We start from the raw sequence: 144,179 nt of genomic DNA, 5'->3' as shown, positions 1-144,179 counted from the left end.
TAATGTTTAATGACTTAAAAAATGTCTACATTGCCACTGTTGAAGTAAGATTCAACTACAGCTCTTGTCAATGTCTGAATGTGAACTGGGCGCATGTGCCGTTTTACCTTGCCCATCACTGGTGGAGAGGGAAATATGCAATTTGTTAAATCTGCTCCATCTATGTTTTGTGGATTGACACACCACCTTCGCTCATTAATGGAGTTCATTGTTTCATGGATGGAATTTTGTTCCACTGGCATATGGACACACGACTGCACATTAATGCAGATACAAATTAGTACATCCCACTAAAATAAAAAAACCAGTTCACAAGCCCATGGAATCCATCCAGCTTGGAAAAAGTTGGTCCACTGTGGAACCTACCAGCCAGATTCAAAGAAATCCAAATTCGTTTGAGTTTGCCGTGGTTTTTCCAGTAGCCCTACCATGTCATTTGGTTCTCTGAGCCATTGACTGCTTCAGTCTGAAGAGGTACAGCTACAAACAGATGAGAATGAAGCATTGCCTCATTAGCAATCCTGCAGCAAAGTTCATTATGGGTAGGAATGCAATAGGAAGCAATTGCTGAGAGATGGAGGAGAGTAAGCTGGTACAAAGCCGGAGGTATGGAGACAGAGCTTGTGTTCGATATAGGAGAGGGTAGTGAGACAATGGTTCCCACTTTATAGACAATGGTTCTCTCTTTGAAGGCACCTGCCAGGTCAAAGTCCACTTTAAGGGTGCAGAGCCATCAGAAGGGGAAGCAGGGAGAACTCTGGAGTTGCCCACCCATAGGCGGCATCTCAGTGCACAAGCCACCTGGCCACAGCCTTCACCGTTGTATTAAGGTGTGTTCCATTTCTATCTAAACTATAATGATTATTTTTAATTTTACACCCAGATTTATCAAATAGCATGTGCAAAGGTTATGCAAATCGTATTTTGCCCTTGTTTGGTACCCTTCCACATTTCCTCCCCCTCCCCCCCTTGGCCTACCTGTAAGTTGCCACTCTCCCCTGACATAGCATTGATTAAAGCAACATTGTCTCGATCAACCCTCCCCAACCAGATGCCCTTCTGTTGTGGAGAATAATTCCCAGGATTCCTGACCATCGACCATGGCAGGAGGGGCTGATAGGAAATTAAGTTCAAAACATGTGGCAGGCATCAGGCTGGGGAAGCCTTTGCTGAACTCCGTATTTAAAATAGAAGTGGAATTGGAAGGTGTTTTTAAGGGCACTGGGCCCAAGCCGCTGATTCGCTTCTACATGGGGTCACCCATCCAGCTGCAGACCCAGGCCTTTCCAGCTTAGCAAAGGTAGCTTGTCATGCTGCTCAGTATAAAGCTATGCATCCATAGGGAGTGGAATCCAGTCACTGTGTACAAAAAAGGCATGGGGGAAAGTATATGCATTTCAGATGATGCACATTTCAAGACTGATGGGGGGTACCATAAGGAGATAAGAAGGTACACAGGAGTTTAGGTACCCACCCCCCACTAGAGTTCAGCTGTTCTACTGTTAATGTACTGCAAGCCACGAAGCCATAAATCTGATGCCTTTTTATGCAGCTGTTTTAAATTGTTTCCAGTAATCTGTAACAGTGATCCATGGTCAAACATGACTGTGATGTGCTTTTGTGTAGTCAGTTGAAGCTCAACAATGTGGCGGCAATTGAATTCAGGTGCAAAGGTTTTCATCACGAGATATAACTGGAAATCTACCCCCCCCCCCCCGCGTGTATGTGCACACACACACACACTCCATAAAAATTATACACCAAAACAAAAAAGTAAGGGAAACATTCTGTTTTACAGCAACTTGGATTTTTTTTAAGTTTAAAAAATGTTTCTCCCTCAGCAGTTACTTTAAAACCACGCTTGGCAGTCCTGTAGCACTATAAATTATCCACTTATACAATGAAAAAATGCACCCAAGCAAGAAAGATCAATGAATGTTGTCAGTCATTAAGAAGGGGGAGGCTGAACATGAAACCTCTAAAAAAATGTTAGCACTGAATTTATCATTGTCATGTGTTTCTCTCCCTCCACCACTGTTATTATCAGAGTCTCAGAGGCTCTTTGGACAAATAGTTCATCACCTAGGAAAATTGTTTCTGGACAGTTCTGTTTTCAGAACTTGTATGACTGAATTCCTGCCTGAAAAAATATAGTATTTTGTTTTGTATGGAAAATTAGCATATAAGGTGGAGGATATGTCAGAAGCCTAGCTGATATCTAATCTTTGTTTTAAGGAGGGTTGGTTTACCAAAACACAGAAACAAATAAATAAAACTGTAAAGGAAGTATTCAGTTATAGAATCCTTTATTGCTGTGCTTGCTTTTTCCCAAGTGATGAGCTGTTTGTTGAGAGCAGGAATGGGCAGAAGATAGATTTGGATTTTCAGGCAGTTTTCACAGTAGGTTGACAAGGATTTCTGATTTCCAGTAGAACAGCAGTAGAAGCAAAATTGGCTTTCCCCACCCTGTCCCCAAATTATACTACCAGAAAGAAGAAAAATTGGGGCAACCAGGAGTTGATTGTTGAGTGGAAGGACTATGAGCTACTTTAGGTTCTGATATCTAAAAAAAGTTCCGGGGCTTTGCATTCTTTAAGTGTACACATTTTTCACTGGGTATCAGATGGTCAATTTCAGGGTTCTAGTAAAAAAAAAAAAAAAAAAAAGCAGGCCCCACAAAACTGAAATGTGGCTCTCCCTGGTTTAGTGAGCCCTTTAATCTGGCCAATCAGAAGCTGCCCCTCTGGACATAATGTCCAATTTGTAGAAAATAGACCAGAGAACCTCCCAAGGATGATGTTAATGGCTGGGCTGCAGCAGGGCTTTCCAGATTGTTCAGTAGACCAGGGACCGACTTTCACTGTGGCCAGAATATGCTTTCCCTGAACTGTGGTGCAGACTCTCTTTTATCCCAGCAGCCACGGTCCATTTTAGGAACAGGAGCCAGTGGTGGGTCTGAAGGAAAAGGGGTGAAGGCAAAAAGCCCCAAATACCAGCACATGTTCATTTCAAGCACTCATTGCCAGTCACTAAACCTTAAGAGGATTTGAACCTTGTAGAATGGGGGTGGGGGGCTCTCCCACGGGGAAACTCACTACATGATCCATGATCAGAAAAAGAGGTGGGCCCAGGGGAAGTCCGGCATGGCCATCTGCAGAAAAATGGAGGGGCAGTTTGGGTCCCAAGTAGACTAGATTCGGGGTCTAGGCCTGAGGCTCTGTATTCCTGCTTCTGCACCCTGATACAGGAAGCAGGAGTGCAAGAGATGAAACGGACCTTCCATGGAGATGCAGACTGGGCTGGCAGGAGATCGTAACCTCCTATATATGAACAGCGTGGATCCTTACCTAAGCAAAATATCACCACCTGTGCACAAGAAGGATGCATAGGGGTGCCCAGACTATGGAATCTGCCCCCCAGAGAGGTCCGCCTGGCACTGACATTATATTTCTTCCGGCGCCAGGCAAAGACCTTTTTATTCAATCATTATTTTAACAATTAATGCTTTTAGACATTTTAGGATTTCCCCCCCTCTTTCACAGTCGCATTTTCTATTTTTTCCTCCTTTTCTTGTGATGTGTTTTACATTGTTTTAATAATCAATGTTTTATAAGTTAGTTTTATATTTGTTCTATTTTTTATACTTCATAAGCTGTCCTGAGCACTTGAAGCAATAGGACGGGGTATAAATGTATGTAATTTAATTTAATAATTTAATTCAATGGTATCAGCAAGTTCAGAGAAGCCCCAGGATTTTCAGAAGGACCAGGCATCTATGGGACCCCATAGTGGGCGGTGGGGACCCCACAGAACTGAGGCCTGAGCATTCTCGGTCGCCATGGAATGCTGGCTGCATATTGCACAGGGGGAGCATGGGAGGCTGAAGGGGAGTGGGAATGCAATGGAGTGAAATGGGATCCCAGAGGAGGGGCATTTAGTGCCCCCCCCACACACACACACATACTGTAACATTTTACAAGCAAGGCTAGTAGCCACTGGTAATTCATCCCATTAAGCAAATTTAGGAAGGGTAGGCAACAAGTGATATATTTCCTTGCCTATAAGCAAGACCAGCTATGCCAAATATATTATGGGCAGATATTTATATAAGAGATTTATTTTCAAGACCGACTGCACCAGATTCCTGTGAAATGTTACACTGCCCAGCTGGCTAGGAGAATTTCCCTAATGTGTCCCTCCTGTGCAACCACAAGGCTACCACTTTTTAAAATGTGTTTTTAAAATGAAATGCAAAGCATTCTACTTCACACATCCACTTCAAAAACAGAACTAAGCAGAAGAACAAAAGAAAACAGGAATGATTTTAAAATGCAATTATTGACAGAAAGATATTATTAAATGCAGATGAAAGCCTGAGCAGAAGAAGAATCCATATAATAACTCTAGCTTGGTCTGTCTGTTCGTTTTTTTATACAATAGAAATATGTACCTTTTGTAGCTCACACAAGTCAGGGCCAGATTAACCCTGATGCTAAATACGTAGATTCGGCAAACATGCACGTCTCCCGTACGGTACTTTATGGGCCTCTGCCTCGTGTGAAGGTACCCTCTACAACTTGCTCATAGGAACTATGTTCATACAGGGCTTTCCTGTGTTCTTTCAGGCTTTTTCGCTGGCAAATGCATTCCAGTTTGCAACAAGACTGTGTGACTGATCGCTCCCTCCCCAAGAGGGGCTTACCAGAGCTACTCACCCAGACTTGAAGCCAGAATGCAGGTTTCCCAGATCCATGTTTTTTCCTGCTGCTGCTGTTGTAATTTCTATACTGCCCCAGTAGCTGAAGCTCTCTGGACAGTTTACAACAACATGAAAAATACAATATAAATACAGGCAACAATGAAAACATCATAAAAATTACCATACAATATTTTAAAGTCAAATTTAAACCCGATGTAAAAAAGTGACAGCAGCTTATACAAATTAAATCGTAAGACCTGCTTAAGTAGCTAACATAAGCCCCAATATAATAGTAAACTAATTGCATGCCCTCTGGTAGAGGACAGTCTAAACCTGGCACTGAAAATCGAGTGTCGCCTGCAGAGAACGGCTCTGCCATGAATTCTCCTGTGCTGCAAGGGGAGGACAGGGCTGCTCACAGTGGCTGAGGACCATCCTGCACTGGAAAAGGAGGCCATTCCCACAGATGTGCCAGCCGTTCCACTCACTAGACTATTACGGCAAAATGGCAACCCTGGGGTTGGGCTGGTGATGTGCTGGCAGCCAGCTGTTTCTCCCCCACTCCCTGAAGGAGGAATGCAGAACCTTAGGCTGAAGGACCAAATTTGCCCCTCCTGGGCCTCAGCCTAGCCCTCCTCACTTGTCAGGTGGCTGTACCTCCTTCCCTTGGATCTCCCCACTTTCCCCCAGACTACCAGACACACTTTCTAAAAGGTTGGAAGGCCTCTTCTAAGGCACAGCTACTGGCAGGACGGTCTGGTATTTGGGGCCCGGCCTCTTTTTTCCTGTCTGCCATGGGAATGTAGCACCCATGAGTGTCACCCAAAGGGAATTTAGCCATTAGAATGAGGTTCAGCCCACTTGGTTTAGGCAAGATCCATGTTGGCCCATACAGATTTCTAACCTTTCCTGCAGCAGTCAATGACTAGGTTCAGACAATGTGATAACCACTGAAGGGCTGTTGGTGAGCCCAGCTGTGCTAACAAGCTATGGCATGTTAACCATGAACAACTCATCAACAGAACCCACGGTTTGTTGTTGGGTTATGGACTGCGGGTTGTTCACTGAGGCATGCTGCCTCAGCTGGCTTCCCACATTTCGACATGAGAGCATGGTTCGGTGACAACCCACACTCAACACACACTCAGCCCTTGAGTGTCAGCAATCATGTGGTCTGAACCCAGTCAGTGATATGGAGTTAGGACACACTATCATGCTGTCACTCATGACACCAATCTGTGTTTATTGTTGCTTTATGGTAAATCCTGGTGAAGTGGAAGGAAAGATGTGGGCAACAGAGAGGTGTTGAGTGAGCTCTCCCGGAAGAGGGTTTAGCAGGTCTTAAATCCAGTAGTCTGAGCAACTATCAGACTTGGGGCTTTTCTTAGCTTTCTATCTTTCCCCTCTAGAAACCTGGTTAGGAGAAGGAATTGATGAATTGGTGTTCTGAAAATGTGCTCAGCCCATGATGTGTGATCACTAAAGGGAACCAGGTTCACCAGTCCTTTCCTATCAAGATGCCTGCAGGTTTTCCCCTAGGCATCCTTTTTCATCAATGCAGCTGAAGCTGAAGCTGAAGAAAGAAATTGCTGTTGGGATAGAAACCCTTCCCAATCTATTGCAAAGCATCCTGAGATCTGTCAGTAGATCCCAATCCACTTTCTGCCCTGAAAAGCGGCACTGTCACAGAGGTGTGATTAGATCAAAGGCTATTAACTCTTACATTTGCAGATGGGAATCGGCATTTTCCAGTAGGCATAAAAAGGTGAGTGTTTTGATGGGCAAAATAGAAGGAAGTAATCCTAGTTTCCTCTGTCTGTTCCAATGACTTGTTCATCTTGAACAGTTTCTCCCCATTGTGCATCCAGTAACAAAACTGAAGGCAATATCAAGACATTCTCTGCACCGTCTTACTTTTGACATCATCCCAAGCCCTTCTGCATTTTTCTCTTTCTCGTATTTCTTCATTTTCCTGAAAAATTCCTTTGGTTAATACCTTGCCTTGACATGCAGTTTGACCTAATTCTACCAAATGAAGCTGTGCAGTAGATTTTGCCAAATCTAAAGAACATTTTGTATTTTCCACCATATTTCTTTCTCTGCTTTGATTTTCTCATTATACCCTGATTTTAAAAAAAATAGGAAAAGAAAATGTGCTGTAATTACAGGTTCCTTGTGTAGAACAGAAGATTTCTTCTTCTGTTCCAAAATGAGACGTGTGCTGGAATGCGAAACTGAAAACAATGTGGTGATTAAAAAACAGAAGGAATGTGAGGCTTGATTCAACCCTGACGTCAACCTGCAGGACGGAAAGCATGGCTTCCCCCTAAGCCATAATCCTGCGCCCACTCCCTCCCCTGTACCGCCAAATGTGTTTTGAAGGTTTATGGAACCCTTTGGAGCAGGTTAGACCTGGAAGATGCACATGGGACTGTAAAGGGGGGGGGGGGGGCTCACAAACCATCTTGTCTTCATAATACCACAGCTTTCAGCTGAGGATCAATGCAACTTCACTTTGCTCACCACATGTGCGCCTCTCCAGCAAGGGAGCACCATGTGTCCAGCTGATGCAGCTGCAGATGGTGACCATCCATTGCACTCCAAGGATTCCGATCTAATGCAGGGGTGTTAGGTTGGCCATGTACAGAGTGCCCCCAGAGAGAAAATGCATCACACACAAAGAAGATGCAGGTTTACAGAAATGTTTCAAAGGCAACTTTATCCACTGAGACGGAAATGTAGAAATAATTACCATACTTTAGGCAGAAATACCATCCATCTTGTGAGGGGGGAAGACTGTGACCAGGTGCCCCCTCTACCTACTGCTCAGTTTGCTGCATGTCAACAGGCAGCTTCAAGGACATAGCCTCTTTTTCTGATTGTTCTGCATCTTTCAGCTGGACCTGGCATCGGCAGTGCTTCAAATAGAGCCAGTCTGTGGCAGTCCAGACTTTTTTCCTTTTTGCTGGTGGAGGTGCAGCTCACATGATCTTGCCACCATTATACTGGCCTGGACTGATGGAAGTTGTATTTTATTTATTTACTCCGCTTTCTTCCTGAAAAGGATCCAAGAAAGCTTACATAATCCTCCTCCTCCTCTCCATTTTATCCTCACAACAACCCTGTGAAGGTTGGTTGGCCTGAGACTCAGCACCTGGCCCAAAACTGCAAAGAAAACTTAATGGCCAAGCGGGAACCAGGACCCAGACCTCCTGAGTTCCAATCCCACACTCTGGCCACTATTGCAAGGGCACAAGCTGTCCAAATAGAAAATGCCTTCCTTCCTGTAGAAAAACATTCTCTGGTAGATTTTTCAATAAACGACTGTCTCCTCTGTAAAGTAGGCCAGAGGGCCACCCTGCGTTGCACACACCCATTCAGAGTCACTGGTCATACTAAGCAAGGAACACTAAACAAGATCTTCCAGGTCCCCAGCCCAACACGCTAACCACCACACCACACTGCCTCTCTAATTATTATCTATAATAATGCCTATGTATAGAGATAACATGGTCTTCGGATCAGTCGTTCTTGATGTGACATAAGCCTACCTAAGAAACACAGAAACGGAGTGAGTCAGAAGGGGTCTCCAGGGCCATCTAGTCTGACTGCTGGCTCCACTCATGACATGCCTATCATAAGAACATACAGCATTGCCTTTTGCTGCTTGCACAGGACAGGGGTGCCAAGTTACCTGTAGTGGAGGGCCAAATTGCTCCTTCCTGGACAATGTCAATGGATGCGGCCACTGACATCACCCCGCTTTGGTTTCCTCCATGCCTCTCTCAGGCCAGAGAAAGGGAGGGGCCAATGCTGGGAGGAGTTCCTTCTCTTTGAAAGGAATGGGCCAGGGTGAGAACGGCACTCGCCTTCCCCAGCAATGGCTCCACCTCCGGCTTTGTGGTAGGCTCACGATCCTCATGAAGGCAGCAGGTGCCAGGCAGAAGGACTGAACCAGCTCTGGGAAGAGGGTTCGCCTCTCCTTGTGTTGGCCTTTCTCTGCCCAGACCTCCACTGTTCTCTCCAGTCTGAGACTGGAGAGAACTGCAAGGGTCCCTCCCGAGGAGACTTCTCCAGCCGGTTGAATGTGAAAGCTCCTTCGCACAGATGCAAATAATCTATGGGCCAGTTTAGGTCTTTGGGCTAGAGATTCCACATCCCTGCTTAGGAATGCTGAACTAATGTGAGTGATGTGGGTTGGTGTACAGTGCAGTGAGTCATGGAAGAAATCAGTATACGTACATCAATTCGTGCACCTGATTCTACAGGGCCAACATGCCATGGTCTTTACCTACATTACAAACTTATTTGTTACTATTTAGCTAAAACAACTCTCTTTTAATGACTTGGAAAAATAGAGGGGAAAACAATGCACAACCCTAAAACAATGGGGGAAAAGTACTGTTAAAAACAGAAAAAGCAATAATGCTACACTAGCTAGATGGAAAACAGTGGGAACTTCAATATCAGCAGCCAGATAAACATTTGCATATATTTAAACAGTTTTTCATTTATTGGCAGAAGGAGAAGTAAGACTGCCAGACAGGTTCCCCCCCCCCCCGCCCCCATTGCTCTGTTGATGATTAATTGTTTTTATGATGGTGTTGTTTATATGCACCATTTAAATGTTATTGGTTTTATATTGGTTTTATTAATTTCTAGAATGTCAAGAGCTGCCCCGAGGCTTCCATGGTGCTATGCCAGGCAAGACAGACAGAGAGACAGAGTGAGCCAGATTGTTTTCTGGCTCTGAGGTCTCAAAAGGATGAGATGCCAATTTAGTGCCCCATCCCACAGAGTTCCAATTTTCCTGTCCCCCTATTTAACCTCATACAATCCATGATACTTAAGAGAAAGGAATTCCCAGTGTAGCTTGGCTAGCTTCATGGCTGAGCAAGAAGAGATCTCCCACTACATATGACAAATATCTTATACATGAGACATCCTATTGGCCTTGACTAATGTTAATATGGAAAGAGGTGGCAGGCATGGGCCTGACCCAGTTGCTCTCTGGTCCCACGCATCTGACCTGAGATGCACTTCTGGTGCACTTCAGATCTGGTCTTCTCTGTTAGGTGGGATGATATAAATTCAATAATACCTTTCCAACTCAAGATGTTTAATAATAGCACTGAAAAAACGACCCTGCACCTCACCCTAACATGTCCTGATGAAATGAAAACAGGTTCTTGGACTCAGAACTGTTTTTCATTATAAGTTTATGTCCTTTGCTACATGCTACAGTCCATGGATGCTAAAAAATAATGTAGGTCCCACAGACATGAAGTTTTCTCACTTTATTGGATCCTATCAAATGTTTTTCTGACTGAAGTTGCATTCACTCCAATTGGTTTAGTACAAGTAGATTGGACAGGATATTGCTCTCCTTGGAAGTCTGGAATGTGTTTTTAATATATATAATATTCCCCCAAGAATTCTTAAGAACAACACAAATGTGAGTTTGTATGTGGAGATTTTTGTGCTATGGGCAGTAAACATATCTTTGATGTATGGCAGCCCCATGAATGAGTGTCATCCAAAATTATCCACGACAGCTCCATTCAGCTCTTCCAGGCTCAAGGCTGTGACTTCCTTTACGGAGACAATCCGCCCCATATTTGCTCTTCCCCTTCTTTTTCTGCCCTTGGCTTCCCTAGCACTGCTGTCTTCTCCAGTGAGTCTTGCCTTCTCATGGTGTGCCATAAGTAAAACAGCCTCAATTTTGTCATCTTTGCTTCCAGGGCAAGTTCTGGCTTGATTGGATCTAGAACCCACTTGTTCATTTTTCTGTTGGATAAGTTTTGAAGCTGGATCTCTCTGTTCCCCAGCACGGTGAGAAATGCCTCTCCTATTGCATAACCTAATGAGACAAATCATTTTCTCAAAAGCTGCTGTGTCTGCAATGAAATTGTTCTCACCATCAATTATCCATGGAGAGACATCAGGCGTCTTCATTGTTACATAAAATGCAGGTCAATTGCTTGAAGAAGCAAATTTACAAGGTGTGGAACAGAGTGGCAGGTTGCTCTCCCCTGCCATCTCAAGTTATGCGCAGGTGAGGCAATGGCCAAGTTCAAACCCTCACCTGGGAAGAGAAGCCAGGGTGGCTTCCTTCCCCCTCCTGGTCCGATTTGCCTAATTGCCCCCACACTGTACAGGAAGGTGTACAGAGCAGGTGGCTTCCAAACCACCCCAGAATCCTTGGCTTGTGGTAGGGATCTGGAGTGGCTCGGAAGCAACCCACCATCATGCACCTCGCAGGGTTCAGATGGAACAGCACTAACAAGCAGACAAATTGCCTGGCATGTGCCTGGCACTGTGACTTCTTTCCCCCCATCACTGTGTGAACCCAGCGAGTTCCTTCTCCAAGATATATGAAGTGCCTGGTGTGTGAAGCCACTGAAGCAGCAGGATGGACCTGTCCCTAGTGCTCCACCAAAACAATTTACCATCAGGCAGGTATTGAAGGAATTATTTAGACCCTCCCCAAACATCTCACAAACTGCAATTGCAGAAAAAAACTTTCTCCAGTATTCTGTCTCCAGGTGTCATCCGCCAGATGCCTCCAGGAGCACAAAATATACCGTGCAGCAATGACCTGTTGATTGGGCCTTCAGAGATGGAGCCAACTGGTATTTCTAAAGAGAATCAATTCTCCAGCCCATGCTCCTGAAGTCAGTTTCCAGCTGGAAATCTACCTTCTTACATGACTCCACTCTTTCTCCCTTGCTGTCCTTATGCCTGGAGCAGAACTACTGTACCTCTCGAAATGCCTCTATGATACCTGCTCTTTTACTTCCTTCAAATCCATCCTCAAAAAATAACCTTTTCATGAAGTCTTTGGCACTGCCCCCTACAGCACAAGAAGAGCCCTGCTGGATTGGACCAAGGGGCTACCTACTCCAGGACCCACTTCACACACTGACCAACCAGCTGTCCATGGGGAACCTACAAACCAGAATGCAACCCTCCCACCCATCTTCTCCAGCATCTAATGCAAATAGGCATACTGCTTCTGGTAGTGCATGTACCACACTCTAGACTAATTGGTCCGGTCTCCTTTTAAAGACACCCAAATCAGTGGGCGTCACTTGTGGAAGTGAATTCCATCATTTAAATATATGCAGTCTGGGGTATTTCCAGGTGAAACTTGTATTACACCATTGCCTTGCTCCATTCATGGAATTTACTTTCCAGGATGAAAAGCCTCCCATGTTTTCCCACCACTTTTTCTTACTTTTCCCCCATGCCACACAAAATTCATCAAGGTGAAGGAAGGAAGGATGGACGGATGGGTGGGTGGACAGACAGACAGACAGACAGAGGCAGATTACTTATTGCTAGTTCTAAGAACTCTCTGTCTAGAAGCATGCTCAAAGGAGGAGGGGGAATCTGTTTGCATGAAGAAAGAAAAGAAATTTTATGTCGACTGTAAGAAGTGGCATTCCAGAACACAGAGAATAGAAATGAGAAGAAAAGGTGAAGAACTGACCTTGCTCACAGCTGTCAAGGATTGTAAGAAGGAACCAGGGATGAAATACAATCAGGTGGAAGAGCAGAAAGCTTTCAAAGCAACTTTCCCCAAAAGAACTCCACAGCAAATGGAACCCATTGCCTTGATGATGAATGGGCATTGGATTTCCATGGAAAATTCCAATGAGCAGTTGGAAGTCCAGATTTGCTTTGTGGCTAGTGATCCATTTCCACTTCTTGAGTGCAACATTATTCATGTCCTAGATATTTCCCACGTGCATACTTGATGCAATTTTAAGCACTGTGGGATTTGATCGCTACACTGAGTGCACTGCATGCTGGGTGATTGTGAACTGCTTAGAGAGACCAGAAGGACTGCTGAAGCTGCCAAGATCAATAAAGAAAACAAATACAGGGGGACCTTGGAGGTGTTCAAGACTGACTGGCCTATGAGGCACAGTGAGGCAGCTATCACAGGCAGCAGATCCAGTGGAGTAGCAACAAGACACAGCTGTGTGTACCGAAAGTTGTCCGCCCCAGTTATAAACGCTTCTGTTTGTATGGCATGCTTAGTGTCCATCGACCACAGTGCTCTGTACAATGCCAAAGGTGGCCATGGAGCCTATTCGCAGCATTATGCTGCCAGCCTCCGAGGCTGCAAAGATCTGGCAAGCACTGCGGTTCCATGGCCATGCAGGGAAAGGTGCACAACAGTTCTTATTCATGTAGCTCCACTAATTTTATATTAGCCTGTTTAAAGCAAATTCTAAGCCTTATGTGGTGAAGAAATGATTTGAAGGGTGTGAGCCATATCTGTGAATTCAGGCTCCAGGGAGGTGTCTGAGTAAGATTCCCAGGAAGATTGGTGTGTTTCAATGCCTCATCTACATTGTTGCTTATCATTGTGCAAATGCAACCTTTCATTCAACCTTTGCACTTGCATGCTTTCGAACTGCAAGGCTGACAGGAGCTGGGATGGAGCAATGGGAACTCACCCCGTGGTGCACATTTGAACCAGCAACCCTTCGATCAACCAGCCCAGCGGCACAGCATTTAAACCCCTGCACCACCTGCATCCCTAATAATTGTGCACAAAATAGTAAATATTTCAGAAAAAATGATACAAATAAGAGAGATTATATAATGCCCACGATGTATGTATGTAAGGTGAGTTTTTCTTAACCTAAGGTTAGGTTAAGTTTTTCTTAACCTAATTTTTTAATTACCTGGGTGCAGAATTCTAGTTATGTATTTGTTTTAGCACATCAGTGCAATGAAAAATGAAATGCCTGAAGGCTGCTGCTCTAACATAAGATGCAGTGCAGAATCCCAGTCAGACGGGCCCCGTGCTTGGAAAGAACTTGCTGGGTGCCTTTCGGTGGGGAAGAGACAAGCTCTGTGCATTACTGGGCTTTATTAGTGGATAAAAAATTGTATCCCATGCAAAAAGTTTGTCTGAAAATAAAAATCTCCAGTGAACACAAATGCTAAAAGTGGTCTCCCTGGCCAGTGGTCGGTACCTGTTAAACAGTGAGAAGAGTTGCTTTGAATGGCTCGGCAACTTTCCCAAATGAGGTTCTGCCAAAAGGGAATTTTCCAGCAGTTCCTACACAACTGCACAAGCTCTTCTCGGACTGGAGCCTTCACATCCGGAAGTTACTGAATCTCTGAAGTCACTTTTTAAAAAGAAGATCTACTGTAGCCAGTTAAAACCTGTACTCCTCAGAAGTGGAGCAGATGTCTTGATATACCAAATCCATTTTAACTAACTCATAGGACAATGTACATTTACTTGAATGGAAGCTGCACAAGCTGTATCTGTAGGACTGCATCTGAACAGCACAATCCTAGATATGTTTTCTGGGAAATTCCAGCGAGTTCAGCACTGTTTCCTTTGGGAAACATATGCTGAGGATTGCAGTCTTGTTCTCAATCCTAAACACTTTCTATTGCCTTGGGAGCCCCATGGGATCTACTTCTGACATGTATGCTTAGAATCGTGTTCGAGGCTGCACTCCCACTGGGGTCAAAAAGAGTGATTTCTGAGTAAGAATTGCTCAGATGAAGCGGTTAAACAGAAAATGCATACTCGGGTTTGTTTGTTTTTGGTTTTGGAGGAAATCTCATCAAATCCAGTAGCACCTTGCACCCACCTGATTGCCTTTTATTCATTTATATCCTGCTTTTTTTCCTTTCAAGGAACACAAGACAGCTTGCACAATGTTCTTCCTCCTCTCGGTCTTATCCTCACAACAAAAACCTGGTGAGGAGGGTTGGGCTGAGAGTCTGTGACTGGTGCAAAGTCACCCAGATCTAATCCCAGCCCTGTGCTCTTAACCCCTGCACCACACTGGCTTTCCTTGTAAGAATACATAGATTAAAGCTGATGGGAGGGGACACATGCTGAGGTCTTTTAATTAATTAATTAAAAATATTTGTATGCCACAGTACCTCTGGGCAGCTCACAAGACTTGTATTTATTATTTGGACCCTGGAATTGTCTACCATTTCCATGGATACCAGAGACGGGGAACCAACTTGGCCTTCTGGAATTTTCCAGCCAGCAATGGCTCCTTTTTCAGCTTTTGCATTCTAAAAGGTTGAAATGCCTTTCCTAAGGCTTAGTTAAGGACAGGAAGAGCTTTAAAATAGGCTGGTTACGTTTGCTGTGTTGGCCCCTCCCACTTATCTTTGGCTCCATCCACCATTGGAAAGAAAACCCCCAAGAGCTTCTCCAAAATGGTATTTGGCCTTTGGGCTGGAAGGGGTTCCTCTGATGCATATTATGATTTTAGTTTTGATATGCAGCCTCTACTAAAATTCCACCACCTTAAAGGTTATTTATCTGCTATTGCTTTTGGCTTGCATGTGTTTTTGGAGTTTACTACTCTGCATCAGGTCTAATTAATGTCATCTTAAATTAGTATAAATGAGTAGAATTCAGCTCTCTCCCAAGTTTTTATACTGCTTATATCTTTCTTCCTACTACTGAATTTGATGGCACATGTGGTCAATAAGAACTTGGCCCAGAATACATATAAACCTCATTTACACACAGTATTTACTGTGCTAATGTAACAGTTATGTCGCTCACAAATTAAAACGGGTGCAAAGCACGCTCTAATATAGGGACATGTATTGAGTCCCCCAGTCTCTGGGGAACTGCCTGGCTCCTTTTTCATTTTTTAATTCTGATGACAGTAAAGTTTAAAAAGAAGAAAAGGAAAAAGAAAAAAGAAGACTACAAATAAAAATTACAAAGAAACACCAAGGGTTCCTAAACAAATGTGGGAACTTGACTATCCATCCCCAAGAACCAGAAATGTGGCTCTTGACCACACATTCCAAAAATTATACTACCAAATACAATAGAGGAACTATAGTTTCATTTATCTGAAGGGAGAACAACTATGTCAGCTGCTATATATCACAGGAATTAAGAGTGTGACCAGCAAGTACATAGCGCCCAATTCAAATAAGATTTGAGTGTCATACTCACTGGCTGAGTTCACACATCAGAACAAGCAATGCGGTGTGGTTTCCCCAGTGTGCCCTTTATGCTTGGATGTGCCTACAGTCAACCAGGGTTTCTGCTGGCTAGCTTGGTTTCCACCCTCTTTTCTCAGTCCTCCTGATATTGGCATGGATCCATCAGCTGCTGCACCTGAAATTCAATCCCACGCTGGATGGAGAAGCTCCTGCAGCTGCCATTCTTTCCAGGGGACTCCGGGGGACTTTCCTCGTTGCGTGCCAGGACCATATTGCCATGATGCTGGGGTCAGATGATCAGAGAAACCACAGTGAAGCCTAGAAACCATAGAACAGATGTCTGTTTCTTATTGTGGTTTCTAGAAACCAAACATACCATGCTGAAATACCACAACAGTGTTCAGACAAGGTGACAGAACATCTTGTGCAAGAAACCACCATGGCTTGTCATGTCATGCAATCTTGCCCATCGTATCCTTTGGCAAGCCACCAATCTCTCAGTCTGCAATATGGAGATAGTACCCACCTATCTTGCAGAGGTGTTCTTAGGGGTTAATGAGATAATATCTGTTAACATTAATCTGTTAAGTATTTTGTACACTGCAAATGTGGTCTGTAGGCACCAAGGATCCTATATACTAATAGTAAATCACTCCTTTCAGGGAGATATAGCTGGGCAACTGGAAAGAGTTAACAGCTACAGTTTCTGATGTCCAAGTTCTGATGCAGAGAGTATAGGAAACAAACAGAATGACTCTCTCCATGCATCTGCTCCTCTGCTGGTTCCACACTCTGCCTGAGAATCTTCACTAGGTGACCTTCAAACTGCCAGGTCTTTTGCCCGCTCCAAAGAACCAGAAGAATCCATCTGGAGAGGCGGCCGTGGGCAAGAGCTGGGCCTCCTCCCTCCTCTAGGCTCCATGAATCAACCACTGGCATGTTGAGCCCCTTTCAGCTCCAGTACCAAATTTGGTTTCAGAGATGTAGTGAGAGCCAATCCCAGTCATGCGGGAGGCCAAAGAGAAAAGGGGCAGGGTGAAAGGTACAAGCTTTTATTTTTATTTTTATTTTATTTTTTGCTCTAAAGTGCTGGCTGCTAGTCCCTAAGCCTTTGGAGAGGCCTTCCAAACTTCCAGAATGGAGCAATGCACCAAAACCAGGAAACCACCGGATGCTTTGTTGTTGTGGGAAAGGTGGTGGGACCAAAGGGGGCATGGCCATCTGAGGAACCCCAGAGGACTGACCTAGATCTGGCCTATAGGCTTGTGATTTGACACCCCTGTTTTCGATACCATGGTGCCTTATTTCACTTTTACTAAATTCTTCGTGGGGTGCCATGAATCTGGAAATAAGATATGGGGAATTATTTGCCTTTCAGTTTCCACAAGCAGTTGAAGGTCCTTCTGTAAATGTAACACCTTTTAAGGTTTTGTTTTGTTGTTTTTTTTAACACACACACTACTTTCCACCCTGGAAACACTCTGCCCATTTTAACCAGTATCCCATAACTTCTTTGATACAACTTCACTACTTTCTTTCCCCTGTGGTGCATGGCATATTTTATGGATGGTCCCTTTCCCCAGGAATGCAGGGAATATTTCTGGATTTTAAAAGTCTGTGGAGATTGTGCAGCATGCTTTCTTGCAAAGCTATTTTACCACTGCCAGAAGACAACTGTGCAGAACAAACACACAAACACACACGCACAATAAAACTCGAATGTAACAAATCAGGGGGCTTACAATCCTTCCACTGCACAGTACAACAAACTATAATATTAATAGACATCCTTTGGATTTCAGGAAATACGACAGGATGGAGAATTTAGTCTGTTGACTTCTTTACTGCTGCTTCTATAAGCTTGCCGGAAAAGAAATTTTGTTTTCTGCCTTATGCAAAAGGTCTGATCTGTTCATTTATCAAAAACATCCAAACCTCTTCTGAGCAAAAGGACAGTTGATAATAACAATGAAGGCAACACCATCAGTAGTCCATGTTGCTTTACAGCAGGGGTAAGGAATGTGTGGCCCTCCAGAGGTTGGACTACAACTCCCATCATTCCTCTCCATTGCTTATGTTATCTGGGGCTGTCAGGAATCAGAATTTGACAACCTAGGGACAGCTACAGGCTTCCCACTCCTCTGACAGAGTGCTGGAAGCCAAAGAAAAACTAGTCCTTGCCTCCAGGAGCTTACAGTGGAAAATTAGAACAAGAGGGAGGAGTCGCTCTTGACTGCACATGAGCCAAGCGAAACGGGATTTCTGTGTTCTTCAGCTGCACTGTTGTTCCAGATGAGGACCAAGACCGCAGTCCCATGCACACTAACCATGAGTAAGTCTTATGAAGCTCTGTGGGACTTGATTCTGCTAGGGCAAGCCTAGCATCAGGCCCGCAGGGCGAAGCCCAAGGTGGCTTTCTGAGCTACATGGCTTTGGCAGCAGCTGCTGCAAAACTTGGGGGAAAGTTTGTTGAGCCAACATTGTGGGCTGTTATACTTCCTCTGGTATGTCATGGCAGGATTTTGTGGCCTTTGGGTTTGATTTACAGCTGTAGATTTATATGATTGATTGTTACAGCCTATGGCTAGGGCAATAAATGTCATATTATTGATACTAGATATAATACAGAGAGATCAATCAATTATCTATATTCGAGTTATTTTCTGACTAGCACTTGGTGCATTTCCTTTTAATGGAACTCAAGAGAAGATAATTTTGTAGATGTGGACAAAAGATCAAGGAGAAAGGGCTTGCCAATTACAAGCCCTTTTTTAAAAAAACAGAAATCATATAAATCATTTAAAAGGCTTTTTATTATTTACTTGGATTTCTCCCACCCACCCCATTCCTTGGACCTTAGAACACACACACACACACACACACACACACACACACCAGCTAAAAACCAACCACCTAAAAATATAACCATAAAATAAATTCTGTACACTAACAACATTAAAAGCCCAGATTAATTCCTCTCTCCTCACAAAACCAGCTTTCTCTGGAGAGTATCCAATAAGGTTGCCTATTGACAAGGAAAAAGAAATCAAGGCCTGCCTGTTCTTCCATCTTTAACAGTGAGCATGATGAACAGGAACAGTCCACTCCTGTTAATAGCTGTTGATCAAGCTGTTGCTAAAAACAGGAGCAGAATTGGATGGATGGATGGATGGATGGATGGATGGATGGTTCTGAACTGGCTGTTCAGATGGGAAGACTGCCAGGGTTCTTTTACACCGGTATGTATGTTGAGGGGGCACTTGCCATTTCAATGCTATACTTTATTGTATTGCTGCATATTTTTTTAATCTGATGAATCTATGAACTGTCTGAATAACGTTTTATTGTGCAGTGGACTGTAAATATTAAACATTAAGCAGGTGTTGGTGATACAAGCTCCCTTGTATGACCACTGAGGAGTGAACTGCTAGATGTGTGGACACAAGACTTTGAAGAACATGGATCTTAGGAAAATAGAAGGCTGCCTCATGCTGAATCAAACCATTGGACCATCTGGTTCAGTGATGCTAACTGGCAGCAATTCTTCCAGGTTTCATGCAGACGTTTTTCTAGCTCTGTGGAGATGCTGGGAATGGAAACTGAAGACTTTATGTGTGCAAAACATGTGTTTGGCCAAAAGCTATGGCTGGCAACCTGCCACATTGGCTTCCCCCCCTCCAAAAAAAAAAAAAAGATCTTCTAGAGAAAGATGGGAGTGTGGCGGAAGAGAGAAAAGGCAGTATAGGAGATATGAGGAGGGGGAGAAGGCAGAAAGAAAGGTTGGTGTGGTAAGGAATAGGAGTAAGCGTCCCCCTTGAAGTCTGTGGCCAAAGGGAAGAGTAAGGCTGCTCCTGACAGAAGCACTTCTGGGATCGCTCCCTGTGAGGAGATCTCTTTTGCATGCAGCCGTGGCTGAGGGGGAACATCCCCAGATCTGGCTGAAGCTCTGGGTGCACTTCTATAGTGAGTCAATTTTGTTGAAATGCACAGAGCATCCTTCAACCCAAACACATTGTCTTAATTTTCAGACACTAGATCAGTGGAAACAGCAAGTCAAAACAGTGAGGGGTATATGAATTTTATAGAAAGGGTGGGCTGGGGCCATTCAGTTCATGGCAATGCCAAATTACTACCATTTTAGGGTTAATTTGAGTGTACAGAAAGTCTCTCTCTCTCTGTATGTCTGTGTGTGCTTTAAAGGGGACAATTATAGACTGGCAGCCTCTCCCCCCAATAAATTATCATCAAAGGTTCTCCCACGTCAGTAGAGCACATGTACTTACAAGACTTGTGTGTGTTTGATGCTAATAAAACAAACTTGATTTAAATATAGGTTGGCCCTTCTTCATGCAACAAGCTTCTGGGCGCCACCAACTTTTGGGCATGCTGAAGTGGGAGGGGATGGGGGAGAACAAGGAAGGAGATGGTGGAACAACTAAATAAAGAAGCCCAGCCAAGTCCACATCAGGGGTCTTTTCAAGAAGAATATTCCCAGCCTATGTCTGTTTCAGAGCCAAGTTCACCACCCCATGTCAGTCCACTGGATTTCAGAAACACGAATCAACTCCTCTTTAGTCCAGCTACTGTACCTGCAGCTATTATCCAAGAGCTCTAATGACACCTTGGACTCAGGGTACCAATTAGGCATGTTTGGATAAGAACAGCCTTCAGCTGGTTTAGCCTGTACAGATGACTACATTAAAAAAAGAAAGAAAAGGAGAGGAGAGGAGAGGAAACATCCAAAAGAGACTGTCTCAATTTGGGAACCTCTTTGAACCACCTTGGCAGTTGCTGTTGTAATGAGGCTACCTTAATTGGTTGGACCTACTGCTCCCATGCGTATACCCCTCCATTGGCCATGTGGTCTGGGGTTGAAGGGAGTTGGAATCCAACAACACTGGGAGGTCTCCCACTCCTCTTGGAAAGCATTGCAAGCAAGGAGTGCTGGGAGAGAACCGCCAAAGTGAAAGTCTGGAGAAAGAGTTGGCCAGTAGCATGATGAGCCATTGTGGTGTAGTGGTTAGAGTACTGGACTGGGGAACCAAGGGATCCGATTCTAGTCCCCACTTGGCCATGGAGCTCACTTTGAAACAGTTCCAGACTCACAGCCTAACTATTGCAAAGGCTTAACAGTGTGAGGATAAAATGGAGAGGAGAACCTTGTAAGCCACCCTGGGTTCCTTGCAACAGGAAGAAAGTTGTGGAATGTATGTAATAATGATGATGATAGTACTACTACTACTACTAATGATATTTATTTATCTCATCTATCTATCTATCTATCTATCTATCTATCTATCTATCTATCGAACCTGCCCTGTGTTTTGGCATATAGTTTCCATCCACACTGGGCAGTTATTTTTAATAGGTGACTCACAAGAAGTATTGATGATTTTTCCTCCATCAGAATATATGGCTTTATGGAATAGCCTAAGCAGAAATTATAGGCCCCTGCCTCAAAGAGCTTACAATCAAAATACTGACAAGTTGGCAGAAAGCAAAGACAAGGGGAGGAAGAAACGAAGGTGACAGTAAGGGGAATAGGAAGGAAAAATCAAGGCTGAAGAATTCATCATTCCACATTCTAGAGATGTCTAGGACTATTTTTGGTCTAAACATGCACAGGATCAGGCCCTTAATTTGTAAAGCACTAAACAGTTTTCCTTTGACCTCACAGAAGCCTTGTAGAATAGGTCTGCATTATTCTCAGGTGACAGAAGGACAACTAGGGGCTGAGAGAACTTGCTTGCCCAAGGCTACACGGACTGACTATCTGTGGCAGAGGGGACTTCAATCCAAGCCCCCAGATACAAGTTGAAATAACCATTCCAGTAAGTAAAGAATGGTGGTGTAGGACACCCCACCTCCAACTCTCATCATGGAATATAGTTTTCCAGTGAAGCACATTGGAGGACACACAGAGTACAATCTTATACATAGCTACTCAGAGCAGAAGTAAATCTCATTGAGTTCAGTGCAATTTACTTCCAGGAACCAAATAGGATTTACTTCTGGGTAACTGTGGTGTGATGATCTACTGTACAAGCAGTAGGGCTACATAAGTATCAGATACACTGGCTGTGTTTATGAAGTTAATACTAGAAATGCTTAAAATCAGTAGCAATTGGTTCGTCTTCCAACCCCTACCCCCTTTACTATCAGTGGGTTACCAGAAGAAACACTCTGACCATGAGTTTATAGCTAAAAAATATTACAGTGGTCAGTCTTCAACAAAATTACAACAACTTGGCCAGGAGCAAATTATGGGTGCAAAAACAGCAGGGTTGTAACCTTTGTCCTATATAGAGTAGACCCACTGAAATGAATGGGGCAGACATTGGATACAAGCTGCAGTGTAAAGGGGTCATATAGAGACACATGTAACAACTCTATTGCACATGTATTTATGTCTTGTTCACTAACACATGTGATTCCAGAAGATTCTTCCAACATCACTGAAGAAAGATTTCAAAGACTGGACTGATAAGGCTAAGGATAAAACAGATTTTTCGAACCCACCCAAAGAACCTGGGCATTAATAAAACCTACGCTGAAATTGGGATGGCAGATAGGAGAGAAATGGGTATCTGAGTCAACTCAGAATGAAGTTTTGGAGCAGCTCCTGTGAAATTCTGGTTGAGGAAATTAAAAGGAAAGCCACTCAGCTTGGAAAATCCTTTAAATTGGCAAATAGTGGAAGTAAAAGGTTATTCTTCTAGTTATGGGGAACAAAACCTCTCTGAAAGGTGGAGTTTTTCCCATCTCTAGTTGCCAGGGTAGAAGGAGAAAGTAAGAGATTAAAATAAAAATCTAGAAGATCGCTGTGACTCCTAAAGGCTTTCATGCTCACGATTGGTAAAGTCTCTTAATTGGTAAAGTCTCGCCAACACCGATAGGGCTGGAGGGTCCACAGTCTTAGCAGAGTGGTGTGCTATTGGGTGGAGGAGCGGGCGGTGGCGGTGGGGAATGAATTGGCTGGCTGCTTCTGCGCACTTTTGGGGAAATTTGCTTTACGCAAAGGGGCAGGATGGAGACCCCGCCGGCTCCAGACATTCCCGTGTTGTTCTTTTAACTTGATCTTCCGGAAAAGAAAAAAAAAGTCTGTGGAAGAGAAAGGGTAGTGAGAAGTACGTTGCTTTTGCTGGCATCTCTCCCTGCCAGTACCCCTACAATTAGTCAAAACTTTAAAGCGGCAATGGAAAATTGTGCCGCTTCAGATGCAGCACTCCAACTCCCACTTTCCCCAGCCTTTGGCCATGCATCCCGGGGCTGCGGGTTGTGGCAGGCCAGCAAGGTTTGGAGGGCTACACACTGCCCACCACTGCTGTAAATTCTTGCAGCGCACGGTTGCATGGGAGTACAGGGATGCCCACCAAGGTCACCGGGGCATCTTTCTTGGCTGGGGGAGGGGGTGCTAAGGTGTGCAACACATCTGGAAGAAGCAGCACCCCCACTGTTCGCTAAGGATACGATCCATGGCCACTTGCCCCGGAACAAAATCCCAGTAGACTCACTAGGTCTTACTTCGGAATAGATATGCCCAGGGTTGCACTGCTGATGTCAACTAAACAAGAGAAAGGCGAGCAAACCAGAAATAAATGCATTTGCACCTTCGGTAGTAAAATTTGCACCTTCTGTAGAGTGGAAGTCTGATATAGTTCCCCTCCTACCGCATTGCTGTGAGCCGCCCCGAGGCTTTGTTGCGCTGGGGGCGGCATAGAAATGTTTTAAATAAATAAATAGTTCAGTAAATAAGAACAACAACGTACCACAATGCGAGCAAGTGAAGCAGCTTTAAGTCACACCTCTGTCTTGAGCAGAAAATCAAACATAGGATTTAGTTCTCCCTCGCTGAAACAAGCGGTGTACAAAAGTGAAATACCAAAAGAGTGACTGAATTGTGTCATAGGAATTTTAGCATGGTGCAAATACCATGTTAAAAAAGAAAAAAGAAAAGAAAAAAAGAAAAAAGGAACGGAAGCCAATTCTTAAGCCCTCGGTTACCATGCAGGATCTCTTTTTTCGAATTCAGACGTGTATTTTCCCACTGGAAACGCAGCTCGTTTCACCAAGAAATGTCTTGGCTACTTGTTTGGGTTTTTAGTGCCAAGAACAATGCTGATATTTTAAAATGCAGAAGGGTGCGATAGAACACAGAGACGATCTGAAAGATAAGGCAATGGTTCTCATGCTGTTCTGAGTACAGAAGCTTCTGAATAATTTTCTCTGCAATGCGATGCACCTCCACCTTCCAAAATAATATTTAAAATTGGGTTAAAAAAAAAACCTCTGTTCAGGATACAGAGCGGTATCCGATGTTAGTGCTACCTATTGCTGATCTAGTAAAATATATGGGACTTGTTAGTTATGATTTAGTTCAATGCATTAGTTTAGTTTAATGCTTTGCGAATATCCTGGTCCAACAGAAAGAGGAATAAGGGGGTCTTGGATCAGATCAAGCCAGAGCTTCCCTGGAAGCCAAAATGACAAAACTGACCCTGTTATCCTTTGGGCACATTGTGAGAAGGCAAGACTCGCTGGAGAAGACAGCAGTGCCTGGAAAAGTCGAAGGCAGAAGAAGGGGCGGAAGACCGAATAAGAGATGGACCGCGTCCGCAAAGCAAGCCACAGCCTCGAGTTCACTAAAGCTGCGCAGGGCTGCGAGGCCGGAACATTCTGGAGGGCATTTGTTCGTAAGTTCCCTAAGTCGGAGGTGACTTGATGTCATGGAACAACAACATTATGTAGGACTAACGTGTGATAACCTGAGCTTTAAATGCAGTGATGTCAGAGTAATGTGCCAACCTAAATATATTCACCTGGAAATGTTGTTCTTCCCATGATTCTCTACCTCACCGCCTCTTCTATTTTGGTGGAGGTGACTTTGAAAGTAATTGGTTACATGGCACCTCGCCTTCCTCCAAGGAGGTCAGACGAGGCACAGGTAACAGACACACTGTATCCTAACAACAACTCTGTGAGGTAGGTTACTCTTGAGAGAATGTGACTGGCTCAGGGTCACCCGGAGAGCTTTACGAAATTTGCAGACCCACTTTGCAGGATTTTCTCCACATTTTCTTCACCCGCTTTTGTTGTTGCGGCCACCGTCCCTCCTCCCACACCCATGACGACTTAGGCGGATGTTTCTGACGCTTCCTCTCAGGCAATATGGAGATATGGGCGGCTGCCAGTCCTACCTGCAATGTTAGTGTGGGTGCAAAAACACCTGGAAGGAAAGACGAAGGCTGGGGCTGGGGGCTGCATTACAGCCCAAGCCAACAGGGAGCCCTCACTGCGCGAAACTGCTGCGGAGGTTCCAGTCCCTTTGGAGAACTTCTGTGAAGTGTGTGTATGCCCCTCTCTCCTCCCCAAATCTCTACACACACAATTCTAAAAATAAGGCTGCAAGTTTACACCGTTATCTAGGAGTAGACACCACTGAACTCTATGGGACTCTGTATAGGCCTGCACTGTAAGCTGAGAAGTCCCATAGACTGCAGTGGGAAAACTGAGCATGTACTTAACCCACTGCTTCTTGAAATCCAGGGGCCGAGGGTGCACAGTTGTGGCGGAGCTGCGTTCATTGATATGAATGGACGTGTTTGATGTGTACACAGCCTTTCTGCCGTGAAAAACGGCACTAAGGGATCCATCTTGGGACTTCTTTCTAAATATGCACAGAATTGCCAGCACTCCCAGTGAGAATGGCTAGCTGGGACATGCTAGAAGCCGGAGAACTATTTCCTGTTTCAACGTCCACAGCATTGTGCCCTAGATTAAAAGCGCCCCAGCCAGGCTATTTCTACTCCACATTCCAGCCTTCTCCAACCTGGAGTGAGACACTTGGAGGGCACCTCCCGTATGGAGTTGCTCCCACATCCATGGTGTCTTGAAGCTGCCCTTGTTAAAGAGCTTCCTTAGGCATTAGGGTGGTATCCTAGCAAGAGCACTGGACTTGCAGGAAGAAGGCCTGGGTTCAGATCCCAGCCAGCAACCGCCCTGCAGTGTCTCTCCGTCATCAGGGCTCTGCAGAACTTCTGCATTCAAGGCAGCCTGCCACCATTTACCAGTCTGGGCTTGCGGCTGCTCTACCTGGTTCTTCCCAGCAGCATCCGGCGGGGCACGAATCAGCGACCTGCAGCTGGCCTGATCCAGCAGCAGTCATTTTAAGTTCTGAGAGTTAGGTTGTATTCTTATTTTTCCGGATATTTTAATGACAGCTTTAAGAATGCGGATGTATTTTTAATAGCTCTTTGCTCAAATCCCATTTTAAACAACTGTGTCTTTCGTTCATTATTTAAATTTTAAGTCTATGAGATGCATACATTCCAATGCGGAAGGGCTGCACACGGAAGGCAACTCACTAAAAGCCTCCCGTTCAGCTTTCTTTCGGCACATTACTGCTTTGTGCATCGGGTCCGCATTTGTGCACGGAGCGAACCGGCTGGTTCGCTTTCTCAGAGGCCTCTCCTCCCACCTCCAAATTAACTACCCCTGAACGTCTCCCCCCCCCCCCCAATCCACGTGGGCAAAATGGCAACGGGAGTAAATATCTTCAAAACTTGGGAGGAAGACAAAGGAGCGCCGTATGGACGCCCTCGCGAAGTTTGCGAAGATGCCCGCGCCCGTTTCCGCGGAAAGGAGGCCCGCCGGGCGACGGCTGTCCGGGGTCGTGGCTGCGCTGCTGGCCGGTGGGAGGTTCAGCCCTGAGATTTCCCTGCAGACCCGCCTGAAGCCCCCCCCCCCCACCACATCCACACCTACCCCGATCGGCGTCGAGGGGGGTCTGGTTCTGTGCAAAGCCCCGTCCTCTGCCCCCTTATCCCTGGGTGACTTTTTGTAAGCAAAAGAACACCTCCAGTAAAGCGCCAAACGGATTTCTTTTTTATTTTGGCCTCCGAGCTTCTCCACGTGTGACCCAGGCACGGACCCGAGCGGCAAAGGCTCGTTTTTATTCGAAAAATCACTACTCAAGGGTGGGAAGGGCTGCCTGGCGGGTGGATTCCGCGGAAGACGCGGGGGAGACACGGTTTTATTCTCTGCTTATAAAATACTGATATTGATTGGGGTGGGGGAAGGAAGCAAGTCTAAGGAACGATCCAGCCTAAGGTTTTTCTCCTGAACTTTAATGCATCACGGGGGTTAACTGCACAATCTTATACACTCCTACTCAGAAGTAATCTGCAGTAAATCCCACCCAAGCTTTACTTTACTTTACCCAAGCTTTACTTTACTTCAGCCTAATTCCCATAGAAATTAAAAGCTGCCCAACTCTGCCGGATCGGGACCTTGTAGCGCCTGTGTGAGTGGAGGGGCATTTCTATCTATTCCTCCTTCCTTACCTTTCTTTTCTTTTCCAGTGCCTTTTCTCTTACTTATCTGGGTGCCTTTTAAAGGAATGTTTAAAAAGGGGGTGCTCGGAAAACAGCGCGTTGTGCCAAGCAATGCCTCACTCTCGAGTCACCAGTGGGATTAAAAAAAATCCCTGTTCTTTTGCATCTTTAAGGCCATAAAGATCCTATAATTCATGTACTTTATTAAAGCCAGTGACGAAACTCCCCCTGAGTGGAATGGAGTAAGATTATCCCCAAAATTTATTCACCTTTTTTCAAATCAATTTTGATACTAACAGATACCTCTGTATTAATGGCATTTTCTTACTACTGTTTTTTAAATAGCCTATTTAAAACTTTTATTATAACTTAATCACACTCCATATGCCAGTCCTTTTGCGTCTAAAGTTTTTCATCCAATTCCTTATGCTTGCTTCTACCCTTCCAAACTTTTCTAAGTTCCTTGTGGTGGGAAATTATTGGGAATTTGGCTACTTCTAAGGAGGGCTTTTAATTCCTTTCCTGGAAATAATTTGGACAAACCAGCCCTCTTAAAAAGGAACTTTCCAAGTTATAAAAAGCTAATTTGATAGATTAAAAATCATTATCACACTTTCAGGAATTTAATACTTCATGTATTATTAAAGTGCGAGTAAGTCCTAGACACTGTACCTGTGCTTCTGAGCATAACTAAGTCTTTCGGAGGAAACATCAAAATCCCACTGAACTCAAGAGGGTAAGTGCTTAACTGTACCAATATTCTGTACTTATCCCCATATTCGTTAATGGCTCTGTTAACACATTAATTGGCTTTGAACTTTTTTCTCGAGTAAGTCAATGCTCTGAACATTGTTTGGTTTATTTTCTGTATAAATATACAGAAAATCCGTTGGGAAAGCTGTAACTATGTGCGCGCGTGCTTCAAAAGCGGGGAGACCAAGAGACCGAGCTTATCCCCGTGTTCTTGGACGTATGTCGCACTGGTTTCACTAGGACTTATGCAAGTGAGTGGGTCTAGGACTGAAGTCTTGCCTTATTTACTTATCTGTGCGCTGTCCGTGCTCCCCTCTCTTCCACAATAAGCAGCGCGGTGTTACTTCGAAATGCTGCAAAACTGCAAAAGCCCTACCTAACAGTGCAGTCCTCTACAGGTGTCTAAGGCCACTGAGTTCAGTGGGGTTGTCTCCCAGATACATATCGTGCTGTTAGGACTGCAGCCTCACAGCGCAATTGTGTGCACGGCTACGCAGAAGTCAGCTGCACGAACTCCGCTTCGACCTCCTGTTCTGGGTGCGTGTGCACAGGCTACCGTGTAAATGCATTAGGACAGGAAGGGCGTCTGTTTGCTCAGCGGGACTTGCTCTTTCTGAGTATTCACGGCTAGATTAGTCTCCGACTGATAACGTAGCCTGACTTCGCAGGTTCCGCTCTTAAAGGCAGCTTTTAAACGTAAATTGTATGGATTAAGAAGGAAAGAATAACTTTATTCAGAATGATAGCACAACAGAAAACGTTGCAGCGACGGTGCTTTGCTGTGTTAGTCCCGCTTAGCATAAACCCATTGCAATGAATGGGAAGAAAGTCGGACTCACAGTGGATACGACCCAAGGAGAACAAAGGCGACTGATTCGGATTTTGCCCTGGGTGCAGGGTAGGCTACCGAGACCAGGTTTTCTGCGCCCCACATTTTTAATTGCAAACGACACCCACCATCTTTACACCTAAAGTCCAGCGTGACATGAGCAAGCTTCCAACCCCCGCACTTCAATTTTTCCAAATTATTAGAAACAAACTTCAGCGGTGGTTGTGGATTGATTGGGCAACGCCACAATTCAAGTGCCGGTGTTGACGCTGGCCCAAAGTGAGCGTGAGTGAGTGTGGGGAAATAATTTACGGAAAACGTATCTTTTCCCGTTTCCTTCTAATTCAAGCAGACGTAAACTCACAACCATATTTTCGAAGTATTTTCGGGTGGTGGAACCGAAACAAAGACGGAGTGGCAGGGGGCGGGAGTGGAAAGGGCAGCTTTCGACAGATTTCCGGATAGCAAACTGTTATGTTACCTCTTCGCTCTTACACCTACAAGTGTGGAAGTAGTAAGTTCTACGGAAGTGCACGAATCCGCCTTCCAAGGAGCCCATGTAAAAGTGGCGTTGCCCCCTCTGTGTTTGACGCCACAATCCTGCACAACGTAGTTGGGAGGGAAGCTCACTGAACGCCGCGGGACTTACTTCTGAGTAGACCTGGGCAGCAGGGGTGCCAGCTAGCTGACTCTTTCCCCCTTTTTACGCACAAGCCGGTGGTTCACCAACCGGAGCTGCAAAAACATGCCTCGAGAAGGAAAGAATGCTGAGCCCAGGAGCGGAGCTCCGTCCGGGAAACGGCACGGAGCGGCTCGCCACCGTGGTTACGCGAGCTCCCTCTGTGCCATTTGCACGGGGGAGACATTTTCCTCTCGCCGTTGGTAAAGCTGGCAGTCCCAAATCCTACCCGATCTGGGGCAGATCACCTGGAAGTCTGTATGTAGATTCAAATCTACTTTCTTCTCGTCCGTCAAAGGTTCGTGTTCTAATGAATAAGCACAACAGCTGTGCTTTTATACTATTTAGCTAGTGCATTCGGAGTCTAAAGATGACTGAGATGAAGTATGTGCAGAAGTACGTCATGTATATTGTCCCAGTAATTACAAAGTACAACCCTTTGAAGCAGAACAGGACGCTCTGTTCAGGTGGTCAAAGGGCTGACGCTAAGGAAGATGGGCTTGCCAAAGATCCACAGGCTCGGGAGCAGTTTTCAGCCAGGTGCTTCCCAACTCACTTTGATGCTACGTGCTTTGTAAACCTTGCTTTCTTGAAGTAAACTCTGACAATCCCTGAGGAGGTAAGAGCAGAGCCTTGTTAGGGTAAAGGAAGTGGTCACAGCAAAATCCCAGCCGCCATTGGAACCAGGAAGTAAGCATGAGCATCCCCATTGAACCCAGTGCTCCTTACTTCTGAGTAAATGTGGGTAAGATTGGGCTGCAGATCTTGAGGATAAAGTTCCTGGCCAACTGGTGAGTTTAATTTTCTAGACTGCGACTTAGCAAGACGAATAATTGAGACAAGCTTCACCACGGATTAATTCCAGGCTTTATTTTGAGCCAAGACCTTTGAACATATGCAGAGTACCCCCCCCCACACACACACACATGCACACTCCTGGGAATTTAGAAAACCAAAACAAAGAAAGGGCATCTGAGCACGCTGTCCACTGGAAAAAGTCCTCTGTGCCCCATTTCAACCTCGAGCTAAGTTGGTTTTTAGAGAGTATGAAAAACAACCTTTTTAAAGGCTGGAGCAGAATGAACACGCACCAAGGGATGTTCTCTTAACATGTTGAAAAAGGAAACCACACTGGGGGAGCCCCTTTGCCACAGGTTTGCCCTACCTAATTGTGTATTGAGTAAAAGCTACCAAAGCAGGGCTCTATTATTTGCTGTAATAATGGAGTTGTAACAGTGCGATCCTGACTCAATGGGGAAGTCAGCCTCACTGAATTCAGTGGCACTCACTCCCAGGTAAATGGATGCAGGCCATTTTATCTCCTTCTAAACAGGACTACTTTCAGACTTTTTCCTGGTGAAAATGCAGAGTGAACTTAGCAGTGATAGTGGAACACCAGCTTTCTCCACCTGAGGTTTCCCAGGTGGTCACCCCCCTTCCCTTTCCCAGTTGGTGATGTCCCCACCTTTGTGCTAAAAGGCTGAAATGGATTTTTGAAGGCCTCATTACTGAGAGCAGGGGCTTTAAACTACAATATTTATATTCTCTGGTCTTCAGCTACACTGGAACTCATTCCTTCTTGGGAGCATCTCCAAAACTAAGTGCAGTCCTGAAAGAAGTTTCCCACTCCTGTTGCAGGAGGGCTGTTCTTCAGACTTCAACCATGATCAGCCCCAGCCTGTGGGATCAGAGGTGGAGGGACTTGGGAGTCCGACAGCACCAGAATGGCCACATGTTTCCCACCCCGGTGCTGAATGGAACAGGTGGAACTGGGCAAGATAGACCATCATGGTGGGCCATTGGAATGGCTCCCCCAACCCTTCCAGGTAACATCCTAAGTTTTACATGTTACTGCTGATCAATTATATTTCAGTTGCATAATATATGACATAATACAGATAATGGGTAGGGGAACCAGAGACAGGAAAATGTGCCATCTAGTTAAAGTGGTTCCAATCATTTTATTTTCCTTATATTTATTCTACCATATCTGCTCATGGAAGATTAACGAATTTCCAAATTTCAACATAAAAACAGATACCAAAATGGGGTAGATGTGTTCTTTGTTGGTCACATGTTGGTTCAGTCTGGCATGGGTTCAGATTAGAGTTGAGTTCAGTCTGGCGTGGGTTCAGACTAGAGTTGAGTTCAGTCTGGCGTGGGTTCAGACTAGAGTTGAGTTCAGTCTGGCATGGGTTCAGTCTGGCTTTTTAAAGGACAAAGCAAGCAAGGATGGAATCTCATGGGCACAGGTACTGGAGAGTAAGTAGCTGAATACTGGGAGCAAGCGGGTTACCTTTAAAAGTCAGACAGCACATTACCCGGTACTCCGACATATAAGGATAATCAGAGAAGCTTGCAGGCATCCCTAAAGATAGTCAAACATCCTCTTTGACAAGCTACTGGAGCAGGAGTATGCAAACAGGTGCCTACTATCCTTCTGAAGTACAACTCCCCTTAGGCCCAGCCAGCAGGGATTATGGAAGCTGTAGTCTGCAACATCCAGAGGACACTGGAATAACTACTGCCCTAGAGAAATGTGAAAAACAATATATGCACAGCATACACATAGGTAAAACCAGGATCAGGCCAACAGTGACCAACCAGATGCCTACAAGAACCTCCAAAGTCACCCAGGAGGGTAATAGAATCATGGAACAGTAGGGCCAGAAGGGGCTAAGAAGCCATTGGGTCCACCCCGCTGCTGGTGCAGGACTCCAGTTACACCACCCCATTCAGATGGCTGTCTGGCTTCTTCTTGAATGCCTCTGCCTCTCTTGGCAACTGGCTCCACTGTCCTATTGCTCGGACAGTTAGGAAGCTCTTCCTTGTATCTAGCTGCCACCTGGAGTACTGTAATTTAAGTTCATTGTTCTGTGTCCTGCACTCTGGGATGAGTGAAAAGAAGTCTTTTCCTTCTTTGAGGTATCTGTATAGTGATAGCATGTCACCTTGTAGTCTTCTTTTCCCGAGGCTGAGCAGGCCCAGTTCTTTCAGCCTCAGATCATAAGACCTAGTTTCCAGGTTGTGTATCATCTTTGTTGCACTCCTCTGAACCCTCCCCAGATTTTCAGCATCCTTTTTAAACCTGGGTGCCCAAACCTGAACACTATATTCTAGGTGAAGTCTGGGAATGAGTACTTCTCTTTTTCTTGAAGCGATGCCTCTGTTTATGCATCCCAAAACAAAGTTTGCCTTTTTTGTGGCTGCCTCACATTGCTGGCTTATATTTAGCTTGTCTATACCAACTCCAAGGTCTTTTTTCTTTTTCAGGACTGTTGAGCCAAATATTACCCTCCTTGTATTGATGCAGTTGATTTTTCTTTTTGACTAGGTGGATAACTTGACATTTGTCCTTGTTGAATGTCATGCTGTTGCTTTCCACCCAGTGTTCAAGCTTGTCTAAGTTGCCCTGGGACTTCTTTTTGTCTTCCAGGATGTTAGCTATTCCACCCAGTTTTGTATCATCCACACATTTAATTATCGTTTCCCGAACTTCCTCAGCAAGGTCATCACTGGTCCTAGAACTGAGCCCTGTGGCACCCCACTTGGTACCTCTTTCCAGCTTGAGGAGGCACTATTGATGCTCCCTTTCTGTGACCTATTTTGAAGCCAGTTGTGGATTCACCTAATAGTTGTGCTGTCAAGCCCATATTTTGCTAATTTAGTTATTAGGATGCCGTGAGGCACTTTGTCAAAGGCTTTGCTAAAGTTTAGATAAAATATGTTCACTGCATTTCCTCTGTCCATTTGGGTGGTAACCCAGTCCAATAAATAAATAAATTGAGATTAGTTTAGTTTGGCATGACTAATTGCCTTCTCCAGTGAGTCTTGCCTTCCCATGAAGTGTCCAAAGTATGAGAGGCAGCTGTCACCAGATCTTGTGGCAGCAAATTCCCAATTCCAATACTTCCCCTGGGAGTCAGCCCCATTGACCTCAATGAGGTGTACTTCTGGGTAGACACAAGATTTTATTGTTTATGCACTAGGTAAAGTGCTTGCTTTTGCCTGTTATCATTTCTTTTACCATTTAGCTTCATCAGAAGGCCAGGACATGGATTCTTCTGATATTATCAGAGAAGGAAAAGAAAAAAATCGATCTACTTTCTCCACATCATGCATAGTTTTATATGGCCCTATCATTTTCTCACTTACTTGCCTTTTGTCTAAACTGAAATACTCCAAATGTAACTTTTCCTTATAAGGGAGTTGCTGCAGGTCCCTAATCACTGTCTTTAAAATGATGGACTTTACTGTATTTGATTATATTTTCTTCTGTGCAATGGAGAAGCAAAAAGCAATGTGCTGAACAAAAGAATTTTTTTATTCTAGAAAGGTTAAGTGTTCCAACATGTTTTGGACCTCATATAGGCCCTTCTTCAAGGAAATCTACAGAACAAGGTATATATAATTTATGTAACGGGACTGAGACATGTCCACATATATTTAGGACATGCCTACATTGCTATGGATTTCCCTAAAGAGAGACCTCCATGAGATCCAAAACATGTTGGAACACTTAACCTTTTTGCAATAAAACTCTTCCAGCAGAATTCTATGGCCCCTGAGGGCCATAAGGTTTTTCAAAGTCCCAGGTCCAACACTGGAACTGGGACTTCACTCTCAGACTGCCCTCCCCTCCCTGCCTCCTGGCATGGAAAGAACCATACTGGCTACTTCTGTGAGGCGACTGTGGAGAAAGGGCTTAGTGGTGGAGGGAGACAAGGAGACTAGTGCACTCAAGATACAAGGTCATGCCTCTTTCCCCCTCTCTGAAGTGCCACCATTTGATAGCCAAAATCAGCGGACTATTTGCTTTGCGGGATGGCAGGAGCACAGAGGTGAACTTCCATAGTCCTCCAGCCCTGCATTGGATGCTCATAATCTCCCAAGTTCAGAGTGCCCTTAGGGTGCAATCCTTGGTAATATTTAGGGGGAAAAGCCCTACAACCACCTGGCAGGGGAATGGTGGAAGTTCTAGGCCTTTTTACTGTCTAAATATGTCTGTTTTGCTCCATTCTTTTTCCGCACAATACCTAGACAGGTACCATCTCTGAGGGGGTCAAATAACTTATTTTACTTGTCCATGAAGGTCTGTTGGATTTTATTCTTCTTTTTATTGAAAAGATTGATATTCCTCTTTGTGCAATTCAAGACAACTAAAAACAAGTTAAATGCATCAAAACAGATATCCAGGGAATCTTGTGATGACATTCCACAGTTTTTCAGCTCTTTGCTAGTGGTAGGCAAAGGGGAGGCGGGGAGGAAGGGTTCCCTGAGGGGACATTTCTGGATCAGCCCCCATTTGATGTGCGTCCAGCACAAGAGGCATCCTCAGACTTTATAAAAAGGTGGTGTTCTAGTAGGAAATATGGCAAAAGAGGTGATGATGGAACATTTTCCCATAGGGAAATCAGGAATACACATTAGTCAACAGCCTCAATGTGCATGAAAATCTGTTCTGTCCTTCAACAGAGTTACGATGCTTGCTTGGACAGATGTCAGCCCAAGTGGACTTGGGTTGCCTCTTCTCTGTTGCTTTCTCGGGATAAAAGCCTGAGTTTTCCTTAGACACCTCTCCTGACTTCCACATAAAAGTTGAGGGAGAATCCTGGTTGGTCCACCTTGAAGACCAGTGGTGCAGTCCTACACACATTAACCCAGAAGTAATTCCAGGACACACGCTCCTAGAAGATTGCAGATCAAGGTCCTCCAGTAAAGCGAGTATTGGTCCCTACAAAGATTACATTGGGATAGACATGCATGCAAGAACAGTCTTCCTTACCTGGGGCCCTGCAGCTGTGTTGGATTACAACTCCCATCATCACCACCAGGCCAACAGCTAAGCTGGCTTGGAATGATAGAAATTGTAGTCCAACTAATCTTGAGCATAGTCTGGCCACAAGGGCTCACTCGAACCCAAAGTAAGCAAGAGTGCAGTCCTGGACATGTCTACTCAGAAGTAAGCCCACTGAATTCAGTGCGGCTTACTTCCAAGCAGGTCTGTATAGAATTCTAGCCTACAGTCCCATTGTTTTTCAACAGTAGATGTACGATTTTGGAAGGGTAGGCACAACCCTTGGAGGCCATCTGTATGACTCACCAGGTGTGCCTTGCCTGCTTCCACCTCTCCATTCCTGATGCTGCTGCCGCCACCACAACCACACAGGGTGGGTGTGCAAGGAGAGTGACACTATTTGCTAGCAAAACAAGGCTCTCCATGCACTTGTGCTTGCCCAGGAGGACTGCTGCAGGTGTGGGAGAAAGCGGCTTTAATCTTCCTCACCGAAAGAAGGATCGGTTGCAACAAGGAGAGAGTGATCCCGGTCATTCAGCAGTGGTGGATGGGTTGCAAGCTCTCTCCTCCAACCCCAGCAATCCTGTGTGAGAGAGAATGTGGGCATGCATGTGTGATGTATGTATACCGACCCTGACGGTTCTGTAAGTAGGGGACAATGCAACCTCTGGCCCCAAAATGTTGCCCATCCTTGTCCTAGTAGGGCAAGTAGAAAGCAGTAGGGCATCAGAACCCATCCCACAGGTTTTGTTTTCTCTAAGCAAAGCATTGGAAGCTGCTTTGTGTAGAGTCAGACCATTGAGTTAGTCCATCTAGCCCAGCATGGTCAACACTGTACAGGTTTGCTCAATGTGGCTTGCTTATTTCACCTACAGTGAGCCATAGTATATGTGCAGTGACCTTTCAAATATGCAACCCCAAGCGAGGGTTGCTGTGTCATGTGAATCCAGCCACCGACGGTACTTTGAGGATGAAACAACCCTCATATCAACCTACGGCAAACCAGCCATGTGCAGTTGGGCAACGTTCTGTCAATGCACTTTCCCCCTTATATCTTAAAGGCTGTTTCCAGTGATCATCGTGATGAGAACTAGATCACAATGCTGGAAGCAGACGTGACAGGATCCTTTGGGAACAGATGATAACAACAACAATAGATTTGAAAACGGCAAGTCCAGTGAACTAGACCTGAAATATACAGGCTAGGCAGATGGGAGATTGGGATCTGCTAGGAAATCTCTGGCTGACTTGCAGCAGATCAGCAAGAATTCCTGATTCCCAGTTGTTAATAACAGTAGCAACCAAATCCATGCCTTGAACAGGGGTGTCAAACCTCTTTCGACCTCAGGGCCAAATCCATTGGTTCCCAGGGGATGCTTTTCAGGGGTGAGTGAGACTAATGGAAAAAGAGGCGAAGGCAAAACAAACAAACAAACAAAGAACCCTGCATATTTTAGTACAACACTCTTTCTACCAGTCCCTAAGCCTTTGGATGAGCATTTATTTAGCTACTTATTTATTTCTATACTGCCCAATAGCTGAAGCTCTCTGGATGGTTGTCAACAATTAATCAAGTACAAAAGATACAGACACCCTGTCCTAAGTCATACTACTAAAATTTAGGGTTGTTTGAGACCTGAGACAGAAGAGGAAATCCAGAGCTGTGTGTGGAAGGACCCTGAACCCTGTTCATTTCTTCAAAACAAATCCCTTAATTCTTTTCTACACCAGGTTCCAAAGGATGGATATCAGTGTGCTAGTAAGAACACAGAGCAGAGCCTGCAAGTCTGAAGTCTGCCCACCACTGCCTGTGTGAGCTTCGTCCTACGGTTTCATCCCTGTTTGAATTTGAGAATGGCCCTGTCTGAATATAGAGTGGTAAGGAGAAAAGACTCTGCTTTCCTTGCAAATCTTCGGAGCTTAACACCATTCCTCTGCTCCCTGAAGCTGGGAACACTCACATCAAACAAAGCAGTGTGTGTGTGTGTGGGGTCGGGGGGGGGGGGAGTTGTTTGTATGGGCAGAAATGAAAGTCTCATATTCATCTCTCTGCTCCAGCATCTTGGGGGGATTCACAGGCTTGTGGCTGGTTGCCATAGTCAAAAGGCGGGGAGGGAGGGGGAAAGGAACGCCATTGCCCTGAATCGGCCTTATTGTGGCCTGCGAGGCTTCGAGTTCCAACGGTGCTTGCAGCCTCCAGGAGCCCTCAGAACACCATGTTTCCTGTGGTGCAATATCTTTTGATCTACATAAGGAAAGGATCTGAGATGTACGAAATGCAAATATGGTCAAACACTGCTAGGCAGAGGCAGATTGCCTGTGCCTCACTGCAGTGACGAGCAGGCCCCTTTCCCTGTGCGCTGCGCCAAATAGCATTCTGATTTTTGTTGGTAGCGTTGTTTTTGGTGTGGGGGAGCAGTAACTCTTCCAGATCTGGCCCTAGCAGGACTGCGGTGTGTGTGTGTTCGGCGAGGATTGGGGGTGGGGGGAGCAGCAGCTGACAGCATTCCAGCAAGACTCCGAAGGGTAAAAACATGTGTCTTTACCACCCAAGGTCTTTCCTCTTGGGTTCAGCGCTGGCCATAAAGGAGCCATTGTGCGAGGAGCTGTGGGAGGTGGCATGTGGACAGAGCACATGTGTCTCCATTGTCTCGGGAGCATCCTTGCGCTCCTGCTGCCGCCATTCAGATCATAATGGACCTTTAACATGGGAGGAATGTCCATTCCATCTTCTCCCATTAATCTTGTCTTTCCGTTCAATCCAGTCCAGTCATGCCTTGTTATTTGCCTAACAAGTTGAACAAGCATTGACAGAGCATCTACTATGGCTTGCTTTACACATGCCTGGGCATACATGGATTTCTCATCCTGTGCCCATTCTCCTCTTGATGATTGTCAGCCACATTCATGAACAGCCTCAAAAATTATAAGGCATTCAGGGATTTGGCAGCACCGGTTTGCAACAGCATCTCTCTGGTCGTGACTGCAGGAGCTGCTCTGTTGTTGCTACAGGTCAGGTAAGGTCAGGTTGAGCCTCTTGGATCCTTGAAAGGGATAGTCAGGCAGGAGGACCTGGGCAAGCAGGGAGAGCAAGCACCGGGGAAGGTGAGCTGGGAGGACACAGTAGGCCAGAGGAAGAGGAGGAGGGCAGCAGGAGGAGTCTGAGAGGGGAAGATAAAACGGGGGGAGAAAATGGAGGGTGGAAAGATGCCCTGCACACTCGCTGCAAAAGAATTGCTCAGCTCATCGTCTCCAGTCTCTCTTTGAGAAGGTTGTGTTGGGATGGCTTTGAGCGACACATATTCATTTTATATCCCTCTATTCAGCCAAAAAATGAAGGACAAGGTGGCCAATGATAACATTCAGACTAAAAATGTCATCTTAATTAGACCATAATGTAACAACAAATGAAAAACACAACAGTGAGCAAACACAATATATTCATTCATGTATGCAGGCCATCAACGCAAATGCTGAATGTGTACTGGCCTGAAATCCGCTGATTATTTTTTTCCAGAATGTCTTGGGAATGTCCTCCCATTCTAGCTAAGTGCTGAAACAAATTTGCCCTGCAAATTCTCATCAAAAGTCCTTGGAAATGTAGACACCAAATGGTTGATTGGTGAATTCAAAGTCTAAGCTAAAATGTCTAATTGAAAAATATTTGTTTCAAATGTTGACCTTGACATTTCATAATCAGAATCACGACGGTGAAATGGGAAGATCTGAGAGATTTTGAATACTGGCAACCATTAGCCTCAGCTCTACTGCTTTGCACACCCATGGCTGTGCTGTGTTGTTTGTAAGGTTGTACAACTACTTTTATATCCAGTGACTATAAGTCAAACATGAGGAAGGAATAGAGAAGGAACTGTAGGCCAGTGACAGAGTGCATGCAAAAGGCTCTGGGTTCAATCCATGCCATCTCTAAGGAGAGATGGGAAAAATTCCACTTTTTATTTATTTACTGCTTTTGTATACTGCTCACAGCTAACAAAGCTCTCGGCAATGGTTTACATCAAAACTTGAGTGCTGAGAGAATGTTGCCTGTTTAGATCAGACACGGGGAACCTCTCTGCTCTAGTTCTAGTTCTCCATCTGGCAGCCAGTTTCTTCCCCAGGCCTCATCTTGAATGATTCAGTCCTGCATGCTTCTGAGGCTTGTCCTGCTTGCTTCTGAGTAGACATGCTGCTATGCTTACTACTGAGTAAACATGCAGAGGCTGGTATTTGGGATACTCTTTGGAAGCACTATTTAGTGATTCAGGCCTGCTTATTTCTCAGCAGAGAAGCAGAAACTTGTCCCACTTACTTGAGAGTAGGCTTACAATGGGTAATGATCACATTTTGCACCCACTGACTCTTCTTTTTGGTCTGCCCATAGATGGAAGGCAGCCCCCAAGACCTTTTCCAGATAGGAATTTGGCCCTAGGACTGAAAAAACTCCTCCACTCCTGATTTAGATTGCAATGGATTCCATGGCCTCATATCCCATTAGATTATCTATCCTTTCTGAAACTGCTGACGACCGGACCTCTCTCAGCTCCATGGTCACCACTTGATGGGGGATGCTGCACCATGGTCATCCTTCACACTACCCTCAGGATCTCCACGGTCTGGTTGGGTCAGCCATCGTGCATTCAGAAGAAACTATCTTCTTGGCTCTCTGTCCAGGTGAAGGCCATAGCCCAGTTCCAGAGCACATCCTTTGCATCCTGAAGCTTCAGTCCACAACACTTCCAGTTAAAGGATTTGAGAGCAGTTGATGGGCAACACTTCTACTTGAGATTCTGGACAGCTGCTATGAGCTAAATGTATGATGGACAGACACTTAGAGCTGTGTCAAGCAATTCCTGTATAGTTCCATCTGCTTGTTTTGTGTGGCTGCTGAAGAAGAGCCCATGCAAAAAATGACACCTCCAGCTGCTCTCACTTGGGATCCTCCTTACCTGGGAAGAGTGGTTGATGAGCATCTAGGATACTGAATGATTTATACTCATCCATGGTATCTCATAGGAACATCTCATTGTTGCTGGCAAGCAATGCACTGCCTGCAACCAAAGATCATCAAGTGGTCACACTTTTTACTGTCCTGGCCATCAGCAGGTTTCACAGTCTCGATCTGTACTCTCTTTGCATCCTCAAGTAGCACTGCACATGCACGGCGGGCATAACTGGGAATATTTTTTTTAAAAACTTTCTGCCACTGGGCAAAAGAAGTATCTGTTGGTGCTGTAAAGTCTACCTCAAAGCTTGTCTCTATGAATGAACAGCTTGATTGGGTTCACATGTCACCGTAAGCAACCCAGTGCTGTGTCCACACAGCATGGACTTTTTGCCTGAGCATTCTGGCCAGATGATCATGTGGTTACCCAGGCAGCATGGCTTCCACACCACCTGCTCCATTCTCCCAGCCTCGCCATGCATCCTGACAGCTGCTGCAAACACAATTGCTCTCCTTGCCTTATTTTTGCCTATGGACTGCAGAAACCTCCTCCTGACTGGTCCACTGCAACCTTGTGGTGGGATCCCACCTTCCCCTACTCAAGTGTACCTGGATGTCTGCAGTGCTTCCTGGCTATTCCAGCCCCCACAGAGATTTCTATTAAATGAAAATAAACAATTTCTCCATGATTTCCCCCTTCTCCCTCCATATATTTTCATGCTGTCAATCTGTTTCCGAAAGTAAACAGGGAAGTGGATCCATTGCGCAACCAATGGGAATAAAGCGAGCAATGACACATCTGTTGCTAGGGTGCTGAGGGCAGCAGAGCTCGAAGGCTGCAAATGGCCATTTTTGTGCCTCCTCTTGTCAGAGGATTCTATGGTGTTTCCATACCAACAATGGTAAAATGGCAATCCTATGGTCCAGGTGACCAGAGAAGTCATGATGAAGCATGGATACCTTAGAGCAGGCTGCTGATTCTCTCTGTGGTTTCAGAAACCTAATTCTACTATGCAGGGACTCCAGAACTGGTTATGGACAACACAGCATACCCACAATGGAAAGATTTCACCATGGCTTTTTATGTAGTAAAACCTGCCCCTTGAGTACACTGTGAGATCAGCCACTCTACAAATGGATGAAACATCAGTCATCACATGCTCATAGAAAAGCATCTCTTCACAGAGAACCCTTCCATTGGTGGTGGTTCCCCATCTTTCCTGCACTGTTTCCTACCAATCAGAAGAAGTCAAGCAGGCCAAGGCAGCATATCACACAAAGCAAGGAATTTTCCTTGTTATTCCAGACCTGAATGTTCTTAAAGAGCTGTCCAGCAGGATGGTGTGATGGCCTGGCCGATTGTAGTTCATGTGGCCACTGATGCATCACCAAGGGAAAGGAAAAAAGAGAGAAAATACATCACCAAACTGAAGACAAAATAGGACATATATTTGTATAAAGCTTTCCTAAGGTGATTTGTACAGATAAATATAAATTTGGAAATAATTACTATACTATAAATTTGCATCTAACGCTCACTGTAGTGAGAAGCAGTCTGTTGCAAGTAACCTGTGCAGTCTGTGGTCCAGGAGCTAAGTGTCCATGGGCAACTTCAGGGGTCTCCTTGCTTTTACTTCTTAGGGTTCTTTTTGCTTTACATTGGTCTTTGACTAAATAGCCATTTAAAACTTCAGACTGAGGACAGCTTTCTTTTATAGTAGGATACATGGCCACTTAGGTACTAGATTAAATCCTTGTAACCTTTCTCAGTCCCTTTAGATGTTCTGTGCATTCAGAACATGGTGCTTCAGGAAAGCTTTGCAAATACCCTGGACTGACAGAAAGACATGTGGGTCCTAGATCAAAGGACCCAGAGCCAGAGCTGCTCCTGGAAGCAGAAAAGGGGGAAACTGAAGTTGCTGTACCTTGAGCACATCATGAGAAGGTCAGACACCCTGGAGAAGACAATCGTGCCTTCTTCTCAAGGCAGAAGAAGAAGAGGAAGACCAACTATGAGACTGATCAATTCCAAAAAGGAAGGCCATGAAGATGGAAGTCTGGTTGGACTTCAATTCCCAGAAGCCCCTGCAAGCATAGCCAATGGTTAGGAATGCAATGAGTGGAAATCTGAAATATTTGGAGATCTACCTTCTTACCACCCCTGTATTAAGGCACGGATGACTGAAGCTATATAATCATCTTATTCTTTTCCTGTGAAGTGAGTGAAAACCTGACATTGACTAAAATGCACATTCAAATTTAAAAGCAGTCTCTTCTGCTTTCCACACCTCATTAACAACATCCATGTGATGGATTTCAAACCCACAGGGAAAAAGATTCTTCTAGAATCAGAAACAGAACATATTATCCTAGTGGAGCCCTCCCATAAACTTGCGATAGGACCATACCTATGCTTAGGAAATGGAGTGACAATCTGCTTCAGCACAAGTTGGGGAATGGGACAAAACACTTTCTGGATGGACAGATGTCCACAGAATTTACACTCAAGCAGAATTGGTAGTTAAATATTTTGCACCTGGTATTAGTCCTACTCAGAGCAGACTCTTTGAAAAGAGAGGGGCATAAGTTGGGCTGACAATGAATGCTAACATTGACTCATCTGCAGAGTCAGAAAATAACATTCACTCTACCTGAAGTTACACCATCCCTTCAAATGAAAAATTATTTGGAAATGGCTACCAAACACTAGCTGATATGAGTCAACTAGCTATTATGAGTTAGAGAAAATGTCATTGAACATGACTAAGTCTCACTGTTTTCATTGTTTCTACTCTAAGTAGGCTAAGGGGGCAAACCATTGCAGATAAACCCCCTACAACTCCCAGCATTCCCCAGCTAGCACGGCCGGCAGGGGAATACGGGGAGTCACAGAATGTTTTTGTGTCTACACATGCATAGGACTGTTTCCTAAATCTGGATCCAACCCTGGATTTGGGGCCAGTGTGCATATTTGTGCAAATATGCCATCCAATTAAAACAACCGTGGTTAATAAATTACTTGAGTTCTAATCAATTAATTGATCAAATGAACCTGAATACATTTGTAGAAAAAAACATTTCTGGGGCAAAAGAGCTCTCCTTTTGGTGGCGCCAGTTCACAAGAGGTGTTTTCTCCAACGCAAGAGAGAAAGGCAATTATTTCACATCTCATGGCACCGGCCATTTGCAGTTTAATAAAAGGGCTTATAATAAATATATTTAATGTTATTTTTAAACATTTATGTGGAGGGACACACTTTTAGTTGATCAGTAGGTGTTTAACTGATTAATCAAACTAATTAATCTAACCAATTAATCCACTCAATGATGCAGCCCTACTTGTGATTAATCCCCCTCTCACTTCCAGAAACTCAGCCTGGCTTTTAATTTCAATTTGTCTGGCTTTGCCTTCCAGCAGTTATTTCTTGTTGTCTTTTCCTCTGCTAGATTAAAGGTCTCTAAAGATAATTAATTACTTTAGCTGAACACCAGGGAAAATCTGTATCTTTATGGCAAATTACAAACTGATGTAAAGTTGCAAGGAATTGAAACCCAGCTAACTTAGCACAACCCAGGTTTAACCTGAACATGAATTCCAGAGGTGATTCCATCTCCTCTGAGATCTCCATTTAATCTAGGAAAGGATCTGTGCCACAAACCAGCACAGCACCAGTAGTGGTATCAATGCACTGCAGGACTTGGTGTTGACCCCACCTCAAATGATTCCTCATGGGGAAGGTTGAAGCTATACTTCAAACAACTTTTCCTCCTTTATATCTGCTGCAGTGAGTTGTGGCTCCAGCAGATGCTGCCATGGCCTAAGGAAGAGATGCAGGTGCAGGTGCCAAATCCAGCCCTGGGTAGGAGGGGGGATTCCCCAGTTTGCCACACCCCCTTCCCCTGACCCCTCCCCTTGCCCCTGATCACACCCTGCTGGTTTCCCAGCTTCTGCCCCCCTCCTCCCCAGCTTCCAAAAAGCTGAAATGCCTCTCCTAATACTTCGTATACCAACACTAAGAGCTTTAAACCTAAAATATGAGTGTTGAAAGGATTGGGGGATCCACTGCTTTTAGCTGTGCCCCCTTCCACTGGCATGTGACCCTCAGGCGCGTCTCTGAAACGCAGTTCAGCCCTGAGGCTGAAAGAGATTCAGCAGTTAGGGCTGAAGGCAAGCCGTCCTGGCCCGGCACCTGGGCAGCCAGGTAGCCAAGGACTGTGCCGCACCACGACTGTCACAATGGCCCTCTCATCAGTGCTGAGCTTGCTGGTGGGCAGGCGGTGCTCACCATGGGCATCAGCTCCTTTCGCACCCTTGCACAGGAAGTGCGCGGCTCCAGTTCAGGGGACTAATTATACCCCCAAATCACAAGGTTGAGCTAAGCCTTCACCAACTGGATGCCTTCCTAATATGTTAGGCTGCAGCTTCCCCAGTATCCCCAGCCAACATGGCCTCAAGTTTCTCATCCCAGTGTCCTCCAGATGTGGTGATGGGAACTGTAGGCCAACACCTCTAGAAGACACATGGCTGGGGAAATCTGAACTCCTGGATAAATCAGAACAACCAAGGATGCTCTACTGGCACAAGACAGGAGCTCTTGGACCCAATACTATTCTTCTTCTCAACTTCCACAATCACAGCCCATAGGGAAATTGATAAAACGGCACAATCCTATGGGTGTTTAGACAGAAAAAACAAGTCTTATAACTCCCAGGCTGATTTGGGAATGCGAGGAGCTGTAGGACTTCTTTGCATCTAAAGTTGCATAGGATTGTGCCTTCAGATTGTCACTTTTGTCACACGCAATTCTAGAGCCACCATCATATTGCTGCATACCTGACTGGAAAGTGCAGTGTGGGAGAGAAACTCCATCCAGACTTTCAGACTAGTCAGTCTTGCAGAAGAGAGAGCCATGGAAACAGACCTCTCTCCAGACTCAGCTGAGGATAATGTCAGTAAGAGTGGACTGACTCAGGAAGAAAGCGCTGCTTATGGAGGATGAAACTGGGAAGATGAAAGTTCTGTCTTTGTGATGTCACCTTGTGATGTCACACTGACACATGCAAATCACTCACTGATGCTCCCAGTCATTATGATGCACATATATGACTAGCCCATGGTGGCCCAACAGGTATTTTTCACCTCTTGGATCCCAGGTTTAATCCCCATCATCTTCAGTTAGGATGAAGACAGTCTGCATTCTGAAATCCTTGAGAGTCACTAGCAGTCATCGTGGAGAACACTGAACTAGATGGATCAGTGGTGTAACTCACTGGAGGTAGACTCCTGTGTTCTCACAGCCCATATAAACCATCACAGCCCAGTTATTAAGGATGCAGTCCTATGGGTTGTGGCCTCTGTGCTCATTAGCCTCAAAACTTGGAAGCTTACAAACATCCTATGCAGAGTACAAGAAGCACTGGAAGCAATCCCAGCCTCTTTGCTCCTTCAACCCTACATTTTGGCTAGAAGTTCTTTTTCAGTTGTGTAGCTTCCTCGGTGCTTCAGAGGAGGGACAGGGGGCATTCAGCAAATATGGTATAGTTCATCTCATGACCTTTGCAGTCTCCTCCCTTTCTGAACCACTGGAATGCTCCATTTACCACCTCTCCAAGGTTGAATTCTCAACCTCAAAGAGCCAGCTGGTTCTTTCCATGCTGCCTGCAACTGGGGTTGTGGGAGGAGGAGATTGGAGTGCAAATTCCCAGCTCTGAGGCTGCAGCTTTGTTTCTGACCATGGATCTGGGAATTCAAAGTATCCGATGGGCCTCAGACAATGTTTAGGGGCTCTCAGATTATTATTAATATTATCCTCTAACATTATTAAGTTGAAGACAAGTCAAATCAAGTCTTTTGACTATTCCTGGCAGCAGCTACAACAGAAACCAAGGATCTAATTTGCAAATTAATATTATACATTCTCTTTAATTGATGTCATAAAATGTAATTATTTTATGTTATAGAATTTTAAATAATATGCATTAGTAAACCTTTTATTAAGGAGTCATCAAGAGCAAAATAAAATATCATATCATTTTGAGCTGTGTTCAGTGGTATTTACTCCCATGTAAGTATGCATGGAATTGCAACATAAAGGTTGAGGGCACATGGCTGAGGAAACCTGAAAGGTTGAGGGAAAGAAAGCAGTTGTTGAACGCATCAGATTTCCAAATACTTAGAATTCAAAAAGAGTAATAATTTTCCACTTTTTAAAAAGTCTCCAACTGAAACCACTTCAAACTGGCCAAACTGTTTGTGAACATCACTGATAGTCTAGCTGTCACTAAACCTTGCTTTGGTGTGAATCATGAGTAGCAAAGAACACCTTTATCCCAAATGAATTTGTTATTTCTGCAGAAAGTAACACATTCATTTGCTCAGTCAAGAATTCTCCTTTCATTTGGAAACTTCTGTGCACGTCAGTTTTTTCTGCATGCACGATATCAAACTACATCTTGGGAGCTTTGCAATAGTTTTGAATCATGAAATGTTATATAGCCCTTCCTCGTTGGTTTCCATGCAGCCTTTCTACATAATGGTTATTTGATATCACCAATCCGTATATGGAGAAGAGTGAGATAGTCTGGCCTATAGAAGTGTATAGCACCTACGTGCCTGTTTTTTTTCCCCCCCAAACACAATTGGTTTGTGGAAAGAGATCAAATGCCAACCTTCCCAAAGGGTTCGAGTAACATCATCACATTTCTTCCAGAAATAAAGGGGTTAAGCCAGCTAGTGCGACACATGCACAGAAATGTTCCAGAGCTTGCCATCTATTCCAAAATGGATTGTGACTTCATACAACACTGACCCAAGCTGTGAGCTGACTAATTGCAAATTTTGGTAGCATCACTAGCCATGGGAGGTGCATGATGCAAAGTGCATGTGACGCTTGGCCAGGGGTTGACCACGCAGTCCATTGTCCCACTGTCTGCAGCATACCTGAAGTGAACTTGCTTTCTCCTAAAGGTCCTGTGAATATTGATGTTAAATATTTGCTGGTTATTATTTGATTATTCCCTCTTTTACAGCATCATTTCACATGGTGGACTTTTCACCCAGTGATATTCAATGTTTAATATTTGTAATAGTTGGTCACTGATGCATACAGTCATCATTTGACAGTCAGTGTGGGCAAGACCCTCTCTCTGCCTCAGTTGAAAAGGTGGGCTCCCCAGGAAAAGACCTTCTGAAGGAGGACTTTGGCAAGTGTGCTCTTGCAACTGCCAAATCAACAACATCAGCAAGTCTGAGGGCAGCAAGCGTCAGAATTACTTCAAACTGAGTTTTGCATTTCAGGGCATAGCATTCATTTCAGAACAGGGCTTTGGCATTCGAAACGGCACAAACTGAGATGCTCAGATGGTTACACTAATTAGCAGCAGGGCTGTCCAAGAAACCTGCAATGAATTTGAATATGGTCAGATTCCTGTGACTCTGAACCGTGGCTTCTGTCCTGCCTTGAGTTACAAGATGGTGTCAACGCACAGGCTGGTCCTTTACTTTTAGGAGAGATTTGGACTACTTGGTACTGCTGTTAATGCACATATGTACTAAGATGCCCTTTTACTAATGTGTGTTAGATCAAGTGCATATAGTATTTGTACAAATATGCATTGGCGCAAGCAGAACAAAATTCCTTAAAGAAATTGGAATTTTTTGTCAGCAAACAGACAATGGTATGGAAGATACCTGACAATCAGCAAAATGCAGAAGGAATGTATTTAGCAAAACCTGCAAATGACAGGGGGGTGGCCCTGCCCCTTCTCTTTTTCCTTGCTCTCCGTGCTGGGCAGTGTGGAGTTGGTTCCCAGCAAGTGACAGGGCTCGTGTTGGCAACTGCAGGAGCACTTGCTTGTGGTGCCACTAGCCTCATGCACCTCACTGGATGCTGTCTTTCTGCTGTTATTTATTTATTTACTTAAACTATTTTTCTCTCTCCTTAGCTAAAAAGAAAGAAAAGATCCCCGGAGCGGCTTACAATCCATCTGTGAAGCAGACAGCACTGGCTGAGGCTTACGCTCCAAACAGATGTGCTACGTACCAGCCTGTTCATTGTGGTCCTCATCTGAAGCCCTCCTCTGCGTTCCTCCCCCTGGCAAAGTGGGGGGGGGGCTGCAAGGAGGGGGGCCTTCTCCTGCGTGGCACCCCCACTTTGCAATTCAACCCCTCTCAAGGTCCAGTTGGCCCGACTCTTTTGGCCATTAGGTGTCAACTCAAGACTTACCTGTTATTTTGACAGGTGAATTTTTAGGTATTAACAACATTATTTTATGCTGCTGCCAATGGGACATGATTTTAAAGGAGGAATATTGATTTCTAACTTTAATGGTCTATGCTTTGTATTTTTATATATGTACATAATATTTAGTATTTATTCTATTTTTTCTAATTTGGTTTTAATTCTGTTAATTTATTTACTGATTTTATAGCTGATTTTACTGATTTTTGTAGTAAATATTATACCGTGCTTGCATTGTTTTATATCGTTGAATTTTAAAATGTTGCAAGCCACCCAGAGAGCCTATGGCTAGTGGGGAAAAGGATAAAATACATACATACATGCATACATACATAAATGTGAGGAAAAGCATACATGGAGGGAAGAGAAAGAAGTGAGTCCTGTCACAGCAAAGGGATGCCTCCTGAGGGGAATGCTCCAGGGAGCAGGGCTTGGCACCTAACTGGTGACCCTGAGGGAACCCCAAGAGATTCTGTGGAGAAGCTCAATGGTGCACACACAGGGTTAGGCCCATGAGCCAAAAGTTCTGCAGGCAGGCCTTAGAAGGTTCTGGAGAACGTCAGACAGCATTTCTATTCCAGAAAGATCAAGCAACGCCGAAAAAGGGTGATTTTAATGCGCAACGTTTGTGCTGCTTTATCAGTCATGCATCATTTTGAATGCGACTGTCTGGTTTTCTTTGCATTCTGTAATCCACCTTGGGGTCCCTCAGCCTGGAAAAGAGGCAGGATGGACTAAAATGTGAATCAACTGATTGATGTTGTGCCCCTCAAGAGGCAGGGAGAAAGCAAAGCTTAGAAATGGTTTGGAAGTTGGAAGCCACAGGGGTTTGTGGGGGGCAGCAAAAGGAAAAGGGGAAATGCGTCACAAAGAGCTCCCTCTTACTAAAATATAGAGATGGGACAGACTTAGGAAAAAGAAGAGTCATGGGTTTCACATATTTCTAGGCTGCCTTTCAGGGCAGGAGAACCACTCCGGGTTACAGTGAAATCTTCCAGGGTTGGAATACTCTTGAGCTCAGTTCAGGAGCCTGGAAGTCTGCAAGGAAGGCTGAAGGCTCATTTTGTTGTGTTTTCTTCCAAAATTGCTCCGAAAGAGAGAGTGCACCACTGCACAGCAATGAGTTTTGGTTTGGCGGGCCCACTCCCCATACACCCAAACTGCTGGCAAATGGCTTGAATGTTGATTGTTTCACTGCGGCCCTCCCTTGCTACAAGCAAGCTAGAGCAAGTATTTAAGCTGCTTCTGGGAGGAGGAGGAGGGTGGGGGCAGCCAGAACAACCCAACAGCAGATGCAGCCCAAGCCTTCTGCAGGAAGGTGTTCTTTTCCCCATTCCTATTGAGTCTGTTTGGCACATCTGGTTGCTGAGATGATACATCACACTGGCTCCAAAGCTATAATCAGACATTTCAAGGTGTGTGAGCTGGGCACCAACTATGTGTCAAGATAAGCTTCAACATTCTTCTCCTCTCCAGAAGGCAAAGAGGCCCCAAAACCCCTTAGCCCCGGTTTTGAAGATGCTGTAAGCACAGGTGAGGTGGCCGGAATGCGGAGTCGATTCCCTTCGCCATTCCAAGGGTATGTACCTTTTCCAGCTCTCCCAGCAAAATACTCTAGACAAAGGAGAAAGGCTATGCAAAGGTAATTCTTCTTCTCCACGCCCCCCCCCCGCCCACGCCACAAGAAAGAGAGCGAGAGTCACAGCGGCAATGTGTGTGTTAATGCCGTTGTCTTGAAAAGGTGATGCCTGTCAGAAATAAATCATCCCTTGCCTTTTAGCTGTGATGATAATTACATAGAGCTTTAACTATCTGCACAAACTGTCAAGGGAAATATATTGTGAGCAAAAAATAATAATAAAAAAGAAACCCCCCGAGCTGGCTAGCTGGGAGATGTTAAGGTGTCTCAGTGCAGTCAGGTACAAAAGAACTTTGTCTGGATTTATGTGAAGACAGGAACGATATGGGGTTAGGTGCATGTCCTTTCTTGTCCATCAGGAGATGCTTAATGCAGTTGTATAATCTAAATGGTTTTTCTTTTCTTTAATTCAAAGAAAAATTTGAAAAGCCTCAAGGTCTGTGAAATGCAGGGGTTGGTTAATTCCCCCCCCCCCAACACCACACATGCTCTCGATGACAGAGATAAATGGAACAAAATGCTTTAAAAATGGCAAACGTGAGTTGCACTATCAATATATCTTGGCCATTTAAAAGAAAGCACACCGCACTATTAATGCAGTGATTTACTTTGCACTTTAACTCTGAAAGTACTTTACAGTCTTTGTTGCATTTCCCTTCACAACAGCTGTGGAAAGTAGCTGACCGGTTCCCCCATCGCATGGAAGGGCTACTCTGGACATGATCCTGTGCTGTAGGACTTTTCCCATCTAAATATTCATAGGATTGCACCCTAAGTACTTGTGGCCTGGCTGTAGGTGCACAGTAGCCAAATGCACATTTGCATGTGATTGCATGTGGCTACATACTGTGGTGGAGGAGATATTTCAGTAGTCAGGAAGTCACGATAAAATGCTGCCCACATTTCAGCCACATTTTAACATCTGCCTATTCAATGACCAGACTAAGAGTCATTTCAGTGTTGCTGAAATGAGCTTAATGCAATTTTAAGGACCTATACAGGTAGCCCCTGGGTTACGAACGAGTTCCATTCCGGAGAAAATGGAAATTTGTTGTTAAATCAAATTTGTCTGTAAGTTGGATCATGTGTACATCTGCAGGGTTAGAGGCACAGGACCTCCTCCCGCAAAAAGTGGAAGAAGCACAAACATGTCTACCCCCCCCCCCTCAAATTCACCAGTGCCTTCTCTTTGCAGCAAAGAAATGCCAAAGAGATTTCCCTCTCCAGATGGCCAGGGCGGGAAGGCTTGCTTTGGAGGCCTCCCTCTCTCCTCTTCTGCATGCTTCCTCCTTCCCTCCCTCCCCCCTCCTCTCTCTGGTGAGGATGATTTTTCCGCAGTGATTTTTAAAAATTAATAGGCTTTACGGACATTTGTTGTAAGTACGGGCTATTCATGACTCAGATGTTTGTAACTCAGGGACCGCCGGTATATTTATTTGCTTTTTTTAAAAAAGTCATCTGTGAACTAGGAACTGATGAAAGCCAATAAAAACATAAAGCTTCTGCAGGTGGGCCCTGCAGCAAAATGTTGCAGTGCAGTGTGCTGCTGCCCACAATCCCAGCCACTCATTCCACCATCCCGCCAGAGCCCAGCTTTCTGACCTACCTTTAGCACAAGAGTGGGGCACCGCAGGTCCGGGGCCAGACTCGGTCCTCCTAGCTCCATCAGGCGGCCCAGCCCCCTTCCTCTGGCCCCGTGCCCTTTCCCCTGGCCACTCGTTATTGGGAGTTCCAGGTTTGAGTCCCCACTCAGCCATGAAGCTCGCTGGGTGACTTCAGGCTCACCACCCTCAGCCTACCCTACTTCCCAGGGTGCTTGTTGTGAGGATAAAATGGAGCTGCGCAAGGCACCTTGGGTTCCTTGCAGGGGGAAGGAAGGCAGGCGAGATATAAATGCACTGCAGTAATGATGATAGTAATGTAAAGTTTGCTAGGGTTGTTTTTATGTTTTATTTTCTTTTGGGTCCACCTATTGTGCTTCTGGCCCCATTCCTTTGCTTAAGCTTCATCCAGCCCTGGAATATGCCACCTTGTAGCAAAAGCTCCTCCAAAATTGAGAATTGCCTATAAATTGAAAAAAAAGGTTTCTCAAATAAACCAGCTTTCTTTGGGCATTGAGCGTGTTTATTCCTCACCAGGCGGTTTGAAGATGACGGTGCTTATTTTTATATTTTACCATGATATTCTGAAACAAGCAATACAAATATTCTTGTGTTAACCCAGATGTCCCCCTCAACACTAGATGGGAAGGGATGAAATCTGTGTGGCTGCCCCATGTGGTGAACCACGGAACTGCAGGTGGCAGCCCCCTCAGGAAAGAATCGGTTGGACTGGGGCTGGCAGCACCCATGTGGACAACTGGATCTCTGGAAGAAAGTATCAAGTGCCCCCTTCTCCAGCTGCATTGCCTCTTGGCAGTGTTTCAGCCTCCTTCCCTCCCTCTCGAAGGGCAACAATAAGCCTGGCTGGTTTGCGGAGCTGAAGGGCTGCCAAGGGGAGCTTCAGCTTCTTTTCCTGTTTTGCACAGGAAGCCTGTGAAGCTCCGTGATTAGAGGTCGTGGGCATCCCCACTGGATTGCGCTCCAGGAGGCAGCAGGGCTCACTCCCTTGTCAGACCAACAAAGCGTACGGCATGATGGCAGGACCTTAAGGCACTGCACTTTCCCACCCCCAGTAAAAACAGTCCTCAGACCTCCTGAAGTTGCCTATTCCTAGGCTATACATATGTATGTATAAATGGAGTCATAAATCATACAGGGGGAAGGGGCCTAGAAAGCCACTGGGTCCAACCTGCTGCTTAATGCAGGACTCAAGTCTCCCATCCACAGATCTTTTAGATAGGTAGCAACATGGATGTACCATGTGCTTGCATTAAAATGGCATTCTATGGATTACAGTGACCTGTAAGCTTTCATGTCTATTCCTGCCATTTGCTTTGCCACATTGCTTTGACAGAGCAATCTAGATTCTCACAGCATGTTTCTGGAATATCCCTTGTGTTAACACTCTGCCCCAGTGGGTAGAAAACATGGTTTGTGAATTCAGTTGATGGCAAAAAATATTACTGAGCACTTTCATAACTGGCAAGCAATGCATGCCTACAGGTTGGTTGAATAAACTATTCCTTGTTTTATTTTATTAGTCTTTTTAAAATTACATTTATATCCCACCCAATAGTTGAAGCCCACTGGGTGGCTGACAAAACCGATGATGATGATGTTCTTATTATTATTATTAATTTTCTATACCACCCCAGAGCCAAAGCTGTATGTATCATTGACATGAGTCTGAAAGAGAATGGGTTGGATCCAGGATCTGCCTTCTGCGAGTAGAAGGAACCTTCTGGAAAAGGAAGGGCTTTGCTTGCACAAGTTCCCTCCTCCCCACACCAGAGTCCTCTGATTCACTGAGTAGCACTTTCAAGGACGCTACAGCCTGCCATAGAAAGGAAGGGTCAGGAAGTCCACTTCCTCCAGCACCGTCGATGCGGTGTAAATCTGGATCCCACCCATGACTTGAACTCACGACAGACTTATAACAGAACGTTGAAGCACATCACAGTATTCAGTCATTTGCTCCTCGTTTCCATAATGAACAAAGAATAAAATAAAAGCTTAAAGTGGGCATATGCTTTTCACATTTGTTTCTCCATCGCTTTCCCCCATAAAATAGACCTTTAATATGTTCTCAAGGACATAGCAGTTGCATTGCTCAGTTTGTACAATGCCACTATACAGTAATGCCCAATTGCAAGATCATTATGGTATTGTATACAATATAATGAAAAATGGAAAAACACTGGTTTGCAACACTGCACTATATTATAGTGTATTTTATTTATATGCATGTGGGGCAGGGGGGATTTCAGGGTGAGATAAACTGACTTACTGTAGTACAATCTCAGCTACTAGGACTCACAGAGGAACAATCTTTGCTCTTGTAGAAAATATTGCTTTACTATTCAGGTTTTAGTTAACTGTGATTATAGTAAAATGTCCCACAGGACTTTGATTTTCTGTCAGCTAAGTAAAGAAAAGTTCCAACGGCTTCGGAAACTGGATAGCAAGTGTATTCTGATCAAATCCATTCAGAATCATTCTGTCTTAAAACACATGCGTTTATTTTAGGATAACAGAGCTCTCTTACTCCCCTGGCTATCCTAAAGAGCTAAAATTGCAAACAGTGCCTTCTGTGTGTTCCAGGCTTCTCCTTAATGACATCACAAAGGTTGTAGGAGTTCCAGCAGGCAAAGCAAATCCTGTTTTTCTGCCCAAACTCATAGGATAGAGTCTGGCTAGCCTTGCCAAAGTGTCTCTTTGGATTCATGCAGAGGACTGATAAGGGGTTGGGGAGAAATTCATTTTCTTTTCCTTTTAATGTGAACTCACCCGATTTAACACTTTGGAATGAATATGTGAACCCACATTCAATTATCCTCCAAAATTTGCCCTTCTCCAATTTTTGCAGTGGAGATATTAAATCCAAAAATGCATTCAACTGTGTATTATTATGGGGGAAAGTTCAAAATGCATAATATTATGAAAACTGCTTGCAATAAATGTGTATATGGGATAGAGTTGCATGCAAAAGCCTGTGTGTTAGGAGAAATGTGCATAAAAGCACATGTAAAGATCTATCTATCTATCTATGGCTCTCAGGGCAGTTAACAAATGTTTAAAACATAAAATACATACACAAATACACACAGCAATTGCAATTGAAACAGCATAGAGGTATAAACAGTGGTAAGAATAAAATGCAATATTTTTAAAAAGTTAAATAGTTAAACTGTTAAAATGCTGGAAGAATAACAAGGTTGTCACCTGGTGCCAGAAAGAATATATAGTAGATGCCAGGTACACTTCTTTGGGGAGCTCATTCCACAGCTGGGGTGCCACGACTGAAAAGGCGCTCCTCCTGGTAGCCACCTGTCTGGGTCTGGGTAGGTACATAGGGGAAGATTTTTCAGATGACCTGGCCCAAGCTGTTTAGGATTTTGAATGTTAATATTAGCCCTCTGAACTGGGTCCAGACTTCACACAGACGTCAATCCAGCTAGAAGAGGACTGGTGTAATTTATTATCATGATCCAGTTCTCATGCAAAAAGTTCATGCAAATATATATGTGTGCGCGTGTGTGTGTTCCAGACAAGCTGAATTCAAGCTTGAAAAATGAAAAACCAAAATGGAGAGTTTCATCCATCCCTAATACTGCCTCTGCTTCCCCTCTTCATACATTCCAAAATGCTGTCACCTTTGAAAATCCTGTTTCATCCCTGAGTTGCAAGGCTGCTACAAGCACAGAGACTTCCTAGGAATTAAGTGAAGACGGATTTTTTTTAAAAGCATCACAGAAAGCAGCCTGCACGCTTATACAACTGTTGGCCATGCCTTTACTTGCCACAGCAAACTCCTGGAAGAAAAGGGGACAGTTGGGCCTTCTGGTGATTGCCAGTGATGGGCAAAACAGCTCAGATTAGGGCTGGGGCAAAGAGCAAATCAAGCAACGTAGGTGTGGTAGGCATTAGCCCTACACACCCATTTTCCACCCTGAATTCCAGATCTCTGATCACAAGCTTCACAGCTTCTGCCGGCACACAGGCTGTTCCAAAAGTGTTTCCCTGTCCACCCAGCACATCATAACTTCACGGCGTGGGCTGGAGAGCCAGGCGTGTGTCCTCAGTGTGGACTTCTGCTGCAGGAGCACTGCATTTCCTCAGTGCAGCCACCGCAAGCTCATGCTGCAGCGTCCTCCCTCGTTCCTCCCGGCCAAAGCATCAGTGGCTCTGATGAATATTCTGTGGGATGCGGTTGCACGACTGTTGTGGGCACCCACTGGGCAGTTCCCACTTTAGCACCAGTGTGTTGGTGATGAACAATGTTGGACACACCAGGATTCCCTGAGTGACTGCAGGGACTTATCCACAATTGAATTTGTCTGAATGGGAGAGTATGGGAGATTTATGGGATGATTGCAGCATGTTTTCCATTTTACTGAGGCGCTGAATTTTGCCAGTGGTGTTTATTGTTTTTGGAGAAAGTTTCTAAGAATTTTCTTTTTTAGGCCTCTCTCCATCCTGGATAAGATGCTTGGGAAAGTCAAAAGCAGAAGAGGGGGGGACCAAATATTTATTTATTTAGAACTTGTTTAGACTGTCCCATATCGTGGTCTCAGGATGGTTTAACAATAAGACAAAATAGAATAAAACACAGCACCCTAGTCAAAATCTTAACAATAAAGCCTACATTAAAACAATCAGATCTTAAAACATTGGGAAAATAATACAGTTTTAGCCTGGTGCTAAAAATAATAAAGTGACGGCACCAGGCAAAGTTCTCTGGGGAGCGTTTTCCACAATCAGGGTGCCACCACAGAGAAGGCCTTCTCCGGGTAGTCACCCTCCTAATCTCCTTCAAGGAGGCCTCCCAGAGAAGGGCCTCTGCCCCAGATCTTAAGGGGCATGCAGGCATATACGGAAGGAGACGCTCCTTCGGGTAACCAGGCCGATATGAGATGGGTCATTTTCAGAAAGGAAACTACAGCCTTTAGTTTAGAACAGCTACAGTAAATGGGACAGTCTTGGACAGGACATTTTGGAGAGCTTCCATTCATGGGGCTGCCCCAAATCACAGTCAACTTGATGGCACATCACAACAACCTGAACAAGAGGGCCATTTTGGAGAATGTTCTGTCATCCCCCCTACCCCAACAAAATTTCACCTGGGGCAAGGTCGTGTGGGCAGAATGGACTAGGCAGAAGAACAAGCAAAAATACCCCACGGGCACAGGTCTGATGGCCTCCCGATGACCCAGCATCAGCTGGGGGCCCTCGCAATTATTTGGAGACATAGCTGCAGAGTGCTGGGACTCTTGGGGCCAAGCCCACCATGCTGCCCTCACAGCCAATGTGGAAAGAACCACCCTGGCCTCAGAGAGGAGGAAAAGGGACATGCTGCAGAGCTAGGAAGAAGGGGTGCCAGGGCTGATGGTTTATGCTGTATCCAGAGAGCCCCCCAGCCTCCTTCCATCCTCCTCTGGGAGGCTTTTTCTAGATGGCTGAAAAGGGTCATCTAGGGGAGATGCAGGGCATATGGGGGAGCAGAGATGAGGACAGCCACTGCTGTGCCACACTTGTGCGCTGGAAGCACGTGGGATTTTAAGGTTGGAGGTTTACATGCATCGAGGGTAGGAGCATTGCACTGAGCTGTCAAGAAGATAAGAGGCTGTGCTGCTGCTGTTTATGGAAACAGCCCCCCCCCCCCCCCAAGGCACTGCTGGATCTCTTCTCTTCCATCTAGACTATCTTCAGCAAAAAGGTATCTCCCAAATTTCACTAACTGAGAGGCAGTGAGGACTTTTAGGTAATTTTGGAAGAAGTTTTTCACTCTCCTTCATATACAAATGCACAACAATTTAAACAAACTGCGCAGACATTTCTAAAAGGCAGCAGATCCATTATACTATGTCAGATTATGGATGTATTTGGGCAGGTTCTTCCCAATTACACCTTCCAGATAGAACATAGGCTGGCTGCAAACTGTTGTCAAAATCCATCCTTTTCTGAGCCTGCAGTAAGATGCCTAGATATCTTGGTTGTTATGTGCCGATAAGTCATCTCTGACTTACGGTGACCCTACAGATGCAAGCCCTCCAAGGCATGCTGTCCATGGCAGCTCCATTCAGCCCTTCCAAGTTCAAGGCTGGGGCTTCCTTCATGGATTCCGTCCATCTCATATTTGGTCTTCCTTTTCACCTCCCGCCTTTGACTTTCCCTAACATGATGGTCTTCTCCAGTGAGTCTTACTTTCTCATGATGTGTCTGAAGTATGGATGTGTTAGTTTGGAAAAATACCCATGACAGTACACAATCCAGTATATACCAAAGCTCACAATCAGATATGCACCCCATTCAGGGTGGAATTCAGAAAACTCAGGGTGGAATTCAGAATACTTCAAGGTTTCTTCAAGAGCTCAATTTTTGCTGCTTTGAAAATCACTAGAGATGAATTGATGTGGTCAGATCTATTCCATCCATGCTCATGAACTGATCACTGATGGAATCAGATTTTTAGAGACAAATGAGAATTGTGTTCCAATTGCACTAATGCACATTAATGCCAATTTGCAGTTGAACTAATGTGCATGCCCATGAAAGTGCATTGACATTAATCACATTATTGCAAGTACAAATTTCTGCCACTCTCCCCCAATAAAGCAGTGGTCCGTGATTCTACAAAATCTGCATAGCCTAGAAAAAGCTGGCCCTCTATAGATTCTGCAGGTCAAATTCACAGAGATCCAAACTCATTTGAATCCATTGCAGGGTTCTTTAACATGCCCTCATTGGATCCTCAGAAATTACAAGACCCCGTGGTGCCTGTTTGTCTTCAGCTCTCACCAAATCACATCTCTCTTTCTGCCTCCATTTGTTCCAAATGGCAAAATTCCAGTTTTTCATATCCCCTTCCACAAATAGCTTCCCTTCCACTTAGCTGAGATGTGTGAATGTGTCACCAGTCCCAAGTTTGGATGGATGTTACTTTGATAACTGGAGAAGTTTCCAATGATTGCCTAATCCTGTTTCCCCCAATATGGTTCCCTTCAGATACTCTGCACAACATTTCCCATCAGCCTTCACAAGCATAGCCAATGGTCAGTCTACAATATCCAGCAGGTTGCGGAAGGTTGCCCTAAATATTAACTCCTACTAAGCAAACATCGAACAGCCATTCTGCAGAGAAACTTGTGAGGGTTTCCTTCCAGTGGAGCACGGGGCCAACTCAGAATGGGCAGGGCCAATGGCAAAGGGCTGGGACCAAAATACCAAAAGCGCCACCACAGCTTAGCTAAGAGTCCTGCCTGCCAGTAACTAAGCCTCAAGAGAAGCATTTCACCCTTTCAGAATGGGCAGAAATGGCACAAAAGCCAGCAGATTTCCTAAAAACGTGATGGCTGGGGAAAATGGGGCAGGCCCAAGAAAGGAGGCCATCTGGGCTACTCTGGAATTAGCCCCTGAGCCTGAGGTTCTGCATCATTGATCCATTATCTGCCCACATAAGGAGCAGCCAGATAGAAGGCTTTTTACAAAGTTGCAAAATGTAAGACATAAATCGGCTACAAAGACCCACAAAACCAGCTCCTTGTGTTAAAGTGGGATGGGAGCTGAGGTTGGTCATGAACTTCTTGAATCTCAGCACCCCACACTTTGCACAGCAAGCCCCTTTGGAAATCAGGTGTGTACCAAACCAGAATGTGACACAACTGGGAGCTCTGCTGTTCAGGTGTGTATGTGGGGGTGGATGGAAGGAGCTGATCATCTCAGTGGCTTTGTTGAAGCCCCTGGACATGCATTAGGCAACTGCACTTTGGACCCCAGCCAGATCAGCTGCTGAATTGGTCTGGGAAACTGTGTGTGTGGCACTCAGCTGAGCAAACTAATTGTCATCCACCTAAGGCTGCCCGTATGGCCAAAGCAGAGAGATTGTGGGTGTTGTAGCCCAACATGTCTGCAGGATGCCGGGTTGTCTATCTTCACGCTTGAGGTCGGCATGTAGAAGCATGCTGCTGCTTATCTGTGGGCACCTGGCTGGATTAGAGCACTCATCTCCTTAATTCCAGGATTAGGATGGTATTACATAATGAAAATGTATGTAAGAGAGATCCCAATCATAGGCAATTTCTATGTGGGTCACCTAATTACAGGCAGATTAAGATAAATTTGACCCGGAGATGGAGAAGAGTCATCCAATTTTAGCCTGACAAAATGAACAATATCTGCCTTGTGGTTTGCCACACTGTGAGAGAGGCTCGCCTGGCTAGGAATAGTGTGATCCCACTCTGCGGAAGGGAGAGATTAGGGTTAATTAGGAATTGGGAAACATCTGATGCTCCCTGCCACCGGGAAGCCATCCTCAGAGGGCGACCTCCCTCAGCAGGCAGCTAGTGGTCAGGCGGGAGAAGGAATGATTTCCAAGCTGGCCTGTGCAAGGAAGCATCCTCTTCTCCCCAGATCCCCATCACCACCACCGATACAGAATGAGGGGGAGCAGCTGAGACCCTGGAACGGAGCTTCAAACACAATATGCACTCAGCCAAGCAGGTGGAGTGACTGACTTCCATGCTTTCCCCCCTGCCAGTCATCGTAAAAAAGAACCCATACGCAGGCCTGCCAACTGGAAGGCTTCCACAAACAGGGCCGCCATTGCCTCGTTTCTTTTGAATCATATGCCTCTGGGCAACTTGCATTCCTTCTGGTCAGGTTCAGTTTCTGGCCTGACTTTTTCCATTCATAAGCAAGGGGAGACAGCACAGCCCTGAGCTGCGGGGTCCAAAACAAAGCTTCCTGCACAATCCTTTCCATAGCCATAGGCAGTGCCATCCTATGTGTATCCATTCAGAAATCAGCCTCTTTGTCTTCAATGGGACTTACTCCTAGGTAAGTGAAAAGAGAATTCAGGTCTCAGATGTGCACCAGAACCCTGAAGGCATGAAACATATGTAAGAGTGGACCCAGAGTAGACACTTAAGGGCCCCCACAAAACGAGGAAATGCGTCACCAAAACAAGATGACAAAAGAGAACACTGATTAGAATACATTTTGCATAAACTGGTCTATATATCCAGATGCCAATTTAGGATCATTAGAACCTAAATCAGGGGTCTCAAACTCACGGCCCGCGGGCCAATTGCTGGGACAGGGCACGGGGGAGGGGCCCTGCGGCCTTCAAAGCACTGGCAGCACCCAGGCCGGCCTCCGGATGAGCGGCCCACCACCCCCGCGGTGGTGGGATACTCGATGCGGCCCAGCCTCACCCAGACTCTACTTCCAGCCACCCCCAGGTCAGTTGAGTTTGAGACCCCTGGTCTGTAGAAATACTGTACATTACACCATAGTGTGGAAGACTGTGACCAGGTCACCCATATGGTAGTTGATGGGCAACTTCAAGGTCCAGCTCTTCCTTCTGATGGCTCTTTATCTTTAAACCAGACTTGAACTGGACAGCCCTTCAGATCAAGACACCACCAGCTTAGAAGACAGTCATCCAGTAGCACTTCAAACTGAGGGCTGTCCTCTGTAGAAGAGGCTACCTGGTCACCCAAATATCTATGGGAAGCCCACCAATGGGAGATGAGTGCAACAACACCTTTGCATTGATGTTTCCCAGCAACTGGTATTAAGAACTATGCAGCCTCCCACACGTACTTTGGGTAAGAACATAAGAAAAGCTATGTTGGATCAGATCCAGCAGATGGCGGGGTGGGTGCAAGGCCTCCTCCTGCCCAAGCTTCTCAGCAACTGTTGTGTGCAGGCAGGCCACCTCTGGTAAAGGAGGAAGCACAGAGCCAGCAAGACTAGTAGCCACTGAGAGTCTCCTCCCCCGTGAATCTGTCCAATCCTCTTTTAAGGCCAGACTGAGCCATCACCACTTTCCATGGCAGTGAATTCCTGATACAAGTACTTCCTTGTATCTGTCCAATCAGCTTCATGGGATGACCTGGGACTGAGTGTTATGGAAGTGGGAGAAAAATGTCTCCTTCTCCACTTTCTCCACACCAGGCATTCCCCATCTGGAAGTGTAGCCTTGGTGGCCTGCAACACTGACTCTCAGGGGACGTGATGAAGGATCATGGATTTCTCTGCTTGCTGTGGGAGTGAATATTTTCTTGCAATATCACAGAATCATAGAAGAGTAGAGTTGAAGGGGCCATGAAGGCCATCGAGTCCAACCCCCTGTTGGTGCAGGACACCAAGTTACACCATCCCAACAGATGGCTGTCCAGTCTCTTTCTGAATGTCTCTAGTGAGGGAGAGCCCACCAGCTCTCTAGGCAGCTGGTTCTACTGTTGTATTGCTCTGACAGTGAGGAAGCTTTTCCTGATATCTAGCCTGAATCTGGGTTGTCACAACTTGACCCAATTATTCCAATATGATCTACTTGTATATTTGCCAATAAGACCGATATTGCAAAGGCATCAGACGTCCCCAGTGCTTTCTCATCCAAAGGGAGCAAACCCTGAAATACTGACCCCAGATGCCACTGCTTGGGGCATTGTGGAGCATGTGCGTATCTCTCTGTCTGTTCATCCACCCACCTATCCCACTCCAGGTAGCTGGAGGAAGATCTCATAAAGGATGCTGGAAGCCCCATCCTCCATCCTGAGAATGGTCCTGGGATTTATTTTTGTCTTACAAGAGTTTGCCAGGTCCATGTCACTCACTTTTAAGCATAGCTCTAAAACAATGAGGGCTAGAAAATTGCTCCTTTGAAAGAGGGTGTGAGAAAGCTCAGCTGTGCAGATTTCCTGTGCTCACCCATCGTGACAGTGCATCAAAGCCCTGCCCAGCTCTTCCGTCACCAGGCTGCCTTGTACTGCTGCCGGGCTGTAGAAAGGGCACGCTGGGGAAAGTCACATAGACACTTGGCTAGATTATTAAACATTTTCATGCACCGATGCTGTCTCCAAGACGCACAAGGAACCTGCTGCAGGTGTGGATTAATGCATTCTGTTCTCTCTGTGCCTGGCATAACAGTCACTGGACATTCCCGCCCGCCTCCCTTGTGTGTCACATGCCAGCATTGAATCACGAGATGAAAGAGGAGAGCTCACCTCCACTCAGATCTGCACCACAGGGCGCAAGGCAAGATTTGGCCCATACTTTGGAAACTGCACAGAAATGCCTTTGCTTTAATTGCACCTCTAAGTCAACACAAACACAGCAAGCATCTGGTGTTCTAATTAATCCCCAGTCATTCACTTTAAATGTAATTAACTCAAGAGATGCTGGACGAAAGTGCACATGTACACATTCAGCCAAATATTCAGAAGTGATGAGAACAGGAAGATTTGTTTGTTTGTCTGACTGTCCGTCTGTCTGTCTGTTGCTTTTTTAAGGGTCAGCAGATGGAGCAGGATCAAGACTTTTCTCTTTGAAAGGTATTTCTACCTTGGTCTTTTTCATTAGCTACTGATTACTTTCCACGATGTGTGTGTGTGTTTTTATTGCTAGGGATATTTGCATGAAACCCATTTCCTGCTGTTCCCTCTTCCCACTCCAAGTCATAATCCACTGTTTGTGATATTATAGTTTCCATGGCAACCCCCTGAAAGCTACAGAGGCCTGTGAGGGGTGTAGGTAGGAGGTTGGATTGATGCAGCTGGTGAAAAAGGTGGAGGGGAGAAAAGAAATCCATAGTATGCCCCCCCCCCCCGCTGCCCCCTTAGCAAGGATCACTACCATTGTGGTAAAGCACTTAAAGGCTTTTTCAGGAAAATGGAGAAGGTGAGCAGGGACAGGGCTTTCTGTGTCGTATATTATACCCCAAAGCAGGAAGCGTTTGATGTATTTCACGTGGAATCACTAAAGATGCTCATTCAGCACGTTCAGCCTTGAGAAGACTGAGGTATCCCTCTAAAAGTACCTCAAAGGCTGTCACAGAGAGGAAGGTCAAGATCTCTTCTTGCTGATACCAGAGTGCAGGACATGGAATAATATGTCAAGCTGCGACAACTCAGATTCAGGCTAGAGATCAGGAAGAGCTTCCTCACTGTCAGAGCAATACGACAGTGGAACCAGCTACCCATAGAGGTGGTGGGCTCTCCCTCACTACAGACATTCAGAAAGAAACTGGACAGCCATCTGCGTGGGATGGTGTAATTTGGTGTCCTGCACCAGCAGGGGGTTGGACCTGATGGCCTTCAATGCCCCTTCCAAACCTACTATTCTATGATTCCAGAGGCCTGGGAAGAGAGATACACTCTGCACCAGGGGAATGAAGGAACAGGGCCAGTAGATCCAGCCTTCTCCTGGGCACATGGAGGTGTTTCCCACTGAAGTAAATAGCCAGGTATATGGCACCATGCAACATTTGGCATGACAGAAACTTGACTGAAGGCTAGAGAAGGAATGGGATGAAGAGGTCATTCCAATCTGATTCCACTTTGGAACAGAAACTGCTGCCTTAGTTGCCTAGCAGCTGTCTGCCACCAGGAGATGAACTGGAAGAATGCTATGTTCCTGGATCTCTCAACAGCTTTGCCTTTGGGCAATGTCCAGAATTTTAATTGGTCTAAATAACAGGGACTAGATATTTGTCTGGTATTTGCAGGCCAGTTCTATTGGCTTCCTCATTTGCTTCCAGACTCAGTTCAGAGTGCTTAGCTTTGCCTTTAAAGCAATATAAAGCTGAAGATAGTGAAGAAATCAAAGAAATGGAAATTGTGGAATATTTTGCATACTCTGGCTCAGTCATCAATTCAAATGGAGACTGCAGCCAAGAAATTAGAAGACTGAGGCTTGGAAGAGCAGCAAAGAAGGAACTAGAAAAGAGCATCAAGTGTGGGGATGTTCCACTGGAGACCAAGGCCAAAGTCATCCACTATATTGTATTCCTGATATTTTATTGTATGTATTGGCATGAAAATTGTACATTGAAGACAGCTGACAGGAAGAAAATGGATGTTTCCAAACATGGTGCTGGAGGAGAGCTTTGCAAATACCTTGGATCAAAATAAAGATGAACAAGTGGCTCCTGGATCAAATCAAGCCAGAACATTCCCTGGAAGAAAAAATGACAAAACTGAAACCGTTCTCCTTTGGGCACACCAAGAGAGGGAAGCACTCCCTGTAGAAGGCAATCATGCTAGGGAAAGTCTAAAGCAGAAGAAGGAAAGGAAGACCAAACAAGAGATGGATTGACTCCCTAGAGGAAGCCACAGCCTTGCATTTACATGTGCTAACAAGGGCAAGACATTTTTGGAGGGTCACCAGAGACAACATGACAGCACATAAGCACAACAATGGCAAGGCTGAAGTCCAGGTTATCTTAGTGACTGCTCCTCCCATGTAGTCCTGCCTGAGAAAGTTAATGCCGGGTCTTGCTCTTAGTCCACCCCAGGCAATCCAATAAGTGAGCAAAAGGACCAGACCCCTTCTCCAATGGTGGTGTCCCACCATGATTCCTGAAAGCCCATCCAATTTAAATTTGCCAGGCTCTCTCCCAGTCAACTTGTCGTCAAATGCTGGCTGCATTGTGTTCTTCGTTATTGCTTCTAGAAATGGATTGTTGTATTCCCACCTTTTATTGATTCTATTATGGTTTTATGATTATGCTATAGGCTTGTACAGAATAGCAGGATAATATTGGTGCTGTGCTGAACCCTACCCCCAATCTTTGGAAATGCTTTCTCTCCCCGTGAACAAGTCTTTTTTATATTTTATATTATTTTATTTGGATTGCTCTTTCACATGCAGGGGAGGATTTTGACTAATTTTCTCCTGCCGGAGGAGCACATGCTTTTTTTGAGTTTGGGAGGTGGCCGAAGAATCTTTTGCCTTGTCTTTTCTACTTTAAGAATGCCCCGTGCACTAGTAGCAGCATGAGATTTTTTGCAGAAAGGTTTCTTCAACCCAGCAGCACTTCTTGAACTCCCACGAGCCCTTCTCTTGCAGGCATGCAGTAAGAGCTTCCATTCTCCAGGATCCTCTCTGCAAAGGGTAGTGGGCTGCTGTAGCTAACACAAATGGGACTTCTAGACCTTTAGAAAAGCTCTGATTTTGCTGTGCACGTGATACAGAAATCCCCAGTGATGGCCCCCTTCTGGACAGAAGTTTTTAGACACATCCACTTTGTCCTAAATGCGTCATTCTTGTTTAAAGGTGCCAATGCATTGCTGAATTACATTCCCTGTAAGCCACCCTCTGGTCACCACAAGTGGACTATACAAGCCCTCATGGTGGATAAGAGACTCATAATATGGGGATGGAAAGTCAAATCATCTCCCTCTACCACACAATGGACCGAAGACCACACAACACTGGTATCCGATGGCAGAATATACCACCAATGACAATTTCATCTCAACACACATTCCAACATTTGGTCAACCTACCACAACCTGTATTAGTGATGTTGAACAGGAACTTCAAGGGTGTGTGCATGTGTGCGCACACCTTTTTACTAATACTTTCAAGATTACATTAATACATCTCTGAATGTTACAGTGTGGTTGTATGTTTTTTCCTCTCTTTTGTATGTGCGTGTGTGGTTTTGCTCCTGTTTTTGCATTCTTAGGGGTGTGTCACAGATGTTTGTTTTTGGAAACATTGTAACAATCAAATAAAACTGTATGATCTTGCTTGTGGTAGGACAGCACTCCTTATAGACAGGCTTGAAGCCCAGCAGGTGTTCCAGAACACCTCTCGGCAGAAAGTTCGGTCCTGCTGCAAGCAAGAGCAGAGTTTTTCTAAAACTCTAAATGCACCTTTTCTTCTTGCTGTTCAGAGATGCTTCTGCAGCTTTGGGGCCTTTGCAGAACACCATGAGAGAGAACCCGAGAAGCCCCAGGCAGTGGTGAGTACAAAGGGCGTTTCTAAAGATGATATACAATCAGCTGACATAGGAAAAACGTTCCTTCAGCCATCACCTACACTTGAAAGAGAAAGGGGAAATCCCATCCTGCCCTCCTTCTCAAGCTGCACACGATTTGTAATTTTTGCCTCCAGCCTCTTTCAACCCAGAAAGTGCTGAAACTGAAAGAGAAAATATTCAGCACAACACTAATTAATAATAAGATTGGATATGGCTATGGGATAGGAAAAAGTCAACAGAGAGTGTTACAAGAGAGGTGGTGGTTAAGCAAGGGGCAGCAGTCAGGGTGGGGGACCAGTGACTGAAGAGGAAAAAGATCCTATACAGGAATGTGCAAGAGGAATGTGCCACTTTAACTGCAGATGTTGCTCAGCATGGAGCATGTTGGTAGAAAAAGCAGCCTCTTCCAAAATTCTGTATTCCATGCAACTGTTATAAGCACAAGAACTCTTTAATTTTCTTTGCACAGGGACTGCAAAGAGAAAAAGAAGCTACGCGTGTGCGCACAGGCAAAACGAGAAGAGAAAAACAGGGGTTACAGGCTATATGGTAAAGAAGAGGATGGGAGCACGGGGGGGGGGGGCCTGGGAAGAGAATTATAAACGCTGAATTTTTCAGCAACTGGACGCACTTCTGAAGGCAACAAGCAGGGCAGGAATGCAAAAGCCCCCTGCTGCTGTTTGTCTTCTGACAACTGGTCCAGAGGTATGCCGTTTTTGAAAATGGAACATTATTTCAACAGGGAGAAAAATAAAGGGCAAAGGACAAAGCACGACTGACAGTTTGGCCCTGGAGCCACAAAAGGGAGAAAGGAGGTCTTTGCACAATGGGGAGTGAGCGGTCGCGGGAAAGCAGAGACACAGAGAGTGTGTGGGAGAGATGGCTGCTGTGGGAGATAAGGAAGCCCTTCTGCTCCCCTTAACCATCCCAATACTGTGCATTGCCCAGATGTGGCCTCAGTCATCCCCTTCTCCATAAGCAGCTGCTTGGCCCCATGCCATTGCTGTTTCCGGATGTCAGACCTTACTGGGCACCCTACTAGCCCCAGAGGTAGCACAGGTGCACGCAAGCCAGGAATGAATGGCATCGGCACAGGGCAAAATCTGCTGGAAAAGCACAGTATCTGCCTAGAAACTGCATCCGCACCTTGTAAGGATGGGATGAGACTGAAAGCATGGAATGGGGAGAGTGAGAGAGGAAGAGAACGGTGATGGATTGCATGAAATGCACCTTTGTTTGGTGGATCCTTTGCCATCTTCCTGCTGAATTCTTTGCTTGCTTCTCCCCGTCCTCCACAGATCCCCTTCAACACCTGCTGCAACTACTGGCCAAGGAGTCTTGACTGACTGTTAGCTGCTCCACTTGCTTCCCACTTGATCCTAGTCCTCTGGGGAGAAGGGAGCGCAGGAGAGAGGAAAAAGAACAATTATACTCCTGGAGGCTGCCTGTGATTCAGAGCGTCAGGGGACTCCCTTTCCCAGTCCAGATCCCTGAGTGCTTTTAGGAGATGCTAGTTTAAGTGAGGCCTCTACCACTGAGCTATAGCTCTTTCTCCATTATACTGAACTGCGTTGCAGTGTTCAGGAGCCAGACAAAGTATGGTTTGTCTGCCCACCTCAGTACTTGATGGAGGTGTTATTGATAGGTAGAGTCTCAGTCCGGGGAGAGCACATACACTCTCTCCCGGACAGGGTTGCATTCCCCCTAAAGGACAGAGTGAGGAGTTTGGGGGTACTCCTGGACCCAGAGTTGTCCCTGGAATACCAGCTGGTATCTGTGGCCAGGAGCACCTTTATCAACTGTGGGTGGTTCATCAGCTGCGTCTCCATCTGGATGGGCAGAGCCTAGCGGTGCTCATCCATGCTCTGGTACCCTCATGTCTGGACTACATGATTCTGGACCATTTTCAAAGGCAGCTTAGCCGTACGTGGAGCTGCCTTTGAAAATGGTCCAGAATCTTCAGTTGGTACAAAACAGGGCAGCCCATCTTCTGACAGGGACAGGCCAACAAGAACATATTAGCCTTGCCCTTCATCAACTGCAATGTTTACCAACTGAAGTCTGGGCCTGCTTTAAGGTGCTTACATTGATGCATGAAGCCATAAACAGCTTAGGGCCTGGATATCTCAAGGAATGCCATATATACCTATTTGGACCTTAAGATCATCTCTGGAAGTCCTTCTCCATGAGCCACCTTTAAAAGAAGTAAGGGAGATGGCCATGAGGGGAAGGGCCTTCTTGACTGTGGCACCCCAACTTTGGAACCAGCTTTCCAGGGAGGAGTGCTTGGTGTCAACCCTGTATACATTTTGGTGCCAGGTTAAAACATTATTTTCCCAGCATTTTAATTGCTGAATAGAAGATTCTAATTTTATACTGGTTTTTATTCATACAATGATTCTTGCTGTGGATCAGTTATTATATTGTGCATTATTATTACTTATTGTTTAATTGTTGTTCATTGTACTTGAATTTTTATGAGTATTGTGGATATGTTATGATCTTTTGTTTGATGTGGTTTTAAATAATTGTACACTGTTCTGAAAGTGTCTACTATAGAATAGCATATGAAAATGTTAAGTCAATCAATCAGTCAGTCAGTCAGAGTCTGTTTTCCCATCCAATGCATACTCCCTTCATAGCTCAATTAGAAAAACGAAAAAGATTGGCTGTTGGTTGGCTTTGATGTATCCCTATTTATACAGCTCCACGGCTAGTAAGATGAGGATGTAGCTCCTCCATGGCTGGTAAGATGCAGGATGTAGCCCCTCCGGGTCTTTTAACTGCCCTGCTGCAGGAACGAACAAGGAGATATAAATGTTCCCCAGGCTAAACCTCTTGGGAAATTGCTTTCTCAGAGACGAAAGGAATCTTGAACAGGTTGGGCAAAATATTTGCATGTGCAGAAGGTCCTGTAGACATGGGGGGATGAGGGGGGGGAAGCCTGTTATACATTCATGTTGCTGGGATGAGAGACCGGGGACCTCGGCTTGTCAGCCACTGAAGTACAGAGGAGAAGGCTTTGCAGCACATTCACTGCATTTTGAACTGGAAGGCCTCTCTCTTCATAAAAGCATGCCCAACATTCATTCATTCATTTCGCCTGCATCTATGTCCCAGTTTTCTAGTCTAATGCAGTCAAAGCTGCTTAAACCTAACAATACAATGGTTATTTTATTTATTTATTTATTTATTTATTTATTTAAAATGATTTTTAGGCCACCTTTACGGGTGGAACCCCATAGTCCATCAGCAAGCAATGCGATGATAACAAAACACAGTAACTAAAAGTAGGCAGCAAAAAGCCGCTGTTGCAGCAGTTAAATATGATTCAAAACTAGCACCTAACAAAGGCCCGGTTAAAAAGAGTGCTCTTAGCTACAGAGGCAGGCAGAGATGAGACAAGGAGCACTATTTCGAACGATGGGCACCACCTCCCCCAAGAGGCCCGTCTTTTAGGCACACTGGCCGGTGGCCGTACACCCAGGAAGCCTCAAAGGCAGATCACAGTACCTAGCAGGTCTGTACAGGATCAGTGCAGCAATGCTCAAAACAGCTTAACTGGCATTAGCTTAGAAGTTCACCAACCAGTTTTGTGGGTTCCCTGCCAGTGACAGTTCAGTTGAGGGACAGCTAGCTGTCCAGCCCTTCACAACTAGCTTGCCAGTGAGCATTCAACACACCAGGGCTCAGCTGCAGAATATTCAGCTGTGCTGCCCGAAGAGGAGAGAGGATCGTGCTTTTAATCCCCGAATGATACAGACAGGTAGAATGTTAAAGCATGTGGCACTGCCACTCCTCTTCACAGGCCTTGCCCTTCCTGTCTGCCAGGGCAGCTTGTGTTGGGGACCGTCACACGCATCCTGTGGGCTGCACGCCATCCCCACAGTCCTGCTCTGCAGCTCCCTCCATTCAAATGTTGGGGAGGAGCCAAAGAAAGTTAAGCAACTGCAAACAAAAGGGTATCTGTGTATCTGTAGCTGCGACAGGACCCCAAATTGTTTAAAATTGGTTTGTTACTGAACTAATTCAGGCTATTTTGGGACTCCGCAGCAGCTACAGGTGCCTTCTTTAAAATTCCCCCAGTGTTCTTAACACCCATGGAAGGCCCAGCCCATGTGGTGAGGAATTTGTGTGTAAAATAGCCCTAAAGCTCCCAGCTCTGTGTGCCCTAGGCTTGCACAGCTCCCATAACATTAGGATATGCCAAACCCACAGGCTGGCCATGGGTCACACTTTACAGGGAACAGTCCTCTATTTGATGGAGTCCTCTATCTGAAGGGCCTTTTCAAAGATAAAGAATTGTAAGAATGGGCACTTTGGAGCTGCCTACCCACCATTAGCACCTGGCTGGCAGACACACTTCACAGTCTTCTCCACAATGGTAAGATCCGCTGCACGTTGATTTCAATTATTTTTCAGCGTGCATCGATGCCTATACATTAGCACATGGGCAATTGATGCAAATTTCTCATCTTTCTTTTTTTTAATGAGGCATTGCTTTGGGGGTGGGGCAGCAGCGATCGGCGAATGGCCACCTTAAGCTGCACGTGCACCTGCTTGTACGCATGATTTAAGCTCAGAAAGGAAGCAGCTTTGGAGTTTGCTCCTGGCTCATGCGCCACCGGAAAGGAAAAGCTGCCAGGGAGTACTGATTAGCTGTGGGCGTCCTGAAGGGCTGCTGCTGACTGGCTCCAGTGGAACCAGTCGGCACCATATTTGGAAATCCAGCCAGTCTGTGGTCTCCTTACCAGAGGAATTCACTGGTGACTGAGTACGCCTTAGGCAGCTCCAGGCAGAAGGAAGGAAGGGCCAGGCAGACTGCCCACTCAGCAACGCTGGCTCGCTCAGCTCAGCTCAGCTCAGCCCTAACCCTGCAACAATGGAGGCCAGAAGCAGAGGATGACCCCCGCTGGGGAAACAGGAGCTAGCACTGGGCACCCAGCGCCTGTCCTTAAAGAGAAGCTGCCTCTGGTGTGGACGAGGGACCTGATGGAAAGAAACACGGATGCAGCAGGGCATCACGTCATCCTCCACTAGAACAGCAGACAGAAGCACTTGAGACTGCAAATCAGTGCAACACTCTCGAGGCAAATCGGGGAGGGCTTTTTAGCAGCCAGTGGTGATGCTCGTAATTGCTGACCAGGCTCTGAACTGAATCAAGGAGGACTCGCCCATCTCTAAATGCGAAACGTGATTTCATATTGCTTCCAGTCCGAAGCACCCAGATCATAACTAGGGAATTGCTAAATGGCCCTTGGAGAGTCGTTTAGATGGGGGGAAGCTCTCTTTTGCAAATGTTTCCAGAACACTGCTCGAGTTCTTAACTGGTATAGTCAGGTTATTGCAAAAGCAGGGCTTATGATGACTTGAATAAGAATGGAACTAGGAGAGCCAGCAGCTGCTGTTACAATGCAACTCTCCATAGGCCTAGACTTCTAACTTGGCTGTAGAAAAATTACTACTCTCACCCTGAGTAGGCTATTTTATTATGAAAACAATGATTGGGGCCCTATGTAAATAACTTGTGAGCCCTCTAGTGGCGTCTGATCTCCTCTGTCTTACAGTGGCAATTGTGGCTGACTTCAGGAAAAGCCCCCGGCCTTGCAAGCCCCCCTGCCTTCAGTTAATGAGATGCCTGGTCTTGTGCAGTGCAAGAACGTGGCTGGAGAATGTGTGGGAAGAGGGCTTTACGAATACCCTGGACCAACAGAGAGAGGAGCAAGCAAGTCTTAGATTAAGCCACGTCAGGGCTTTCCCTGGACCCAGAACTGACAAGACTGAAGCTGGGCACATCAGAGAAGGCCAAACTCACAGGGGAAGACCATCATGTCAGGGAAAGTCGAAGGCGGGAGGTGAAAAGGAAGACCAAATATGAGATGGACGGAATCCATGAAGGAAGCCCCAGCCTTGGACTTGGAAGGGCTGAATGGAGCTGCCATGGACAGCATGTCTTGGAGGGCTTGCATCCATAGTGTCGCCGTATGTCGGAGACAACTTGACAACACATAACAGCAACAAGAGTGAGGACTGCAAAGTCTCCGGCTCAGCTTCTCCCTAGCTGTGAACTGTTTAGGCAAGCCATGATTTCTCAGCTGCAACCCCTTCTCACCAATGTGCAATCAAGATATAATAATAGCCTACCTTACAGGGTTGTTGTAAGATTACTGGGATAATAACTATACAGGGTTGTAAGACGACTGGGATGGTGTCTATGAAGCATTGTGCTGTGTGCATGTCTCCATGATATATAAATAGCTATGCTAGATTTGCTTTCTCTCAAGTCACACACAGGGTGTGTGTGTGTGTGTGTGTGTTTCTGTGTGTGCATTGAAAGAGCCCAGGGAAGGGACATGTGCTGGAGCAATGACTTTGCAATGTCAGTGATAATGACCATTCAGCTATTCCTGTTTAGGTTGCAATCCTACACCTACTTACTGGGGGGGTGGGGGGTTTCAGTTGAACTCAGTCGGACTTTCTTCTAAGAGGACATGTCTGGGAGTGCATTCAAGATCACATGCTGCCCTGCCCTTGCCTTGCATCAGCAGGTGATCCAGTAGTCCTTCCTTGGAGTGGCTGGACAGCATCTCCGGATGGAATCTCTCCTCTTCATCCCATCTGTGTCAGGCCTTTCAGTCCCAAATCCCTTCCCCATCCTCTGGGCCACCATTTCCTAATATCCTGACCCTGCTACTTTCAGGCGTGCTCTGAATTTAATTCGACTTAAGACTGCTCAGATCCCCACAGCGTCAACCACCAAACCAAAACTGTGAAGTCTGCTGTCCTAAAATGGCACCCTGTTCTACATTCCACTGAAATCCCCCACACTCCTTCTACTCCTCAAATAAAATCAAGTGAACAGACCCCTTTAAAAAGGAGAGAGATTATTCTCTGTGCATTACTCCCTCTAACCCAAACATCTGAAACCCATCAAGAACAAATTTCAGATGAACTCTTGCTGGGAGCCAGCTCCCTATGACTTCTGTGGCTTTTACAAGCCAGACTGTTAACGGCTCCTATATTTGCAGCCAGCGATATGAGAATCACATCTTCTGTGGGCTAAACCTAGAAGCATTCAAATCTAGTTTTCCCATGCTTCCTCCAAACTCTTTTTCCACCTGAAGTTCGTGCATCACTAAAAGTGCAATCTTATGCAAGCTCAGGAAGAGAAAAGCCTTAAAGGTCTCAGCATACCTCAAGATTGGGCTCTAATTGGCTCAGATAAAGGGATGAACCAAATTGCCAGCTGCAGCTTTTATCTGTTTCTCATTTTCACAACTCTCAACTTTGGTACCCTACGTTGATTTTTTTAAAATCTTAAGTTCAGGTTGTCCTGAACTTAGATTTTTTAAAAGCTGGCATTAGACTTAATATGCAGAAGTTAAGTGCATTTTACATAACATGTCACTGTATCTGCAATTTTGCCTAATAACAATTCTTTCAACAAATTTTACTATGACCCTACATTTGTAATGTTCTTTTAATTAATACATACATTTTGTGTATACCTTCTGCTGAATCCTTGGATTTGTATATGACTTTTTGAATGAACAAATGCACTGCAACATTTGGAAATATGAATGTCCAACGGTAGCTGAATTTTGGTTCGTGCATCATGTCAATAATTTGAAGCTAGGTAAATTCACATGAAAGTACACACTGGGCAGATTTCTCCTCCATCCTTGTGCAGGTTCCAAACCTTCCAGACCTTTTCTAGTACCCAGTACTTGTGCACAAACCTAATCCTCTCTGCAGTTTGAAACCCACTTTTTCTGAGGTCCCCAAAATGTCTGCAGTCCCCCAGGCTGTCCCAGCAGACAAACACAAAATATACCTAAGAAATCCCGCCATCTCTGTTCCAGCCACCCCTTGTCCCAACTTTCCGTATGGATGCCACCACTCCCTTCTGCTTTGTGCAGCCCAAGAATGCATGCCCTGAAAGCGGCTGTTAATCTGATCATTACATACAACCCACAGTTTTGCACAGGATGTGGGATATGGTTCCCCTACAGGACAGGATCTCAGCAATGAAGTTTCAAGGAAAACTCTCCTAGCAGGAGTGGAAGTGGGATGCATTTATGTTCCACACCCCCTCTAGGTCACGAAGCATCCCTTGACCTGAGGATCGGAAATGGGGAAAAGTGCAAACTCTGAAGCATTGTAGGCGTCATGAAATATGACATCTCTGGGGAGCCCTACTCAGTGTTGTCAGCCTGTAAAATGGAATCTTACAAACAACTTTTCAGAGTCCTTCCAAGATGGGTTACTGTGCAGCACCATTCCTCCCAGTGTTGTAATTTAAGTGCTCCAAGGGGTCTGAATCCCTTGCTGGAATTGCCGGAGCTCTGCATGCTGCAAATAATATTCTGTTTTTTCCATCTGTGAGCAGATTTATGGCCCAGCGGCAGCCCCTCTCCAAGTCAGACCCATCTTCTAGAGTGGATGCTGGAATGCAGCTCATGTGATATTTTCCTAAACGTCCCTGTAGTGCCATGAAATCCAGTTATAAAGAAAACAAGGACATGTTTTAACAATAAAACCAATGTGCATGATCTAATTAAATGGCATAATAAAATTAGGAAATAAATGCACAAAGCATGAAAACCTGTTCCTTGAAAAGTGAATCAAATTGGCTCCTTTAAAAGAGAGAGAGAGAGAGAGAGAGAGAGAGAGAGAGAGAGAGAGAGAGAACGAGAACACGTAGCTTGCACGGTAAGCTACGAGATTTTCGTTCTCTCATCGGTGCAGCAGCATTTAGCCTTCCTCATATTTTGGTTCTGCCTCCCACTGGAGGAAAGTTAAAAAGCAACAGGCACAGAATGAACTTTCACGCTGGAAGAATTATTTGGCAAGGCAGGCTAAGAAATGGTTGCTAAGATAAAGCAAACAAGGAAGGAAGGAAGGAAGGAAGGAAGGAAGGAAGGAAGGAAGGAAGGAAGATGGACAGATGGACTAATGCTAGGAGGGCAGAGAAAACAAGCTAAAGGGTCCTTCCAGATGGAGGGCTCCTCACACCAACAAGCAGAAGCCACTGAGAACCAATTTCACCTTTCTCTTTTCCCTTAATGGATTTTGCATGGCAAGAAATAATATAGAAGAAGAGACAGGAAAAGACAGGAGTTCTGAGTTGAATACATCATCACCTGGACCCATTCTCAAATTCTGTGAATTAGGTCAGACAGATGCACAATAAAAAACCCATCCAAATGTGGCCAAAGTCACCTTTATCTGTCTGTGTAACATCTCTCCAGGAGAACATCCTCAAGCCACACATGTATCCTAAGACTGCCACGCTACCAGACGCAGGTCCTTGTTACTGGGTATAACTGAGGAATTCAATATTGGCAAATTTGGACACTAACCGACCTGATCCACACCTTCCCCATTGAATGAGCAGGACAGAATTTAGCTATACATGTGATTTCACGTTTCCTTATTTCATCAATGCAGAGGGGGGTTTCATGTCTTTAAAGGGCTTTGTCTCCTAAGGACATCCCTATTTGTCAAAAGGGGTGTATGGACATTGGGAATTTGATTTCAGAAGAAAACAAGGGAGGGACAGCAGGAGGGGAAGGCAAGCCAGTCCGGGAGGATCAGATGCAACATTGGGGCCTCTGTACCTCTACTTCCACATGTGCCCATGAACAGCAGAGCAGTGGGGCAGATGGCTTCCCAGGGATTTGATACTCCAACTGGAAGATTCAGGGCTCCTGCCTAATGAGCCGGCTGCTACAATCTGCCTGGGCAAGTTCCAACATGCAAGTCCCCACCTTCATTTGAGGGAAGGCTCTACCACTTGCTTCTTCTGCATGCAAAGACTGCTCCGCTTTCAGCAATTAGCTTTTGGAATTACCCCCAGAGCCTAAATGGAAATCGTTGTGCAGGAGTCCAAAAGTCAACTGAGGATGCTGTTGCATCACAAAATACGTATAGTGCCTTCTAAATATGAAGAATGAATGCCATTTTCTTCCCTCGAGATAGGGCTTGTCGTTTGAAAGCTTAGTTCTCTCCTGAACTGATGAATTGGCACAAAAATTAAAACATCAGCTAAAGTTGCTCCTCCCAGCATCACATTACGAGGAGGAGTGACGGGGTGTGTGCCCCACATCAGGCTCTAAACTGGACTGCAACAGCAGTCCAGCTCAACAGCCACGCCTGGCTCAGACATTAGCTCAGTTTATTCTGGGCCTGACTCTCACTTCTCAGCCCCATAAGGCTCCACTGCCCCTCGGAAGATGTCGCCAGGGAGCATAACAGTCTAAACCATGCTGGCTAGGAGTCTGGGGAGCTGCAGTCCAGCATGTCTGGAAGGCTGGTCTAACTTTTCCCTGGGAGAAGCACAGCCTTTCTTCTTGAGTATGCGCTTTGACTGCCAACGTAGCATATTTATTCGCCAAGAGGGCCAGTGGGTGACTTCAAATCCCGCATCAAAACCAGCTTGACACAGCAGCACAGACATCTATCAAAAAAACAAACAAACAAAATCCACTTCTCCCACGACACCATTAGCACAATCCCTCTTCCCAACTGCAGCTAAGGCTACATATGTGTGATGGCACATCACATCTCCCTTTGCTCCGACTTCCCTTCCCTTCATCTCTTGCCCCATCAGAAGCAAGGTTTAGATTGTAAGCTCTTCTGAAAGCAGACACCCACCCTCTCATATTCAGGGGTGGTCGGTGGCTCCAGTGCCAGCGGAGCTGAATTTTATCTGGACGTTGAAGGAGCTCCCCGTGCAGCTGAACAGGATCTCTCAAGCTGGCCTGGCAGTGTGATTAGCTCTTTAGAAGTCTGGAGTCGGATCGGGAGTGGACACACAGTCCCAATGACATCAGAGTCACCAGCCTTCACGCTTGCCTTTGTGAAAGACCATGGACCCTGGTGGCACCATCCCCCTTTCATCACAGAAGGAAGACCAACAGTTCCCCCTAGATGATTGAGAAGAAGCCACCAAGCTTTCCAGTATCTGACAGAAGGAGGTCTGGTGGCCACAAACATATGGCCAGAGAAGAAGACAGAAGTTGACAGATATTTGCATGGGATCTGCATATGATAATATAGGACAAGCTACACATTTAAAAATATTTGCTCTAATGAAAATAGACATCCAATGCATCCTATCATGGTGGGGGCAGCAGTGACCAGGTGATCCGTGTGCCTTGCTCAGCCTCACTGTTGAAGAGCAACCTCAAGGCTTCTCCCTGCTCTACCTTGATCATTCAACAGGACCTGGGTCTGGATAGCCTTTCAAATACAGGGGGATTTCAAATTAGGGATGGATGACTCTGTCAGCTTGACATCCTCTGGCAGTCAAATCGTTATAATCACAAGTTCTCTCTGTCCAGTGCTTGCTTTCCTCCTTTGTCAATTCCTTTAAAAAACAAGCTGAAAAAAATCCTTACCCATCCATCCCAGCCAGCTTCAACAGGATGGAGAAAACCAAATCTGCCAAATCCAGGCTCAAGTCCATTATCACCAAACGGCAGGGCAGGAACCACCAGAGCAATCTCATTCATTCCTTTGCAGTTAGGTAGGATTAATTGATCCCAGGAAAAACAAACAAACAAACAAACAACAAGTCTGGGGAGCAATTTCTCCATGATATGTATGTATACATATTTTAAAGTCTGCAATGATGGGGATTCCATGACTTCTTTAGGGAAAATGTTCTACTGCTTATAGCTACACAGCCATCTTTTTCCTTCAGCACTTGACCTGAATGCAGATGAAGAAGACAGCAGCTCCCTGCTTGTACGTAGAAACAGATTCAAGTATAAGTACATTTCTGTGGCACATTCCTGTTTTTTTGATGGCTATGGCTACGCAGGATCAATTTCAAGGTAAAAAGGTTGCAGAGCAAATTGCAACAGAGTGAAAGGTGTGAATGGACTGGCATGGGAATCCAAGAATGCTTTGAGATGTTTGAGATGGCCGATGTTTAACTTTCCTCCGTGCTTTGTCCCTTGGACGCTTGTAATAAAAAATGGAGCATCCAAACTCTCCCCCCTCCTTCTGCTGCTCCCCCCACATGCATACAATTTCTGCTGTTTATTTCTACCTGTCAGTCTGCCAATCAATCACTCTCACTCTGTCCCTCGGAAATATATGCAACTTGCATAACCCAGTGGTGTTAAATAATTAAGCTGTATCACATTGTAAAAAATAATAATAATAATAAAGTGCTGCATCTTACAGCTGGAGGATAAAATCATTTGGCAACATTGGCAAATCTCCATCTGGCAAGGCTGTGTGCTGGGGAGAGTCAGTCACAGGATGGATTGATGCCCATTGCGATTGCGAGCTCCTCTTCGGAATTGCCATTTCTCCATCTTTCTCCAGGTTCCTTCCCATAAAAGCATTATTTATTATATTTATTTATTTCATTTTAATGCCACCCAATAGCTGAAGCTCTCTCAGCATTGTTTTTTCTTGTGAAAGCACTTTGATGTTTTAATCTTTTTTTTTAAGGAGTACAGTAATGATAAGAGTTAAATTATATTAAACAGAAGATGACCATAACTGTTTATCTTCCTGATTGCACATTGCACTTTGATTTTCTGAAAGAAAAGCCACTGAAATTAAGGGCACAGTCCTGTGGTTGCCAGGCACTGTCTGGACAGCCATAGGAGGGTCAGAGTCCCAGCTCCAACCTCAGAAATATGCTCCAAGGTCCGAGCTGGGAACCTGACCTCAGAGCATCCTCCCTTGCAGCCCATGCAGCTCGCTCTTTCTTTTTTTAATATATTTTTTATTAACATTTTAAACTAACACTAAAGACATCAAAACATGGCAAACATTGGATTTACTGGGTCAACCTCCTACTACATATTTTTTAACATTCTAAAGTCACATTTCAAATCAATTTATAATAGTTTAAAAAACATCTCTAAATTTACGCCAGGTCCCGTTTCTCCAGCCAATCCCATGCAGCTCTTTCTGTGCTAGATGCAGCTCCGAGGTCAGAAGAGTTGGCATTGGGTGGGCATCCCAAGGGCAGGGAAGGGGGTAGTGAACCTCCACCAGGACGCAGTGCAGCATGAGAGCTCTTCAGCCTGTCCTTGTCAAAGAATTAGAAGATGGCTGGCTTTCTAAGTCTTTTGCAAGGTGGGAGAAGCATGGAGGCAACAATTCAGAAACTCCTGCCCTGTCTGGATGATTCTGGACACTGGTTCACCCTGTAACAGAGGCATAAAATAGAAGTGGATCAAGGCAAGCCCAAAGAAGAGGCTTCACAGGGGGGCTATGTTCCCATTTTTGTAATGCTCTGTCTTCTTCTTGAAGGTAATTCTTATTTGAAGGGCTCTCTGGACCTTAAAGTTGCTGATCAACAGTTAACACCCTGACCAGAGACTGAGGAGGACTCACAGTTGCCCTGTTGATTTACTTTCCCATTATACTACAATATACTGTACAATATAGCAGTAACGATCTTCAGATTTGCACCTATTCATATTAATCAGCATATTCTGACCCTTCTTTTGGCCTTCCTTAAGGACAAAGTGTTTCCTCTCTTTTGGCAATGTTCACATGGCCACCCTGCCCTCCCTGCTTTTCCCATGCTTCTGCTGCCCACAGGATCCATGGCCCAGTGGCCACTGGTCCAAGCAGACCGGTGGAGGACCAATAGGGGCATAATCCACAATGCTACTGTTTGTGTGCTGGCCTGATTCTGAACACTGACATGAATGGAGAGGACAATAAAGGGCACTGATGACCTGTCAGGGACCTGCTGCACAACTCCAAAGCAGTAAATCCTTGATGCCATGTTTATTTTGCTTTTCTGGGCGAATGGCGGGATCGCCCATAATCTGCCAGGTTAAAAGATGGCAAATCCTGCCCCGGTGCGCCCATATTGCAAGAATCTCTATGCACATTAAACCATCCTGGACAAACCAGTTGGGTTTGGTGAAGGTGTGCCTTGGTTTCCATCACCCTCCTAGATCTTCGCTTTAGCAAACTAAGAACTGTGCAGTTATATTTTTCCTGCTTTTTAGCTGCACATACACACACACACAAAGGTGTAAACAAAGGTCACAAGTATTTGAAACATCAGAAACAGCTTGTCTCAGATGGTACCAGTTGCATTTCAACCATGGCCGGCCAAGCTTCCTCTTGACACAAGCTAGCTAGTGCCGGCTAGCTAGATTTCTTGCTCATTCTCTAGTGTAGGGACGGGCAATTTGGACTCCTCCACCAGTCTGAGCTGTCAATTATGGTCATCCGTTCTGATTGGCTATGCTAGGTAGGGCTGATGGAAGCTGTACACCAAACCACTGGGAGGGCCGCAAGTTGCTAATTTTCAGGAGCAGTTTGACAGGAGAGACAAGGCAATTAAGTGGAGAGAGGCTGGCAAAATGTGTAATAGAATTGTGTTACATTGCTCATTTTATATGACTGATCATAGGAAGTGTCTGTCCATGTTAGTCTGTGCTAGTTCTGTCATGCTACTGCTCATCCTTGCCCAGTTAGGTTTTTGGCAGGCCTCAGAGGCATCCTCTGTTTTACCAAGAATTCCTACTGCCTCCTAGGAATCATATGAGCAGGAGAGGTCAGGGACTAAACCCCAGACCTTCTATATGGTGAACCACGGAGCTATCCTTAATGCTGGCCCAGAACAATTTTAGGCCTGAGGCCAAGGGAAAGAGGATGATTGTGCCTCCAGCCCCATCGGTGGCTTCCATTCACAAAAGCTGACCGCACTGGCTGTGGAATGCCAGTGCCACGCTGGCAGCAAGCAGCATCCTCCACTGCCCCGCGGAGCGTGCCTAGAACAGGCAGGGCAAAGCACAAGGCAGTCGTGTGACCCTGTGCATTCCGGGCCCCTCACAATCTGGTGCCCGAGGCAGCCTGCTCACTCTGCATTGTGGCAGGGCTGGACCTGATCCCGGGCATATGCAGATGGTTAAGCATCCCCCCTTTTAAAAACATAACCATTTGCCAGAACTCATGTTTCTTTTTCATAATCAGGGTGGAAAGGATTTGAGATGGAAAAGAAAACTGAATATGGAAGAAAACAAAAATGGCAGATTCATTCAGCCCTGGGTCTTAGTTATCTCTAACTTATCCAACTTATTTGATGGGTTTTATTTCTTTGTGTGCTTTTAACAAACAAAAGCACCTGGATATTCTGTGTCTTGCTATTTGCCTTTGTGATTGTTTCTTTTAAATCAAGCGATGCTGCGTCTCACATCATCCTCAGCAACTGTCAGCATTGAGGTCAATGACTGCTTAGATAGGTCTGCTGCCCATTTGGAGCTCAGCTGCCAATCCCCAAATAACATGCTGCATTCCCTAGTTTGGTTTATGATCCACAGTTGTCAAAAAGGGATGATGGACACAACCATCCATTTCCATTTATTAAGTTTCCAAACTAGAATTTACTCCGTCCTAACTTTGGAGAAATACCACCCTATTTTTTATGGTTTAGTTGAAAATGCATATGCATTTTTGTGCATATTTCTTCTAAAGCATGCATTTTGTATGCATAGTTGCCTAATATATACATTTTTGGCAAGCAATTTAATATGGTTAATACATTGAAGCTGATTCAAAACCACTTGTCATGCTAGAACTTCCAAGAGCTACACATATGATATAATATAAAAACCAGTATTGAATCAATAGAAAACAGTAAGTACTTTTAAGGCATAATAACAGAAGCAGCAACACAGAGCAGGGCTGAGTTTTGGTTTGTATTTTGTTTTGTTCAAAAGTGAAGAACAGAGAAATGAATTTCCACCCTATCCCTAGGTGTGAGGTACCCTTTCTACTTCACAGGCAATTCTAACTCATTCAGAACTTGGAATGTTTCATTACATCCTTCAAAATCAGTGAGTATCTAATGGATCATTTTGTCTGAAAAAGTAAGGGTACAAAACAAAACAAAAAAATAAAAAAGTCTCCATGTTGAGCAAGACCTTATTTGGATCAAGTTCCCATTTGATTAACAGTGTGGTTATTCTCAACTGCTGGGATACAGTGTTGGACCTGGGGGACCAGTTTTTCACATTGCTCCTCATGCAAGAAATCATTAGTTGACCTTGGACAAGACACTCCGTAAAAGCTTGTCCACATGAGCCAAAAGGGTTGTAGTTTTCCCATGCACAGTTATATAGGTGCTACTGGTTCCACTCTCTCCATCCACATCTGACCTGGAACTTGCCCAGAATGTCTAGTTTGGTAGTGTAGCACAATACTGAAAGGCAGAGGCAGCACTATTCAGCTGCACGGACCCGGCCAAGTTTTTCTTTGGGCTACAGATTCCTCCTGTATCAACATAAGCATAATTCAAGTTTATACTCTGGGGCCAGATATTGAAGAAGAAATCAAAAACTTTTACACTGGTGTCCAAGAGAAAATTGATAACACACCAAAACAAGGCAAGGTGATAATCCTAGGTGACTGGAACACAAAAGTAGTAAACAGAGCAGAGACAAATGCTGTGGGAGAGTTTACCCCGGGGGCCAGAATCAATGCTGAAGAATGACTCAGAATTCGGTGAAGCCAACCATCTGTTTATTGCAAACACATACTTCAGGCAAGCGATCAGATGACTGTACACATGGAAATCACCAGCTGGCCAGTGCAAAAATGAAATTGACCATATAAGCAGAAGTAGAAGATGGAGAAGCCATGTTCTCATTGCCAAAACAAGCCCAGGAGCAGACCGTGATAGTGACCGTGAACTATTAATATCAGACTCCCAAGTAAAGCTGCAAAGGATCACTAACAGAAAAATAGTGCCAAAATACAACTTAAATACCATTCCTGAGGATTTGAAGTCCATATAAAGAACAGAGTTGCATTACTGAACCAAATTGACCATGAACCAAAAGAACTGTTGACTGAAACCAGAGACATTATTAAGAAAAAAAGCAAAAAGACACTTCCCGTAGCAAAAAGAAAGAAAAAGCCTAGATGGATGACAGATGAAAGACACTGCTATGGACATGCAAGAAGCAAAAGTGAAAGGTGAGAGAAATAAGGTCAGAATCCTGAATGCAACTTTTCAGCAACTATTACATAGAGACGAAAAAAGCTAATACAATGCCCAGTGCAGAGAAATAGAAAGAACAATAAAAGAGAAGAAACAAGAGACCTCTTCCAGAAGAGCCAAGAAAGCAAAGGGAAATTCAAACCTAGATTAGGAATGCTAAAAGACCTAGTGGGGATATAGTAACTGACCAGGAGAAAATAGAGAGGAGGAGGAGGAAAGAATATACTAAGCAAAAGGAATACAGAATGACAGACACCTCCAAAGCAAAAACTTTTGAAAAAAGAGTCTGCAATGTTAGAAAGTGAAGCAAAAGCTGCTCTGAAAGTACTTGAAAAGCACCAAGAGTAGAAGGGAATTTTTCCAAACTACAGAGACTGAATCAGTCCAAATTCTAACAAGAATATGCAAACACATTTGGAAAATAAAACAATGGCCCATAGACTGGAAATGTTCAATATATATTTCAGTCCCCAAGAAAGGAGGTACAAAAAGATACGACGATTATAGGAACATTGCACTAATTCCCCATGCAAGTGAAGTGATGCTCAAGCAGTTGCAACAAAGAATTTTACCCTATCTGGAGTGAGAAATAGAAACATAGAAACAAAGAAACAGAATGAGTCAGAAGGGTCCTCCCGGGCCATCTAGTCTGACCACTGGGTCCAGCCAGCTCCACTCATGGCATGCCTATCATGTGCATGTCCAGCCTACCCTCACCGATGGGGCTTCACCATGTCCCGTGGAAGCCCATTCCAGACCCTCGGGGTCCTGACTGTCAGGAAGTGCTTCCTGGCATCCAAATTGAACCTTGGTTCCCTGAGCTTTGCTCCAATGGAACGTGTCCTGCCCTCCTCTGCAGGGGAGAACAGGTCTCTACCCACCTGTGTGAGGCACCCCTGAAAGTAAAAGAAGAAAATGCATAGCAGGGCTGCAGTGGAACATCAAGCAAACAAAAATCATAACTGCAGAAGAATGACACAACTTTGCTATCAACAACGAAGAAATTGAAATTGAGGAAGAAGACTGAGACTTGGCAGAGCAGCAGTCATGGAACTAGAAAAGATCATCAGGTGTAAGGACATTTCCCTGGAGACCAAGGTGAAGACCATGTACATTATTGTATTCCTAATCACAATTTGGTGGGGGGGGAGTGGGGGGGTGGAAGTTCAAGAAAGCAGGCATGAAAAAAGCATGCATTCAAAGCATGGTGCTGGAAGACAGCTTTTTGAATACCTGAACCAACAGAAAGATGACCAATGTTCTAAATCCAATCAAGCCAGGACATTGCTTGGAAGCAAAAGACAAGACTTAGGCTGTTGAGAAGGCAAGACTCACTGAAGAAGGCAATAATGCTAGGGAAAGGGAAAGGCAACAGAAGAGGAAAACAAACTATGAGATAGTGATGATGATTTATTACATTTCTATGGCTTGATCCCATAAAGGAAGCCACAGGCTTGAGTTTACAAGAGCTAAGCAGGGCTGTGGATGGCAGAACATCTTGGGGGCCATTCATTCATAAGACATTCATTCTTCCATGCAATCATGTTGATTTGAGGTGCACAGAGTGCCAGCAGATGGCTAGGAACAGGGGAGTAACTGAACCTCAGCAGCATGGAGGTTGTCCAGGTCCACCTCAAAGCTTGGTCTGCCTCATTCCCGTCCTGACTCCAAGATTCCCCACCCCCTGGGTTCAGTGGGAAAGCTACACAGTTGTGTACTTCACCCCATTGATTTCTGTCCCCTAAAGTGTATGTGCTTAAAGCACACACTTCTCGAGGAAGTACTCATTTTGCAACATGCATCACAGCCTTGTGGATGTGTGAACTTTGCCTGTAAGATGTGGGTATGTTCATGGAGCAGGGGAGGTGGGCAGGACAAGTCCTGGTCTTAAATGAATGGTAACAAAAGTCTCATAGATCTGTCCCCAAGCCAGTTCCACATGCAGCCTTTGGGGCTGAAGGTGTTGTGGACTCCTGACATAGCCAGCCATGCAAAAAATATTTAGGGTTAGTTGGACTGTCTATATGAAGCGCCAGCCTGCAACAGGTGGGACGTTAGTATTCCATTCTGTAAAATGGGAGCATTAAAGCCTTCATTCACTGGATCATTTTGAGAATGAGTGGGAGGCTGGTAAGGCTGCAAGCCTATACCCTGATTCCTGGGAGTCAATTGCACTGAAGGCACTCAGTTTTTGGAAAACATGTTTAAGATGTGATGTAAAGCACTGAAAATGGCAGATCAATATATAATTGATAGTGTTGTTCCACATATGGTATCTCAGTCCGTCTCTGACTACATTTTCAGGAGGACAAGGGTCAAAAAGAAGGGCTGCCACCTTCCTGTTCTGCCTGTTGGTGCCCCAAAAACATTTGGCTGACCACTGTTAGAAAAAGGCTACTGGGCTAGAGGGAACCCCTGGCATGAACCTGCAGAGGTCTTTTCATATTTTTATCCTTACAGAAGCCCTGCAAGGTTGGCTGGTATTATAAATCCCAGGGAATTGAGGCTTCAGGGAGCAGTGGCTTGTCCAAGGCCTTTCTACTCTAGTGAACTTTCCAGCTGTATTCTTCTCTGGTCTCCATCTTTTAAAACTTAAGGGCACAGCGTGCATTATCATTCACAGCCTTAGTTTACATGTAGCTAACATAGGTCAATTTATTTTGAAATCACTTTTTTATGGCTCTATTGAACTATTTGCCACATTATTTATACGCTAATGCGATAGATCCCTCTGGATATCCCACCATCTAATAAATAATGTGACAAATCATTAAGCAGGGTGATAAAATCAAGCCATTTAAAAATACATCAACCTGTGTTGCCTTCGTGTAAAATGAGCTCAAGGGGGCTATCACAAAGATGTACACATTCAGAACTTGGTAAAACTTAGATGATGAAGGAATTGGCGGTATTAGCTACAAAAAGGGATATTCAACAAACGCACGAGCTTAAGGAACCCATCCAGTGGCGCAGAAGTGCAGGCATCCATTGTGACATTCCTGGTAGCCCCAAAACTCCAAAAATGGCAGGGGGCATTGATGCAAATGAACAAACAGGCTCTAGCAGGTTTCATCTCCATCAGGAGCAGGTCTTTTATAGAGCACCTGGGCCTTAATTGGCCAGTGAAGACCAGGACACCCCAAAACACTTTGCATTGCAATAAGAAAAAATATGTCCTACATGGAACTGGGAGATGGACCCTATGGATTGATTGGTCCCTTCCAACTCCACTGTTCTATGATTCTTTATGGTTGCTGATAAAACCCATTTCCATTCAGCTCCTCTGAGGACTGTGACTAAACTCAAAGGAAACAGGGCAGCTGGAGGGAGGTGGGGATGGCAGGAGATGTCAATGCCTCTGCTCATCCGGAAGCAATGGCATGGCTTCCCTGGGAGTCCTGGGCTTGCTGATGCAATCCTACTGTGGGTTCTCAAAGAGCTGAAGTACAGCACCCAAGTTTCCCAGTGCTAGTAAGTTCCCATAACATATCACTGGGAACCAGTTCTAGACTAGATACTATTTCATCTCGATATTAGTGCTGTGCCAAACTCTGCCCCTGTTCTTGTGAAATTCATCCCTCCCTATGACGAAAGCACCATTTTTTCCACCTCTTTTGTGAGAATTTAATGGGGGGCAGCAGTTCCATTTCTATTTTCGAGATGAGGGGGCTTGTTGGCTTGGTTTATGCTCCATATCCCACATAGGTTGTCACAAGATTGTGAGGCTCTTAGTGGAGAGTTGCTCAGGTGGCATCATCTCCAGGAAGGACCAAGCAGTCCCCCAAGCATTGAGGAGTAGCTACCCAGCTCAGAGCCCCTGAGCCAAGAGCCCCATGCTGTGGGGGGTGGGAGGGGGCAAATAGGGCTTCTGAGCTTTTGTGGCTAGGAGAGAGTGCAGTGTCCTGAAGCTCTCAAACTCCCTTTCCTGTGACTTTTTTTTTTTGCAATATTAATTATTGGCAAAGGGGGGTTAAATTATGAAACACAAACACTAGCAATAATAATCATCAACAAAACAAGTGCAAAACCCCATGCAAGATGAACAGGAAGGCCACGTGTCTCAACAGATCCCCCTCCCCAGACGGAGGCATGTGGTGAAAGTCCAAATGCTCCCAGCGGCTCACGTAAGAAACCAGGCGCATCCGTATGGGGCAGGTAAATCAGCAGGCCCAGGCATGCAAAACAAAGGTCTCTTTCTGAGCAATGCATCCGTTGCTGCGTAATATGGGGTGCTAAGAATGAAACCTGGTCATCTCGAGACTCACCGCGACATTGCTAAGACACAATGGAATGGACACGTTTCTGGGTTGCTTTTTCTTGGTCTGACAACATACGGTACTGCCTTGCCCAACTCCCATCATCTGGGCACCATGGACTTTGGCTGGCTGGGGATAATGGCAGTGACTCATCGGGGGTGCCAGGGTAGGGAAGAGTGACCCACACCACCTGGATGTGATGTCACAGGGATGTGCGGCCCACAGACTCACCCCACTGGAAGCTCTGGTGAGCAAACTTCAGGCTCTTCAGATGTACCAGAGCAGTCACCCCTCAGGGGCTACCCAAAAGACATCATGAGAAGCCGGCGTGTCTGTGCTACCCAGGTGCTGAATTTTGCAGCTGATGAGGGACAAAGAGAAACTGCCCCAAAAATTTTGCAGAAAAGTGCGAGAATTTCAGATCAACATCTCAGTGCACTGAGCTTCAGTGCTTCCCTTACAGTAAGGAGGTGGCTGGCTCGTGTGTGTGTGTGTGTGTGTGTGTGCGCGCGCGCGCGCGCGCGCGCGCGCATGCACACACTTTATTTTACAATTTTATTGTTCTCTTCTGCCCTTGCAGCTTCTGCATTTGCTTGAGCTTCCTGGAAAGCCCCCTAGATGACTTAACCAGGGCTTCCTCCCTTGGGGCCTGCTGAGTGCCTGAAAGCTGAGCGGAGTGTTTTTGCTGTTGTTAAGGGTCCTTTTAACTACAAGAAGAAAACTCTTCACTCAACTTTCAGGGGGGTTGCACTGCAAATACCCTAAGGGATGAAGCCTTGGGTAAATCCTCTAGCTCTCTTTTCAGGCGGCATGAGAAGCGGGAGAGACTGTTAAGACAGAACTGGAAAAAATGGGTAATTTTTGCCATCTCTTTAAGGAAGGAAATGACCTCACTGTGCAAAACCTGGAGCAGACACGGGGCATGCATCACCTAAAGATTTACCAAGGGAACCTAATCTGCACTCTGCCCACTCTTCCTGCTAATGGCTCAAGCCAATTCTAGGAGGTATTGGAGGTATTTCCTTGCACACCTGGCCCATCCACCGAGGGGAGGCAATGCTTTTGGGAGGGGTTAGCTAACATATATTCTGGCATGTACTGAACATCCTCTAAAATGAATTATCTGTCCTAAAGGTCAAGATAGACCTTCAAAGGAGTTAGGGTTCCATAGGAAGAGGAACATATTCTGTAAGTTCTCCATCCTATTTATAAGGAGCTGAACTGGGGCAGCCAGGCATTTTACTGAACTCTTCCATCAGGGGAAATCTTCCACTGGTTTTTCAGATCAAGGGTTACTGTTAGGTAACTTCTTTTTCCCTGAACCTTTCGTATGTGTGCATGTGCACAGGTGTTGCCAACTATGCATTTTGCATCTTTGGCAATGCTCCAGACTTAGCGTCTGTGTTGTTGTGAATGGTGGAAAATAATGCATACTTCAAAAACAAGCATAGTACAGAATAATCAGGTGAAATTCTTTAATGCATGCTTCTATTTCTTGGGGGCTGCAGAAAAGAAACATCTCAGAGATCTCACCAGATTGGCTTTTGAGAAATTGCAGCTCAGCTCCAGTGAAACCCGAGGATGCTGTGAGAACGCGGAGATCAAAGAAAGAGCTGCTGCTTTTGAGATAGGAGAGGGGAGCCAAGGACTCCTTTTTTCCTGAGCTGGCCAGTTTCTCCAGAAAGTCTTTTTTTATTATTATTGTTTTAAAGCTGTTGCAGAAACTACTGCACAGATAGGAGTTTGTTTGTATTTCAGTAGGGTTAGGAGAGGATGGTGGAGAATCACTCCAGAAGAACGTTTGCTGTTCTTGAACTTTTCTACAGATTCCCAAGCTGACTGTTCACAAAGGTATTTGCATACATTGACTGAGTTAGCAGAGTTTGAACTCCATGCACTTTTCTGATATTAAAGCTCTATTTAGCTTAGACAGAGGAGAATGTTCTGCATAGTCAGGAATCAGGAGTGACCCCAGAGGCAGTGTTAGAAGTCGGCTTGTGATGGACAGAGCCGTGAATCTTTTGCTTGGGGCCCAGAATTCCCGGGAGGCCAGCTGCCCCAGCACCCTGCTGTCCAAGTGCCGCATTTGCTGAAAGAAAGGTCCAGGGGCCATCATGATCTCTGCTGCATCCGATCCCCCGGAATTAGCTAGCTTTTTGTTCACATATGCTTCTGCTCCTGCTGCCCCCCAAATCTCTTGCCTCCCTTTGCCTTTCCATATCTTTAAAGGCATACAGAGATCTTGAAGCACATTAAATTAGCATGGGCACATTTGTGCATTCATTTTTCTTTATGTCCTGTGATCTGGGCTCCACATCTTTTCAGGACTTAGCACCACCCCAGAGTGACTCCATCTGTATGCAAGGTAACTTGCAGCTCAGCCAGCATCTGAAAAGCTATTATTTCTCGGTGACCCTTGAAACATCAGTAATAGAAACCTGCAACTATATTACTATAAAGAACAGCCTTCCCCAGCCCAGTGCCTTTCTGATGTTTTGGTCATAGCCAGCATGGCCAATGGTCACATATAATGGTAGTTCTACTCCAAAGCATCTGGAGGCATCAAATAGGAAAGGTGGATATTCAGAACAGCAGGCTGGACCTAGGTATGTTCATTCTTAGGATGGTAGACTCACTGAAATCAGTAAGACAAATGAGGTTATGACTGGAGGGCCGTAGAGTCTCCATTCCTGGTCTAGGATGTTCAAAGAATCCAGGGGAATCCTTTGCTGGAACATTAGAAACCATTTCCACAAAATTCATCCCTTATTACATTTGCGACTGTCCTTCCTGCCCTACTTTTCTCCCCACAGTCTTGTTGCTGTCTCTCAAATTGGCGACACTGAGAATTCAAGTTCCTTGGACCAGGGAGCTTCCCTTTGCATTGGCGTTATCAGGTTGGATCCAGATGCTGACCTAACTGCATGACTGGGGAGGCCTTCCCAGGGCAGCCTCTCCAGCTGCCGGAAAAAGCCTCCCAGAATGGGGTGAGCTGACCCTGCTTTGGCATAGTGGGGAGAGACTGATCCCCAGTAATGGGCAAGGGGGGTTCTCCAAGCTGTGCACTTTCTCTTATAGCAGATCTTGGATCAGTAATAATTTCCCCGAACCATAATACATTAGAAAGTAACCCTATCATTGGGTTCACATGCCCACCAGGAAAAAGAAGCCAACGCCACGTTTTCTTTTCCCCATGCCTGCAAGTCATGCATCATACAATCTGTTGAATTATTCTTGTGGCAGTCAGACTATCTTGTCTTCCAAACCTGGCAAGGTCCATGGCAGGGGTTTGCTTCCAAGCCACCGCAGAAGCCCAAAACTAGCCAAGGCTTCTGGTGTGGTTTGGAAACTACCCCTGCTGCATACCTTGCCAGCTCTGGGTGACGTGACAACCTGGATGCTGCAGGGTAATTAGGCAAATTGCGTGGTGCTTGGTTGTCACAGGCAGGGTAAAGAAACCACTGTGGCTTCTTTTTCCCAGGGAGCATGAGAGCCCAGCCAAGCTCTTCTAGGCAAAGGGAATACATAGCCAGTGTTCAGAGATGCTTGCAGGAAAGAATGAAAGGAAACCACGGTGGCTGCTCCTGAGCGGTACCCTTTTACCCCCATTTAGCAGTGTGGAGGGGCATAAAATGGATATGACTATAATTTGTGAAGCTTCACACTGAAGGTGTATTTAGCTCCCACCCTGCTCCCACCATGTAAAAGCTGGCTATGCCAACCATGCTGATTCTCTGAGCAAAAACCTGCTCACTTCCATTACATTTACGAGGCCATAGGGAAAGCCCTGTCAATGCACACATTATATTTCATTATGCAAATATAAAAATCTTCTGGGTTTGCTGCCCGTGAATGTTGGCAGGCCTGAAAGGGACTGAGTCAGATGGAGTTCTCGCTGGAGTAGATTCCAGATTTCTTCTCCTTTGCACTAGTCTGCACTACTAATCCCACTCAGGGTTTCAACAGAGCTGCAATCATTTGTGAGAGTCAAACCTGCGACGTATCACCCTTGAAGGGGCAGGAGTAACCTGCTCCCTGTGATCTAGTGTCTGGAGCTTTGGTTCTGCTCTTATCATTTCTCAGCTGGAAGATTACACAACTGCATGGCTTCAGTGCAGTTTTCCCATCCAGCCCTTTTGGGGCAATACCCTGAACCCGCTTTTCCAGCTTCTGACCTCTGTTAGGTGAACTGACCACAGCTTAATTAGAAAATGAAGTAATAGCTGAAAGAAAATACCTGATCCTAGATTACCAGGGTCCTTGTTCAGTGCTTCATAGTCAATACGGGTGCATGCCATATAAACTGAATAAATAAATGCCTGGATAGTCTACTATATGTATAGAAAATCCCTTTGCTGGAACTAGCCAAATGCCAGGGAAACTCAACTGCATGATATTTTCATCCTGATGTTTTTCCCTATGTATACAGAGAGGATGTGTATATAGCCAGGAATGCTGGGGACCTGGTGTGTGTCTTTGGCTGGATTCACATAAGACAAATCAGAGTGCACTGAGTGTGTGCTGTCATCAAATCATGGGTTGCTGTGTTGTGTGGCTCCAATCATGCTAACCATGGTTTGTTAACCACAAGCAACCCATGAAGAGAACTCCTGTTTTATTGTTGGGTTGTGAACTGCGGGTTAGTAGCACAGCTAGGGTCACACTGAGCAATAACTGATAGTTTAACCATCACCCGCAATTCAGCAGCAACCCACTCACAGCCCAAACCGTGGCCTGTGGAACTGAGTGATTGTCATCCCTGTACGCTTTGACCACAGACACGTAATGCACTCCCCTTCCACCCAAGGGCTGGGCCCTTATGGAGGAGTGGTGGAAGCCAACTTTTCTCCCCTGCAGCAGGGTGCAAGAGTGCACCGTTGCTGTGCTCCCATAGTGGCAAACAGCCTCCGTTCACAAAGGGGCATCACGGGGGTGGGGTTCAGCCAGGCCCCTGTTAGCCAAAGCCGTCGAAAATCCTAGCTGCATAGCCCCATCTTGTGTTCTCTTTCTTACCGCCTGATCTTATGCATCCCCATTCAGCAATGGGTCCCCCTGAGTTGAGTCAGGCTGAATTCTAGAGGCATGGGATGGCCACCTTGGGAGCACTGGAGTGGCCATGGGCCCTCTTGCAGCCCGAGGGCCAAATTCCACTTTGGAGGCCTTCTCGGGGACTGTATTCTGTCTTCCGGGGGTGACTCGAACAAAAGCAAAAGGGCTGGAGCCAGAAAGAAAAAACCCGTCTTGGACCTCTTGCTGCCAGCAAATACGCCTTAGGAAAAGCTTTTCAACCTGCCAGCACTGGGGGAAACGATACAAATGCTCAGTGCAAAACTACCCAGCCATTTGGCCACCAATCCTGTGGTTCTGCATCCCTGCACTGGAGTATGAAAGGATGTTGGAAAATGTGTTGCGGTGGTTTGATTTAATACCTGGTAAGAAGCACGCTGGGATGGTCTCCTTAAATCTCAACCCCTGAACTTTTCCTTGGGTTCTGGCACAGCAGCCATTTTCCACATCATCCTATCCAGTGTCGGTTCTCTCACTTGCCGCCGGCACTTGCAAATGATGTAATGCCCTTGCCTTGTATGACAACAAGACGGCTGTTATACTAATAATTATAATTAATGGCAGCCAATTATCTTAATAATAGATTTCCTTGCACAAAAGGGACTTTCAAAATAGGCTTATTTCATTATGCTGCTATGAAAACAGAAAAAAGGGGGAAACACCTCAGCAAAGTAAGGCAGGGTAGACACGGCAGGGAACACCTGTGTTCTTCCTGAGCCTTGATGATTTTGACAGTCCAAAACAGCAGGGACAGATCTGGTGAAGGGCTCACCTTTCGAGAGCTTTATTATATCATGGATGGCCAACCTCTGCATAGTCAGGGGTTCTTCCATTCCAGAAGCAAACCTTTCCTAATCTGGTGACCTCCAATGCAGTCAAATTACACTTCCTATCATCCCTAGTAGCTGGGGATAATGGAGAGTTTGGCCTAATAGCTTTGGAAGGCACCAAGCTGGGGACGGCAACTCTAGCCAGTGGCCAGGAACCAAGAAATGCTTTTTGATGCCCAGACTAAACAGGGAGTTAGCTTGTTTGCACTTGTTCACCAACTTCTTCACATTTTCCACATGCTCTGCTATTGAGCTGAAGCCCAAACCCGCTTATTTTCAGCAGTGTTGCATTTTAGTATAATTGTGCTACCCTTCCACTAAGGAGTGCGGCAGAGCGTACGTGAATCAATCCTCCTTGCACTGCATCTTTGCAGCAGTTCCAGTCTAAATCATCCGACGGCCATGCTGGCTGGTGATGACGCGTGTGTGGGCCACCCATCTGGAGGGCACTATGTTGGAGGAGACTGGTATAAATAATAGCGAATGATGCCAGAAAACTTCAACGCCCTTTTCTGAAACTGAAGCCCTGAAATGCTGGCTATGAACTTGGCACTGCTAGCAAAAGAAGTCAGCAAGTTAGCCTTGTCGGTTGTTCCAAAAAGACTCAAGCACTAAAGTCACAAGCATGTTGGACAGAGTCTGCTCTGCTCTGCTCTGCTGACTATTTCATGATGACTGAGAAATGTTTGTATAGATGGCTTCCACCAAGCCCTAAACCAGAAGCCACATTCTAAAAGAAGAGAACCACCCCAAAATGTAATTTTGGAAAACCTCAACATATTTTTGGAGGCAAGCTTGGCTGGCGGTTTTGGAACATTCGAGAATAACGTTGCTACAGAGGAGACTTATTTTCATTTGGCATTTCCCAGCAAAGCAAAGCATTGCCTTCAGTTCCACACTTGGTTCTAAAGCATGTGAAATGTAAGACCCTCTAGGGGTTCCCCCAGCAACCCACAAAACTTTCCCCACATTTCTCACAAATCCTTGAACCATCTTCTGGTTAGGACTCTGATACCCATTGAATCAGCCTACCAGCACCATCCCATTCTACAGCCCCAGCACTAAATGGGAGACCAGGTATCATGGGGAGGGTAGTGCAGTTCAGCAATGCAAGTGACTCTTCCAAATCTGCATTTCTCTGAACCGTGCAATGGAGCCCACCAGTTGAAAACAAATATCAGTGGGTCTCCTTGGTCCACATCAGTGGGACCATGTATCCATTCTGAATTTTACGCCAAACTTTTAAGGCGTTATCCATGGAAGTAATGGCTCAACACCATGGTTCAGCTCTCCCTTGAATATCAGGCTTAAATCTGGCATGGATACACAGCCCTGCTGCCCTTGGTGCCCCCAGTCTCCACCAACAAAAATGTGCCTCTGAAGAAATGTGTGTCTTTGTGGAGACAGTGTTAAAATGCATCATCTAAGGAAATGCGTTGCAAAAAATGAGCATGCGAGGCAAGCTGAATTACAAAACTGCAGGCATTCAGAGAAGTATGCACAAACCTGCATAGGGATCTTCATGCAAACTTTTTTGGGGGAAAAACAAAGTTCAGGATGAGCTAAATTTAAAGCTGGGCAAATTCTCAACATTTGGAATGAAACAAATCCAAGGTTGGAAAAATGAGACACCAGTTGACAGATTCATCCATCCCAGCTATTCAGCATAGGAATGTTTTGGGGAAGAAATGACGGGAATGATCCCTAGGTGTCTGCTAGGTGGGGAATTTAACTTTGTTCCCCCCACCCGTTTCCTTCTTCACCCACCCTCATTTCATCTCCTTTCATTTCTGTGCTGTCCAAAAGCCAAAGCTGTCTGAGCATTTTTTGCAAACCCCTAAAATGCGTAAGATAAAACCAACCAACATACAACCATTTAAAAACCATCCATGGCATGGAATAATCAACTTTGTCAAGTGGTGTTAAAACCTTTGCACCCACTGCAGTGTTGTTCTGCACACACAAACTGTGCAGGGTCCGAGTGCGTTGGGTGTTCTCGAGCTGGGCGGGGCCCTCCTGCTGATTCACTTCTTGTGTATGCGTGTAAGCCTTTGTGCAGGTAGGATACCTGCAGATCTAACTGCCTACACAGTGCAGATGAACGCAGGCATGGATTCATTTATCATTAGATCACACATTAATATCCCTGCGAGAAATACAGTTGTGTGTCCCCCCTCCCTTTTATCCTCACAACAACCCTGTGAGGTGGGTCAGGCTGGGACATAGTGACTGGAGCAAAGTCACACAGTGAGTTTCATGGCTGAGCAGGGATTTGGATCACCGTCAGGCTTGCACTGCCTTCTTGCCACTGCCCTTTCTCCCCCTCCTCCCCAGCTGTGTCGCTGCTTCCACTGCATCCCCCCGCTGGCCTTGCCACCCAACCCATCTTCCCCCTCTCAGCCGCATCGAGGGAGGCTCTTCCCAGCCATGTGTCTGCTGAAGCAAACTCTTGCGGAACCCAGAGGTGGGGCCAGAGCAGGGAGGAGGTGGTGGAGGAAGCAGAGGTAGAGGTGGCAGGCATTGCAGCTGAGGCTGGAAAGCAACCTCAGAAACATTCCATTCAGCACCCCTCCCTGAATCCCCGAAGTGCTAATGGCAGGGGTGCAGCAGAGCGTGCTTTTGCAGAGATGCAGCAGGGCACTCTTTTAACGGCAGGGTTGCTGATGCCATCTGCCACTCCACCCATCAGACTTCCTCCAAGCTGAGCTGCAGTCCTCACCACAGCTGGTGGAGGGAGAGCATGCATTTTCCCAACACATTTGTGATGCAAGGTATTTCAGGGTGGCTTGGTCTTCGGGGGCAATTAAAACCAAGGACAAGACAAGACAAAACCCCATTGCCCGTGGTGAGGAGAATTGCCAGAACTGGTGCATTGATATGCCTCCTCTCCTCTCCTCTCCTCTCCTCTCCTCAGGAGTGTGGCTACAGGGGCTGAGCATGTCGTGATCAGCATTTTCCCTTCAACATTCCCCACAAAACCCACTGGCCAGTCACTTGACTTGAGCAGAGCCTGTACCAGAGCCAGGGCTCTTGGGTGCTGCAGGGACAGGCTCGCCCCCGTTCCTGCGCAATCCGAGCCAATCCCCGTGATGTAGATGCTTCTCTGACTTTCTTGTTCCGGAATGCTGGATTATCTGTGAATGTTGCACTTTCAAAAATTGTGCCCTGCACTTGCACTCAACACCAGAGAAGGGCCTCTTTGACTGCACACCACCAGTTTGTGAGCAGGAAGAACTTGAGGGTCTCTTAATTCTTGCTCAGCAAGGGTTTTTTTCCTCTGAGCATAATGGGTATTTTTAATCAATATTTGGGTACTGATCGCCTGCTTGGCAGGATGAGTTGGAAAACCCTGAGGGTCAATTAGGGGTTGCTATTGTTTCTTTTGTAGGTATGTTTTGAGCCATGGTTTTCAATTGATTGGATTTAACTAAGATGTTGCTTTTAAATTGGATTTTAATCCTAACCACCTTAAGCACACTGTTGGGGTGGGATGGTAAGATATTACATGAATGAAAATACCCTGGAGCAAGATTTGTGTAAAGAACTTTCATGCTTCCAGGATTTAGCAGAAGTCTGGTCCTAGGTTTATTTCAAGCATAGACAGAGCAGTGCTCGGCACCCGTGAAAACTCAACAATGTTTGCAAATTTAGCAAATGGCAGGCTCAGTGAAGAAACATTGCCTCTCCCAAGCCCTGTGCAGTGCTGCCCTGCACCAGGCCAACACTGTCTTACAGAGAGAGAGAGAGATTCTGTCTGAACCACCTAATAAAATGTTGCCTCCAGTTCACTATTCACAGGTGGTATGAATCCCCAACTGCAAGTCAGAAGGAAATGTTGAACAAAGCACAGATACAAACTAAGATAGCTGTTTCTTACAACGTGATTGATTGATTGATGTTTGGTTTATGAGCTCAACTATTAAATCTTTGCTTCCTTTCGCAAAGGATAATTAAATGCTCTCCTGTGTGGGGCAAGAGTTTCCTTCCTTCCTTCCTTCCTTCCTTCCTTCCTTCCTTCCTTCCTTCTGCTTCCATTTGTGTGTATGTGTGTTCATGGGGGCAACATTTGGGGCAAGGAACAGCTGGATGGGATTTTTGAATATGCCTGCCCATTCATGATGGCTCCAATCAGGACTGAGAGATCAGGTGCTTATGCTAAAATAAAATAAAAACAGTTAGTGCCAGCTATTGTTTACCACAGAGTGCCGTTGGTTGCTCAGGCTTGTCTGCCCGTTTGAGCAGCAAAAGCATTCTATTACAGGGAGTCATAGGCTTGGAAGGGGCGCCAGAGATCGCCCCGTCCACAGGTGGGCAGCACATGCAGTCCTTGGGCCCCGCCTCACGCAGCCCTCTGCCTAATTGCCACACTTCCCACGTGACCGGCTCGGGCATCTGGCAAGAATGAACGCTCCCTTCCTGGACAGCCCAAGAAAAGCACAAAGGAAAGGTAGTGGCAGAAAGAGAAATGCGGTGACACACCTAATACTGACTCCAACCCTGCCCACTGGCAGGCCTCACCCCCAGCAGCACGTGGATCCTGGGGCAGGGGTGGAGGGAAGGCTCACAACCTGTGGTGGATCTGAGCCAGGAGCAAGCCTGACAGATTCACCCGTCACTGCTGTTAGGAAAGTTCTCCTAATGTCTAACCACAGTCTGTTTGCCCACCATTTGCAACCTATCCATTGTAGTCCTGTCCTGAGACAGGACGATTACCAAGGGCTTGGCTGTTGCAGAGAGACATTACTCACTTTTGCCTCCAATTTGCATCCCACCCCAAACTTGACATGAACTGAGTTTGACACTTAGCCAAAAAAGAGAACCCAATACATTGATTTCCAGAATATAGATCTTCCTGCGGAGGTCCTGATTCCTTTGTTTGCTCATTTGAGCTACTATTGTCATGCGTGTGACATGAACTCAGCCTGGAGGAGCAGAAAAATATTTTGCCTCGTATTTAGAATAATAATAAAAAAAATTGACAGATCACTTTATCATCTCCATGTTTCCAGACTATTTCCTCCCTTCCCTATGCAACGTACAGGGAGAGGTTTGGCAGAGGACAGCCAGAGTTAACACAACACAACTGCAAGAAGGATACGCCTGCCATCAATTGCCTCCATGCATGAGAAAACAAGAATCTGCTCTCTTGACACCAGACCTGTAGGGGAATCACAAAAATACACACCGTCAAGAGCTTTCTTTTCTCAAGACCCATCTGGCCACACATTTATGAGCAGAAAGGGACTACTTAAAATAACACCAAGTAGCATTATAAACATGCAAACTCATAATAAACAACGAGGTGCAATTTTAACCAGCATGCAGAAGTACCAATATTATTTTCCTTCAAGACACAGAGAGCCAGGATACACAAATAATCCGCCTTTTAAAAAAAAGTTCATATGGCCTCTTTCGGGGCGAGGCTCTGCACTATAAATGCAGAGCTACTCTCAGAGATCACCAGGGTGGGAAAAAAAGAAGACAGCCAAACTTCTCACCAAGATACATGCTGGAGGGAGAAAATATCCCAGTCTTCTTTTAATAATGTAGTGAGATGACAGCTATTAGGAGCCTGTGCAGTTCTGACATCTGCTGGAGAGAATCAGCTGCGCAGCTGCGTGTCATAAACCCAAGACCTCTGACAAAGAATGGAGATTCTGCTTTTGTTCAAGGTGTTTCTTTTTTCCCTGTCGAGCAGAAATGCTGCCCTTCTACAATTTTGCATGTAAAAAAAGGAAGATTTGCCATTGGAGCAAAAACATACATGTGCACACAGGCAAATCTGGAGAAGTACATTTGTTTCTCATGCTGCTCACAATTTGGAATGCCTCCACCTCCACCATTCCTTGACTGACAGTGGATCAAAACAGGGTTACTGGGTCGAATATTCCCCAAAGTCTAGATAAGGAAAGTAGAGTTTCTGTAGTGAGTATAGCACTGGACATGGACTGGGGAGACCATTTAACTGGGAACCTTGGGCCAATCTAATCTACATTGCCAGGTTGTTGCAAGGATAAGATTATATGCACAGCATCCTGAGGCTATCAGAGGAAGAGCAGGAGGTCAGGGAGGTCAACGATGATTGGTCTGCATTTGTGAGCTGGCACAATACAGTGATTATATGGCTATGAACTGGAAATACCCTAATTCCAACTCATTTCAGCCCCTGGAGGTTTTCAGCAAGCCACTGAGCTCTTAGGACCTCCATATGGGAAGATTAATGGCAGCCCTGCCTTGAGAGCTGCTGCAGAGATCACAGAGGTAATGGCTGCATTCAAATAATATGACCAGCCATGGTGGGGTTTTTAACTATTGTTGGTCTGAACCCAGTCATGGTATTTCAATGGTCACCTTGGCCTTTAGAAACCATAATAAGAAACAATAGTGTATTTTATGGTTTTTCTGTGCCATGATGGGTTGCTGTGACATCTGAACCCAGGATCATGGTTTTCAGGGTGCTGGTATACAACAGCCACAGGGTCCTCTGGAAAGAGTGATAACCACATCAGCTGCTCTGGCCACCCTGCCTCTTTGTGTAGACCAATGAGGGTGAAACAAGCAACATAGTCAGGGAGCAATGTATTTTGGGATTGAATTTCAGGTACAGTGGCTGATGGACTACGTGCCAATAGTGGGAGGACTGACTGGGGAGGATGGAAGCCAGGATAAAGTAGAAACCACCTGATCATCTGTCAGGCAGATCATGGTAAGAATCCCGCAAACTATGGTAACCACATAGGGTTGCTTTTCGTGTTAGATGAGCACAGCTAATGTCGGTAAATCACTGAAATGGCCTATCTAGATGTTAAGCATGATTAAATATTGAAGAACTAGTGTAAAGCTGGTGCTATTATAGCACAACTGGAAGCCCTGGAGGCTGATCTAAATCTCTAGTCAAGTCCTGCAGGGATCTCCAGAAGGCAGCACCCCTTTCCCCGACCCCATCCTCTTTCCCCAGCCCCCACTCATTTGCTGGTTTCTGGATTTCCATTCTAAGGGGTTGAAATGCCTCTCCTAGCACTCAGTTACTGGCAGAAAGAGCTTTAAGCTACAATATAGTCATATTTTTGGTGTGCCTCCTTTCCTTTGCCCCCACCTAGCACTAGAATGTGGCCCCCAAGAGTGTTTCCAGAATTAATTTTGTCTGGAAAAGGTTCTTCACCTCTGTATTACAGGATGCTGATACTTAGATGTATTGAGGAAACCTGCAACAGCTTCAGTTGAGTTTAAATTTCTGTGAATCTGACCTGAGGTTTCCACTGCAGTCTGGCATTTTCCAAGGCCTGTGCATGTAAAAACTATTTATTTTAACTTTCAGGAGAATTGCACGAGTATGCTTCAGTGCGAATGTGCGTTTGCACAGGTCGGTACTGACAAACAGGAACAACTTTCTTGTACCTCCCTTTAAAAATAAAATCCAATTCTGTCAATGAGCTGATGATGGAATTAAGAGTACCTGGTGATCCATGAATGGGACAGAATTAACAAAATCCATGCACCCCCTTCTTCTTCCCTGTTGTAAGTTACAGTGCTTTGAAAATCACATTAAGCCTTTCAACTACAATATATGCAGTAATATTTAACATGACATTTGGGGCCCCACATCTATGTGGCCTGATCTTTGATCTGACCTCTCCACTTTGCTGCTAGCCAGCAAACCTGGCTTCTAATTTTCAGTCCTTAAGCAGGTCAATGGCTTGCCCTCCTAGGCCTAGGAGCACATAGAGCTCTTCCGATTTAATGTGGTTCTGCAGTAAACCCGTGAAGGGAAGGTCACGATATATACCACATTTGTTTTTACCCCATTTCAGTTCACCTTGCATCTCCCAGAACTGAAGAAAAAATGAACCAGAACCAAATGCAAGCTACAACAAAAGCCTGCACTTTTCTGAGTGTGTGATGCAATTCTCCAAACAAAGAAGTATTTGAAAAATGCCTACTTTTGTAAAATGTTCACAAATGTATTTTAATGAGAGTAAAATGTGCTGTTCTTTTAAAAATGCAGAACTGAACTGTACAGGTGAGCAAAAGTGCATGTAGTACAGCACATTTTTGTGCAAAACAACTCTCACATTCATGGATAAGAGTCAGAACAGATGTTGAGGTGGAGTTTGGAGGATCTTCACAAGTTCAACTATGAGTGATTCACATGTCTAGAGAGAGGCTGGGCCATACATTAATCAGTGAATATGTCCCAGTAATTAGCATGCAGAAAGGCCTATGGATGCACACATGGCTGGGAACGACAATGGGTCACCTGGAGTGGCCCTTTGCTGTGCTTAGCGGTACAGAGGCATGCAAGGCAGTCCTTGAGAAAGGGTTTCCTCTGCCATCAAAAGGTACCTGGGTTGTACCATTTGAATGCTTGCCTGTTGTACATGCACATGGAAAGCGGCTTTGTCAGGGTGACAGCTGGGCAATAACCCCGTTCGCTAAAATCTAGTTCTCCGTGAATACTTGAGGGGAGAGCAGTGGGGATATCTAGTCATCACTCCTTTTTACCGTCTTCATGGGGAGAACACCCTTGCTAATGCAGGCAGAACGGTGCCCCCCTCACAAGCAGGAGCACCAGCTCACCTGGGGGAACCCCAAGGCTGTTTTAAAAGGGGGAAAGAACGAAAGGGTGGATCCCAAGGCAATCCAATGAGGATGATGGGTAGCCAGTGCCCACAAAATGCTGACTGACTATAGAGGGAAGAGAAAACCAAGGAGAGGGAATGGAATGAAGTGGCTGGAATCCAGAAAAGAAAGCATTTCACACTGCAACATTTTGTTACAGGTCTCACATATGAAATCCCTAATCTGCATTCTGAAATGGTACAGTCCAGGAGCTGTTTTTGCCTGGACGGTCCAGTAGACAACATTATCTTTCCCACACATCCAAAAGAAGCCATTTTCAATGTTTTTTTTAATTTTCTAACAAAATATGTCACTCAGGGTGGCTTACACAAACAATAGATTAAAACAATATCATTATACATTAAAAACAAACACACTGCAACCATTACAGAAAACAACATTATTAAAAACAGTACCCAACCCACTTAACTAAACTGATCAGTGGATTCCACTTCCTCCCAAGGAATTACGAAGTAATCACTTTTGCATCTCCCAGGAATAAGGCCAACCTGATCCTTAAACACTTTGCACTAACAAAAGAGAACGGAGCACATGATGCTGCATTGCACTAGAATTGCATTTCTGATTCCTGTGTGCACCTTTAACTTTCATGGTGTTTCTTTGTATTAACAGGCTTTTCATTTTTGTAGTAGTAATAATAATAGTAATACATTCAGCTGTGATTTCTCCCCTACTCTGCTTTTTGGGAGAGGGGGAGTAGTCAGACAAACACATGATAGCTGGCATCGCACATCCTCTCATCTCCTGACAGCTTCAGTTACACCATCAACTTGAGAACAGACTCATTTCTCATAGAGATGAATTGCCAGCCCCCCCGTCTAAATCAAGCCGTGTTAAGTAAGGTGAATTCCCATCCCAACCATTTCAACCGCTACTTCTAATGACTGTTGCTTTTAATAGATCTGAGCTGTCACCTGCGCTGGGCAGGATGAGGGAGCATTTGCGAGCTCTGGGAAGGGGAGAATTTATCGGCCTTCAGAAGTGAGCAAGGGATCCACATGTCTGTAATACAATGCAGATGTTTCACAGCAGTTCTTCCACTGCTGCCTTTTTTCCTTCCATAGCCCATTTTTATTTCATTTTTTCCCTCCCTCCCTCCCTCGAAACGATTTTTCAACTGCGACAAAATCTTTCAAGGTTTTACACCAGAGCAATATCTAGCTTTTTATAGTTCACGTTTCATCCAGCGTCCAAGTCTGCACAGTTTTCAAGAGGATGCAATCTCTGTGCATCGCTAGCTGAAGCGATGGTAACCTGTGCAGCCAAGGTTGCCAGAGACAGATCATCTGAGGGGAAGATGCGGCGCATCAGTCAGATGCGCTGGACACGTGCAGCCTCCCACCTTGCTGCTTCTTCGTTCTCTCAGGCTCTCTCTCCCACACCTGAGCAACCGGGTGAGCAATTAGTTGCATGCCACAGAAAGCTTTCCCAACCGGGGTCCCAGGGGGGTAGAGAAACCTGCAGAGGACTCGAATGAGCTCAGATTTCCATGGCTCTGACCCCTGGCTCTGTAGCAGACTGGCTTCCTCCGAGTCATGTGGAATTTGCAGACTTGCAGAACTCTTTTTTTAATGGGGTAGGATTTTTGCACTGGCACAAACAGGAACAAAACCCATGTACATTCCTAAAAAAATAGTCTGATTCCATAATGAGTGAATGGCAGAATGAAAGCTGCCTGGCAATCCGCAAAACACAGATGGAACGGGTTTAGCAAACTGGTGGTCTCCAGATGTTTGGACTACAACTCCCCAAATTCCTAGCCATTGGCCATGTTAGCTGGGGCAGATGGGAGTCAAAGTACAGAACATTGGGACGGTGCCTTTCTGGGAAAGGCTGAGCTACGGAGTGGGCCTCCAGCTAAAATGCAGAAATAGTTCCTTCCTTGGAGATGTCCAGTGCAGCCCCAGAGCCGGTGTTTTTCTCTCTGGCACTTTTGAGATTCCTGGGATCCCCCGAAGAGTGCTGCATTCCTCAGACGAGCATGGTTTCCGCCCATACTGCCACATTCAAGGGCGTGTGCCTCCCGCAGCCTCACGGGGCTTTCGCTTTGTCAGAGCGAAGAGCATGTTTCCCCTTTAAATCTCCTGGTGCGCCAAAGCCACTGCATTTTCTCCTGCAGGACGCCTCCTTATGGCTTACTCAGGGCCCTCATCTGCTGCTGCAGGTAGAGCAAGGCAGGTGGGCAACAAGGCTGGGGATGGAACAGAGGCTGTGGCTGCCCTGTCTCATGCCACCTCGGAAGGAGTAGAACAGCTTTTCCCAACCCAGCTCCCTCCTGAAGATTTGGACTACAGCTCCCGTGGATTATGCTGGTTGGGGGTGATGGGTGATATAATATGAAACTTTGGGAAGAGATAGCTGATTTCAAAGGGCATATGAATATTCTCTGGCTTATGACTTTTGCCACAATGGCATGCTCCAAATGGGCATGATTGTGTACAGAATCCCATGTCTTGAGTACTTCCACTTCTGTTTAAGAAGCATGGTTCTAGTCCCTAAGATTATCCCAGAAGGACTGCAAATGTCTGCACAGCACTGAAGGAAATGTCAGAAAGAAGAGGAGAGTCTCTCAGCTTTTCTAGTGGCCTTGTGCATCCCATAGTTCTTGGTCTCTCAGCATGACTATCAAAAACTAACAAAACTATACGAATTAAACAAATGGATGCAACTTTCCACAAAGCAAGGGATCACATGCAGATTTTCTTGGCAAACTGGTTTTTATGCGAAGGCTCCGCCCTGAAACCTGTGGGCATGCCTCTGTGCCATTTTACTGCAGAAAAGGAGCCATCTCTGTCGAAAACAAGCGAAAACAAACGGCACTGGGTGGAAGAAGAGATTGGGGGTGTCCCCACCTTGCCTGGGCTCCCCGATGCAGAAGCAGAATCTTCAGTGTGGGGAGGAGGAAAGGAGGAAAGGGGAGGACTGGGCAGTCGGAGGAGCGGCAAGGGAAGCAGCAGCCCCATCGTGGAGGGATGGCCATTTGCGTATCACCCAGAAAGAAAGCAAAGGGGGACGCAGCAGATGCTCTTGCTGTGGTTTAACACACTTCGGCACCCCCTGGTGGCGAAGTCCATGACCAGGTGCACCGGCCTGCTCAGCCTGCTGTCCAAGGGCTAAGTGCCAAGGTGTGGCGGGTCTTCAAAGTCCCTCCTTCCTCTCCCTTTATCTTTTAGCCAGACCTGGACTGGACAGTCCTTCCAGTAAAGGGCCATCTTCTGTAAAGTAGGGCGTGGAGCCCCCCCCTGCCCCCCCCCCCCAGCAAGCAGAGGGCCCACGCCTCTTGGCAGGCAGCTGCTTCCATGCTGAGAGGGCCTGCAGGTGAGTAAAGAAGAGTAGGGAGAAAGGAGATGCTGCGGCCACGGAGCAGCATGCAAAAAGTGCTGCCGAGGAGGGACACAGAAGTGGAGGGAGTTTTCTTGTTCCCCTTGTGGACGGGGATGCAGGGGTGTTAATGCATTTGTGCCCTCCAGTTGTTCTGCACTACAACTCACATCTACCCGTCCACGGGGTATGCTTGCGGTGGTGGCAGTGGTAGTTCAATGCGCCTTGAGGGTGCTGCGTTGGGTCCGACCTGGCTGGACCTGGTGTGTCACCAGGAGGTGGGTCGTGGCGCAGGCCTGGCTCTGCCAGCCACAGTGGCTTTCTTCCGGGCTGGCCCAGGGAGTCCTCCAGGGAGGTGTATGTGGCTGCAAGGCCAGCCCTTTGGAAGGCAGGCTGAGGCAGGCTATGCTGCATGGCATTCTCCGGGGTGCAAGGCATGGGCAGTACATGGTTAGTGGCCTGGTTTTCTGCCAAGACGGGTGCCATTTGGATGTTGGAGGGGTTGCTTCAGATGTGAAAGAAGGAGGAAGGGAGGAAATTGAGAGAGAGAGAGAGAGAGAGAGAGAGAGATTGAGAGAGAGAGTCCTTTTAAAATCTTGGACCACCCCAGGTTGTGCATTCAGAGTTACATGAAGATGAGACCTATTCTGGTGAGGATTCATTGTAACTGATTCCTACAAACTGTGTCAGGATACACTGCTAAGAACTTGCATCTCATTCTCCTGTTCTATGGCTTGAGAGGGAAAAAATATCTAACAGGTAACTGTCTTTGGATATTCCCCCATACATCCTTTTCTTTTACTGAGCTATGCCAAATAGAAATTCAACAGGTGCAGCTTTCATCAGCATGGAGGGTACAGCACTGAGCAAAGCTTTAATTCTTTAATAGCTTCCTGGACTCATTAGTTCTTTAACAAGTCCAGCCAGAAAAGAAACTGGTGGCCATGGTGGCCTCTTAGGTATGTGCAGGGTCCCCGTCTTTCACTCCTGACAGTCCCTCCCCAGTTGGGCTGAGCTTCAGTACCAGGCACAGGGCTCTGGAACTGGCCCATGCACAAAGAGTGCCCACTTTCTCAAGTGGCCACGGAGTGTGTGATGGGCATGAAAGGCAAAGTGGTGCCACTGCAGCACAAGGGATTCCTCCGAAGGTGGGGCGGTGAGTTGAGCAAAGATGACGGAACCACCAAGTGACCTTTCGTCAGTGGAAGGGCTGGCCCTGGTGGAGCAAGGCAGGCCGAGAGCGATCCTGGCTTCCTGAACAGCCTTCTGCATCATTCCTCCAAGCCTTTCTTCCAGCTCTGCTTGTTCTGAGGTGTCTGGCTCACTAATTACGTGGGTCATATGAAGTGCTGAAGGCGGAGTGTGCTGCAGGGACCTCTCCCGGGGGAGTTTCCGTCTTGACACCAGCAGACTGAGTGGCTACTGAGGGAGGGTGTGGAGCAAGCTGAGGACTGGGACCAGCAGCACATACAGGGTGGGAGAAGCCATGAGGGGCGTCAGGTTTAATTTCCTGCTAGCTTGAAGCGGAGCACAAGTTGATCTGACTTCTTCAGGAAAACCTCCGAGGAGCATGGGCCACAAGCAAGGAGACATCAAGATGACCTTGTAATATTTAGCCCCACCCTGCACCGCAGACGCCTACCCCATGCCGCTTCTTGCTGGGACCAAAGGAAAGTTCATCTTTCATCTTGTCATCTCCTTCTCCTTTTCATCATTGGAGTCTTTGAAAACATTTATTATTATCTTCTTTCCAATCTACTTCTAAATTCATCAGCACCTCTGAGTGTTTCCTAAGGCTGCACTGCAGTTTCTTATATTTGCATTTCTCAGTTCTGAAAATGGTGCTTGTTTGGGTGATGCAATGGGATGGGAGAAACACGCTTTGTGAAAATATGGAATACGCTTTGTTAAAATCTTCACCCCTTCCCTTCTCTTCCTATTCCTGTTTACCCCTTCAACAGATATGTCAACATTTCCCCCCCTTCTACTTACTCCTTCTTTCATCTTTGATGAATCGGGATCATCCATGTAACGAATCAGAGATTGTGTAGCCAATATGATGAAGTCATGAGCCTACTGAGCCAATCAGATCTGACTAAAGGATTAAGTCAGTGAGAACAATGAACATCAGCTAGGAGTGAGGTTAGTATGTACTCAGACAGTCACAATGGCCCCAGCCAACGAGTGACCACACAGTGAGTGGGATGATGTCACAATACCGCGCAATCAGATCTGGCTATGTCATATCACTTATAACAAAGGAAGTCACTGAGAACGGAAGGGATAGGGCAATATAAACATAAGGCAAGTATTTTTATTTTTATTTGATGAGCATATAGGCAAGTTCTTCATCTATTTCAGTAGGAGTGTAGACTAAAGTTGCAAAGTTTATGTTACATTCTTGTGTAAGCCTTTTAAAGCAACATAGTTACCCCCAACTTATAATGGTGCCGCCTAATCTGATTGCTTTCCCTACATTCCCAGTAAAACAAGGCATGCAGTTGAATGGGTCTATTTTCCCTCAAAGCCCCTTTAAATGCAAAGGGACTCACAAATGTGTGCATGTGTACAGCTGTATATGGCAGTATTTTGCCCAAACTAGGAGATTGTACACTGAGAGAGAGAATGAGAGAGAGGGGTGGGGGAGAGGCGTGCACATGGAGTAATCATATTCCTCATGAACACACCATCAGTTCAACGCTTGAACAAAAAGAGAAATCACACGTATGGCCTTTGTGTGTGTGTGTGTGTGTGCGCGTGCATAGTACAAATCAGTCAAATGGGTGGCCGTGTTTTGCTCCATTTTTGTGCTGCTTCTAGAGATGGGGTGAAGGGGTTTCACAGGACACTGAAGTCTGACAGCTGCAAGTAGTTAACACGTGCATACATTTTCAAGCCAAATCTTACTTGGAAAGACTGGAAGCTTCCCTGCCGTGGAGTGCAGGTCCTGGGGAAACTGGGGAAAGCATGCAAATGGGAGGCAGAAGCTTTGCCTCTCAGAATATGGTTTTGCACAGGTCCTTTTGCAAGCGAGAACATAAGGAGATCTCTGGTGGACCAGAGCAAAGGCCTATATCTGGTCTAATGCCTTGTTTCCAGCAGGGACCTGTCAGATGCCCCCAGGAGGCCCATAAGCAGGGGCTCTGAGAGCAAGAGCTCCCTCCCACTGGGGTACCTAGCAGCTAGTATCACAGGTATGTTGCTTCTTGTCCAGGAGGTAGCATGTGGCCATCATGCCTACTAGACATTGGCCGCCTCCTCTACGAAGCTTGTAGTTCCCTTTTAAAGATTGTGCCCTTCGTCACATATTCTGGCAGAAGATGCCATTGTTTGACTGTGCATTGTGCTATGCAAGAACTACCTCCCTCTGTTGATGCTGACAAAAGCCTGTAATTTTGCTATTCAGCCTCAGCACACGGCCTTGCATTCTAGTAGACCAAGGGAGGGAGAAAGGCCCTGTGGACCACCAGGTGTTTTGGCCTGTAACTCTCATTGGCCAGCATTGCCAATGGTGAAACGTTATGGGAGTTGTAGGTAAAAACATCTGGAGGGCCACAAGTTGCTCTGTACACCTTCTGCATCCCATGCATCATGGTATACCTCTCTGTCACATGCCTGCTTACTTCCCTTTCTTTTTCTAAGTGGCCCCCAAAGGTAAATTTTCCTTACACTGGAGTCCACTGAGCCTCCTGATCCTTTTGTCGCCACCTGGACTGCTGCCACCTCACTCACTCATTCCATTCATTACATCCCTATATAATAAACAAGTGAACGCCATACTCTCATGACTGTATTACAAAGGTTACAAAATACATTTAAGACATACAGATACAAACATATAAGCATACCACACAAAGATACTCCAGAACACCCAAACTGATGTTGAACAACACACGCACAAAATTCAAGACCTGATTAAAAACTTCTTCGTAGGCTGCCAAATGTCCAAGACACCTCAGTGACACTTAAGGTTTTGTTGCTGTTCAGGAAGGCTTTCCATGGCAATGAAGCTGCTACTTGTTTTATTGAACTCCACCGCAGTTGCCCAGATATTTTTGATTCATGACTTTGCTGGACCTGATGGGTGTTTATTTTATGATTCCTTCCTGTTTAATGGATAATGTGCTGATTGTTTTGTATTGTTGTTATTACACTTTTTATAGAATTTTATGGCTTTTATTATTTGTTCATTTTTGATGCTTTATTTTTATTTTGGCCAGAGAATCTGACGTGGAAGTTTTAATGAATGAAATATGTTCAGGGCGCTGCATTTTTCATCCAGTGCTAAATTTTGCCTTCTGCATGACACAGTCATGGAACAAGAAAGCAACAGCAAAAGTGTCTTATTGTGCTCAGGTTCTGCTTCCCAGAGGCATAGAAACATAGACACATAGACACATAGTGAATCAGAAGGGTCTCCTGGGCCATCTAGTCTGACCCCAAGTTTCAGCTGGCTCCACTCATGTAATACCCAACATGTGTTTGTCCAATCTTTCCTTGAATGCCCTCACTGATGGCCCACCCACCACTTCCCATGGAAGCCCATTCCATATCCTAGAGGTCCTAACCGTCAAGAAGTACTTCCCAACATCCAACCTGAAACCCAGTTCCTTGAGCTTTGCCCCATTGGACTGCATCCTTTCCTCCACTGCAGGGGCAAACAGGTCATGACCCTCTACCATGTGACACCCGTTCACATACCTGTATGTCACTTCCTGTATGAGTCTCCTGCAGGCTGAAAAGACCCAGCTCCCTCTCTCATATATCATCCCCCACCCCGTCTCAATGGTAGTCTCAATCCAGCTACCATCCTTGTGACCCTGCACTGAAATGATTCAAACCTTGTCATGTCCCTCTTATAACATGGGGCCCAAAAATGGACAAAGTACTCCAGTAGAGGGTGCACCAGGGTCTTCTCGAGCAGTACCAGCACTGTTCTTGATCTGGAAGCCACGCCTCTGGCTATGCAACCCAAGGGTGGCATTCGCCCTTTCAACTGACGCGTCACACTGCTGACTCATGTTTAGCCTGCAGTCAACCAGCACCCCAAGGTCCCTTCTACAAACACTGTTCTCCAGCCACTTGTCCCCCATCCTGAACCTATGGCACCTATTCCTGCATCCCAAGTGCAAGACCTTGCAATTATCTACATTGAACACCATCCTATTGTCTCCTGCCCATTTCCAGTCTGTCCAGATCCTTTTGGATCTGGAGTACCGGCTCCCCAGTTGTGGCCGCCACACTCATTTTGGTATCATCTGCAATTTGGTCAGCAGACTGGTTACTCCCTCCTCCGGGTCATTGATCAAGAGGTTAAACAGAATCAGTCCCAGGACAGAGCCCTGGGGAACTCTGCCATCCTGAAGATTCCCTGCTGATAGACACTTTCTGCTTTTGGTCCATCAGCCACGCCCTAATCCATTGGACAGTGCATTGATCTGTCCCAAAGCTCATCAATTTTTCAACCAGGATATCATGCAGCACTTTGTCAAAGGCCCTGCTGAAATCCAGCTAAACCACACCCACCATGTCCCCTCCATCTAGCCACCTCGCAACCTTATCATGGAATTCCACAGGGTTCGTCTGGCAGGACCGATATTCACAGAAGCCGTGCTGCATGGCAGCCAACTCCCTATCTAAGGTCTCTAGAGCTTTCGTTATTGTGAGGTTTTTCATCATCTTGTTGGTTTCTGTAGGAAGCAGGATGCAAGTCTTAAAAGGACCTTCTGGTCTGATCCAGCAGGGCTCTTTCTGCTTCTGTAACTGTGGAAGATGCTCAATCTTTTTGGATTTCTGTGCAGTCTTTCTTGGAGGACCACCAAGGGAGCAAGTTGCCTGAACTTTGGGGTGTTGCACGTGTGGAAAGAGACTTCGCTGTGTGTGTTCCCAGCTGGATAGGAAATGGCAACTAAATGTCACTTCTCAATCTCTGATTTAACTGCAAGAGCAGTATGCAGAGTGCTTTGTAAGAGCTGTCAGCTGTGCAGGAAGAGTGGATTCCAAAACTGTGCATGGGATCACATGGATTCATTCATCACCAAACAGCCATTTTGCAAGATTTTAACTACTTATTAAGGACTCCATACATGGTTCCTCAGTTGCTTTGCACACCCTCTTTGGAACATAGTGAAGGACATATTAATTTATGGTCTAGTTTCCCATAAGTGGGGGAACTAGTGCTATCTGGACGATGGTTAGGCTCAAACCAAAGCAAAATGTATTGATTTCAGGGGTCAGAAATGCACCAAATGTACACCTGATGCCATTGATATCTTCATGGCAGCTTGTTCCAAAGAAAGCCACAGCAAGTTGACAAGACAGACTTGGATGACACGGAGCAATGCATTGCACAGGGCAAGTAAGCAGTGACTTGGAACCAGTTCGTGAGTTACTTTTCCCTGTTGTCTGATGCTTCAAGCTACTTCATGAGCAGAAGAAAAGCCTCTTCTGTTGATTCTGCAACAGACTTCCCAGGCCAGGGCCCATCAAGATATTACTGTTGGACTACATCCTACATTATCCCTGACCATTGGCCACACTCACTCTGGATGTTGGGGGTTGTAATCCAACACCATTTAGAGGATACCCCTTGGAGAATTCTGAATGTGAAGCACACCCTCTTCCTGAATGGCTCTGGAATTAGGATGGTCATGTGTCCTCTTCTATAGAGGAAGGTCCTCTGCCAGAAGATTATCCTTTATTTGAAGGCAGCCTCTTTTTGAAGAGTTCTCACAGCCAATTCCAGTTTAAAGCTAAAAACCTTCAGCATGGTTGCTCATCAACACCAGTTAGTACCTGGAGAACAGGCTGAACAAGTGGGTACATAGACACACACCAGACCACAGCTCTGCACATTATGGTGAGATGCACTGTAGTGCGATTTGATATGCATCTACAACTATCCAGTATCACATGCAAATTGTATGCATATCTGTGCCCTCTTTTGATGATGCACGCCCTCCTTTTGGGTAGATCCCTGAGCAGCCAAGCTGCTGATGCCACACTGTCTCAAAGACCTGGGAAGCAGCTCTCCATGAAGATGCTGTCATTGCATTTGTACCAGCAACCTCTCCCACAGCTGATATTCTGTGGGTCAGTTCCATTTGCAATATATACAGTGCATAGTGCAGTCTTAACCAAGGCCACAGTCAAAGTAGCTCTGTATTTCCACACGTGGTCAGAAAGCAGCACCACATAGGTCTTATCACTGTGCAAATCTGCCCCTTTTGGAATCTTGCAACTTCACCCAAAGTCATAGAAGGAAAATTCTGTTACTATGCTGACTGCACTCCCTATTCTGAAAAAAAATAATAATAATGGAATTTAGCAGCTCCAGATGTAGTGGAAGAAAACTCTCTTCAGCTCTGGAATGTTCAGTGTTCACCCAACTGATCTAGACCTTCGACTTCTGGGGATCTCAGGAAAACTCTCAATGGCAGGATTCCATCCTTATCAGGAAAAACTAAGGTGCATCCCGATATCATTGGGCAAGAAAGCTTTCCAAAAATACTAATTTCACAAGAAGTTATGTGCTTTGGCCTGCTGTCTTGGCAGCAGTGCCCTCCCTGTTCTTCTGCACCCTTTTGACATGTCTTCCAAAGAGTATCAAATGAAAAACAAAATATTTCATTTCAGATCTTCCAGTTTGCAGCCAAGAGAGACAAAACTGCCTTCCATTCTCCTAGGCCAAGAGAATAGAACATTATAAAATCCTTTCAAACTTTTGAAAAGTTTGTTTTTACAAGTCACTATGGGTTCTCCCATCCCAGTTCTCTACCCCCCCCCTTTTTTTTAAATAACCACAGAAAGAAACTTGCACGCTCAAAGAGACAAGGGTAGCCATTATTTTGTCTTCCTTCCAATTTCCTTTTGTGTGATTTGGACTTAAGAAAGTCTTTATCCTTCCAATCCCTTTGGACTGCTCCCAAGTTGCTACGTACAGAGCATGTCAAGGTACTGTCCCAGGCCTCTAGAATTACACCGCAACAATAAGGAATCATGTGTTTGCAATTAACCACTCTACTATCTGAGCCATGCTTGCAAAACTAAGGCTGCAGTCCTGTCCACACCGACTTGGGAATAAAACTCAGTGGAACTCAGTGGAACTTCCTGCAGTAGCCAGTGTGGCATGGCGCTTGGAGTGTTGGACTGGGAACAGGGGAGATCCCAGTTCTAGTTCCCTCTCAGTCATGAAGTTCAGTAGGTGATGTCAGGCCAGTCACCGGCTCTCTGCCTAACCTGCCTCATAGGGTTGTTGTGGGGATGATAACACAGAGCTGTCTTGGGTCCCTCACAAGGAGAATATAAATTCAGTGTAATAATGATACAGGCCTTTGTGGCAGATCTGTTTTAGCAGTGCCATCTGCTCCCAGCTGCTGCCATTGAGCATAAAACAAACAGAGACAACTGACCAAGGATCCCAGTGGCCGGCTTGCTCTTCGTTGTCCTCCCTGGCCCAAGGATGGGCTCCCCAGGCTCTCCCACTGATTGGGCCCTGCCTGGGCAATGAGCAAGGCACCGTGCTTGAGAGCTCTTTCACTGAGTGCACAGAGTGGAGATGCTGGACTGTCCAGTGACCTGGGCCAAGGCGTTTGCATCTCAACAGCAGCGTCCAAGTGATGTTGCCGTTAGTACAGAAATGCAACGAGGTTTCCTCCCTGTAGAGCTGGCTGACCGGCCCTAACACCATTTCTGCTTATTTCCACTTGCTATTGGAAGGAACAGCTTTTCACTGCATGAGCCTGGGGTGGTGCTGGGAAGACCCCAAGGCTGGAGCCGAAATCTTTCATTTGGAGCTCTGAATTCTGGCAGATACCGCTGTCCATGGGCATCTGCTGGAAGAAAAGCCTTGGTCATCCTTGCTGCATCTGTTCCCCCATGTGAGCTGGCTTTTTGCTCACACGTGCTTCCACTCCTGCCATCCCCTTACCTTGAACCGTTTTGCCTGAAGTGTTATTTCTGAAATCAAATATCCTCTTCTTCCTGTCATAGCATCCACTTTTACAAATAGTGGTACACTGAAGACATAAGACACACAGCCAGAGACATTTTAAATAATATGCAACTTTACGTATTCCTTTTGGACACTGCAAGGGGGCCTGAGCCTTGGAACTTTTCAGTCTCTAGCACCCTACCCTGGTACCCATAGCAGGACATATTGGATACTGCTACATCCCACATTTGCCCCCCCCCCCCGCCCTTTTCAGAGCTTTGCTTTCTTTTGGTTTTAAAGACCAGGACATCTTGGGCTACCAGTTAACAGTTCTGTCTTGCTTGTGAGACACTGAAGAGAGCGAGTGGGTGAGACTAAGCATCCAGAAATATATCTCGGCAGGCATAGACTAATTAGCCAGATGGGTAGAAGAAGTGTGAAAATAGCTGCTTTAACTACACCCTAATATCCCAGAAGACAAACTATTTGTTTTCACATTTTATTCCCTTTCATTTGCACACCAAACCGAGGCCCACTGTGTATGTTATTACGCATATGATCGACAGAGTTACGGCCAGCACTGTAAAAAAAGTAATTACAAATTATGAAGAACGAATATGGTTGTTACAACATTTGAATGAGCTGCCCCAGCTATGTGTCTTGCAAAGATTTAAAGCCTTGTTCTTTATTTTCTCTATCTATCCATCCATCCATCCCTATTAATATGTACATAAAAGGTAAAGGGCTAGCATATGCTATTAAAATGGCCCTTGGAAATAAGACCTGCCAAAGGGACACCATGGCACAGGAAATACTAGTGCACGTTAACAAAATACTGTTTGGGGTGCCGGAGAGAGGAACAAGCCACTGTGAATATAAATAGATTCTCCTGTGTGCACAGTCTTCAAATCAAGGTGAGAGATCAGTCTTCTAAATGTAGCACGTTGGCGAACTATTTAGTGACCATCATCTACTCACCCAATTCACTGTCCAGTGCCAGATGGATTTCATTCTCCCCATGGCCTCTTCTGAAGGTTAAACAGTGGGCACGCTGAGGCTGAATATAGCTTTGTCCCCTTGATTTCCTATAGAACCAACGTAACCAATGACCAACGACCAATGTAAATGAACCAATGACCAACGTAAATGGAACCTCGATCTTGGGAGGGATTATCTGAAAATATTATCTTTAGAGCTGTCAAAATACTTGGTGGGGAAGGAGGAAGCAAGTTGTTGACATAAGTCAAAAGGTTTTGGTGGAGATTCTGAAAGCACGCTTCCTAGGTTCATCTCCAAAGGACTGTGGGAATGCCGAGTCAAATTGGCAGAACGTTTTTTCCTTCTTCTGAGGAGAAACAAGTTTCCTCCGGAGCAGGGGTCAGCAATTTGTGTCTTTCCAGATGTTTTGGCCCAGAGTTCCCATTAACTTTAGCCAACATATCCAGTGGGGAGAGATTACGGAAACTGTAGGCCAAAACGTCCAGAGGGCCACATGTTCTTGCCCTGACTTAGCCGTCCTGCAAAAGCTGTGCCTGCAGCCACTCTTGATGAGTGAGTGAAGAAATTAATGGTCCTTGCTGGGTGGGGTGGGGGTTGTTGCATCCAGCATTGGAGGAGGTCAGTGAGAGGGTGAGAGCTAAGAACATCCTCTTGCATTCAGCCAAGTGGCTGCGTGTGCTGGACTGCCATCGGCCCGTGCTGGCACTTCCCCTGCTGACAAGCAGTTGTCTCGCTTCATCTCCTGGTGGCAGGCCGTTGGAGAGGACCTCATCTTATCCTTGCCCATAAAGGAGGGACCATGTCCATGCTTTGATGCGGCTGTCGCTGGCAGTACAACAACAACTGTTCACCAAAGCTTTGAGATGTGACTCCAACCATTCTTCTGAGAACAGGACTGAGGTCCAACTAGAGCTGTGCACAAGCAGCTTTGTAAAATTGGGAAAACAATTTCCCTAAATTTTGCCAAGGGGTGGAGAAATTCTCGAACAGTTTCTTGCAAGCAGGGGCCACCCATGGCAGGAGTTTCAGTGCAGCCTCCTGGGCTCTTAACCACTACACCACACTGAGGGAAGCAATGTTGAATCCATTTCCAGGGCAGAGGTACAGCTCAAGCTCAGGCCCAGATCTCCTCCCCCAATTTCCTGAATATTTTCTTCCCTCCTTTCTTCTTCCTTTCTGGAGTAGGATTCTTCCTTAGAGCTTGTTTGGGATCTATTTCAGTGACATTTTTCAGCTTGATTATTGTGAGGTGTCTGAGGGTGCTGTGTGAGTCTCCCCCTTCTTTCTGTTGCAAGCAGCCTCCCAGGTAAGAAGCCCAATGGCAGGAATAGCCCCATGGCGTCTCTCCTTGGCTTGTACCGAAGTGCAGGAGGTCAAGATGCTCAGGTCACTGGAAAGATGGCGGCACAATGAAAGGCAGGTCTTGCTTTTCAGCCATTTGTTAAGGAAGGTCAACACAAGAAACCCAAACTGAACCTACACGCATTTCTCTGAAATGTTCTTCCCTTTCGAATTTCTTTTCAAAACCATTTCTTTTCTGTCACACTGAATGAGAATGGTTAGAAAAAATGGGAAGGGTGTTTTGGAATAGTACTAGTAATTAGGATATGGCCCTCTGGGCCGAACAAGTTCCCTGCTCCAGTATAGTAAAGTGCCTTTAACCACTTCAGTTTAAAGGAGGCTCTCTGTCCCTGGTGTATTTTATGTCCATGAGCCAAGCGATTAGAAATTTATTATCATTCCTTCCCTTGTTGTGTATGCAAAGATTATATGATCATCTACTCAGTGATTCAGGTTAAGTGAAGATGCCTAGTTTGTCATCCTCTTCCTCTTCTTCTTTTCTTTTCTTTTTTGGAGAAAAGGTAGCTTTTTCTACTATGCTCACATTTTTAAATGTTGTGAAAAGCAATCTGCACTTTAGCCAGCACTGGTTTATGCAGACAGATGTCTCTTGTGACTGCAGCATCAAATCATGACCTACATGTGTAAACAGCCACCCTTCAAACCACACCGGTATTATGCTTTGAAGGAAGTCAGTTTAGATGCTGAGATGCAAGTTGTCAAATGTTCATAATCACATGACTTTAAAAATCAGAATGATGTACACAAATTTGTGAGCAGGCTTGTGCCGGACAATATACATGTGTCAGGTTTACACTGTGGGCAAGATGACTACACTACAACATTCAGATACTGTTTTCTAAGATTCAGCATTCAGATGTCAACATGCCATCCATTTCTCTCTCTCTCTCTCTCTCTCTCTCTCTCTCTCTCTCTCTCTCTCTCTGTGTGTGTGTGTGCGCGCGCGTGCGTGCATGCGTGCGTGCACGCGCTTGTGTGTAAAAGTTCATATTTGTGATGACAAGAGTTTCTGCAAAACTTGTCAAATACCATGGGGGACAGTTCGGAAGCAGAATCAAAAGAACGCCAGTTGACTTGATGCCACAAATACATGGCCACACATAGTTATGTTCCATCTTAGAATATCAGTACTTCGGAGCCTTTGATTTCTAACACTGGAGAGATTTTTTATAAACTTCTGTATTATGCAAAATGCTCCTCTGATGTTGAGTCAACATATGGTCATTTCACAATACTTTGCTTTTGATTTAGACTCTGTCCCACATTTTGGGAGCCATTATGACTGCCTGTATGATCCTGGGGAACAAGCATTGCCCAAGAGATCCATTCTGAGCGATTCTTCCTAGCTGGAAACACAGGAGCGGTAAATCATTTTTAAAGTGATTTCAAAATCACATCAATGCAAACTAGAAACAAAGCCATGTATGTGTGTATATTGAGGTGAAGGAATTCTTATATGTTGAATTTGCCTGTAGAAATCCACATTCAGTATTTGGAAAGTTACAGAATACAGACTACTCCAAAACTGCCAATTCAACATTCCTCAATTTGGTAGCCCCACATATGTCTGACTACAACTCCCACTGTCCCTGGCCTTCCAGGAGTGATAGGGGTTGTAGTTAACATATCTCAAGGGCCCCAGGCTGGGGAAGGCTGCTCTTTTGTAATGTCCATTGGGACCCAAGAAGGTTATATTTGTTTCCCTGGCCAATATCCCGGCACTGGCAGACAGCAGCGCCTCAACTCTGGAAGCAACAGGCCTCCTTCCGTCTTTATGTCTGGCCAATCTACAGTAATCCTATTCATTGTATGTGTTTTATAGCACTATAAAAAGGTGGAGACCTTTCTAGTTCTGCTTGTCAAGGAGTGGTGGGGGCTGGAGAATCCTATTGAGATAAATGGATAGAGCAGAAAATAAAAGCTAGGAAAGCTTCCGTGTGGAAGGTATGAGTTTAGGTAAAGGGTTGTGTGCCCTTTGGAACCAGAGGAGACGTTACTATTGGACAGCACTCTCTTTTCAGCATTGGAAAGAACCACCAAGAGGCTGGTTCTCTGTGCGTGGGAGCAGAATCCAGACCCCAGTTCACACATGCCTCCAGTCCTCTTCTGTGGTCCCAGGCCAAGCAGTGCCCCAGGGTTCCTCTCCTTCCTGTTCAGCTACGTCCACTTTTTCTTGCTCTTAGACGCACCCCCTTATAGCAGCGATCCTTACAAGATTTTCCAGCAGAAATAACCAGCAGGTTCCAAGAAAGCAAAGATGCAAAAAAGAGGGAGGGAGGGAATAGGGCAGAATCATGCATGCCAACAAGGAGATCAGGGTGGCGTGCCCAATTCCCATGTTTGCCTCATGAAGATCTAATGGAACAGGTTTGTTTGAGAGTTGTGGACTGAGCAAAGTTCACTGAGGCAGGATTGGAACCCAGGTCTCTGTTGCTCCAGCCTTAGGTGCAAAACTCTAACCACTAGACTACAGTGGATCTGACTGTTTAGATCAGGGGTTTCAAACTCGTGGCCCGCGGGCCCATTGCCGGGCCGGGCGGGGCACGGGGGAGGGGCCCTGCGGCCTTCAAAATGCCGGCGGCGCCCGGGCCGGCCTCCGGATGAGCGGCCCACCAGCCCCGCGGTGGTGGGATACTCGATGCGGCCCAGCCTCACCCAGACTCTACTTCCAGCCGCCCCCAGGTCAGTTGCGTTTGAGACCCCTGGTATAGATGGTATTTGCCTCTGTCTCTTCTGAGACTGTAATTGAATGGGGGGGAGAGGAGATCTGTGGCAAATGCACCCCCAGAACCAAAGTTCTGCCATGTTGCACCGGCAGGGTCAAGAGGGAGTGGTATTTCTTTTTTTCTTCCCATTTTGCCATTTTTGTTTTTCAATCCCTCCTTCCCCCATACAGTTGATCCCAGTGGCAGAAGAAGAATCGGCTAGGGGAATAGGCAGGCCTCCCCAGTCTTCACCAAACACGCACCCTTACTGCTGCTGGAGAAACAATGGCCAGGGAACCATTAGCAGAAGATCCTTCTGCTTCTGCTATGTGGAAACTTCTGAGGGTGAACCAGAGCAAAAGTATTCTTGTGGCTACAGGGAAATCCCACTGAAGATCATGGCTTGGTCTCAAGAATCTATGAAAAGTTCACAAGATGGTGGTGGTGATGGTGTTACACAGTTTAATGCTTCAACGTGCTTTCTGTGGCTTGCAGACATTGCATAAAAATATCCATTTGTATGTTTATTAACATTGTCTTTTAGCTCTTAACCTTTTCATCCCCTTTTAGGATGTGTTGTATTTTCTCAGTCATTTCTTAATATATTGTGAAGCCACGTGTGGGTTTGGCTAGGGAGTATGTACATGTAGGGACTTGTACATCATTGCTTTCTATCGGATTTCCTCCCCAAATGGTTCTATTTATTGGTGTCTGATAGCTGGTAAATTATATTTACTGCAGATAATTTGTTATATTGTGATCCACTTTAGCCAAAATGTTGTGGGAAAGCAGCATACAAATAAATAGGTGACGGTGATGACATTGCATCTATATCCCACCTTTCTTCCTCTTACAAGTATCTGAGGGAGGCTGACATGATTCCCCTCCCCTCCATTTTAGTCTTACAACAGCCCTGCGAGGTAGCTCAGGTTGAGAGTCAGTGACTGCCCAAAGCCACCCAATCAGCTTCATAGTGAGTGAAGACTAGAACTCGAACCAAGTCCTGCTCCAGCACTCTCATCACTTGCGCACAAGAGCTTTTGCCACCTCAATGGTGACCTTACCGTTGCGTATCACCTACGCAGGGCTTTTCCCAGCACTTTCTGTGTAGGAAAGCCCATAAAGTGTGAGGCCACCTTAACTGCAAAAGTGACCCATGAGGGCTGACATTTCAGACACATTTTACTTTACCCATTTGATCTCTCTCTCTCTCACACACACACACACACGCACACACACAATACCAGAAGGAGTGGGGGAACATTTTAGAGCATCCAATAAGGTCCATCTTCTCATTGATCTAGGGAGAGGACCAGGGCACTCTGGCCAGCTTTGCTGATCTAACCACTAGACTACACTTTTACGCATTGTAGATTTACTTCTCCTGGGCAGCTGCCTATGCTTTGAGGTCAGTCTGAATGGGAACAGAGAACACTGCTCTCCCCAGCCATTAATAGTCAGGGTTTTTGTATTCGTCAGGTTGACTGGCATTGATAACTCTGCTGTGTACCAATTTCTCTCTTTTCCCCCCTTTTATTGCTCATTGTAACTCATGCCAGAAGAAAAGAGACAGAGAGTAACATATCAATAATGTACAGAGATAGGGCTTGAGCCAACTGTTCTGCACTTTTCAGAGAGGGCCATCATTTTCCAGCCCTACCGGCTGCTGGCTTCCACCCAGGCACCTGTGATTTGGATATCGTTATCTTAATATGCATAACTACAGGTACTATGATTGGCCATAAAAATCCCCAGCCCTTTCTTAAACAAGGGAGGGAAGGAGCGAGGGGTGGGGGGGGGGGGGGAGAGAGAGAGAGAGAATACATAAGAGCCTTGAATTCCAATGAGTGACTCAGTGCTCCCTTTTAGCCAATTTGCTATGTTTACTGCTCAGTTTTGGCTTTGCTATGTGCCTCCCCCGCCTCCCCCCGCCGCTTTTGTATCATACAAGAGAGCATAAACCTATCCAGAGCTGATACACTCTGCAAAAGGTTGTTATTTTCTCTTTAATGTCAGGCAAGAGACGTTTCTTCTCCAGGCACCATTAGGGTCGCAATGTTTTTGTTTGGCGAAAGCAGAGGCGTCTCAGATGCAGTGTCCTTGACCGTGTGCGCAGATTCCCATGTGTGCATGTGAGTGTGTTCATGCGTGTGTGTGGGAGGGTGAGAAAGCAAAGGACCTAAGCTCAAGGCATCTCCGAGCCCGGCTGCTTCCTCGCTTATGCAAAGGGCTCTGCACGCTCTTCTGGGGTGAGGCGTTCTGGGGGCTGTGGTACGCTAGCATAGCATTAGCCCCACCAGCAGGGGCTTCTGTGCTGCCTGCAAGGTGGCCTGGGATGAGGCAGCAAGCAGAGGCAGGATGGAGAGGAGAGACCAAATTCTCCACTGGACTGACCTAGCTGCTGGCAGGCCGGCCCGGCTGAGACTTCTGTTTCACGCACCCGGCAAAAGCACAGCAGCTGCCTGCTGGCAAGCACTTTCTCTGATTCAGGGGTGGAACTCCATGGACGCCCTTTTATGGTCCCATGGCGTGGCCTTTGCCACAGCTCAAACCCACACAGGGCAGGTTTGCCCCGAACAAGCAAGGACAAGTGGCCCCCAAGAGTGGGGTGGGCTTGCTCCACTGCCTTAGAAGCCAGAGTGGTCCACCGAGGATGCTGCTGAGTTCGGACAATGCCAGAAGACCAGCGTGGCTCCCAACGCGCCATAGCATTTCATGTTGTGTGCAGAAAGGCAATGCTACCAGCGCAACCCACCCGGCCTGCCAGGTGTATTCAAACTCCTCACTCCTTCACTGCGCCAGGAGCAAGAGTTGTGGTTATGTCTAAAAGCATACCACTGGCCAAACAACAGGCGGTCTTGTGCAGTGAAGCATCTACTGGTGTCTGTGAGGTGGAGGAAAGGAGCAAGCCAGATACACAAACTCACATAGGTGATTCAGCTGCCACAACTCTGCTGCAGGCCTGTTACTTGTTTCCACGGCAGAGGCACAGGGCACGCGTCTGGCCACAGGGCAGCCCCTGTTGTCCAACTCCCCTTCCTGGCCCGCCCAGCAGCAGCACTGGTGATGGGCAGCAGAGTCAGGAACCCACCGCATCACAGGCAGCGCTTTTCCCCAGCCTCAGAGGCAGCAAGCTCAGGGCCCCCCCTGCCGGTCCTGTCCTGATGCTGCTTTCCCAAGTCCCCTAGAGGGGATGCCTCCCATGAAGAAGCGGGGACCCGAATCCACATAGCTCCAGCTCAGTGCCTGTCATGCTCACAAGAGGGATGGCCGTGAAGAATCACAGCAGCCAAGCCTGATCCCCGACACACAGATCAGCTCATTCACACATTGAATACTCTTGCAATGGAGAAGGCGAGAACTCTGCCCACTTCGTTCCTTCCCCGTCCCAACAGCTGATGACTAACATTTATTTGCCCACTGGAGGATTTACTTTTCTACTGTGTTGGTGGGGAAGTTGGTGGCAACAACAACCAGGCTGCCCACAAGGCCTTGGTAGGACCAGAGTGAAAACTACCTGCTGCAGACCTTGGTTTTGTCACTGGATTGCATGGTATTTGGGGGAATCATGATGAGTGTGTAGCGAACCTGATTGCCTGCTGCAGGCGGTGAAAACCCTACTTCTCAAATGCAGCTTTCTAACTGAAGACAATTAGAGACATAATTAGGAAAGAATCAAAAACAAAAAGCATTATCCAACTTCCAATAAGCAAATGATGAGATGATACTTACCAAACACTTAAGGTTGTAAAATCTTCTATTACTACAAAATCCATAAAAATTATCCACAGAGAGACCGTTAGCAAAGGAATGTTATATTTTTTAATGCCGTGCACCTCTTACATAATAAAAAATGCATTTGTTTGTTTGTTTGCTTACTTGCTTTTCTGACAAGGTGTGACCCAAATGGCTTCCTTCCCCACAACAGCTCACAAGTGCTCCTTCATTTCTTCTCCATCCTCCTTACTGTTTCTTCTAAATATTTACATATACCCCACAAGACAAAATAAAATCACATTAACAACAATTAAAAATAATAAATAATAACACTGAGAGCATCAGGATAAAGTGCAAAATAAACAAGCATTAAAGATTAGAGTAAAAAGTTTCCTCCTCTGCAGCTGGTATTTCCTGTCAGAGAATTCCCCGATTGGTTCCAACCATGGGCAAAGGCATCCTGATGCAACAAGCAGGATCCCAAGAGAGGGGATTTTTCACAAAACCTCTGCACAGCAAGAAAAGCTCACATTTTCTCCCTCCTTGCCTTGTCTGATCTCATCACTGGCAGTCCCTTCCTTTTGCTATTTATATTTAGATACCAATATCCTGCAGGTTAGGGACTGCAGGTGGCGCAGTGGTTTAAACCGCTGTGCTGCTGGGCTGGTAGATCAAAAGGTCACCAGTTCGAATCTGCACGACGGGGTGAGTTCCCATTGCTCCGTCCCAGCTCCTGCCAGCCTTGCAGTTGGAAAGCATGCAAATGCAAGTAGATAAAAAGGTACCACTTCGGTGGGCAGGTAACAGCGTTCCGTGCACTTCGGTGTTTAGTCATGCCGGCTCCCTCAGCTAGGAAATGGAGATGAGCACCACCACCTAGAGTCAGGCATGACTGGACTTAATGTCAAGGGGCAACCTTTACCTTTTACCTTTTTATCCTGCATGTTAAATGACAAGACACATTTAACATAACATTTAGGATGTTTCCAAAAAGGGGAAATCCTATCATTACGAGTTAGAAGGCATTGTGCAACTATTTCATCTTTTTCTCCTTTGCAGATTTTCTGCAGAAAGAAAATACTGTCAACAGAGCTTTGGCTTTTGAGTGATACAGAAAAGCAAAGAAGAAGAAGGTTGCAGTGGGAAAATCAGGGAGTGTCATGACTGGAAGATGTCCACCCCATAAAATTCCATGAATGAAGCAGAGTGATGGCACTATAAACGTCTCCTCTGGAAGCATTACTAGTTTGGTCTGAAGAAAGGTCTGAAAAGGGAGCAAGTTGACCATAGAAATGGCTTAGGTACTCCCTACGCCACCCGGAAAGCTTAGCATACATACCATCCAAAACACAGAGATTGCTAGTGAACATTGGATAAGTTTACCGCAAGTGGTCCCCACTTGGGACTTGAGAAGTCTGCATTCCAGCAAAGAATAAGCCAACCCACATGTGGAACAGAAAGTTGGGCTCCTTGTCCCCCTGCCCCCCCTCAGGCTCTACAGGGCAATTTAGACAATCAACAGTTTATACAAGTTGTTCTTGGACTGTATCACTTCAACCTGGGGAGGGAGAGTCTCCTGCTTGAATGTTCCTACATGCAAAAACAGCCCCTGCATGTAGTTCAGAGGTGTCAAACCTGTTTCAGCCAGAGGGATGAATCCGGTTTTGGAGATGCTCCTGGGGGCTGCATTCCAGTGCAGGGTAAGGCCAAAGGCAAGAGGAGAAAGATGAAAGGCACTGGCATATTTTGACTTGGAGTTATTCCTGCCATTGCTTAAACTTTAGAAGAGACATTTCAAGCTTTCGGGATGGTTGTAGATTGGGGGCAAACTGTACAAAAGCCAGGGAACCACCCGACAACTTGTGGTTGGGGGAAAGTAGGTGGGGCCAAGGAAAGGAAATCTGGTCCCAGATTCTAGGAAATCTGTGAGGGCTGGAGAAGGATCTCACGTGGGCTGGATTTGGCTCACAGGCACAAGGTACAATACCCTGATGCAGATAAATTGCATGCCAAGAAGAAGACTATGCATGTGCTTGCAGAGTAATTGATTGATTAGATTTATATCCCACCTTTTTTCCTTCCAAGAAACTCAGGGCAACTTGTATAAATCTCCTCCTCCTCCTCTTAGCCTTACCCTCACAACCACAGCTCTGTGAGGTAGGCTGGGCTGAGAGTCTGTGACTGGCTCAAGGTCACCCAGAGAGCTCCATGGCTGAGTGGGGACTAGAACCCGGATTTCTTGGGTCCCAGTCCCGCACTCTTAGCAACTATACCACACCATATGCTAGTAGGTGGGTCAAGTTATACTCAGCTTGGGGTAAACCTCACATTCTTCCTGACTCAGGGTATAAAGGAACGGAATGGGGTTTGAGAACTGCACATATGCCCCCAGTGGCCAGAGCAGGAAATTGCACCTCACTCCACAGGGTTAAGATGCTTGTCCTAGATCAGGTGGGATATTTGGACACTTGAAAAACAAGATTGCACAAGCATCTACCCCTTTTCCTGGCAGTAAAAATATGACCATAATAAATGCACTGAATGCATTTGCTGCCCTTTCAAGACACCCCAAATCTGTTGTCTGATGTGGCCACTCACTCTGGCCAGTGACAAAGCCAACTCTGCCCTTTATCTAGAGATCTGCTATTTGATTTTCTTTCATTATTTATTTTAAAATAATTGCTAGGAGGCCACTTTGAGGCTAACATCCTCTCAAGTACATCAGAACATGAACCACACAAAATGCTCATTAGTAGAAAGGCAGAGGGGAGTAACTTTTTATGCAACCTCCCAGAGGCCAGATCGCTCTGCTGCTCACCCCTCCCCTGAGGCTGGATGATGTCAGAGGGTGCCAACAGAGGCCTCTTGCAGCCCTGACCGATGATGTCATGGAAGCCATTCTTGTTGCAGGCAAGACGCAGAACAGGCTCCCATGCCCCCTTGCAGAGGGAGGTGGGGACAATGCCTTTTGCCTCTGCTTTTATCTGCTCTTTTGCCCTGCCTTGGATCACTGGTCAGGGATTGGAGATTTTCCTCCCCCAGGGCTAGAGAAAGCCTGTCTTTTCTACTTCCAGGAGAGGGGCCAGGTCCTGGGGAAGGAAAATCTTCTGTGGGACCTCCATCTTCTGTGGGACCTCTACAGGTTGGATGAGGGCACCTCTGCAGGCCAATGGGGGACATCCACAGGTCAGAGCATTCATTCATTCATTCATTGTATATGCTGCCCCTCTAACCATATGCTCTCTGGGCAGCTTACAGCATGTTAAAATCAGGCAACATGAAACAATACAAGCACAAAAGGACTTTCATTACGAAGACCAATAATAATAACAATAAAATCCATGAATAAATTAACACAGTTAGAAAAAAACAAAGTAGGAAAAAAATAGCCATTAACCCACACATAAAACATGAGCCATTAAAATTAATAAATAAATAACTCTCCTTTAAAATCATGTCCCATTGGCAGCAGCGTAAAAATAACATTGTTACTCCACCTATTAAGATAACTGTTAATCTTTAGCTGGGGTCTAAAAGCCAAAGGAGTCAGTGCCAACTGGACCTTGAGTGGGACTGAGTCCCAATGCTGGGCCGCTATGCTGGAAAAGGCGCTCCTCCTCGCAAAGTCCTCCCTCGCTTTGTTAGGGGCAGGGATGCGAAGGAGGCCTTCCGATGAGCAGTGTGGCGAGCAGGCCGGTGCATGTGGAGAAGGAGACTTCCTCGAATAACCTGGCCCCAAAACTTTTACGGCTCTTTGCATTATTGAGATCACTTTGAATTAGGCCCGGAGGGCAACCGGCAGCCAGTGTAACTTGGGCAGGGCCGGCGTGATATGCTTGCAACCACTGGTCCTAGTCAGCAGCTGGGCTGCCTGATTTGGATGAGGAGCAAGGTCCAGACCATTTTCAAAGGCAGCCCCACGTAGAGCACATTATAGCAATTATTTATTTGTTTGTTTGTTTATTAAAAGCTTTTGAATGCCGTCCAATCTTCAAGATCTCAGGACAGCTTACAATATTTAAAAAAACAATTAAAACAATAATTTCAATAAATAATAAAACAGAACAAAACAATAAATCACAAAACAGCACGACTAAACTTAAAAACTATTAAAGTTTAAAATACTGTTTAAATAAAAAAGTTTTGGCCTGGCACCGAAAAAGTATAAACTTGGCGTCAGGCGTACCTCTCTGGGGAATACATTCCAGAGTCTGGGCACCACAGCAGAGAAGGCCCTACTCCGGGTTGATGACCTTTTTACTTCTCTTAGAGAGGGTTCCCAGAGCAGGGCTTCTCCCATAGATCTTAAGGGGTGTGAGGGCATATAAGGAAGGAGACGATCCTTCAGGTATCCTGGTCCCAAGCCATTCAGGGCTTTATAAGTCAAAACCAGCACCTTGAATTGGGCCCAGACTTCAGCTGGAAGCCAGTGGAGCTGGTAGAGGACTGGCATTATGTGAGAGTAACAGCCGCCCCCATCAGCAGTCTGGCAGCTCCATGTGTACCAGTTGCTGTATCCGGACCGTTTCCAAGGGCCGCCCCGCGTAGAGTGCATTGCAGGAGGTTACCAGTGCATGGATCACTGTGGTGAGCCTCCACTTGTCCACACAGAGTCACAGCTGATAAATCGGGGAGCTGATAAAAAGCACTCCTGGAAACTCAGTCCACCTGGGCAGCAAGTGACAACTTAGGATCCAGGAGTTCTCCAAGGCTGCAGAGCTTATCCTTCGGGGGACCACAACCCTGTCCAGAATAGGTTGAAAAATTCCCCAGTTGAACAGATGGACTCCCCACCAGCAGGACCTCCATCTTATTTGGATTGAGCTGCATCTTATTAGTCCACATCCAGCCCATTACTGAGCTCAGACACCAGTTCAGAACTGTCACCGCTTCACCTCGAGATGATGAACATGAGAGGCAGAGCTGAGTGTCATCAGTGTACTATTGACACTTCGGCCCAAACCTCTGGATGACCTCTCCCAGCAGTTTCATATAGAAGTTGAATAGCAAGGGGGGCAAAATATTGCCCTGCGGAACTCCGTGACACAAAGGCCATGGTGCAGAGCAATAGCCCCAGCACCTCCATCTAGAGACAGTCAGCCAGGTAGGAGTCAAACCACTGCAAAGCGATGCCCCCAGCTCCCAACCTGGCCAGCCTCTCCAGAAGGATACCATTGTCAATGGTATCAAAACTCACTGAGAGGGCCAGAAGAATCAGCAGGGTTGCACTCCCCCTTTTTCTCTTCCAACAAAGGTCATTCCACAGAGTGATCAGGGCAGTTTCCATTCCAAAACAAAACCTAAAGACTGAATGAAATGGGTCTAGATAATGAATTTCCTCCAGGAGAACCTGGAGCTGCCCAGCCACAACCTGCTTGATCACCTTGCCCAAAAAGGGAATCTTGACAATTGGTTGGAAGTTGTTTATCAGCTGGGTCCAGGGTAGGTTTCTTAAGGACTGGTGAAATAACTGCTTTTTTAAAGCAGAAGGCACCACTCCCTGTCCAAAAGAGGCATTAACAACCTCCTGGACTCAAACACCCTCTGCAGATTTTCCAACCAGCCAAGAAGGGAAAGGATCAAGCGAGCAGATTGTAGGCCAGACAGACCCAGGCACCCTGTCCACATCATCAGGCTGATGGAACTGGAACACCTGTGGAGTACAAGTCACTACAGATCCAAGTAATTTATCCTCAAAGTGTGCAACTTCCTCACAGCATGCCTTCAAGGGTTCAATCAAATCTCCTTTGGGGCTGGAATGCGATGACCCCTGAACCACGCAGAAGAGCACCACCGGGTGGCATGATGAGGACACAATGCTGGCAGCGATAAAACGCTTCCTCACTGCCTTCACCACCATGGGATAGGCTCAATATGGAGCACTGTGTTCAGTTGGCTTTGTCTCATGTTATCCTGCACTTGTGCCGTAGCCAACTCCCCTCTCGCTTCACTGCACTCAGCTCTGGCGTATACCAAGAAGCCAGTCGGGCCCTGCATGAAGGCAGCGGGGGCCTGGGGCTGATCGTGGCAATCACCCGGGCCATCTCTGTATTCCACAGAGTGACCTGAGCATTGGCAGGAGTGCCGGCCATGCCAGTCGGAAAATCCCTTAGAGCTGCCTGGAATCCATTTGGATCCATCAGCCTCCAGGGGCAGACCAACTTAATGAGTCCCACATCCCTGCAGAGGGGAAAAGGGGTGATTAGTTCAGACCTCAAGAGGAAGTGCTCTAACTATGACAAAGGGATAGATGTTAACTCCCCCCACATTTCTAGGCCACCATTCTCCTGCCCAGTCGAGAAAATCAGGTCAACACAGAAAAATTACATGTGTTGGGCTGGTGACATGTTGAGACAGCCAATGGCTGTCATGGCTGCCAGGGAGTCCTGAACCGCCCTGAGTAAGGCAGTCTCCTCATGGATGTTGAGGTTCCCCAGGACCAGCGTACAGGGGGTCCTCAACACCAGCTTTGAGTCTACCTCCATCAGCTCAGGAGGCTGCTGGGCAGAGGGGTGCACAGTATGCCAGCAGGATCCCCAATCTGTCTCAATTGCCCAAGACTAAGTAGAGACACTCCAGGACCACATGCAAGTGAACAGGAAGCCTCCAGAGGGAGATGGAACCTGATTCATGCGGATGAACAATGGCCATTCGCACTCCCTGGCTCGCAAGGCGATGCTGGTTCTGTGCTGAGTATCCAGGTGGGCACAGCTGGGGCAGAGTCTCCCCCCACCTCATCCACCCATGCCAGGTCAGCCCCCTGATCTACTATTAAGTCATGGACCAGCGAGGTTTTAGTATGGGCTGACCTGGCATTAAGCAAGAGCACCATGAGGCCCGAGGGCAAACTGGCGTGGCTTCCAGGAATCCATGGGCTGGGGGAAGGACCAGAGGAGGGGACAGGGGTAAGTCATCTGCTCCCTTGTCTCCTACGCTGGCCTGTCCATCCCCCAACACCAGTTCTCCCCCTGCCTGAAATCACTGGGATTGAAGCATCCTCATGCTCACCCATCACAGGAGGAACCATGACGATCTCGATGAGGTGAATAAAATGGCTGACTGCCTGCTAGACAAAAACAGGGAGAAAGAAGAAGAGGAAGAAAAGAAGTCTTCAGTCTGTTTCACGACATTTCACACTCTGTCTATGCATCAGCACAAATCATCTTCCAGCTTCCATTCTCATCCTACGCCATCTTATCTATCCCACCATACACTGCCTTACCCTCTGATACAACATCCACCATCTATCAGCTACTTACACAACCCTACTTCCAATGAGGGTGGACAAAATAAGGGAAAGAAAAGACAGGACAAAAAAGAAAAAGTGTACACATGACACATACAACACACACACAAACACACACAGCCTTCCCCAAATGGCACCACACAGGCACCAAATGGGAAAGGACTTTTGGCATTGCCTTTCAGCGGCTGCTCAGGGGTATTCCTCCTGGTGTTTAACCCTGCCTCCTCCAAACCCGCATCCCTTCTGCCTCATTGCTGCCATGCCGCAAGATGGCGGGGGGGGGGCCACATGCCTACCTGCCTTGCCCGACTCATCCCTCCACTAGGGGCAGATGGAGGTGGCGGGAAAGTGGCCGGGGGAGGCCACAAGCAGGATGATATGGTGGGGGCCAAGCAGCCAGATTAATGTTAATGATGATCGTGATGGTGATAATTTTCTTCTTCCTGCAAGGAATCCAAGGTGGTGTACAGGGTTTTTTTCCTCCTCTCCATTTTCTCCCCACAACAATAGCCCTGTGAGGTAGGTTGGCCTGAGAGCCTGACTTGTCCAAAGTCACCCAGGGAGTTTCATGGCTAAGCGGGGACTCAATCCTGGGTCTCCCAGGCCCCAACCCAGCACACTGGACACCATGCCATACTGACTGGTATTTATTTTGAATTCCCCCTCTTTTTAAACTAGATGACCTTCCCTTTTTCTTAGCAATGTCGTGTGACCAAACCGCTTCAGCATGTCTGCATGCCCATCTCTTTCAACCACGACCAATTTCTAAGCTCCATTGAAAATTGGACAGTGGCAGGATTTATAGTCAACCCACCAGAAGGGCACCTAGTTGGGAAAGTCTAGTCTATAGTTTAGAGCAGGGATCTCAGACGCCGCCGGCGCTTTGAAGGCCACAGGGCCCCTCCCCCGTGCCCCGCCCGGCCCGGCAATGGGCCCGTGGGCCGCGAGTTTGAGACCCCTGATGTAGAGTGAGGGAAGAGGTTACATAAATGGAGCTCACAACTAGAATAAGAGAGGGGACAAACCCTGTAGGAAACTGACCCTCCAAACATTCATGGGCTTCTTCTTGTGCTCAGCTCCATCTTCCAAAGAGAGCCAAGCTGAGAGGAAGTCCAGGAACATTTGCCAGATTGCGCAACTGGCAGCTTTCTTCTGCATCACAGCTGGCTGCAGCTGGCGCAGAGAAGATGCTGCTTGCCGTGATCAGGGGTGGGAGCTGCTATCCTGGCTGGCATGGTCTGAGCAGCAGCTGTGGGGCATGAGGGGCTGCTGCTACTGGTTGGGGGGGTGGACACCCCAATGGCTACCATCACCTCCTCCTTCTGCATCCCCATCCTCCCCAATCTCACCCAAATATGTTTCGCTTTCCAAATCTGAACCATCTGGGATGCAGCCAGCAGTCTGTGGGAATGATTGCCCTCCTTCTTATTCCCAACACTGCCTGCCCAGCAGCCACTCAGAGATGCTGGGCTTATATATCACAACAGGCAACCCAGCATGGTTTCCTCAGTGCACAGTTTTTTGCCTGGGTGGGCCTGGCAGACAACGAAGTGGTTTCTGCACCAGCGTGGTCTCTACCTTCCTGCTCAGTCCTCCTGCTGTTGGTCCATATCCCATCAGCCACCGTGCCTGCAATTCAATCCCGTGCTGGATGGCTGGAGCAACTCCTGCAACTGTCGCTCTTGCCAGGGGACTCTGTGGTAGCTGCATGCCAGGACTGTGGAAATCATGATGACTGGAGAATCCCTGGGGAAGCATGGAGCTCATACAACATACTGTGTTTTCTAAAAACCAAGCATCCCATGCCAAGATATTACAACAGAGTTCAGCCAACATGGCAGACTGTCCTGTGCAAGAAACCTCCATGGCTTATTGTGTCATGCAGACCTCCCCAGAGTGTTTATGTGGCTTGTTTCTGTGGTGCAACGATCACTTCTGCGTTAGGGTTGCCCCAAAAAGAAAGTCAATGGACCAAGCCCTGGTAGTCCATTGCTCTTGGCCAATGGACCAAGCTCTGATTCTTAGCAGAGGATGACTGACTTTTGTGCCACTCTCTCGGCTAGGGGCAAGAAGGCAAAGAATATTCCTGAAAGCAGGAAAGTGAAGCAGGTTCCTTTGGTGAAGTGGAAACTTGCATGTGATTGTTAGGAGGCATCACATGATAAACCCCTCAGCAAGGGGAGGGGGGGCAAGGGCTGAGAAATGGGTAGAAAAGAGGCCTCCATCCTTTGCACCGCCCAACTCAGTGGGAAGGTAGCCTAGGTACAGTGGAGGGTGTAGGACAGCCTGCTGTCCTCCAGATGTTGTCCTGGATCTCCTATCATTCTGAGCCAACATGGGAATGATGGGAGCCATAGTTCAACTTGATGGAAGTTGCAGCACCAGGTTGGGAACACTTGCTTCATAACCAGGGTGGACAACTTCTTGTCCTTCAGGTGTTTTCAGCCATGAATTCCCATCAGCCCTAGTCAGTATAGCCAGTTCTGAGGGATGATGGGAACTGCAGGCTGAATCACCCAGAGGGCCCAACACTGTCCACCCCTCGTCTATGCAATTGAACCAACAAGGAATTATGCAGAACACACCCATGCTTTCTGAATTCGAAATGTGAGGAAGACGACGATGACGACGACGACTTGCCCAGCTAGGCAGGAACTCCTCACTCAATCTATCCTGCAAACAAGGTTTAAATGGCTGCTTGCATTTCCCCTCTCTGCAAATTGAACAGAGATGCAGGAGTGTTTGTCCTGTTAAAACAAGATTTGTTCTATTTTTTGCAGTTTCTCCCATGATGTCTGGAAACGTAAACTCCAAAGTATCCTCAGCCTCACTTGACCTCTGGTCTTCTGCATGGGGAAGAACGGGTCAGGTTCATACAGGGCCATCTCTATGCCCCCGCATAGTCTTAAACCAAGGAAGACATGTTGTTGGGGGAAAGAGGATTATTTAACAACCTTGTTATGCCTTGTTTCGTTTTGCTTTATTCTTTGAATTCATGTGCACACTGATGGAAATTCATGGAAGGAAATGGCATTTCTATTTCAATAGAGACAAAATGGCAAGAGGGAGAAAGCAAGCAGAAAATACCAGTCGGCAAGGAAGGAGACACAAAGGGCTGGACTGTGTCTGAAGCGCCTCGCTCCGTGCTTACAAAACTGTTATCTCCCCATCTAGTGATCAGAACATGCATAGCAGGACACCAGGAGCAAACAGGCAAGAAATACGGTCATTCCTAAACCAGAAGTGGACTTAATGGCCATTTTATGCAATCTGCAAAATCAAGTGGGAAAGCGTTTTTTGCCATTTCAGGCAGCAAACTAGGCTGCAGGCAGAAATGTATTGTGTGTCTAAATGTTTCCCATTGAAAGAGAGCACACACATGAGAGCAAGAATCCTACCTGCACATAAAAACCTGGGAAATGAAGAGGAGTATCAGGAGGGCAAGCATGGCCCTTTTGTGCTAAGTGTGAGCAAAAGACCCTGCCCCCTCTGAAGTCTCAGTGGTGTGGAGAGAACACAGGAATGGGAACTTCTCATCAAGAGTAGATCTGAAAATAATTGCTTTGTGGTAATTATTTCTTTTGCGGGGGGTGGTATGGTCATTGTGAAAGCAGATGAAGCTTTCCTCTCTCGAAAGTGAGAGAAGAAAGTCCTGCCCTCACTCTCAGTTGGCTTTGTGATGTCATCACATACCTTGAAGGGCTCATGATGTGAACACCAATTGTTTTAGGATCACACCTGTCAAAACCCAAAGCAAACAGGAGCAGCAGCAGACCAGGGAAAACACGCAGTAAAAAGGGTAAACATCTGGGGGTATTTATTCATGCACAGCACTTTTAAACACCCATAATTGGAGATCTCTGTCCACTCTACCATACATTACAAAAATAACATAAAAATATGAACAAGTTCCAGAATAAAACCAAGCTATTGGGAGAGGAATGCCTTGCCCCTCGTACACAGCAGCACTAGCTTCAGCCTCGTTTCCCCATGCCTGGGGTGGCAACTCTCTCATTTCTCGCCAGACATTAGAGAAGATCAGAAGCACTCAAGGGTGACTCATATTGCTTTGGACTGTCTCCACCTCTAGAAGTGGGGGAAACTGACATAACATGCCAGCTCTGAGTTTTCAGGATTCAAGAAGGAGGGGCAGTGAGTTAATTCCCAGGCTGTGCAGCGGCAGTCCTTTGCATCTTTCAGCTCAGCAATGCACCAAAGATGTGGGGAAGGGAGGGGCTCCCACATTGACACAGGCCCCAGCAAAGTCTGGGGCAATGCATTTAGGGAGAATACACTCTCCCTCCCAGTTTTTCCAGGACCCCAAAGGGAAGAATGTCATGATGGTAGCAAGCGGGGTATTTGGCCCCAGCAAATTACTGAGCTTACTGGCCTGGGTATTGCTAACCACAATTGCAGCCAATGGGGAAAGGGAGGCTGTGGGTGTTTGCATCTCCTCGGAAGCAAGGATGGATTGAGCTTGCCCAATGCCTGCTGTTGTCTGCTTCTCCAGAGAACCAGCCTCTTTTTACCAGAATGGGATTCTGCTTGTGCAGATGCATGTCAAGCAATGCATAGTGCTAATATGTATTAACCAATGAACATCAGTGCTAATGTGCATTACCTATATGCGACTTTTTATTTTATTTTGATTCATTTCCTTTCTATGCCACCCCATAACCCTCTTATGTTCTCTTAGCGCAAACCTCCTGCAAAAGTCCGCAGGAGGCGCGTGACTCAGAAAAAGCCACTCTGCTGCAGAGTCACAGGTTAGGTTCATTGCAATGTGAACACATTACACTGCGCTGTGGAGTCCTCTTACCTCCCAGCCTGGAAGCGCATCGTGAGCCTGCTCCTGGCCTGGGAGTGTGGCTGGCACAGAGGGGCTATAGAGAGCTGCACATCATCCCAGGGAGCTGCCATGGACTCCCCACGGCCCTTTCATCAATAAGCCAGCCATGTGGGAGAAAGAAGCAGACCACTACCCATGTGCCAGCACGGTGTCCCCAAGCAAGGAGATCCCTCTGCCATAGGGCGATTCTCCTTGAAACACTTGGCTAGCCCCTCCCACAGGAAGGATTGCAAAAGAGCCCATGCCTGGATTCTAGGCTGTCTCTGGATAGCTTAGAGGAGGGCTGTTGAACCTCGCGCCCACGGGAAAGATTCAGCCCACCTTGGGGCCCAGCCCAGCCTTCCAGCATAACCCACACAGCCATACCTCCTCCTCTTGCCACAGGTCTTTCCCCAGCCACTGATCATTCTACGATTTTCCAGCTTTCTGCAGCTCCCCCCGCCCCGCAGTTCTAAAAAGTTGAATGGTAGAACTTTGGCCACCTAATGAGAAGGAGGGACTCAAGGGGGTAGACCCTGATGATGGGAACAATTGCAGGCAAAGGAGAAGGGGACGGCAGAGGTTGAGGTGGCTGGATGGGGTCGCTGGGGAGATGGGTGTTGGGTTGGGTGGGTTCCAGGGGATGGTGGAGGACAGGAGATCCTGGAGCAAGGTTGTCCATGGGGTCATGAAGAGTCCAACACAACTTTGCGACTAAGCAACAACAAAAAGGTTGAAAGGCTTAGTTACTGGCAGTAAGATATTTACATTATGATATGCTGATTTTTATTCATTCATTCATTCATTCATTCATTTGGTTTTCACCCCAGCATTTTTTCAGTGCACCCCCTTTGCCCTCTGCTGCTCACACCACTGAAGCAGGGGCCCAAAGAGCTTCTCTGAAACTGCAGTTGGCCATGAGAATTTGGCTCCTGGCTAAACTGCCAAGTGTAGTAATAGACACAGAGGAATCTGCGGGCCAATTTGCAAGGTTCTCCTACTCTCTGTTTTATCCTTGCAACAACCCTGTGAGGTAGGCTAGGCTGTCAGTCTGTGGCTGACCCAAAGTCACCCAGTGAGTTTCATGGCAGAGTGGGGATTTGAACCCGGATCCCCTGGGTCACCAGTCCAACATTCTAACTGCTATATCACACTGGCTCTTACATAATAACAAGTGTGAATATTACTTAAGCGCAATGCTTACCTCTGAAGAAATACTGATGGTGATCACATTTATTCAGCTAGATTATGTCTCTGGTGATGAATTAGTGCCAGCTTTTGCTTGTTTTCTTTTCTCCATTGCCTTTTGCATCATATACTTATATATTTATTACATTTATATTACACCTTTCCCCTAAAAATATTACTCAAACCCACTAACAATAAAACACAGCTAAAATAAAAAATGTATAATTAAAGCATTAAAACTCATCCAAGAAAAAATGCATCCAATTAAAAAAAAATCCAATAAAGCACAAATAAAAGCACACCCATAAAAAAAGAAATAAGAGCACCCACCAGATTAAAAGCCTACTTCAAGGCATTGCAGTAGATGGCCCAAAGCCTTTCTGAATAAAAATGGTTTGCTTGGCAGCAGGACAAGAACGGAACTGGTCTCACCTCCTTGGTAGAAAGTTCCAGGGTCTGGATGTTCACATGTAAGCCTGAAGGTCAGATGTTGCTTTTTAAAATTTCCCACAGTGCCTAGACATGTGCCCTGAAACAACCAAGAAAATCAATAATGTGAAAAAGTCTTTCTAGATATGATCTCTGTCAGTTGCACATGCATACACCTGTTCCCTCCAGGTGCCACATGAACCTGCAAATTAAAAAAAAAACTCTGTAAAAAGATGTATTTAAATACATGTTTGATCTTTTAAAATACACCTTCTCTCAAAATACACTTCAAAACTATAGTTTCACACTTTTTTGAGCCAAGTGCTGTGCCTGATAACTTGACTCTGATGTGCTGGAGTCTAGCACAATGGATCAGTGAATTTCTCAGCATGCCTGATTTCCTTAAGCCATACACTAGCAGATGCACCTGTAAAATCTTAGTACTAAGTATAATGATGACAACAACAAACACCACTGCCACTGGATATTGGCAAGGAGATCTAGAAATGGCATGCAACTACTGGTTATTCCATCAATTCTGATCTGGCCAGGCAAGTTTTACCTTTATTGTAGATGTTGACCATAGACAACAGAGAAAACAGCATTCAAAAGTGGCAAAACTAGTAACAAAACTGGCCGTTCACAGCATGCCACACAATTAGGTGATTCACACTCTTCAGTTCATTTTTGAAATGTCTGAGTCAACTGCAGTTGACATGACAACCCATTTATTTATTTATTTATTTATTTATTTATTTTATTAAAACATTTTTATGCCGCCCCATTCGCCGAAGCCTCAGGGCGGCTTACAACACTAGATAAAACAATAAGTTAAAATACCCATATAAAATAATCATAATTTAAAACACACATTATAAAATAAGCCGCCCTGGCCAGATAAAATTCAGTTGTGTTAGCATTTAAAATGTTGCTTAAATAAAAAGGTCTTTGTCTGGCGCCGAAAAACAAATAACGACGGCGCCAGGCGGACCTCTCTGGGGAGCGCATTCCATAACTTAGGCGCCACCGCTGAGAAAGCCCTTCTCCGAGTAGCCACCCTCCTAATTTCCTTCACAGAGGGTTCCTGGAGAAGGGCGTCTCCCGCCGATCTCATGGACCATTTTGTTTCCATCATATCTGCATATTGTAATTCAGACATCACTTCTGGAACCTTATCAAAGATGCAGTAAGTTGCATTAAAATGGTCACACGGCAGGTTCATCATGGGTTGATGTCAACCTGGGTTGACATCATGTGTTGAACATCATTCCCAACCAGGGGCAGATCTACACTAGAGGCCCAGGCATTAATCAGGAAGATGGGTTGTGATTACACTACGCAATTTCCTCTTTTGGGGCACATGCTAATAGCAGAAATAGCACAAGGAGGACAGGTTAGGGTGAACATCATGTGACATGCCTGGGAGACAGGCATTACCGTGTTGCTAAAAATGCTTCCGATAGATGCAGAGTCCAGGTGTTGCCAATGAACCTTTTGCTGCTTCATGTGATCTCAGCCCAGAGAGCCAGTTCTTCCTAGTTTTGCAAGCTCCCCAGGGGAAAGCTAGCCACAGTAAAGCATGGAAACCTTGCAACAAGCCGTTGTTTCTGTGCTTGGTTCCACAGCACCCATGCTTCACCAGGGGTGCTGGGTTCAGACGTAATGACACCACCATGCCCCTGTGGCTACCACTGGGGCTTGTCATTACCTGTGAACCTGCCCATTGTATTTGTTTAAGGGTATAGAAGAGAAACCAAACCAGGCATAAATGGATCCACAACACATTTCTAATGGGACTTTAAAAAATGACACAACTTCTATGAATTTGTAGATGTATTATCACCAGCCACATTCTTTTCACCTATTGTAGAAGGTACAGATATTGTATCAAGCTGGTAGAACTAAGTGCTTACTGAAAAGCAAAGGACAGAATGTGCTAGTATTTACCTTTCAGTCCTTCGATAGTCTAAGGCAGCCTGTGGAGTTGCCCTCCAGATGTTTGGACTCAAAACTCCATCAGTATCAACCAGCATGGCAAAAGATTATAGAGACTGTAATCCAAAATATTTGAAGGACACCAGGTTGGAATAGACTAAACTAAGACCAGCTTATCTGAAGTACCACTTGTGTCCACAGAAAGCCACTCAAGCCCTGAGATCAGCTTCTGAGGTCCTGCTCACAGGCCTGCCTGAGTTATTATGCCCACACTGAGATTAACTCTGATTGGTGGGTACCTGGAACAGGGCCTTATCACTAGGGGCAACATTGTTCCCTCACACCTTGTGCTAGGGACATCCACCAAACCCCCTCCCTCACTGTCTTTAGGACTTTTCATAGGACTTTTTATGATAAAGCCTTGCTGTTCCTAAACAGACTCTTATGTTTTGAAACTGTTCATGCTGATGGACCTTAAGAGGTTCCTTTTTCATTATTTGTAATATTTTAGAAACGTGTGTGTGTGTGTGTGTGTGTGTGTGTAATTAACTTATATTGTTAAGCTGCCTGAGATTTTGAAAGTAGGGACATAAACTCAGGTGAACTTGCCTATAGTGCCCAACCGACCTCCCATTCAGACAGTGCTTGGAGTTAAAGAAACCCTTCACTTTGGTACTTGAACCTTACTTTCGACTATTTTGCTAAATGTGACCAGAAGGCACAGGGGCTAAACCTCTTTCAGTCTTAGGGCTTAATTCAGTTTTGCAGACTCTGTTGGGGGAACCATATTCCCACACTGGTTAGGAATAGAGCAAATGGACTAGAGCATATTTTATCAGCAGATTTACTCTTAAGTTTATTGGTGCTAGGTATAGGAGAGACATTTCAACCTTTCAGAGTAAAGAAAAACTGCACTAAAATGGGGCATTCAACAAATAATTGACAAGCACGGGAAATGGGGTGCAACTCAGAGAGGGACATGGCAAGCTAGGGGGCCCAGGCGGTCCAGAATGTGGCCCCAGCTGGGTCAAGGGTTCTTATGCTATTGGAAGAATATGCGCAAAGGATTATTCTCCTGTTACTACTGATGCTGCTGTCAGAGTAACATCTGGAAGGGGCTTGGCACATGTGAGTTCAGCCGCAACATTTTCTTTCCTGAAATCCCTTTCAAACAATGTCATAATCACGCTGAAAGCAAAAGAGACCTATAAAATAATACTGATTGTGTTTTTGTTAATTTTAACAGTGACAATTAGCAAGCAAAGGAGTATGCTAGGAGACAGCACTTATGTGCTTTGTGTGAAATGGCTTACATCACTGCACCAATCTCATAAGATATCATCAGTCTCGTTAAGATCACATTAATGATTGCTTCAGTGGTTATTTTGTTTTGCATACTTAAATCATGAAGCACACCAGGCCCTGGTTCTCCAATCCACTACAAGTTCAGGTGGGTGAGTTTAGATACACTCACTGGATGATTTCAGGGAAGGGTCACAGTGCATGGGCATTGCATGCAGGAGGTCCGAGATCTGATTCCCAGCCCTTCCTGGAAATGCAGTGAAGAATCCAGTCTGAAATTCTGTGGCGCTGCTGCCCATCTGGACTGCGCAGACCGAGTCTTTGACCAAGTAGAAGGCAACTTCTTAACTCTCCCAGCCTGCTGTCTTCCAGATGATTTGGAGAACAATTCTCTGGGTTTCTGACCATTGGCTATGTTGCGGGAAGTCTGAGTCCAATCTATCTGGAAGGCAACAGATTGTGGAAGGCTGTTCTATTTGGCATATCTGTGGAGCTTTTAAAAAATGAAAAAGTGCACCTATAGGAATCTAGCGATATATGAGAAGTCAATGTTTGCTTGCAAGACATTCAAGCAGCCCCATTTGAGAGCCTCAATAGGAACACAGATATGGGACAGCTGAAAGTGCCGGCAAATTACTGGAATGTGGTCACATTCCTCTCATACCTGATACCAGGTTCAGTGTGCTCAAGTTTCCCATTTTGCACAAATGTCTCATTCATGCAACATAAGCGGTGATTGCGTGAAGATGGAAACTGGACACAAGATGAGCCGGAAGATGATGTTTGGAGCATCCTTGCTGACTTGAACATCACTCATTGAACATCACTCTCCCTATGAGCAGCTCTGAACTATGGGCTATGGCACAGGGTTGTGGTGGTTGTGGGATTTAGCCCTTCTCCTTGCCCCTGTCATTCTCTCCAGAGGAATTATCTGCCCTGGTAGGAACGCTGTTAGCTCTAAATCCTTAACTGAGTTGCCTGCCTTCTCAGAGCTCCATTGTTAGCTTGGAAAACCGAAATGCTAATATTTTTGGAGTCCCTGTCTGGGCTCCCCAGAGGTCCAATCCCCTGGGTTCTGGTGAGGCCAGTCTGGCTTCTCACAGTCCCAAGTCATACTGGGGCAAAGTCATGCGGGAGGCCTGGCAGGTGTCCATTCCATGCAGCGCACATTCATGCCATGCAGCCCTCTGAAGGGTGCAACTCAGCCACAGTCCTGCTTTGCTCTCCCAGACATGTCACTTGGGTAGACAGGACAGCTTTTGTAATGGAAAGGCAGAGCCTTGCACACCTGGGTGTCCTTGCAGGGAGTCCGCAGAAAATGCTGCATTCACTGAAGCCAAAAGCATGTTGCAAGTCCCCTCCCACCAATCCAGGTGGCAACTGTGCCACAAGCAGAAAGCTAAAAAGAATAACCTGGAGAGCAGACAACTCAGTAAATGGAACCAAGCTAACCCTTTGAGCGCTCTTTGCCAATGAACAGGATATAAAAGACTGAATAAATGAATAAAATAAATCTAGAGTCCTTGTTGCTTGCACATCTTGCACTGTCCAGGGAAAGGCATAATATATGTGTGTGCGCCATTCTACAGATGTGTAACATTAAGGCTAGGTGGAGTTCAAAAAAAAAAAAAAGCCCTGAATCCAAAACAGGGAGCTCAAGTTATTCAGAGCAGATGACTCTGGAAGATGAGCTAAGCTACTGACTACATTACATTTATTCAGTATCTTGTCAAGTAATTAAACATACAGAACACACACACATTTAGAGGCCAGGGTTATTAGGAGATTTGCCCACGCAATATCTCTGTGGCAGAGAACTCCACCGCAAGGCTCTTCTTTCATTATTAGTTGCGGCAGGCAGCAGCTGCATGGAAACATAAGAGGCATCTCTTCATCTCTTGTGTAAAAGCAGAGCTTTTCCATATAAGGCACTTCTTATGTAGCTCTTATTCCTAACTGATGGTTGTTTAGAGTTACTTTAGATGATGATGTCCCCCCAGTATTACTTCTGTTTATTAAAAGCACCTTTCTGTTATTGATTTTTTTCTAGAATGGAAGAAGTGTAGAAAGCCAAGCCAAGCCAAGCCAAGCCCACCATATCTCCCTACTTATGTACTAATGTATTTTGCTATGGCACAACACTATCCAGCTGGAAAGGAAAAGCACTTTGTGTAGAGCGCCAAACTCGGTTTTGCTGCAAAACTGAGACACAATAATTACTAGCCCTGTGGAGAAAAGCTCACACATGTAGCCAGACACACCGGGCATGCCGGGGCAGGTGAGTCAGTGCTGCCATGAACTGTTTGGCTACTACAACCTGAGCAACTTTCCTTGCTGCCAGTGGACCTGAACAGAGTTGAAAGCTGATGATTGGTCTGGACTGGGGCAAACAGACATCTAGGTGCTTCTGCGGAGCTTCAAATGAGCTCGAGCTGAAAATTAATTCAAGCCTGATCCAAAATGAGCCCAAATGAGAGCATTTTAGGAAAGGCAGTTCCTTGAGAAGAAGTAATCATCAATTACTTGTGCCTGAAGTAACTAATCATTGCAATGGTTTGGACTAGATTGAAGTTGTGGCATCCTGATCTGGTACTAGTAGGAGGCTATCAAGGGTATCCTAAACACCACCACTCTTGTTGTTGGAGCCCTGAATGCCGCACCGGGATGAGGAGCTGGCGGAGGCCGGCTGCTGCAGGCTGTAAGGAATCTGGTTGCAATTTTCTGCACTTAGTACCCTTGGGTAGCTGTTTGACACTTGAAGTGGTTATCCATGCCTCAGTATACAGGGAAGGTTTGTTTGGTGTATTTGTTCCTGGTTTATGCATTACTAATACATAGTAATTGCTATTATATTGCAATTATTGATTTTGCCTGTTTTGTAATTAATTTGAAATGTTATCATGCTAGTTTGGATTATTTATTATTGTAATTATGCACTTCTGAAATGTATATACTTTCTATGTTATTCTGGTCAACCACCTAGTGAGCTTCAATTATTGGGAGGTGTAGGAATGTATCATCCTCCTCGTCCTCCTCATGATAAGCAGGAAGGCGCTGCTACAGCCTCGTCCTCCTTATGGGCTTTCCACTGAGGCATCTGGTTTGCCTCAGTGAGAGCAAAATGCAGGACTTGCTGGGCCTTTCAGTATGGCTCTTCCTATGTTAATAGTTAAGAAAAGTTTTCTTGCACAATAATATGACCTGGTAACTATTTAGAAACAATGTTTTTTTCCTGGACTTTGAGTAAGGCATGGTGAGCACTTGAAAACAATACTGGTCACAAAACATGAATGTGCATTTAATTAAACATTAAAATGTGCATTTAATTAAGTAGAAAAGAAGCAACAACCAGTACCTAGACAAAACCAGAAATTAACAGTAACAATAAGACCAATTTTAAATGCTGAAGACATGAATCTTTAGGAGACCTTTCTTCCTTGGGAATAATTTTCCCAGTATGATGAAAATGTGTATTTGCACTCTGGGTATATTTGCTATGCTGAATTATTTTGAATTTAGTATTTATTTTGGTTTTCTTGTTGTTGGCTTCAGGTTTTATTTATCCAGTGGCTCTTTTACTGTTAATTGAATACACATTTCATATTTTGTTAGTAGTACCTTTTCCAGGTATTCTATTTATATGTGGTAATTGCTTTATCTGTTTCTTTTGTAAAGTACAGACATCTCAAAGAACATGAGTTCACAGCCATGTTGGTAAGTTCTTAGAACACAACTGAAACAATGGTCTTTTGACCCCCCCTCCCCACATGCTGCCACATGTAATTTAAAACAGCAGATGAGAAGGGAGAGGGGAGGAAGCCTCCCTTTCCTTACATGTGGCAGCATTAAGCCTTCTTTTTAAAGCACGAGTGCAGCTATCTTAAGCGTCCTGTTCCCCATACTCTTGCCTTCAGTTTTCTCTAGGCCATTGCAGAGCTTGGATCCATCCGCCACAGCCAGTGCTTAGTAAGCTTATGGCTGGCCGGTTGTGGGCTTGATGGGGTACCTGCCCTCTCAGCCATCCAGCCTTTCTGGCAGAGGAGCCAGCATGCAAGGGGCATTGCCAAAAGAGCCCCAACCCAATCTCAGCCTCGTGATTCCGACCCAAGCCGAGACTGTGCTCCCCTTCCCTGCCCTGGCCAACCCACACAGTAGAGAGTGCCATGGTAGGACAGACTG

The sequence above is a fragment of the Varanus komodoensis genome, unplaced genomic scaffold (assembly GCF_004798865.1).
Source record: "Varanus komodoensis strain SLA01 unplaced genomic scaffold, ASM479886v1 scaffold41, whole genome shotgun sequence".
Taxonomy (NCBI): Eukaryota; Metazoa; Chordata; class Lepidosauria; order Squamata; family Varanidae; genus Varanus; species Varanus komodoensis.
Note: the sequence above shows the minus strand (reverse complement) of the source record.